The sequence below is a fragment of the Aplidium turbinatum genome, chromosome 16 (assembly GCF_918807975.1).
Source record: "Aplidium turbinatum chromosome 16, kaAplTurb1.1, whole genome shotgun sequence".
Lineage (NCBI taxonomy): Eukaryota > Metazoa > Chordata > Ascidiacea > Aplousobranchia > Polyclinidae > Aplidium > Aplidium turbinatum.
Window position 1 is genome coordinate 4,304,027 of NC_137487.1, and position 144,179 is coordinate 4,448,205.

The 144,179-nt window shown below is 38.0% G+C and overlaps 3 protein-coding genes and 2 long non-coding RNA genes across 6 annotated transcripts; 2 read left to right on the forward strand and 3 right to left on the reverse strand.

Annotated features, from left to right (window-relative positions):
• The first annotated feature begins 16,958 nt into the window (after positions 1-16,958).
• Positions 16,959-18,543, forward strand: LOC145786001 (uncharacterized). Its single transcript, XR_014291239.1, has 3 exons — positions 16,959-17,066; positions 17,243-17,436; positions 18,378-18,543. It is a non-coding gene; the product is annotated as an uncharacterized LOC145786001 (long non-coding RNA).
• An 18,707-nt stretch (positions 18,544-37,250) lies between these two features.
• On the reverse strand, positions 37,251-40,374 carry LOC145785072 (uncharacterized). Its single transcript, XR_014291114.1, has 3 exons — positions 40,293-40,374; positions 40,053-40,231; positions 37,251-37,409 (listed from the first exon to the last, which is right to left on the reverse strand). It is a non-coding gene; the product is annotated as an uncharacterized LOC145785072 (long non-coding RNA).
• A 4,480-nt stretch (positions 40,375-44,854) lies between these two features.
• Positions 44,855-58,121, reverse strand: LOC145785648 (uncharacterized). 2 transcript variants are annotated; one of them, XM_082597330.1, is made up of 3 exons: positions 58,040-58,121; positions 57,103-57,922; positions 44,855-44,976 (listed from the first exon to the last, which is right to left on the reverse strand). In XM_082597330.1, exons 1-2 carry the CDS (start codon positions 58,108-58,110, stop codon positions 57,118-57,120), a joined length of 876 nt encoding a protein of 291 aa, XP_082453456.1. In that variant the 5' UTR covers positions 58,111-58,121; the 3' UTR covers positions 44,855-44,976; positions 57,103-57,117. The 2 variants fall into 2 exon arrangements, with proteins under 2 accessions (XP_082453456.1, XP_082453455.1); XM_082597329.1 differs by lacking the exon at positions 44,855-44,976 and adding an exon at positions 55,952-56,087.
• A 21,838-nt stretch (positions 58,122-79,959) lies between these two features.
• LOC145785923 (uncharacterized) lies at positions 79,960-80,760 on the forward strand. The gene has a single exon (XM_082597617.1). The coding sequence runs from the start codon at positions 79,960-79,962 to the stop codon at positions 80,758-80,760; it is 801 nt and encodes a 266-aa protein (XP_082453743.1).
• Positions 80,761-84,229: 3,469 nt separating this feature from the next.
• LOC145785404 (transmembrane protein adipocyte-associated 1-like) lies at positions 84,230-102,100 on the reverse strand. The gene is made up of 8 exons (XM_082597061.1): positions 101,801-102,100; positions 100,277-100,511; positions 99,631-99,783; positions 96,336-96,452; positions 92,294-92,357; positions 91,613-91,715; positions 88,283-88,463; positions 84,230-87,561 (listed from the first exon to the last, which is right to left on the reverse strand). Exons 1-8 carry the CDS (start codon positions 102,067-102,069, stop codon positions 87,379-87,381), a joined length of 1,305 nt encoding a protein of 434 aa, XP_082453187.1. The 5' UTR covers positions 102,070-102,100; the 3' UTR covers positions 84,230-87,378.
• Positions 102,101-144,179: the final 42,079 nt, after the last annotated feature.

Genomic DNA, 144,179 nt, shown 5'->3' on the forward strand with positions numbered 1-144,179 from the left:
AGCTTCCTTGTTTAATTAATTGAGGTCACTTAAATGCTAAATATTTCCTGTGCTATGTGGAAGTTTTACAAAACCTTCTAATGTCTAAAACTGAATCAAATGATTCACTTGAACATTTACTTTAAAATCATAAACTGTTTGAAATCATGTTACATGAAATTTTTATAGAAGTAGCGGCAATAAGGTGGTGATGTAAATCACAACTAACAATACCTCAACAAGGTGAAACTTTATTCTTTCAACTCCAGCAACCGGCCTTACGTAAGCGGTGCACAGCCTCTACAAGCATGCAAAACTGCCAGAAATAACCTATCAGAAGCTTTTTCAGTGCGAGTATAAAAATTCAATCAAGCAAGATCGACAGAAAAGTTCAAAACATTGGACTTTTGTTATTGAAATCGTTGAAACATCGGTTTGAAATGTTAGTAAATAAATTGAATGAAAAGTGGAAACAACTAACTGGAAAAAGCGATCTGGTGCTAAGACACTTCCTCAAATGGGCGATCTACCAATATACTGTAGAAGCAATCACCAAGAAAACAAGCCAATAGTTGTTTTTTTTTCTAAGTCTTAACCATAAAATGATTTGGTTAGGCTAACACTCACAGCAGTATCAATTATAGACTTTAAATGAAATGTGTTGTGTGTGTTAGCCTAGCCAAATGATATGAAGGTTTAGATTTTAGAAAAAAAGTATTGATTTTTTTAAATAAAATGAATTTTTCTTGATACACCTTTTGTATTGACCGAGAGTCTTCAAAACTTGAAGACTGTAGGTGTAGTTGTAGTTCTTCATGACCTCTCTTAGTATCCCTTTAACCTAAGGGAGGAGTGGGACACTTCAGAAATGCATTTAATGCGATAAGAAACTAGTTTCAAATAAAACAACAAAGATGTTACATCGTTCAAGCATGCATTTGTTTATTACAAGGCATTGTTTAGACCAGGGCTTCCCAAACTTTTTTGCTCGGGAACCCTTTTAATCTCCTAGAAATTTTCTTGACCCTTCACGATTAAAATGATAAACAGTGCGGAACATACATTGGCGATATTTATTAAAAAGCTTAACTCGAACAGAAACTAAAAAAAAAGCAACCGGTAGGCTACTCAAAGCCAACCACTTTACACGTAGCCTACTGGAAACAAAACAAAAAATCAAACATATTTATTCTGTGTGATGGGTGCAACTGCTTTCTGCCACTAAGCAGGCCAACCGTGGCTCAATGTTTATTAGACTAATGCTGAAAAGCAGTTTTATTGTTGCTTCGGCCGGAACAATAGGCCTATTCTGTTTGATTGCGTCAACGTTGGAAACGTTGACTCGCACAGATACGTTGATACAAACGGCAGAAGTGCGGTTACTGATGAGTTAGATAATGATGGATATTCCACTCTAATCTTCAACCCAAAAGTGTGCAGCTTTTTTCCAGAAAATTCAAGCCGCAACTTAAAGTCAAAAGATAGATCAGCAAGTTCTTCCTGAGAATTGAGAGAGAGTTGCTTGTTAGGCCTGCCCTAATTTGTTTTCGCATTGCAATTCGGTTTTAAATCCAGGGACTTGTACATCATGATAACTGACTTTGAAAAAGCATTCGATAGAGTTAGTCACTCCTTTCTCATGGTATCTTGAAGAAACTCGGCGTAAAACCAATAATGATGAATCACCTGTCTTTGGTTTACAACAAAACAAAAAGCAAGATAGAAATCAATGGAGCCTTAAAAAAACGAATAAATGTCAAAAGAGCATTCGACAAGGTTGCCCCCTCAGCATGCTCTATTTCATAATCTGTGCTGACGTGCTTACCCGTCGCATAGAGAAAAACCATCTTATAAACGGTTTTCACTTTTCCAAGCTGACAATCAAAATTCAGCAATATGCGGACGACACTACATTCATAACAAGAGACATTCCATCTCTTAAAGCAATCAACAGAGAACTAGCCATTTACCAGACGATGTCCGGCCAGAAAGTGAACCAGGGAAAGACCCAGATCCTGGCGTCAAAACCTGATCTGGACCAAAAATCTCAGCAACTCTTTCCAGAAGCTGCGATCTTGAACGTCAAGATCCTGGGCATCTGGCTGGGAACAAACAAAACAGAACTTGACAAAATGAACTGGCAGACCGCCATCAAGAAAACTCAGACGATCGCCAGCATCCACAAACCACGAAGACTCTCTCTCTAAGGAAAAATCTCCATCATCAACACTCTCATGGTACCCGTTACTGTGCATCTGAGTAGAGTGCTGATGCCAACACAACAACACCTCAAAGAACTCAACAAAATCTTGTTCGGTTTCCTCTAGCATCCTTCGCCATTTGAACAACTCCAAAGAAGCAAAACTCTTCCTCCTGTCAAAGATGGAGGCATCAACATGGTAGACATCCAATCAAAATTCCAAACAAATTGCATCGACAGAATTCACCACCTCTTCCCACTAGAAGACGCCACCGAAATCTGGCACGAATGGGCGATGTTTAATTTGAGTTACAGAATGAGGCACATCAATTCTCTTTTGTTCTCCAACAGCATTCTGCATGCCCCAAATCCAAACGAAATGTATGCGGATATCTTCAAATCTTTTTGCAAACTTAAAGGCTTGAAACATGAGTGGGAAAATACTTCATATAAAAACATCTACCTCAATCTGAAAACGCAAAATGAAAAGAAGATTAACAAGATTGACCAACACGGAAAAAAGATTCCTAGGAACGAAATTCTTCTAAGAAACAAGGAAATCAAATTATTCCTTCCACCTACCTATCTTCCATGTCCTTTCGGATTGTCATGGAGGATACAAATGGGGAGAATTTGAAAGATCATTACAATCTGATAGAATAACAAATTGCAAATTCTGCAGAAAATCTGAAGACAACGTGGCCCACGTCCTAACCGTGTGCTTCTTTGCGCTAGGAATATGGGAGCACCTTAAACAACAATTGTCTGACTTAACCAACAAAGACATGGAAATAACAAAGGACATAATCCTCTACAATTATTTCCCCAGCGGACAAAAGAACAACCCGATACTTTTGACCATGATGAATGTCGCCAAACACACCATCATCCAAAAAAAGATATCTCTGGACATAGGCGACACATACATACGGGACACAAAACCGTCCACCATCCAAGCCCTTTGGGTGATCATGACAAATACAAAAGACATAACATAAAAGCATAACATAGCTTTGTCATCTGACATTTCCATTCCATCTAAACCTCCTCCTACGGTCAGAAAAAAGAAGAACCAGTCGAGACTTTCTCTTCAACCGCCCTCTCAGCCGTCCTCGTTGGTAGGGACGACTGATTGCAGCGGTGGGTCTCACTAGCACAGTACGGTCGTAGAACATCTTTGAAGAAGTTAGACAGCCAAGGGCGTAACAACCCACCTTTAGCCCGTCCCTCTCACTCATCTGAAAAGGCCTGATGCCTGAAGAGTGATTGTAGCGGTGAATCTTTAACCGTTCCTCTCCGTTGTCCCACTTGCCCTGGGATGACTGGATTGCATCGGCCCATCTCCCAAGAAGACTCTGGGGTCAGCGAAAGCTACCCTCCCTCTGGCTGTTCCTCTCTGGCATCTCCGCCAAATGAGATGTCAGACTGCAGTGGCCCTTTTTCCACAAGCAGGTGCCCTTCTTCAAGCGGCCAACAAGAAGATACACACACACAAACAAACTCAATTCAATTAAAATCAACTCCTTACCAAAACGCGCTAGTTCTCTAGCTTGACCTGCCATCTCCTAGTCAGCTCCAAGATCAGCAAGAGGAAAGTCGAGACAGGCATAGCAGCTTGAGGCAGCCAATGGCCAAGCTTTTGCACCCACAGATTGCCATCTGCCGCGATGGGTCCGTTCGGTAAGTATGGTATGCCTGCTGAGTGTTTAGGTGTGTCTACAGCTCCCGGAACGGACGCACTAATGATGAGACAGGGAACAAATCCATTTCATAAGGAAAATTGTAAACCTGCAAGATGTATTGGTATCCATCTTAAACTCTGAGGGTTGCGCGAAAAAGAAAATACAACAAATAGTTTGCTCATTGTTGGAACTAATCTCATTGATACCGAACAATTTATTTCAAAACTCTTTCAGCAGCTTTATCGTAAAAGTTCAAGTCATAAATCATAAAAAGTTTCCAAAAAAATTTGTCACTGTTTAAAGCAATGGATTTACAAATAAATGTCACCGCACTCAGTTCCAGTAACTTGTTTGTTTATTGTTAAAACGGTTTTCATTATTGCAAACGTACAAATCGTAAACCATAAAGTTTGTCTCAAGTAATAGGATCACTTCTGATAAACTTTCTTTTCATTGTTCGAACGAATCTCATTACGACAGAACAATTTATCACCAAACTCAGCAAAAACACCTTGGCAAACCATAACGCCGCGATATAAAATCATAAACAAACATGACTTATAGGCTAGCCTAAATCATAAAGGGCCAAAGTATTGGTTCCGTGCCAGAGTTTTCGAGTTTTATCAGCTGGATGCCGCCAATAAAACATCCATGAACTAGTAAAGCTTCAATTCATCTCTTGAAATTCATCGAAGTTCCTAATACTGAAAGTATTCGCTCCTTGCCAGAGTTTTAGAGTTTTATTAACCGGATGCCGCCAACAAACCCATGACCTTTGTAAAGCTTCACTCCATGGCTTATGAATCATCAAAGTGCCGAATAGCTTCTTTTTATCCTATGTCTGATTTTATTAACCGGCTATACCTGTGGCCAACATTAAATCGTGATATAGTTTGCTGTAAATTATTTGATGCAAATTTAAGCTTTAAAATATTTTCCTAAATAGTAATAAACATAGCCATATTAATGGATAAACTAAACAATTGCAAATCATTCAGATCAACAATGGTATTTACTAACTTAGTAGTAGGCAAGCAAGCAAAAACATTAATACAACTCTTCTAAGTGCAATTTTCTTTGACATCCAGGACTTTACTCCGCCTCAGGTCAACACGTTAGTTCATGATTTTTCGTCATTGAAGCTTTACAGACAGTTTGCTTATTGTTTCCAGGACTCTAATAGCGCCAACAGTGGGTCATTCACTCTGCACAATTATACTCGGTGTACGACGATGCAATCAACAACATTGCTTCTAGCTTTAGCTGGGTCTGTATGAAGTTGAGCTGCTGAACTTCTCGTTATCTTAACGCTTTTGTAGATGCTAAAATCAGTTGTCGTCAAACCATTTGGTGACAAATGAATTAAAAAAAGCAACAATTTCGTGTTTACAGAAGATTAAAGGAGTGAGGCAGATTGATAGGAATCTTTCTATTAGTTCACTTTTTGCTTCCCCATCGAGGCCACATGCCGTCAGCTTTTAGAATTGTTTAAACATAAATTTTTTCAGTTGTATGTTTTATTTATGACTATCAAAGCAAAAAAACAATATCACTGTACTTGCCATAACATAGCAGGAGTCTGGAAAAAGGTAGAAGAGACAAAACGCAAACGGCATGGGGTGGTCCAAAGAAAATTAATTCACTCAATATAAAAATTTTGGCATTTGGCCAGGTCGCAACACTTTGAGATATTTAAAATTGAAGCAAATGTGAACAGAGAAAACAATTGGAGTCTGAAAGAAAAAGAGATAAGTCTATAAAAAATAATAGGCAAAAGAAAACTTGATGAAGCTGAAGAGTAGACAAGGGCTAAGGCTGCTATACGCAAAGTGTTAACCCTTGCCGCCCAGCTGGAGCCTGCCAGGCGCTTGAGTAGCGCAGCGCGGGATGTCAGTTTCTTGCGCAGTGACACCAAATTGTGGCGGTATGTGAGCGATCTGTCCAGTGTCACCCCAATATAACTTGGTTCGGGGCAGAAGGACAGAGGTTTTCTATTGTTCTCAACATGTGGCTCACGATCAACTTCCCGATTGTGTAGGGAGAAAGCTGCTGCCACAGTTTTGCTTTCGCTGAGTTTCAGTCGCCAGATCTGGAGATAAGCTGAGAGAGTTTTCATGTCCTGGCACAAGGTGTCTTCTAGACTTTCCCACGACTTTGTGGAATGGAGAATTGCCAGGTTGTCCGCATAAGCGTATTTTGCGGAGACCGTGGTTGGCAGGTCGTGGGTATAGAACTGTAGATGTTGAAAAGAAGTGGAGCCAGGACCAATCCCTGTGGGACACCGTTTTTCAGACGTCCCAATCTCAAACCTCTTTTCAATCTGATATCAAACAGTAGTTCTGACTTAATTGAATATCGTTTATTCTTCTTCTTCGTTTGAACCTTCTTCGCCACTCCAGGGGTCGAGGGGCTCTGCCTTTTACCACCCTTGGGCAGTGGCGGCGACGCGGTCTAGATGTTTGGGCAGGTGTCGAGCAGCCATTGAATTGATTCTTCATCCAATTCGCGCAGACCAGGCACACCATTTAGCGCATGGTAGATGGCGCAGTTACAGATGGTGTGGTCTACGGTTTGTTCCTCCATGCCACACTCACAGATCGCGGATGGAGCCATCCCCCATTTGTGCATGTTGAAGCGGAATAGTCCGACGCCAGTACGCAGGCGGTTGAGCCGCACCCAGGCCTTCCTTGGCAAATGCATTCCGGTTGGGTGGTGGCTGGTGTCGGAGATGAAACTTTGGAGTCTTAAGGAGTTCTTTTTCCACTCCGAGCTCCATTGGTGGTCCGCCCAGGAAAGCTGCACTGATGGATTGGTCTTCAGCAGTTTTCATCAGGAGTTGTGCGGCACGTACAAATGGGTGTCTCGATTTCAGTCGCAGGGGTTTCTCGTTCACAGACTCATAGAGACTTGAATAGAGCAAGTGGTTGGGGTTCGTAGCGCGACGAGAAAGAGACAGGATGGCTTCTTCGCGACGAAGCTCAGCTGGTTGGTTGCCTGCAAGGACAGGGAGATTTTCCGATGGTGTAGGTCGCAGGCATCCTGTCACGATACGCAAGGTGTCGTTTATGGCAGTGTCGATTAGATGGCAGTTGGCACTGCGGCTCCAGACAGGTGCGCAGTATTCTGCTGGAGCGTGAACTAGCGCGATGGTGGCAATGCGCAAGGTATCAACTCCGGCTCCCCAGCCTGAGCCGGCCAGGCGCCTTAGCAAAGCTGTGCGTGTTGAGATCTTTTTGCGTAGTGACTCCAAATGTTGACGGTAAGTGAGCGACCTGTCCAAGACTACCCCTAGATATTTAGGGTTTGGGCGGAAGGGCAGGGTTTTTCCATTGGCGCTGATCTTGAGCTCACTCTTCGCTTCCCGGTTGTTTAAGTGGAAGGCTGCCGTCACTGTTTTGGTTTCGCTGAGCTTCAGTCTCCATCTCTGGAGGTATGCCGAAAGCGTCGACATGTCCTGGTTTAGAGTCCCTTCTAATGTTTCCCATTGATTCGACAAGTGTAGAATGGCCAAATCATCGGCATAGGCGTACTTTGCGGATACCGTGATTGGCAAGTCGTGGGTGTAGATGTTAAACAGAAGGGGGGCCAAGACAGATCACTGAGGGACGCCATTCTTAAGGCGTCGTAACCTGCTTAATATCGTTTGATCACATAATTGAATCCTTTGTTGTCAATTGATTGCAGATACACTTAAATCAGGATTGTTTCAACAGCAACGTGCCCAGGAAATTGTTTTAAAGCAATGTGCTAGGGTAAATAGATACCCCTTTGATGGTTCTTGAAGAAAAAATATCTGGTATTTCTAGGGTTAAGAGATTTTTGTACTCGACGATTTAGATGTCAGGCAGAACATCATACTGCGAATCGATTGGGTGGCTTCCAAGCGCCACACTTCACGATTTGTTTTCACTTATTTTCAAGTGTTATGTTTTCAAGCTATACATTGCAAGTTTCAATTTGCTTACTTTTAAAAACTTCTTACATTTATTTAATACATAGCCTACGATTAATGCGAGTTACAAGTTTGGACAATGCCAGGAAAATTTATTCAGCTACAATGTTTATCTCTGCAGGAGAAATATGATATGTAAGGTATAACAGTGAGGAAACAAAAACATTTCTGCCAATGAACCGAGTTTCTTGCGATTAACCTCGCTTCTCACACTTTTCAAATGTCTGGGGTCGCACTTATCTAAACAGCAGCTGACTTCAGTAAGTTAATTAAAAAAGCAATTTTAACTATCCTCACTACCCAGTCCTTTTCAATATTTACATTATTTTGGTACCGTATCAGGCAACCCTAGGTGTAAGTTGTTAAAGTTAGCTGTGATTACTTTCTCCACATCCAATGGCGTAGGCCCGGGGAAAGCAATTTGTTACACCTCTTTTACAGAAATGTACAAAAAATATTGATCAAAAATACTGTCATCAAATGGAAGATCTGTGAAAATAATGCCTACAAAAATGACACCATGCAGCAAACTTGGTGCTTTTATGGCATAAAATTGTAAAAGTGTGTTTTGAGTATTTTTGTAAAGTTTTTAGCTCATAAATATTTTGGTCGGGAAGATTGAAAAAAATTTCCAGAAAGATGAAACCAAACTCATCTAACAGTTCGTTGATAAGGCTTTAAGCCCACGTTACGTTTTTGTTTTTTTTGCAATATGCATTCAAGCATAGATAAACCAGAATTTTATTGTACCTAATATTTTACCAGCCGTGTACAGCTCGGCTTGGGTAAGCGTTCTCCTTAGTACAGACAGAATACACCTAGCTGGGTCCGACAATATTTAACTGCAACCTCCACTTTGTGTCAACGCGCGTCTTTCTCTTCATTGTCCAACAGCAGCAGACCCATCGTCCGGAGAAATAGCGGTTTTCTATTAAAGAACGAAACACATAAAAATATAGGCCATTGGCACAGAATACTAAATAGACAGAAAAGTCAATAATTTTAGTTTAATTAGTTTCATAATTGGCACACTCCATTTTTCAGTCCAAAGATCATGCAAAAGTAGATCACTTTTTCCTGCAACTCTTCGCGCATACACGACAGCGATGAAAGCTTCCAATTCTTCAACAGTAAGAGCAAACATCTAGCTGTGTAAATGGTGATGCGCTTCTGCAACGGTGCATTTGGTAATGTGTTTGCGAGTAAAGTTATTGATAAGAAGAAGCCAAGCACTTGCAGGGCTGCCGGCAAAGACATTTCTTTTTGCATAAGGTGTAGGCCAAGAAGCTTCTCTCAATACTTTCTGATGAGAACGCCTTCCTCCTGATTAATCACCAAGAGTTGTTTGATTCCACTCCGTTCCATCTGGAGCTGTCAGTACTATGCCTCTATTCTCAGCAGCATTATTAATATCTGGAAAAGGAAATTCACTTTGTGAAATGCCAGATGCGAACTCAATATTCTGATCTATTTCCTTTTCATTGTTACTTACATTTACTGCAGAATCAGTATCATTTATCACCTGAAGAGCTTCGGTTGTTTCAGGTTGATTTTGAATCAGACGTCGTTTAGGCTGGCGGACAGGTGGACGATGGCCAGAATTGAAACTCCATGATGAGCCTTGCTGGGATTCGCCATTTTGGACGTAGAATCTAAATGTAGCTCAGGAATATCGGAGTCGTCAAATTCAAACCCACTGTCTTCCCAATCAGATAGCTTACGTCACCAGGAATATTACATAAATATTCAAGAACTTCGTCTCTTCCAAAACGTCGGCTTCTCGACAGAACTGTATTGCACTAGACTGTCTACTGCTGCTGGTTAGGAAATTACAGAATGACTGAATAAGCAATAGCCAGTAGGCCTACTTTGGGACATAAACAGAAAAACTGCGCTGCCAAATATAAAAGAAAAATCTGGTGATAATGGATACTGCCACAAAAGCTTAGCAGGTAGTCAAAATGGCCACATTGGGCACCGAAGAAAATTTGGGTCATATGGCCCTTAAAAAAAAAAATTTTCCAAGTGTTAATCCGAAATCCAATTAAGTTCGCAGATTGATTAAAATCTCATCTGGACAGTGATCTGGAAATAACAGCAAAAAAGATGTGCGAACTTTAACATCTTCAAGTAGGCCCTAGTCATTTTGACTACTGTGGGCAATCGGGCATTCTCAAAATTGCAAAAAAAATGTTACAAGAATAATTATGAAAACAAGTTTTAATGCTCATATTAACTCTTTATTTTTCAAGACGAAATCTTGACACTAAAGGACATATAGGCTACAACATTGAAATGAAAATAGATATGTACAAGATTTGTACGAATCAGTATCCCTCCACGTATTGTGATTTATTCACAAATGCCTCATCTATTCATCAGCATAACACAACATATCACACAAGCAGCGACTACTTCATAAATGGACCACATACAAACTTTGGCAAAAATTCCATGCAGGTACAGGAACCAATGTTCTGATCAGAGGTTCCAAGCAACTTGAAAGAACTAACTATGATTTCACTGTGTTAAAAAATACATCAAAGCGTTAATTTTACAAAGCTATGGTGCATAGTAAGTGATATTTTATAAAAATCCACTTGTCAGGTTCACAATGTATAATACCAGTAACTCCTACGCCTCTTCCCTTGTCTCTCCCAAATTACCATTAAGTTTTTTGGCAGCATTGTTTTGTTTGCTTGTGAAAATATCAGTATACACATCGGGTCTAATTATATTGTCAAAATAGTTACGTCAGAATTGCTTGCTTGCTAAGATGTAGGCTAAGATTATGTACGCCATAAAAACAGCAAGCCAATGGCCTAAGTGAAGGAATCTAAACTTACGTCGTGATGTTTATGAAAACAGAAAATTAGCACGCGCTATAAGGTTTTTTACCACTTAAAACGCCCGTCCTTCAAACTTTTTTTGTCCAGCCAATGTTCTGAAATCCATCTTGTGTTATATTTTTCGAAAGACTTATTGCATCTATGCGACATTTTATCTTAAACTTTGAAACTGTGTGTTTTTGAACAGCTGATTATAGCAAGAATTGACATGAGACTGGGCTTGTCAATACCGCACCCAAGGGCGGACCCAGCAAGTAGTTTCAACAAACAAAACATCATCTCATTCGAAAACCATCATCTCATTCGAAACTTCACGACAAATCTCTACTTTAATTTAATAATTAATATAAAAAAATTCTATTGGAATAAAAATACTGGTGAAGCCACCTTCACGGCAACTGAACCTCTGCAAAGAAATTTTATTTATTTGCCAGAGCTTCTTGTTTTATTGACTGATTTTATTCGTTTGGCGACACCCTATGGATCCTAATAAAATTTAAATGATCCCTAAAAATATTTAAAATTTAAATGATCTAAATAAAAATAAAAATAAAAAATTTAAATGATCCCTAAAAATAAAAATTATCTGCAATTCTCCTAATAATGAAAAAGCCAGAACGGAGGTTTAAGACTCATCAGAAGTACTTTACTATTTAAAACTTTGTTTGTTTTAAAATCCGAGACATGTAAAATTGATGTGGATTAATTTCAAAAGTGCAGTTTTAAAAGTGCCTAGGTCACATGTTGCTCAATAAGAGTTAGCATTTAAAAAAATGCTTTTGACAGTCATTAATTTTAGGTCGTGGAACAAATGAAAACTTGGCCAACAGGAAGTAGTTTTCATTAACTTTACAAAAATCACCATAGTTGTGTGGGTTTGGTTGATGTGAGGATTTACTGAGGATTTAATATAAACCACTGCAAAACCAAGTTTATTGATTAAGAGCATTTAAAATAGCTGTAATACGTCTTTTTTTTTATTGATCAGCACTTGCCCATTCAGTTGTTGTTTTGCTATTAAACGAGTTCATGATACAAACAGAACAATTGTGTATGCGCCGGACATTACGCTTCGAATTATATAACTCGTGGCAAGTCAAATTTTGTCATAAAGTTAAACACAAAAATATCAACAATGAATAATAAGTTGGCTGTGTGGAACAGCAAGAAGGTTAGTGTAGCGTACGTCGATTGTCTGGAACATCCACCCATAGCTAGCTGTAACTGCTACAATAACATCCCTAGTACCAGTATGGTAGTGGGGATGATCTGAGGAGTGATATCTTGGTTTTCTGCGAGTATGAGTTTATTGCTCAAAGAACAAACTTCCACATTGAAAACGTTACAGTCAAATACAGTCAAAATCATCTCATTCTATTTGTAATCAAATAGAGTCAAAATCAATCAGTTAATCAAGTAACTTGATTACAAATAGAATGAGATGATCTGAAACAAAATCATGATTCAGAACGCAAAAATTAAACTGCAACCACAACTAAGTTGACACCGTGACTGCCAAGAAACGTGCTCTAAGCAATGCAGCATGCGGCAGACGCACAACGCTACAACGACGTAAAACTAGGTATATGAATATTAATCCCCAGTAGGTGATACAAATTCGGAAACGGCCAAATTCTAGCCAGCGTTTCAAATTTCTAACAAACGCGGGTTTCACAACGGCACTAAGAAGCAAGGAAACATAAGAAAAGCCGCAGACGCTACAGTTGCAACATTTAGGAAATGTTTGCTTTATGTCGATCTGATTAAATGATGCGTAATTTTGTTTTCGTGAATTTCTATTTTTTCGAGGTTGAATTTCAAACAATATTTCACCAAAGTGTGCTGAAAGCCCACAAGGTTGTTTTAAAACGACTCAAATGTGTTTGTAATTGCGTAAGAAACTTTTCACACGCCATAAAATAAAAAAAGGAAATTGTCAGCACGCGCCATAAGTTTTTACCACATAGTAAGGCCATTTTTTTAAACAGAACATCCGAAACGGAAGTTTGTTTTGTACAGACGAAAACCTTTTTTGCCTGAGCATTGTTTTGAAATCCATCTTGTGTCATAGTTTTCGAAAGTTTTATGGCTTCTGTGCGACATTTTATCTTAAACTTCGAAATTGCGTTGTCATCACTTATTGCAGTGGTTCTCAATTGGGGGTCCGCGGACCTCAAGGGGTCCGCGAAGCGATTTCAGGGGGTCCGTGAAATTTCCGAGTTTTCAACATGATTGATAAATTAAAACATTTAAAAATTGGTTGGTTGTGCTTTATTTGTGTATTATAGCCTACCGTGGTTTTCAAACTAGACAGCAGTCTGAAAATTGAATGAGGCTGTTCACCAGGCATTAAATTAAATGATATGAGATGTTCTACTGGTGCAAATTAAGCTAAACTATCACAAGATGTATACAGTGACAATCTGCTTTTTATTCCGACGTTTCGTCAATCAGACACGACTGACTTCTTCAGGGGGCTAGACCAGGTAGTGACTACCTGTCTAGCATGGCAAAACACAGGACATATTGCTGAAAACAACTAAACATGCAAAATGAAAATTCAACTTCTGGACAAAAACTTATCGCGCGCAAAGTTTGAAATAAGTTAGAAAAAAGGGGGGACTTAATTGCGATCAACAAGAAACTTAAATAACAACAAGATAGGAGAGTGAACGGCATGAGTCATGAATCGAGTTTTGTACGCACTACTGCACAGTTTTACAATCAGCATGAAACCAATTTAAAAAAACGTCAAATCAGCACTTACAATAGTTTTTTGTAGATAGCGGGAAAAGAGATGCCATCATTGCGATTCATTACATGAGGCTTTTGATTGATGAACCAACTTTCAGAAAACATTCGCTTTTTATAATCACTTTCAACTTTTAGAATTTTAGAATTGCTCCAAGTTATTTTATGATCTGAAGTTATGGCATGCATGCAAGGAGCGGAATGTTCAGGGCGTTGATATTTGAAAGCTCTTTTGTGTTCATTAATGCGAGATTTGAGATCTCGTTTGGTTTGGCCAACATAAATTAAATTGCAATCATCACAAGAAACTTGGTACACTAAACCTGAGATTTCGCTTTGATTCAAGGGGTCTTTTAAAGATGGCAAAAATTTACTTATTGTCAAGAAAGGTTTCAAAGCGACTTTTACACCAATTTCATTTAAGATACGCCGAATTTTTTCAGAAACTCCCTTAACATAAGGTAAAGAAACAAAAGACTTATACTGGGTAGATGGGGGTACTAAACTTTTAGGTTGTCGTTGGCAAGCATGCTTTCTTGGAAATCCATTGAGGCGCAAAGTATTGTGTAATGCTTTGTTCTGTCGTGAACGTTCATGCGGATCTGCGACATGTGTGTCAATGCGGTCATACAAAGTTTTAGCTACAGTAAGTTTTTGATGTTTGGGATGGTGTGAATTAAAATTTAAATATCTGTCAGTGTGTGTGGGTTTTTTGAAAATTGTAGTGGTCAACGTGTTTGTGGCATTGTGACGAATAACTGAGACGTCTAAAAATGATATGGAGTTGTTTTTTTCATGTTCTGTTGTGAATTGAATTGAAGAAGATATGCTATTCAAATGTTGATGAAATTGGTTGACCGCAGACTTTTTTATAATGCAAAAAGTGTCATCTACATATCTCACCCAAAGTTGCGGTGGTGTATGGAATGAAGTGATGGCAGTGCGCTCAATGTATTCCATGAAAATGTTAGCCACGACCGGGGAAATGCAAGAACCCATCGGCGTACCATAAATTTGACGATAAAGAACGTTATTATAACAAAATACAGTAGACTCAAAACACAATTTCAAAGCTTCTGTGACGTCATTGATAGAAAGTTTAGTGCGTTCGTGTAAAGACTTATCTTGCGAAAGTAGTAGAGAGATAATCTGCAAACATTCTTTGAGAGGAACGGAAGTAAATAAGCTCACAACATCAAAAGAAACAAAGCAATTATTGCAATCAACAGAGGTGTTTTTGATTAATTGTACAAACTCAGATGAATTTTTTACAGTGTATTCTTGGTTCAACAATGGCGATAAAATATCAATTAAAAATTTCGATAAATTATAAGTAGGCGAACCGATAAAGGAAACGATAGGTCGAAGAGGGGTGTGGTTTTTATGAATTTTGGGCAATCCATAGATTTTCGGAGTTACACTCTTATTACACTTAAAGCATACACATCGGGTCTAATTTTATTGTCACAATAATTACGTCAGAGTTGCTTGCTTCTTAATATGTAGGCTAAGATTATGCACGCCATAAAAATGCAAGCCAATGGCCTATTGCAAGTGAAGAAATTTAAACTTACGGTACGTCGTGATGGTTACGAAAACAGGAAATTAGCACGCACAATAAGTTTTTACCACTTAAAATGTCCGTCTTTGAAACGAAAACATCCGTAACGGAAGTTTGTTTTGTATAGACGGAAACTTTCTTTGTCCGGCCATTGCTTTAAAATCCATCTTGTGTCATAGTTTTTGAAAGATTTATTGCATCTGTGCGAAATTTTACACTTTGAAGCTGTGTGTGTTTGGTCAGCTGATTATAGCAAGAATTGACAAAGATAGACACTGGTGTTTCGCACATAAGGCTGCGCTTGTCAATAACGCACCCAGGGGCGGGTCCAGCTAGTAGTTTTAGAGATGTATAAGCCCACAATGATGTGGAATCCCAAATTTAATGATGTGTAAGCATAAATAAATAAATCCATACATAAATCCAACCATGGCCATCTGGAGATGTGGCCTGATTTGTCACATTTTGCAGATTTTGATTACAGCTACTGCTAGTGCTTGACTGACATTTTTTGAGATGTTTTTACTTTTTGCGGTTTCCTTATGATATAAAAGATTTTTGTTTGCTTGAGGAAGCAGTAGCAAATGAGAAAAAGTAAGTTGATAAACGCTAAATCAGACTGTTATTGAAAAATTAACAGTCTGACTAACATCTTCGAAATCAAATTTTCTTTGTTTTTCAACATGTGAGGAATGAGGATGTTAAAACTTATTGTGTCATCTGGGGAGAAGAGTAAAGAAAGCGTAAAAATCTAATTTTTAGAAAAATTTATTTAAACGTTCGCCCAAAGTTAGAAAAACCTGGAAATTTCTGCAAAATGTGACAAATCAGGCCGTATCTTTAGGTGGCCATGATCCAACCTTGCAGAATGCAGATGCACCGTAAACAAAACTACTTGTCTATGTTTTAGGGAGCGACCGTCCGATTTTCCCCCACCCCGCTTTTGATCTGCCACGGATCGTATCATTAATTTATGCCACATGCACAAACACCGCTTATACCAGTCAATTGAACACTTGCTGTTATAGAAAAAGAAAAACAGTCAAACCAGCAAGTGCCAAGAGTAAACAATGTAGAAAAGGATGTGATTCCTGACATTCTATAGCAACCCAGCGGCCGTTAACAATACAATCTACATGGTTTCAGACCCTTGTGGAGCAAACATGAAAAAACACACAAAAAGATATCAATACAATTTCCTTGCATTTCTTAAAAAACTTGCTATAGACCAGGGCTACTCAACTGGCGGACCGCGGTCCGAATCCTGACCTTCTGCGTGTTGAAGGTGGACCTCGGGCTTCTGGAAGAGTAACCTCTTTGCCACATTTTAGGACCTCTTTAAACAGATTTCCATTAGGAAAAAGCAATTTTTTGTGATTATCCAAGAAGCTGGGGGCTCGGCCCCAGACCCCCAATGCTTTGCCGTCTTCTCTGATGTGCGATCCACACAGCTACACTACAAAGAAACACAATACATGTTTTCCTTTTTTATTTCTTTGTTTGTGTCAGACAAAAATCCAAGTCGCGTTACTTACATACTACCTGAAAAGTGTTTCGGCTCGTGGGCTACTGGTTGTTTAATTTCCGTGGTTGATTATGAAATATTCACCGGACCGCAAAAATATTCAACTTGTCAAAATGCACTTTTACTAACATTAGTTGAGTAGCCCTGCTATAGATGAACATGAACGTATGGACATTATCAAACAAAAATGTATACTATAGCTCTCAGTATACAGTATTTTTCAATCAAATAAAGATTTTGAGGCTAACATATATATGGGCTGTAGCCTAAAATTCACTCATGTCAAAATGTGTTGATACCATCTTTCAGATAAATTGTTTATGTGCAATCTGTAATATTTCCTCCAGAACTATCAACAATTGTCCGTGCAGTTGTTGTTTAGCTTCTGAGATCATGACAGGAACAGGAAAATTAGTTCTGCCCCAAACATCCCGCTTATCACTATATAACTCGTGGCAAGTCGAATATTGTCATTAAGTTAAATACAAAACTATCAACAATGAATAAGTTGGTTGTATTCGCTTTGCTCTTTGCCGTGGTACTTCTGTCTGCAGATGCATTAAGAAGGTTTGTAACATTTGATTAAAATTAGTTTCTTTAATATTTTTCAATTTGTTAAAACGCTGCATTGCCTAATTAACAATGTATATAATGAGGTTTGTAGCAATTAAAATTTAAATTAAAACTATTTCTATGAAATGGGTGCTTGATGGCATTGCCTGGGCCAAACTCTTATTGTTTAGGCGGCCTTGTTCGAGACTATGCCGACCATGCCGTATACCAACTAGAAGATGCATCAGACGACGAGCCAGATGCATTCGGAAATGCATACTAAATCGCCGCCGAGGTGATGCACCAGGAAATTGGTTGCAAGAGGATGCCCAATGGCCAATAGTATAATGACGCTGATGGGGATTATTATCCAACAAATTATTTTGTAAGATCAGAAATAGTGAAAAATAGTTTTTCATATGCATCTGTTCAACTTGTTAATGAATAAATCAAAGGCATCTTAAGATGCGGCCATGCTTGTTGTAATCTGTCAACTTTTGAAGATTAATACCAACATTCTGACTGGGGTTTTTGTAAAGCAACATCTTACAATCTGTCACTACAGTACCAAAATGATAAAATGTAATTTTTGAACACTTTTGTTACAAAATCATGTGAAACATTCGATTTTATCGACTTCATTCGTATCTATCGCATGTTCGCGTTGCTCGATAAGTCTAAGCGTTTGCAAAGCATCCAAGCTGTGTCAGCGCAGCGAGTACATTATTGTCCTGAATACTTTGCAAGTAATAAACTTGATGAAAGTTGATAAAATGATGTGATGTCTTAAAATAGTTGTTCAATGGTCACAACAAATTCATTGTAACTACGACACAATGATGTAACACCGGTCATTATTTTCAACAAAATATGTGAAAGAAAACAAGTTTAAGTTGATATTCACCTTCTTAAATTAAAAAGAAAGACTTTGGAATGCTCAACATTAGACGAAAATTACTTCATTAAAAAATTCATCCCACAACCACCTTCACATACTTGCAGATGCTTTGAACTATTTCTGCAAACTCTGCAGCTGAGATTTATCGAACTGCTCTGGTCTGTAAATTATTTCATCCGCCAGATGCCACCAAAAGTCGTACCAGGCAGAAACTTTCTAAAAAGTACCATTAAAAAATCCCCTTTGAACTTTTTAGTAATTAACAAAATTCAAAAGGGATTTTTTAATGGCACGTTTCAGAAAGTTGCTGCCTGGCAAATTCCTCAGCTACACAGCAATTCCGGGTATTGACAACTGATCTATATAGAAACACACAATTTAATTTTAGAATTACGGCAATAGATGATTTTTTTCTTTTTTTTTTTCAGAAAATTGGAATGACAATGGAAAAGTCTTATTGGACAAATTTAATGCAAGTCATCATCGGACTCTACGATACGGAAATGCTGATGAAGCTGCTTGAAGCATTTCTTTTACATAGATTTCAAACGTTCTGCAATTTGTGTTTTCAGAAAATAAAATTATGTCATTCACTATGTGTGTCTAGAAAAGTTATGGCTACATGCAGTTGTTTTCTTATTTTTAATTATTTAAACAAACCGGTAAATATGTTTTAACAGCTTGCAATAAGTTCTCAGGTAACATTAGTTAGATATTTCAAAACGTTTTGTTGAATTGTGAACAACGCAGCCTCTGTTTTAGTCACCTGAGTGTGGTCAAATTAATTATTCCTGACTGTGACGTAGGCTAGGGAGGAAGAGCTTTAGCCGCCATTAATCTTAAAATATTCTTCTATCATTTTGTTTTAAGTGCGGCTTCCTTCAACAAGGAATCTTCTATTTTCATCATCAACCCAGCGAATTTGTTTGAATCCAGCTGAGAGAAAATCCATGTTTGATGATTGTGATAACAGTGATGGCCACAAAATTGTCTGTGACGACGCACAAAAGAGTAAAATCCGCAGCTGCGATTAAAATTTCTAAATCTGTTGAATACTTTAAGCCAGAGATCCACAAACTTTGCGTCAAGACAAACGAATAAACGAAGTTATCAAGTAGTTCTCTTCTTAGAGCGTTGCGCGAAATTGAAAATAAAAAAAATAAAAAAGTGTCCACAGAAACGGGACTACGACTCAAATGCTTTGATGTGCTGTCTGCTTAGCAAGGGCGAGGTCAAAATGGGAAGTTGTTGCTCTCCAAAATATTTTAAATAAAACTTTCACACTCTGTTACAGCATTTTTTGACAAAGTTTTGTTATTGATTGAGGCTGAAAGTATCTGCAGAATGCCAATTTTAATGTTGTTTTTTTTTCAAATTTCTGGCAAAGGTCCCCCAGACCCCCTTGTAAGTGTTCCACCTTCGGTGACTCGTTGCCGGGCTTACTCGCATGCGCAAAATCGCTTATTTGCCCCTTCTCTCCAAAATTGTGCTGGATACGCTATTGCTGCAGCAGCAGGTGCTGCTTAGTCACCACAAAATCATAATTCTTTTTCTTCACTGTTCATAAAAATACAAACACAAAATGTCACATCGTAATATTACAATCAAAACACAAATGACCACACACTTTAAATTTGTAGTTAGTGAATTGAATTTGAAGCGCTTTTGCTGATGATAAATAATTTCTGACACTAATTTTCTGGCATCTTTCAAATTAAACTTCCAAAACTAAATGTTAAAAATCAAAACCAGTTCAACTCGTACGCCTGTCTACAATGGCCGACGGAAGTCAATAAAATTGGAATAATAAAAGGAATTAAACTCAGTGTACGTATTTGTAATTTACGTGTTGAATGTATATGGATTAAGAGCAGTCTTGTAAATTCAACAATATTTACAGCACACCAACAATCAGTCAATTTACTAATGGCTTTTTGTTGCTGCTTTTCGTCAATGAACATGTTGAAACGAGGTTCTTTGTTTGAGATAGACACACGCATATCATCTCTTGGATCCAAACAATTCCCCGACTTAGTTTTGATGCTTGCAAGAGTTAATTGAGTACCCAGTTTCACATATGTAGGTCGTCGCAAAAAGAAAAAGGTTTTCTGAAGCTTTTTTGCTAACTGAGGAAATGTGTTGAGATTAACCTTGTTATGATTAACCTTTACCGAAACAAAAAAATGCATTCGGTAACTCTTAGCAGAGTTTTTTTAAGTCAAATTAATATTCATGGGCTAAAAACAATAAAAACTATTAATACTACAAAAAGTGCTCAATGCTAAGCAAAAAAGCAAAGCAGAGCGAATTAAATCAAATATAGTTATTACTATCTGAACCCTTAACATCCTGTTTCACCTTTAACGGATCATCAGAAGGTCTTATTCAAATAGAATATATTTCAAAATAGAATCTATTCAAATAGAAATATTACTAGGCTATATATTTCAACCAAATCGAAATGAGCGAATTTAAGCCTATATAATCCAACCTTGCAAATATACCGAGAGAGCGACCGCCTGATTGCCCCCCACCGGATCTACCACGGACTGCATCATTAATTTATGCCACATACTATCAAACGGTGGGATGGCGCATTGGCTTTCCAATTATGTAATCCTGGTTCGAATCCCTGCTTCAGCTGGTTGTTGAAAACAACGCTAACCTCTACCCAGTGTGTAATAAATTGGGTGGGCATAATTGCTGCATAAAACGCGGCCGAGAGAAAGGAACTGGCCACTCTACTCTCCTTAGTGCCGAAGGCTTAGTACAATGAGAACCTTATTTTCTCATACCCAACACTTGAATCAAGTATGGGACCACTTTCATCTTTTACTATCAAAAGCTGCTTATACCAGTCAGTTGAACTCTTACTGCTGTAGAAAAGGAAAAACAATCTCAATTGCAACCCAGCGGCCGTTAACAGTACAATCTACATGGTTTCAAGCTATGTGAACGCATGGACATTAGCAAGCCAAGGTGCATACTAAAACTCTCAGTATGTTTTTCAATTGAATAAAGATTTTAAGGCTAACATGTATGGGCTGTAGACTAAATTTCACATATGTCAAAATGTGTTAATACCATCTTTCAGATAAATTGTTTATGTTCAATCTGTAATATTTCCTCCAGAACTATCAACAATTGTCCGCGCAGTTGTTGTTTAGCTTCTGAGATGATGATAGGAACAGGAAGATTGGTTTTGCCCCAAACATCCCGCTTGTAACTATATAACTCGTGGCAAGTGCATACTATTGTCAATGGCAATACTATTGGCAATGCATACTATTGTCATAAAGTTAAACACAAAACGACGCACGTCGGCAGGAGTGGCCGAGTGGTTAGCGCGTTGGGCTCGCAGTCGAGAGCCTGCATGTTCGACTTCAGCCACCTGCACTTGCTGTTGTTTCTCTGGGCAAAAAACTTTACGATAATTGCCTCTACCCAGTGATCGATTTCGAGTAATGGGTAGTACCAAATTTAAGTCATAAATAGAGTAGACAACCGGAAACAGACATTGCCGTCGGCTGCAGCGTGGGTCAGGTGTACGTCGGAAGGCGTACACCGATGCATAGCGCTCAAGTCCGCTTTCCCGCAATGCAAGATAAAGATAATAAAACAAACAAAAACAAAACAAAACAAACTATCAACAATGAATAAGTTGGTTGTATTCGCTTTGCTCTTTGGCCTGCTACTTGTGTCTGCTGATGCATTAAGAAGGCTTGTAACATTTGATTAAAATTAATGTGATTAATAATTTTTAATTTGTTAAAACGCCGCATTGCCTAATTAACAATCTATAAAATGAGGTTGGTAGCATTTAAATTGAAATTATTTTAAAAAAATTGGTCGTTTGGTGACATTGCTTGAGCTAAACTCTTATTTGTTCAGGTGGCCTTGTTGGCAAGCATGCCGATGCCGTGACCCAACCAGAAGATGCTTCAGACGACGAGCCAGATGTATTTGGAAATGCATACTAAATCGCCGCCGAGGAGATGAAGCAGGAGATTTGGGTGACGAGAATGCCCAATTTCCAATGTAACACTGACGCTGATGGGGCTTATTAACTAACAAATTATTTTGGTAAGTTTGGAAAACTGTGAAAGAATTGTTTTTCATATGCATCTGTTCAACTTGTTAATGAATGAATAAAAGGCATCTTAAGATGCGCCCAGGCTTGTTGCAATCTATCAACTTTTGAAGATTAATACCAACATTCTGACTGACGCTTTTAAAAAGCAACATCTTACAATCTGTTTCTAAAGCACCAAAATGATAAAATGTAATTTTTGAAAACTTTTGTTAGAAAATCATGTGAAACACTTGATTGTATCGACTTTCGTGCATCCATCGCATGTTCGCGTTGCTCGAAAAATCTAAGCGTTTGCAAAGAATCCAAGCTGTGTCAGCGCAGCGAGTGCATTATTGTCCAGAATACTTTGAAAGCAATAAACTTAATGAAATTTGATAAAATGATGAGATGCCTTAAAAATGGTTTTCAATTGTCACGAGAGCATGGATAGTAACTACGTCACAATGATGTAACACCGGTCATTCACTTCAACAAAATATATGAAAGGGAACAAGTTTAAGTTGATATTCACTTAAATTAAAAGGATCGACCCTTGAAATGCTCAACATCACACCAAAATTACTTCTTTAAAAAATTTATCCCACAAGCACCTTCACATACTTGTAGATGCTTTGAACTATTACTGCAAACTCTACAGCAGAGATTTATCGAATTGCTCTGGTCTGTAAATTATTTCATCCGCCAGATGCCGCCAAACGTTGTACCAGGCAGCAACTTTCCAAAAGGTACCATTAAAAAATCCCTTTTTATGATTTTTTAATGGTACCTTTTGGACAGTTGCTGTCTGGAAAATTCCTCAGCTACACCTACACAGCAAGTCCGGGTATAGATAACTGATCTATATGAAGAAACATAATTTAGTTTTAGAATTACGGCAATATATGATTTTTTTTCTTTTTTTAGAAAATTGGAATGACAATGGAAAAATCTTATTGAACAAATTTAATGCAAGTCATCATCGGACTCTACGAATAACGATACGGAAATGCTGATGAAACTACTTGAAGCATTTTTTTACATAGATTTCAAACATTCTGCAATTTGTGTTTTCAGAAAATAAAATTATGTCATTCACTATGTGTGTTTAGAAAAGATATGGCTACATGTAGTTGTTTTCTTATTTTTAATTTTTTAAACAAAGCGGTAAATTTGTTTCAACAGCTTTCAATACGTTCTCAGGTAACATTAGTTAGATATTTCAAAACGTTTTGTTGAAGTGTGAACAGCGCAGTCTCTGTTTTAGGCACCTGAGTGTGGTCAAATTAATTATTCAAGCGATATCCTGACTGTGACGTAGGCTAGGGAGGAAGGGTTTTACCCGCCATTTAATCTTAAAATATTCTTTTATCATTTTGTTTTAAGTTCAGCTTCCTTCAACAAAGAATCTTCTATTTTCATCATCAACCCAGCAAATTTGTTTGAATCCAGCTTGAGAGAAAATGCCATGTTTGATAATTGTGATACAGTGATGGCCGAAAAATTGTCTGTGACGACGCACAAAAGAGTAAAATCAGCAGCTGCGATTAAAATTTCTAAATCTGTTGAATACTTTAAGCCAGAGATCCACAAATTTTAGATCATGACAAACGAATAAACGAAGTTGTCAAGTAGTTCTTGGAGCGTTGTGCGAAATTGAAAAAAAAATGTGTCCACAGAAACGGGACTACGACTCAAATGCTTTGATGTGTTGTCTGTTTAGCAAGGGCGATGTCAGGGGTCAAAATGGGAAGTTGCTGCAAGTTGTTTTTTTTTTTTCAAATTTTTGTGAAAGGCCCCCCAGACCCTCTTGTAAGTTTTCCGCCTTCGGTGACTCGTTGCCGGGCTTACTCGCATGTGCAAAAGTACTTATTTGCCCCTCTCCTCAAAATTGTGCAGCCTACGCCCCTGCTGCTAAGTCAACACAAAATCATTGTTCTTTTACTTCACTGTTCATAAAATAACAAACACAAAATGTGACATCACAATATTACAATCAAAACACAAATGACCACACCTCAAACTTCTAGTTAGTGAATTGAATTTGAAGCGCTGTTACTTGTGATAAATAAATTCTGACACTAATTTTCTGGCATCTTTCAAATTAAACCTCCAAAACTAAATGTTAAAAATCAAAACCACATCTGCATCCAGGCATTACATTACAGTTTGCACGTTGTTAAGGCTTGTGTATATAGGTCTCTATGATGCCAATGAAATATAAACGCAACAATTTTCGCACATTTACATGGCAGCCTTCTCGAAACGTTGCGATGCACCAGTGCGCTGGGGCGTCCAGTTTGTGAAACTCTGGGACATAGGTTTCACCACTTTTGGCACAGTTTGCTTTAACTTCAACATAACCAGTTTTAAAGTTTTAACCCATTAGTGCCCGGTCATCGTTCTAGTCGGAATATTTTTACAATTTTTTTTATGTAAGGTCCATATAGGTTGAATATGAATATTCAAAAGAAATTTTTCTGATATCTGCACCAGGAATGCAGAAAATGGTACGTCCCTGTATGGACGCTTGGGCATTCATACGAATATTTGATGTAAAATAAACGAAATTAATATTTTCGGTAATAGAAATTTTTAAAGTTGTAAAAAGCAACACTACTGCTCAATGACGTTAAAAATGAATTTCTAATAAAAATGCATCGTTTTTCTATTAGATTTATTGAGAAACGAACAAACGAAACTCGATCTAAACAGATAATATTACAAACTCCTTTCAGTTATAATACATTTCGAAGCAATCTGGGTGCAGTCCACCATCACACCGATGGCATCTGTATGACTTGGTTTGTGACAGTGTTTGCAGACACCTTTTTTGTTCGTCTTGATGATCAGGTGATTGCCCTGATCCCTTCTGATCTTTTCAGGGTTGGCAAGTGCATGCGTCGATGGTAAGCAAGAAAATGTGTTGTTTCCATTGATCATAATTGTCATTTCTACACATGATCAGATAAATTCACGGAGGCTAATCTTTTCCATATCTTTCTCTTCTGTGATTGTCCCAATTGTTCTATAAAACCTCCAAGCTTTGATAATATTTACTCACTTAGCACATTTTCCCAAAGGTTCGTTGTCCACAAAGTTAGATGCAGCGTATACTGGTCTAAAATCTTTCCACACACAATGGTTTGATCTTCTCCAAGGTAAAGTTGCTTTATATCTCCCCTCTCTCATATCATTGGTCTCTTTCTTTAATGGTAAAGATAGATTGTTCATTCAATTTTGCTTCATTGTCCCCAAAACACGTATCCCTTTCTAAGACAAATGATCTATCAAATCCAGGCTCTTGAAAAGATTGTCGCACACAACCTCTCGATCCAGAAATCGAGCATATTCTACAAGGCCATAAACAACGTCTGGCTCCTGACTCAATCCATTTTTGAAGATGTTTGTTTTGATCCAGCGTAAGGGACACAGTGGATTAGCTTTCCAGTGGTGGTGCACATAGACCAAATTTTATACCCAAATTTTGTTGGTTTGCTCTTTATAAATTGCTTGAGAGGGTGGGGACCAAAATAACTGGTCATTGATTCGTCTACAGCTACGTACTCAGTTTTTTCAATAAATTTGGCTGCTGTCTCATTCAAAGTCTCAAAAAGAAGGGCAACTTTCCAAAATGGGTCGTCTTTGGGGTGGCTTGAGTTGGCGAAATGGGTATAGCGCATTACCTCATCAGAAAGACTCTTTGACATGGCTCTTCTTACCACCACATTGCTTGTATCTTTTCTCCTTTCCCAATACATCCTGCGTGTGGAAGGAGTGATGTATCCTGTCATAAACATTATTGTATGCTCTTATTAAAGAATTATCCACCTTGACTGGAAGGCCAATTTGTTTTGTTGTGCTGCATACCTCTGGGTCTATCTCACTACTTTGTTTACAAAATCATTAAAGATGAAGAGTTTTATAACATCATACAGCGCTTTCACATTATCAGGATCAATGGATAAATAATCATGGCTGAATTTCTCAGCTTCAGGAAAAGGAGGATTTTTTCCCAGTTGATTTTTGGCGGTAGACTATATCCTATCTTTGTTTCTGATGCGTATAAATGGTATCTTTTCTTCTGTGAACTCTTCTTCACTTGATGATGAGCTAGGAAACACAATGTTTTGTTGACGACCCTTCCTTTTTTAGTTACAAATGTGACTTCTCCAGTACATTTGGGTGATTATGTAAACTTTCTCTTGGCAAGCTTGTTGCACGATAGTTCTTTCAAGTCATTTAACGCTTTGGGTGTTGACCCACTTTCTTTACGATTCTTCTTGGGTTCCAACGCAATGGGTTGGCTTTGGATGGTCCCGGTAGCGGGTCTGTCTCATCGTTATCAAATGTAGGCCTCTCCTTCAACAAAATCCATATCCTGAGTGTCTTCATTGTGATGAATCATTAATTTGCCTTTCTGGTTCAGGATTCCTTTTCCGATATTTTTAACGTTTTTGACACCCTCATCTTCATTTGCACTGTCCTCATCGGTGTCCGACGTTTTCTTCGTAAACAGTTCTTCGTAAAGCAATTGAATACGTGAATTCAAAAAGGGCCCAATTCCACATTTTGCCAATTTTCACTTTTTTGTGTTTTTCTCCTCTTCTTGGTGTCCTCTACATGATGCGTGCAAAAACAGCTGATTTACTATAACCAAAACGTGAAAAATGCTCGGTCAATATTTCTACTGAATGCAACAAGGGCCCAACTGGTGGAATTGGGCCCTTGTTGCATTCAGTCAGCTAAAGCGAAAACAATGTTGGCTTTGTGTAGTCTGCCGGACTTTGCTCGTGGGACTTTTACAGCTGTAGCTAAATACAGCAACAGCTTACTATTTATGTATTAAACATTATTTTTGCATTTTTAGATTACTTTCCTTTGAATAAAGATTAGTAATATTAGAATTGGCAGCACTAGTTTAGTTTGTCATACAGTCTACTGGTCTGTGGTACCGGTACTGGTTGAGTAGCCCACAGCATCAGCCTTGTTGTTATACAGTAGCCTTCAGTTTATCTCTGAATAAAAAGGTTAATTCCCATAAAGATGTCTGAACCAACAGTTACTGATGCAACTTGTGAAGAAGCTAGTGAAGTAAGAGGAAGAAAAAGAATGGGGCTGCTAAAAAAATGAGGGCTGAAGGGAAAAGTTCCACCAATAGCAGAGGAAAGAAGATCGATGCTAGAAAAACTGGAAACAACTGCAGGTATAATAACTTAATTTCTGTAGCAAAGAACAACTTATTTTTTATGGTTGAGTTTTTAGTTTTAGGCTAGGCCTAGCCTATAGCTTACTTAACATTACAGTAAATTACGTAGGCCTATGTCATGGACTTCTAAATAGTAGCATCTGGACTGAAAACTCAGTGGGCAACAGTAGGCCAAACAGTTGGTACAACAGTTGGCCAACAGCCAAGTAACTAACCCTGTTGGCCCACTGTTGGCCAACTGTAAGTTTCCAGTCCAGATGCTACTATTTAGAAGTCCATGCTTATGGGTTTAATTTGGTCTTTCCTTTCAGTACTGGTAATCAGTTTCAGCAATATTTTTTGTTTCTAGTTGTGCTTATGTATCATGGTATAGCCCTTCATGCAGCTATTAAGTACCGGTATCTTTAACTGTCACTACAGTAGGCTACTATTTGTTGGCACTGATAGGCTAAAGTGTTTGTTATTCTTTTATTAGATGCAAAAGAAGATGCATTAATATGCTAACTGATGCCACAAAATCTTGGATACCAAGGAACCACACCAAAGGACAAAAGAGGGAAGAATGGCAAACAGATTACTAAAAGTGATGATATCAAGCTGAAAATTGATACTCATATTTGCAGCTTCCCCTACCGGGTGTCTCACTATGGTGGTCACGGGAACAAAAGGTGCTATCTTGGGTCTGACCTCAATGTCCTTAAGATGTATACTTTGTTTCTCGAGAAACATTATCCACAACATTATGCTGAGTACAAAGATGGTAAAGACCCACAAAAGCTAGACTGTGAAGTGAAGTATCAGTACTATTATGAGTACTACAAACTAAATTTCAACTATGGCTTTGGGAGACCAAAGACAGATGTATGCACAGTGTGTGCTGAGCATGAAGCAAACATAAAGCTTGAATCAAACGCTGCCGCTTAGAGAGCACTGAAAGTCAAACTTGATATACACAAGCGAAAAGCCAAAGAATTCTTTACGGCACTGAAAGAAAAACTGCACTGGTGAAAGACCAAGAGGACACAGAGTGTCTGTGTTTTGGTTTTAAGCAAAATATGCCATATCCACACATTGCAACAGGAGATGTGTTTTATAGCCGGCAACTGTCGTTATTTGTTTTTGGTATACATTTGGCAAAAACTGGTAAAAGTCGAATATATACCTGGCCTGAAACAGAGGCTAGAAGGGGTGCAAATGAGGTCTTGAGCTGCCTTCACGACTACATCACTAATCACCTTGATGCAAATGCACGCAAATTGCATGTATTTACCGATGGGTGTCGCGGCCAAAACCACAACAATACCATGGTGCAATACCTGCATACTTTAGTATTGAATAGCAGATTTGACTCTGTAACACACCGTCTGCCCATGCGCGGTCACAGTTACCAACCATGTGACCGACAGTTTGGCATTATCGAGAGGATGCAGAGAAGACGAGATCATGTGGAGTTGTACTCCGGATGGAACGAAATGATACGCGAGCGTTTCCAGCTAACAGTCATGAAAGGAAATCAAATGAAAGATTTTAAAGCTGCACTTCGTTAATGCTACAAAACCAACGTGAAGGACTGGAAAATAACACAGTACAAAGTTTTTAACTATGATGCTCCTAACAAGCTACAAATCGTAACCTCTACAGATATGAATGGAACGATCGAACAAAAGTTTCGCCTTTTAAAGCCAGCATTCACCCGGGTGGAATACCCCACTGAACCCCTACACAGTGGTCCATGTTCAGTTAATCCTAAGAAAGTAAAAGATGTGCAGTCACTGGCACGATATCTGGGAGAAGAGGGAAGAGAATACATGAAGACCTTGAATACGCACATGCCTCACGGTGAACCTGAAGAAAAGTCCAATTATGAAGAGTGACCATGACTTTGAAATGTTGTAAACATTGCTGCATGATAGTTTTGCCTTTCTCTGTGTAGTTCAGGGGTTCTTAACCTGTGGGTAATTACCCACTAGTGGGGAATTTGAGGATTTCAAGTGGGTAATTTGAAGTTGGGTTTGTTGTTCTATGTGTACTCCAGTGCAGTGGTTCTTAAACGGTGGGAAATTTCCCACCAGTGGGAAATTACTGAATATCCATGCAGTGGGAAATTCTTTCTGGTCTGGAAGTGGGAAATTGTTTTAAGTTTTACTCGAATATCCAAGGATGTAAATCTGATTAGTTAGTCACAAAAGTAATATTTTTTAACAAACACCGAGTCCTAGTGCATTGTTTTACAATTCATCTGGAATCAGATTTGCGTTGTGCAATCTCAAAAATAGAGCCTGACATTGACTCGATCGTCACTGAAAAGCAAAAACAAAAATCGCATTGACATTAATGGACAATCTTTAATGTTATTCTTCTCATTGAAATTGTTCTTTTTGTTAAATACCATTGTGCTATGACAGATATGTCACACAGGTTACTAGGATTCATTTTGATTTTTCAGTCAGTTTTAAAAGTATGTGGGGAATATAGGTTTATTAAGTAGCGGAAGTGGGTAATGAAAGAAAAAAGGTTAAGAACCCCTGGTGTAGTTGAATCAATCTTATTATATTCTGTGCCCATTTTCTTATTAATAAAATAGTCAAAAAAGAGTTGGTAGCACATACAATCTTGTTGATTTGTAAAAGGGCCCAATTTTGGTGAATTAACTTCCCCACAATTTCGTAGCGGAACCTACCCCTGATGAAATTTTCATGCTTATTACTACTTATCAGTATATCTAAACATATAACCAATATTGAAGTTCCAGCACTAAGATAAATGGCAGTAAAAAATAAAACGCGTTTATCTCAAAATCACATTTCTGGTAATTGGGCCCTTATTGAATTCATGTATTCAATTCTTCGTAAGCAATTTTTCGTAAAACAATTCTTCGTAAAGGTAATTCTTTGTAAAACAATCCTTCCCAAAGCATTTATTCGTGCATGCAATGGAGATTTGATGTATACGAAGAAATGCTTTACGAAAAATTCTTTTACGGATTTCATTTCACCAACAACTGTTTACGAACAATTGTTTTACGAAGAATTGCTTACGAAGAATTGCTTTACGAAGAATTGTTTACGAAGAATTCGCCTATAACCGTCCTCATCGCTCACGTTGCTGGATTCCCCAGGAGAAAAATTTATAATTTATATTTATAATATCTTTATAATATGTGGGCTCTTTGGGTGGAGCTTCTTCAAGAAGTTCGGGAACAGTGAAATGAATTTTCCTGTAAAGAATGCAAAATTTTGATTATACATGAACTTCTTTTAAAGATAAAGATAAATTAAAGATACATGAAGATTTACAGTAAGACCTCAATTTACAGTACAAAAACAGTGAAAGCGCCTAGATTCTAAAGCACCACCGTCTGCACACGAAAATGATGACCTAACCTACTAACCCAACTAAAACGCACGGTTTTGGAAATTGAATATCAGCACGTTGCCTATAACGTTCGTTTTTCCACCAAACATGAAAACATACGAAATCCTATAGCATTAAGCAAACTTGCCCATATGTCTACAGTTTGGCCAAAAAGCGTTCGTGCCAGTGCCCAAGCGTCCCTACAAGGACTCACCTAACTTGTAACGTATATTCTGAAAAAATTATAGGAAAAAAATAAAATATTTCACTTTGGGCACATAGCTATACATATTAATAGATTTATCAAAACACAAAGTTGATAAAAAAATAATTTTACATACCTCGATTTGTAGGTCACAGTTCGTGTACCATGTGCTGGCTCTATATCTCACAAAAGGTCCACCTTGAACGTTGTATAGTGAACGCTAAAACTTATTTAAGAAAATACTCTTGCGCTGTTTCTATAGCAATAATGCTATTCTCACCAGAGAAAAAAAAAAGAAGTTAATACCAGCAATCTGAAGAAAGCAATTCGGAATCTAAAATACCCAATTTTTACGTCCTTGTAGGGACGCGCGGGCACTAATGGGTTAAAACAAATTCATTTTTGATGCAGCTCAAAAACGTAGCAATTGTTAGTGTGATACACACGAAACAAGATTTTAGAAAAAATGGGGCAGAAAATATTGGCACAGAAAATAATGTCACAAGAAAAAGTGCCACAATGACATTTCCTTCTTTGCTGGATTTTATGATCAAGGAGACACCTCATTGTTTTGTGACCCTAGTCAAATAAACAAAACGAATTAAGCCGCAAGCAAACTAAATTAAAACAAAAAATGCTCAACTTGATGAAAAACACATTGTTTTGAGACTTTTATTCAAAAACTATTATTATGCCATGTAAACATTGCTTAGCAATACAAAATGGGATGTTGGACATATATTTAATAACTGTTCACATGTTCATCCAGAATGGCCAACTGTTCACATAATTTACACTTAGGCATCACCAAAGCGTATATTGTTACAGGCACCACACAAGAACTGTGCAATTTTCTTGCGTCCCGCGTTGAAGTCTTCACAGAGATTCTTCAGGCGTTGTTGTTTAATGTAGACCCTCTTTCGTTTCTTCCTAGGAGGTTAGCCTACAGCATCTTGTGCCAGTGTGGCAGTGACTGTAGCTTCTTCCTGCCTAAGTGCCTTAGTACACTTCCAGATGAAAAGGTGGCGGTGGCCAACAAGATGGAAACATTTTTTCCACCCCTCACACTGGTTGTTGGTTCTGGGGCAGCCGTTGACAGTGATGCACATTCCAGACCTCAAGAGGCTAACAAGGAAGTAGCTATACGGCGCAAGTTGACCATGGCATCATCTTGATGACGTCGACAGCCAGGGCGAAAGGTCCTACTGACATAGGTTGCATCAAAGTAACACAGCAACGGCAAAGCAGAGGACACTGGTCGCGAAAATAGGCCACGCTATCGGAGACGCTATCTATTGAAAGTAGGGCCAAAGGATCCATCTAACAACAGAACTGTTTGCTTTTCGTTGTTTTTGTAAATGTTGTTAGCGCCAAAGTTTTGGGTCTGCCTTTAGATGCTTTGAGTTAGATGGTAAAAGCAACCGTGGGTCTGCACTTCTGGTTCTAGAGATAATGCGATGGCTTGGATGGCCGCTTGCCTAAAGTCCACAATAGCAATCAATGGATCCAGGGTGAGGTCCAACTTATGGCAAAGGTCCATGACTCCGTACAAACGCTCTTCGTAGATGTCCTAGGTCTTGGTCTGGAGGAAAGCTAAGACGGTTGATACAGATGCCTGAGTCAGAGGAACTCGGATGACATAGAGCTGGAGAAACCCTAGTGATGCCATTGCAAAATTACCATCCATCACCAAAGTTTCAGCTGCAACCAATATATGTTCAAGTGCTGCATTTGGGTCAAAGATTATACGACGGTCGTTAGTGTCAAGACTGTTGTCGTAGAAGTGGAATGGATCACCTTCTGATGATTGCATCCATTCACCTTCGACACGTAGTTCACGAAGAAAAGCTGGCTTTGCTGAAAAAAAAATGGAACGCTAATTGCGGAGGGTCCTCTTGATTGAATCTTGGCCACGAAGCTTTGCCTTGGCGGAAATCGATTATCTGCATCTAGTCAGCATAGATAGATGAGGGTTTGTCTTGAATCTATGTCGCCTTCGTCTTCATTTTGTGCCTTAGTAGAACAGACGGAAGCATTACCAGGACAGTCGTCGTGTGGGTTAGCAGTCTTGGGGTCACTTATCTCTATGTTGTCCCATCTTCATTTATACCATGTTGTCCAGCAAACACATCTTCACCTGATAGTTGAACCCCTGGTGACCTGCTGCGTGTCCATGTGCCCTTGGTAATACATCTTCGCTCTTCCCTTGTTGCTATGTAGCCTATGACTTCCATGATAATGTTGGCTGGAGTTTGTTACCCAGGCTTATATATAGAAGTTCTTCAGACTGGACTTCACCGATTTCACTAAAATTGCCTCTGTCTAAGTGGAAACAATAATATGCGAGTTCCTGAGGTGTTTCGGAGACTACAGTCACCAAACAATGAGGTGTGTTCTTAATCTCTACTGTTAGGTAGGTCACACCTCAAGTGATAAGACACAAAAAAAGGAGTTTTTATTTCAATTTAGTTTGCTTGGTGCTTAATTCCTTTTCTTTATTTGACTAGGGTCACAAAACAATGCGATGTCTCCTTGATTTCCGAATTCATCAAAGAAAGAAATGTCATTCTAGCACTTTTTCCTCCTTTGCATTTGTGCCATTATTTCCTGAGCCATTGTTTCCTGTGCCATTATTTCTTGTGCCATTATTTCCTGTGCCATTGTTTCCTGTGCCATTATTTCTTTTGCCATTTTTTCTTGTGCCATTATTTCCTGTGCCATTGTTTCCTGTGCCATTATTTCTTTTGCCATTTTTTCTTGTGCCATTATTTCCTGTGCCATTGTTTCCTGTGCCATTATTTCTTTTGCCATTTTTTCTTTTGCCATTACTTCCTGTGCCATTGTTTCCTGTGCCATTATTTCTTTTGCCATTTTTTCTTGTGCCATTATTTTCTGTGCCATTGTTTCCTGTGCCATTATTTTTTTTGCCATTTTTTCTTGTGCCATTATTTCCTGTGCCATTGTTTCCTGTGCCATTATTTCTTTTGCCATTTTTACTTGTGCCATTATTTCCTGTGCCATTGTTTCCTGTGCCATTATTTCTTTTGCCATTTTTTCTTGTGCCATTATTTTCTGTGCCATTGTTTCCTGTGCCATTATTTCCTGTGCCATTTTTTTCGTGGATTGCGAAACAATAATGAAATGCTTGAGAATCCTACAACGCAGAACATTTCATGTCATGATGTACAAAATGAGCTTGCTTTTCTTGGGGATAAAGTGCTTGGCCAATGGCCAAGTTGTATATACTGGTTCGTTTGTGGCTGATTCAAACAAGATGGAAAGTAGGCCTATTTTAAATTTCTGTTTTGGTTTATTACTATATTATTTTACCTTACCTTGGTTCCCTTTTGAGTTTAACATTTCAACTGAAGAAATCTCGATATTGTTTCAAACACTTCTTGTTCAGTGACATATCTAAAAGAGGGCACTCGGTCACGTGCCTCGATCAGAAATTAAGAAAAAACATGTCAGTTTTCTTCATTTTTGCAAACTTATCTCAGTTAAAATGCAAAAATAATGAAAAAGGCAATATAACGCAATAGAACAACTGCACGCCCAGCAAGCTGGTGCAAGAGAGAGGCCCAATTACGGATCCATAGGATGCACTGCCTTATAATTATAAATTCAAGAAAAATGTACAAGTCCAATTGATGTCAAGTTATCTTGTTGTGTATCGCGATTTCGAATATTGAATTCTTTTCAGCACAACTTTATCTCAGTTATCTCAGTTAGCCTACTTTGCTTTTAAGATTTGTTTGCAAGCCAATGACGACGTTAAGACCATAATTATACAAAAATTGTTGATAGACTGGTTAATATGACATAATGGTGGAGGTGCTGCACCAACCAAGGTGCAAGGTATTCTCAAAACAATTACACAAGTTTTTTTCACTGACCCGGTTTTTGCTATCGCAAAGTAAAAGTAAACAAGTAAGACCGACTAATAGTTGTGTAGAGTGTATTACAAAGTATTCACAATTATCATTATATTTCCCACTCAATCAACAAAAGGAGCTTTGGAGCTTCTTGTCTGGCTTGATTGTAACACTGTACGAACTCTATTATGCACACCACAATAAAGTATACGAATGGGGTGTATTTCAAGTGGTTTAGCCCACACCTGCTTTGTGATGGTCACGTAAACATAAATGTTACCCGCCATAACCTTTTACCATTTTTAATAATTTTGTTCATTAAAATAAAAGTATTAAAAAAAACTGTTTTGTATTGTACAGACGGTAACTTTTCTTGTCATGGTACGGATTTGCATGTAAAATTTGTACAATTTGATTTCAAGAGTGCAGTTTTCAAAGTGCCATAGTCACATGTTGCTCAATAAGAGTTAGCAATGAAAAAAATGCTTTGACAGTCACTTATGCCTGGGCTACCCAAACTGTGCGTCACATATTGTAATTTTAAGTTGTCAAATAAATAAAAAGTCGGCCAGCAATGAGTAGTTTATATTAGAAACTGTCCAACAAGGAGTCGTAGGCTATATAAAATAATTTTCTGAAATGAAGTAGCACAATAAAAAGTTTGACAAGCCTTGATCCTACGTTGATCTAAGCGACGTTGCAAACTTTCAGCGCGAAAAAACGTGCCAAAGTCAATTGGAGAACTTAATTTGGAATTGGGGAACTTAATTTGGAAGCTTTGGACTTGGGTACTTTTGAATTACTCTTTTTAGTTATATTTTTACCGAGAAAAGGGGTAGGCTACAAAGTTTCATAAGTAACATTTTGTTCTAAGGAATGCTTCCAGATGCCTGGGCCATTCATATTCATATGTAAACCACTGTACGTCATCAAACCAAGTTCACTGAGAGCGTTTCAAATATCTGTAATAAGTTCCTTTTTTATCTAAACTTGCCCATGCAGTTGTTTTTTTCGTATTAAACGAGATATTAAAGTTTACAATATGAACAGAACAATTGTGTTTGCCCTGAACATCGCGCTTCTAGCTTTATAAGTCGTAGCAAGTCAAATTTTGTCATAAAGTTAAACACAAAATTATTTCAGAGAAAACGACTCAAACGTGTTTGTAAAGGGGTAAAAACTTTACACACGCCACAAAATGAAAGCAGGAAATTAGCACGCGCCATACGTTTTCAACACATAGTTAGTCTGGTTTTTTAAACAAAACATCCGAAAAAGAAGTTTATTTTTTACAAACGGAAACCTTTTTTGCAGGAGCATTGTTTTGAAATCCATCTTGTGTCACATTTTTCGAAAGTGAGAAGGATATCTATCTAAACAAAACATGTTTTTCTATTTCTTAATTTCTTCTTGAAACAACGGACCATCAGAACACACCAAACGAGCACGAGATAACAAACACAAAATTAAACTAGATTTGTAAGTAGTGTAGCGGCCAGTTTCCTTTGCTCCCTTTTTGTTTTGTTGGTGCTCTCTACCGCCTTCCGCAAGGCACGCCTAGTACATTTCGATAAATTTAGTTGTTTGGTTTTTGTCCGCCATGGAAAGAGCACTGTAAGTAAATGTGGGTTTTAATCTCCTATTAATATTGTTTTTATGTTTCAGCACTGGAACATTGTTAAATTTAAATCAGTTTTTGATCACCTGCTGAAAGACACAATTAATTTGTCATAAACGCCATTGTTGGCTATTGTTCTCTGATTCCTGTTTGGTGTTACCTGGTGATTTGGTATTTGCTTAGGTTTGAACCTTTTGTTTTTCATCTTTGTTTGTGTACTTTCTTTCTTTATGCCTCTCGGCCATGTACGACCTGGGTGACCAAGTTTTTGCCTTTGTTGCACATATTTGCTAGCTCCCATTCATAAACTGCATTTTTATACAAGTTTGCTAGTGCTCATTTCAAATAGTCTCTGTAGACAGGGTTTCTACAAGTAGTATACACTTTGTAAAAAAGTATGCTTTTTTACTTACTTTTTGTTTTTAGATCTGCAATTACAGATGGAGTATTAGACATTTTGAAAGAAGAATTTGATCACGCATGCTCTTGCTACTACGTGAAATCACTAATTTACAGTTTTTCTTTTGGAAATCATAGGTTTTTACCGGTAGGCACTTTAACAAGCAGATTTCTAATAAACCACGAACCAATCAGAAGCTACGTTGTTCAAGACGTCATCAAGGTTGCGTTTAGAAAGATTAAAGGAAAAACGCAAATTCTAGCTAAATTAAATCAATGCTTTGCCATCAGTTGACTTGGCGCATTGGGTTAGGGCTGTGGTAGTCATTACATTGACGTAGGTTTGATACCCACCTCTGCTATAGCTCTTTTTTCTTCTGTAATTACCAAACAAAGTTCAAAGTTTAAAGTAACAAAGTCCCTTTTACGTTGTTGAAGTTATGAAATATCTTACTACTGTTGCCTGAAATCGCATTGAAAGTTTTGGAAACAAATTCACCTGCTTCATTTAAGTAATTTAAAATATAGCTTACTCTTTTTTGAACAAAAACATTTGAAGACACACATTGCAGATGACATGATTTTATTTTCTGAAAATACAAACTGCAGAACGTTTAAAATCTATGTAGAAAATGCTTCAAGCAGTTTCCTCAGCATTTCCGTATCGTAGAGTCCGATGATGACTTGCATTAATTTTTCCAATAAGATTTTTCCATTGTCATCATACTTTTCTAAAAGAAAGAAATATATATTGACATTAAGTTTACATGGAATGAAGTTTCTAAAGTAGATATTTCGTTCTGATGTTGAGCATTCCAAGATTAACGCGTATTTGCGATGGTAACGTTAAAGCACAGTGTTATGGGCGAGAGATACGACTAGAGATGTCACCAGAGGCGGACTAGCAAACTGAACCGGCCTGGGAATTTAAAAACAAAAGCCGCCCTCTTTTATCAAACCAAACTTTGTAGCCTGAACGCCAAGCTACAGTACAGTGCTCATTTCACAAATTATTTAGAAAAACTAGTTTATGTTGGATACAGGTCAATCATCATTCTGTTGTTTCCTAGTGTTGAAGGAGACAATTTGCCTTTGTTGACGACCATGAGCTTTCCTTACAGCACTTTCATCTCAGTCAGAAAATCAATCGATTTTTACATTGATCCAACATCTGCAGACGTTAGATCAATGTTAAAAATGACTGATTTTCTTCTTCTATTAATAATATAATTAATGTGTGTCCGAAATATTTTAATTTTTGTTTTGTCTGTTAGGAATAAAATTGTATTTGAATTTAGATAATATCTCATCGTTAGGGATCTTTGTTTTCATGAAGTTTTTAACATTTGCCTGGAGGCCTATGTCTACAGCTCGAAGGCATCGATCTATTTCTCTTTTTTTTGACGACACTGTCTATGTTTCAGTAGGCTATTCTATAAAAGTTTACTTTATTTTTTTTGTCGTATCCAGGCTTGCGACCGGTGATTGAAGATTTGGATTACGTGGACCGGAAGGCAAGAAAGCCAATCTTCGTGATCTGGCATGCCTTTAAGTGTCTTGCCAAAGGCACAACCGAATGCGCTTGAGTGGTGTCGAACCGGTGCCCTATCGAACGCTGGACCAGGGCTCTCGCCACGCGGTTATGCACTTATGCAGCTGTATGAAAGGGTTGACCAGATATAGCAATTTTAATAGCCTATCCTTTGAGGAATTAGTAAGTTTAAATTTTGATTGAATGAAACGTTTTTCATTTTCCCAATTGCAATTTCCATCCGTCTTAGAAGTTTATTGGCACACCTTTCATCTTCAGTGTCCATCATAAGAAAAGTGTCTACATTATGTATATTTTCATTATCAACTATAATTTGGAGCAGTGAAGAGCAACGTGGTCCAGGTGGACCACAAGTGGTCCACAGAGAATTTTCGGTGGTCCACGAATAAAATAATTCAAGACACACACACTTTGGGTAAAGTTATTTCCATATTGTTATGGTATTGTACCAATGCTAAGTTATTAGCAATTTAACTCCGTATTCACTGTGCTTCTGACATATCATTGGCCCCCGAACAATATTATAAATATGTGTTTACAATTTCTTGAGTAATCCCTATGTTTCGCCTTTGTTTACGATCAGCTGTTTTGCTATTTTTTCCGCGCTACGGAGATGAGTTGAAAGTGCTGAATAGTTACCAGTTAGCGGATAACATAACGATATTGGTAAAACTAACTGACTGAGTAATAGAACAGAAGACTGATTATCTTATGCCGTTGAAGTATATTCAGTGTGCATTGCCTGAGTAAGGTTGCTAACCAGTATGCTACCTGGCTTTTTTTAGGTTTCAAGTTGTTCTTAAAATGGCTCCTCCTGTTCATAAAAAAGCAAAAATAGTTATAAACAATTATAAATGTGATATAAAAAAAAAGGCTATGGTCAACAGAGATTTCAAAAAAAAATTTATGGTCCACAGTCACAAAAAGGTTGCTCATCACTGATTTGGAGTACTGGTAATCTACTGGAGCTTCTGATAATTTAGAGATTATCATTAATTTGGTTCTTTTAGCAATAACTTTTGTATTAAATTTTTTAGCAGTTGAATTAATTGTCAAATATATTTTGAAGATTTTTTTGCAATCCAACCGGAAATTGAAGATTTACTCACTATGCCCTCGGATTCCGCTAACAGAATATTAACACCAGCATGGTGTTAACTTGTGATGTTCAAACCATCAACCGTTATTCCTTTAACGTTATTGTTGCTTCGAAAAATCATTTCTGTATATTAATTAAATAGATATGGAGAAAGTAGGCTACACATGCTTGACGCATCCCAAGCATGATGCTAATTTCGTTAGAAATTCTTTATACTGTACAATACATGCGAATAAATAATTTTTGATTCCAGTACACAGGTCGATATTTGGTGCAAAATTAGCCTGAAGGCCTATGTGCCGTTATGTGCTTTAACTTTTTTTAGTACACAGCAAAAGACAGTGATTGCCGGACTGACACAGATCTAAAAACGTAACCGCCCCACTTTCGAAAATTCAAACAGCCCTCCAGGAAAGTTCTCGAACTCCCAGTGGGCTAATCCGTCCTTGGATGTCACATTATTTTGTAACTAAAATCTTTTAAAAATCACATTTTTTTACTCCATTCTCCACCAGACGACAATATATTGTAAGATTACCAAGCAGTAGCAGCCAGTAAAATGCTACTTTTAAAACCTTCAGTCAAACTGTTGAAAATAATCTTCAAACGTCTACCTACAGACTATGACCAGCCTTGCCGCATCTTATCAATTCTTATTTTCACTTGTTTACAAGTTTAAACAGATGCATTTGAAAAATATTGTTTTACAATTTCCAAATTTACCAAAATCTTTTGCTTTTTAATAATCCTCATCAGCGACAGCATCGAATAGGGCACCCTCGTCAAGTAAATAGCCTTCTTCATCACCTCGGCGGCGTTTTTTTCTGCATTTTTGTATACATCTGTCTCGTCGTTTGCAGTACCAGTTGAGGCATGGTGGGCATATTACGAAGCAAGGCACTCTAAAAAATAATTAAGTTATAAGCAATGTCATCAGAATAAGTTCAATTAAATGTTACAAACCTTTCTATTATTGCTTCAGCAGACAGAAGTATCACGCCAAAGAGCAAAGCGAACACAACCAACTTATTCATTGTTGATAGTTTTGTATCTAACTTAATGACAATATTCGACTTGCCGCGACTTATGTAGTTAGAAACGGGATGTCCGGAGCAAAACTAATTTTCCTGTTCATGTCATGATCTTTGATATATCGTTCAGTAGCTAAACAAAAACTGCACGGACAATTGAAGTTCAGTGAAGAATTCCAAATTGCAGATACGTAAAATAAAGATAATGCTAACGCCAATTTATTATTAACTTATCACAAATTAAGAATTTATTATCATTTGTAATCACCGACAGTGGCGTACGCAAACGGTAATCTTGTCTTATACGCTGTTGTTTTGTTGTTTTTGAAGGAAATTTTATTAATATTTTTTTTAGTATTTTTTGCAACAAATGCTTACTAATTAATCATAAAAACATAATTTATATTTTAGCATTAGTCCAGTAAATCAAAATTTGTTTGCAATTTTGTAGCAATTTGAGATTTGTTTTGAGCGGCCCAGTAATAAATTCATCAAGGATCTGTGCCGGACCCCGTTCAAGTGGTTGCCGGTCCCTGCTATTGAGTAAAACCAAGCCACTACAATGAGAAGTTAAAAATGTAAAACACCCTTTTGCTGCCTGATGCAATCTTGACGCAATTTACATGAAAATCCTCTGGCCAAGTATCTGGTGCAATATTTGTAGACAAAAAAATGCATTGCTCACGCAACTAACAGATTTTTAACACAAACAAAAAGTAGGCCTAATGTTACTGAAGCTTAGCCAATCGACTATCTTGTAGCCTTCATCTACATTCTGTTAAAGGCATGTTTTTGTTTCTGCCATAAAATAAACGCAGTTTAACATTGCCTTCTGCAATTTTTTTCAATCCTTTCCTCATGAATTTTTTTTGCGTGTGCCACTGATCACAAAGACAGCCTTCAACAATCAACAACTGAAGCTAATGCCGTGTTGACTGATGATTTGTAGATTCTTTTATGTGATTCTGTCACAATCAATATGCGAAGCCTCACGACAGGCTACATTTTGTCTTGACCGAGCGTAGCCTACTGTTTCGGTTATAGTCCTGTAGTGACCTCTGATTGCGAAATTTTATTATGTGACGTATTTCCAGAACATTCTGTATACGTGCAAGTCGGGAATATTCTTTTGCTTGCTTCTCATATTTTGCTAGGTGCAGGGTTTATGACGTCACAAGATCTTTGCATGTAGTGCAACTTGACAGAACAATGAGTTCTTATGATGTAATATTATCTAACCTTCTCGAAGTTACTAGACCAAGCAACCTGCTATAAATAGTGGTGTAATTTGCGTAATTATAATTGCTGTTGTAGTATTTGGTAATAAATGCAGAGATTGTTGTTGATTGAGAGTTGAAGTAATTGAATACTAGTAGATGAGAGTTGGTGTTGATATAAATTGTGATCGAAATTAGAGTTACATGAGAAGCTGTGAGTGAACCACGTTGAAGTCGATTATTTGTTGGAAGTGTTGAGCCGTTCGTTAAAGTCCTTCAAGAATTTTCATTTATCATTTCATTAGTAGAACTATTCGACCATTTAATTGACTACTTTTCGGTAATATCCCATTAAATTACGTCATTGAACCTTTCCAAGTCTCTTTCTTTGTAAGAGATAGAAAGAATCGTGACAGACTCCTACAATCAGTTAGGCGATTCGTTTTAACACATTTCTACATGGGTGAAGTATGCTCCATAATATATTAGTAATTATGTTATATAATATATTATTGTATATTATAGTGTATATTATTATTAATAATAAATTAATGCACTCTTTGTTTGATTCAATCCACAGCAAGTTTAAAAAGAAGAAATTTAATTTATTTGAAATCTTTTTTTATCAATTTATTTCAAATTAAAGCTGCACGGCCTAAAACCATGACAGCTGCACTTTTAATGATCGCTGAGTGGCAGCAGAGTTGTCATTACACACATTGCTTGTGAAACAACACTAACATCATTTCTTTGTCATAAACCTGTGTTCTCCAAAATTCATGAGCTGACTTCTAATTATTTTAGATCAAACTGTTCGTAAAAAGCAGATTATTTCTAAAAATGTTTATTTTCTTATACAATCACTTGTGGACCATATTGCGCTGTTCTGATTTGTGTTGGGGCGGTTTCAACTAATAAAAATCTGGATAGAATGGTTGGGATTGCTAGTCAGCATCAAAGTGCACATTAAATCGAATTTGAAAACTTCAATATTAGTTTGAAATTAAACAAATTGCTTTATTTTCGTGGTAAGGATAGTCGATGAGAAATGCGAGTTTGCCCACAATCTAACCGGGATGCCCATATTTGGTTCGGAAGTAGGAAAGGTTGCACACTCCTGCATTCAAGGTATGCATTTGTTGTTTATAAACTTAGTAGGGATGCTTTAAGCAAAGTTAGGCTATTGTAGAACGAGGCTAACCACCTGCTTAAATATAGTAACCGGTTTGTTTATCGCTGGTGGCTAGCCTAATTTTTAGTAGTCAACAGAAAACGGTTTCTACTGCTTGTTGGAACAACTGGCCAACCTATAGTTTTACGTTTAAACAATTAGCAAACAAAACTGTTGGTTTCATTTTGACAAAATTCCTTTTTGTTTTCTTTCATTAGAGATCGTAGCAATTTGGTTTCGTTATGCGCGTAAGTAAAAGAAATACAAAACGCTGATGCATGAGAATTGTAGCCTACAATGCAGAAAGAAAGCGTCACTCAGTGGCGTATCTTGGTTGGTTTAGCAGGGGAAGCAATAAAACTCGTGAGGGATCAGAGCGTACCGAAGGCACATGTTTTCTAGGGGAGTCCCTCTAGGGGTGCCCCTCCCCCCCCCGGAAAATGTTTTGCAAAATTACACTCAAATAATGGATTAAAGTGCTTTCAGGAAACACTTTTAGGGTAATATGTGTATAAAATTTATAAGCAGATAAACAGCTATTAACTTATTAAAGGTAGCTCTTACACACAAAAATGGGGCTAAAATTATAAAACACCAAAAACTCAGCTGCAGCTACCTACTGCTGTAGTAGCTTAAGCCAGAATTCATTTCAGTGAAGTTTAGCCTAGACCTCACATATCCTGTTTTATACCAAAATCTATCCAGCCAGGATAGCAGTGTAAAGCCAACATTTGGCTCAAACTTTTGCTTACTAGGCCGACATTATAACCATAACAGCTCCTTAATTTTTTTCAATCCAATAGAGTAGAGTTGCCAGACTATGAAAAGGTCTAAAAGCTAAAATAATACAAAAAACGGCCAAAACAAGGAAAATATTAATCAAAAAGGCCAAATGGATCATATATTTACCTGTTTCTACTAAAAATAATAAAATGTACATATATTTTATGACTTGTAGCGGATTTCAATAAATTGTAGCAAAACTAATTCTGAAAGTAGCCTATAGCCCCCAAAATAGCAAGTATAAAAGGACTGTAGCGGATGAGTTTTAATCCGCCACATTACGAGTATTAAGCAAGTATAGAACATGTATTGAACAATGTTGAACATGGTTTCATCTGGTAAGGGAACAATATTTGAGAAATATTGATTACTATGCATTTTGAAGAAGTAATTTAAAAAAGCCTAATTTGAGGAATTTGGCCAATCTGGTAACCCTGCGAGAGGGATGCAATTAAAAAGTTGCTTCCATAGATGAGTTAAAAGAAACGTAAATCGAGCAAACTTTTTGCTACCTTTTTTCCGTTCACTCAATTGTTTCTTATTATAGCAAAAACGAGAGCAAGGGAAGCGATACGAATCTTTGCTTCCGTAAGCTTCCAACTTTTTTAAAATTAAAACCGAGCTAAAATTATACGGGGACATGAGGTAGAAACCGTTCTAATTTGTATTCAGGTAAAAAAATTACGAAATCGTTTTACTGAAAAATATCATTTTTTCTTTTTTCAATTTTGACAGGGGAAGCAATGCTTTTCTTGCTTCCATTGAGGATACGCCCCTGGCGTCACTTTTTGTTTGTTACAATGGTAAATGGTGTGGTGTTGCTCAGCTATGTCTGTTCATGGCAGTCTGACTTCGCTTCATTCACAAACATTTGTGTCATTTCTAAAACAAAATGAACCTGGGATGCAAACTCTTTAGCTGGTGCTGCAGTGCCTGATGAAACCAACATGTTGATACTCTGCACTGTGAAGGTGGAAATTTTGGCTAGTGGTTTCTAGCTAACAAATGTAGTTTTTTACTTTGATTCTACGTTCGTGGACGTTAAATCAATGCAAAATGATTGAAATTTTGGTTCGGTTGCAGTTTTTGCAAGTTGTAAACGAAAAGACTTTAGTTGAGTTGATTCACGTGTTAACTTTTGAGTTGTACTGTGACGTGATTAGTTATTTTGCAGATTCCCGTTACACTTCAAACAAAATCAGCCTGGTTGAAACCCTGTAAAAATTCCATCTTATTATCGCTATCTATCTGAATCTGCACAATATGTTAAGCAAACAATTTGAAGACGTATTTTTAATAACTAAACAGTAAACACAGAAAACATTTATAAAATTTATTTTGTCGAAAGTTTGTTGCAAGCAATGTTGTCCAACTTGCACCATTTGTGGTTCACTTCCTCTTCTAAAGTTTCCCAATTAAACTTTAGGAAGTGTCGCTCATATCTTCTGCAAAAGAAAATAGAAATTACAAAAGTTAGTCCTGCCCTGACAAATCTTAACTTTGTGAGACAAACGCAATCTCACACAAAAATATTCCTATTGCTCGAGTTTTGAAAAATGTGTATTAAATTTTTAAATTGTACCAACTTTTTCTTAAGTTTACGTCCTTAAAGAAACTAACGTTAGTTGGCACATTATTTTTAATGTTTCATTTTCCTAGAAAAACAAATAACAAACTCGGAAGCTGAAAAGGCATAGCCCACACAGACCAAACTTATGAAGAATAAGAACGTAAAGACTTTTCATAAGTGGTTCAAAAATAAAGAGCCCAATATGAAATTTTTTATCTGATTAACCTGACGATCCAACCATTTTGCTCTTTGGTTATTTTATGGTTCCATGCTTTTGCAGATGATGATTTGATGCACTATTGTTTCTTAATTGTTAGCTTAGAGTTGTTTAAGCTTTAGACTAGTGGTAAGCTGACTTTCTAAATTGGAGGCAGATTTTTTTAAACAAACGTGAAGAATATTAAATTGGTTTTCAAAGCCAAACCAGCAATTCCCAATAACACAAGGTGAGATAAGAAAACACAAGAAGCCTGAGTTTCGCCCTTATAGTTTATGCTTGTCAGCTTCAGATAAACTACCTTCAAAATAAAACTTGTTTTTTAATCTACAATATTAAACTTGGACATTAGCCTACAGTAGTTTACTAAACCTTTACAAGTAGCAGGCTGAAAGTTAAATTGTTCAAAACGTAGATTAAGTCCAAAATTAACGAAATGGAAGCAACATCCCACTTGTTCAATTCTTTGTTAAATTAACTTTAACAACTTTAATCTGACCAATTTAAAATTACGCAAACATAGCTGTACAACGCTCACATTGTTCCTCAGTTATGATCAAGCATTTAATAGGCTATACAAAAATTATAAATCAATTAATTAAATAAACATAAACTTACGTTAAAAAAGCGCCCTCAACCATCAAGGCGTTCATCATCATGGGCATCAAGAGCAGCATCAGCATTATAGGCATAAGGATGAGCATCAGCATGGGCATATGGATTAGCATCAGCATGGGCATTAAAAAGAGAATCAGCATAGGCATAAAGAGCAGCATGCTCTTCATCTTTAGGTAGTACATTGCACGCTCTACACAATCTTCTTCGTCTTTGACATAATTTTCTAGGTTCAACAGGGCGGCATCTTCTGCATACATGTCGACAACGCTTCCTAGAAAAAAATAAAATGTTACTTTAAAGAAAATAAAAATAAAAGTCAAATGAAGATAGTTAATTTACGCACAATTTTATCAAATTAATATAAAAATATTAATTAAATGTTACAAACCTTCTTCTTTTTGCCTCCGCAGACAGAAGTAGCACGACAAAGAGCAAAGCGAACACAACCAACTTATTCATTGATGACAGTTTTGTATTTAACTTAATGACAATATTCAACTTGCCACGAGTTATATAGTCAGAAGTGGGATGTTCAGGGAAAAGCTAATTTTCTTGTTCCTGGCGTGATATTTGATCTTGCACAATAGCTAAACGAAAACTGAACGGATATTTGTAGATCGTTCGGTAGCAGAACAAATAAGTTGCAGATGTTATTGGGCTGCCATATGTTATATTTGTGGAGGATTTGTCCTCTTTTTTCAAGAAAATTAAGAAGTCCTCCCGAAGACACTCAATAATTCTCAAAAATTTTTCACTTGAATTTATTTTCAACGGGGTTTTATCTTTGTGTAACTTTTCTGGAACGGCTAGTGTTTGATTTTTAAAAATTTATTGTACCAAAACTTACATGCTAATTCATAGATTCTTCAAAAAATTGGTATTGGTTACCATGTTGAACTGTTCTTGTGGCGTAACCAACTGCATATATCCTTATTTAAGAAAAGGATTTATTGACTGGCTAAACTCACCAATTGTAGACATGATAATTTATGTTTATTTGTGTTATTAATAAAGGCGGTCTTAGCCTCGAAAACTATATTGAAACAACAGAGCATAAACAGGCTAGCCTACTGGAAATACAGCTTCATCTACGTTTGAAGTTACTGACTACTTTTGAAAATCTGGCATTAAGTCTGAAGATGGTTGCAGCCTCGAAAAATCTTGGGGTGTGAGTAGTTTGTCAGGTGTATCTTCAACGTATGATTCTTATGCTGCATTCATCAATAAATAAACCACTTCATTGGCAGAGCTCAAATGTTTTGATTGCATGCTTCTGTTTCAAACCAAAGAATGGAATAACCTTAAGCTGTGTGTGAAGCATCTGGCAGAGAAAAAAGAGATAAGGCTATTGATGATGCACCAAAGTTCGATCAATACAAAAGCTTGTGCAAAGGCGGCTTGAAACTAATGCATTTGCCTTTTCTAAAATGATGGCACATGAAAAATAGACATAATATTTAAAGTGGAATTTTTTAGTGAACAGTTAAAAATTCTTTGTCTAAATTATCGTTTATAATGCAAAAATGTAGAACTGATTTTTCTACGATACATCCACATGATGCAAGATAAGAGACAGCCTTCACTTGAAGCCGTTTCCATCATCATAAAACGGTTGTGTACAATTTCAATAATATTTCGTGTCCCTGATTTCGTGGAAGCAATTTTATGATCTCGTTAACCGTTATTTTCCAATTTATTTTCTTGGCCAAGAAAAAATTTTTTATTTTGGTTGTGTATTTTTTATAATGCTATTAAATATTATTTTGGTTAAATTTTTTTTAAAAAACATCCTTTTAATTTTTCTATTTATATTTATGGATGAATTGTGAGTGGTGAGAGCGCTGGAATGGCAATCAAAAGGGCGCCGGTTCGACACGGCTCATGAGCATGTAGCTGTGTCTTTGGCAGGATGCTTAAAGTGATGCCTGAAGGTGGACACGAAGATTGGCTTCCTTGCCTTCCCGTCCACTTAATCTAAATTTTCAACCACCAGGTGTAAGCCTGGATACGACAAAGAAAGAAAGAATCAATTTTGAATGTCCAAGACAGCAGCGGACGCAATGGGGGCAAGCATGTGTTCAGTTGCTCCTTTCAAAACCTAGAAACAGAAAGAACATGCAACATTGTCCTTCAATTTTGTAAACTTATTTCGTTTCGTTCCCTCAATCACATGTCATTGATTGAACGGCGGCATAAGGCATTGGTGTTTTATATCAGCAGCGGATTTGAGGAACAGAAATTGAGTTCCTCAAAAACTAAGGAAATACATAACTTTCCAAAGTAAAAATATTGCTCATTGAACTACATCAAGTTCTTAACCAATTTAACCAGGTCCAATGTTCATAGACGAATATAGATATAAAAGGATATCTGCGCTTTTGTAGCTTATATTACATCGGTTTCAAGGAGGTTATGACTTTCGCGTTTTGCTGTTTCTGCCTTTTTCCAAACCTTTGCAATGTTTGGCATAAAATCAACCGCGGTGCGTTATCATGAGTGCTGATGGTCGTGAAGGGAACACATCTTGATGCGTTTAGCTCATAGCAAAGAAGAGGAAGGCAAGCAAAAATAACTCCAAAAAAAAATCCTACCATGGGCGAAGCCATTTCAATCGCAACACATCAGGCCTTGCACCACTTACAAAAGTGTTACAATTTGACAATACGTCCATTGTACAACTGTCAATTGTCCACAAAACATTAATAAAAACTTCGTCAAAGACAAATCATAGGACTCTATCAGTCATTTGTCGTTTTGGCTTGGTGCATAAGAATGCTGATTTTGACCGAGGTTGAAAGCAATTGGAGCAGTGTGTTGTAGCATAGAAGTAAAGTGTTTGAGATGAAAAGACGTCAGAAAGTCGGTTTTTGTTCTACTTTCCCAAAAATAGCTTCAAACTTGAAATTCTTGAATTATAACATAAAGTAATACTAAACTAAACAAAAAGGACTTTTTCTCATAAATATAAGGCATTTTTGGGCGTTTTTACATTTCAAAGTAATTGCAGTAACATTTATAATTATTGCACTAAGATTAACATATATATAACTACCATTGCACGAAAATGTCTAACCACCTGAGACGAAATGCTTTTTGTGAAGGGCAGGAAGGTAGAACAATTACCAGTATAGGTTCAGAAAACTTGCAACGAATAAAAACTAAAATTCAAGAAATTTTACATTTCTAGCACATTTCCTACTGTGAAATATTTCACTACTAGTGTGGGGCGTCCTCATAAAACCCGTGTCGCTACAGATAGGGTTAAAGAGTGTGCCTTTCTTCAACACTAGGCTATAGGCTACTCTCTGCGGGACCTCGTGATAGGAAATAGTTTCCTGTTTATTTCGGTTTATAGTTTTGATAAAGAATCATATGTCTTAAAAATCAGCAAAAGATTGCCTATGAACAATACAAAGTCCCAAAGTCCATTTTGTTCCCAATCCAAAAAAAATGAGCTTTCAAGCAGTGATGAATCTAAAAAAATAATTGAGGTTCATCGTAGTTCTGCCAAAGTAAAAATCCCTAAAGAGAATGGATCTATGATTGTTGAAGACAAAAGATACAAATACTTTAGCTTGTTTCCATTTAAAAAATATTTGCTGGTGGGTGCTTTTGCACATTATGAGACTTTTTGATGTTTTTGGACTTTTTGCGATTTTTCACATTTTGTATTTTACCATAAGCAAAGTTAGGTATCTGCAGAGGTTAAAGGTAAAAGTTTTGGTTTAAAATTGCATTAAATTTTAAGCTATAGTTTGTGATGAATACAGAGGGATTTCTATCATTTATATTATGATGTTTTGATTTATTTATTGTGTTCATGTTATACTGTAATTGGAGACATTGGACGCGTTTCAAATACAAAGGTACTTTGGACATGGCCTACGCAGTGGCACTGACTTTTAGACCCGGAATGATTTGGTTACCGGAATCTATCGAAGGAGCCCATAAGGTTGAAGAAATCCATATAGTTTCCACCTCAGTGAATTCCACAACAAGTCTGTTTCATTGTGAAAAAAACTCTTAGGATGCACTTTCTTTGTCATTTTACTAGCACGCAACTCTCTTTAGATCTTGGACACATGACATAGATTAAGCTACTTGTCAATTTTTGCAGTTTGAAGTTTTGATAGAAAAGATACATTTATTTTTGCTTTGAATTTATACAATGATTTGAAAAAAGCCTTTTCTCGCGGTTCTGAGAGTGAAGACGTATGTGACCCCCTTGCAAACGATAGCGCAAGCTTCACGCGCTTAATTAAATGCACAAAACTCCATAAATAGACAACCATTTCAGCAGTTCCTTTCCACCGCCCTGATGGTATAGTCAGTTACGCGGCCAACTTTGTGAACAAAAAGAAGTTTAGATCAATAAAATAGTAGACTGAAATATGGAATCTCTAATGATGGATAAAAAACAATCTGTTTATGGTTAAAATCATAAAAGGGGATTTCCATCGACAACAGCATCTTTGAAACTTCGTGATCGGAAATGGTTTCCTGTTTTTTGTTCCTGTTTGATAAAGTATGGTAAGATTTGATAAACAATCATGTCTTGAAATATAGAAAAGATTTTCGATAAACAGTTGCAGTGCAACGCCCATTTGTTTTTCTGTATAAAAAAGAGCTTTCAAGCTCTATTGGATTCGGAAAAAAATATTTAAGGTTAATATCTTAGACAGCAAAATCCGTCATTTCTACATTGATTTAACATCTGCAAACGTTGAATCAATGTAAAAAATGAAGGGTTTTGCTGTCTGGGATTGTTTCGAAAAAGTGAAAGTTTAATAGTGAAAAATGTTTGTTGCGGACCGGCGAACACATCAGTAGAGGTCTGGGGACTTGCCTCCTAAAACTATTGAAATATATTTGCTTGTTGTGGATTGCACACTTTGAGAATCAAGAATATCAATTTTAAGACGTAGGCTACACTTTGCACTTGACCACATCGACCAAACAATAGCTAGATATGTGAAGTTAGAATTAAGAGTCCTAGTTGAAAATTAAACTAAAATTTACAACTTTTTTAGTGATCACAGAAGGATTTCAATAATTTAAGTATTTTAAACGTTTGAGTGAGAATGTGGATACAAGTCCAAGTGAATGCAACTTGAACACATGACGCACTTGCCTAGTTTTGCATAAGATGGAGACAATTATTTCTGCTTTTTGCACTTTTTCCAATGATTGTTTTGTGTATCACAATGAGCGGGTGCTGCACTGTTAACTGTTTATAGACGACGATCTTTCCTACATTTTACGACATGAATGATTGTTTATCAAATCCAACCATTCTTTGTTAAACAGGAAACCGTTTCCTATCACGACCTTTCAAAGAGAGAGTTGTCGGGACAAGGCCCTTCACGATTTTAACCTCAGAACAGATTGTTTTATATCCATTAAAGATGGCACATTTCAGTTTAACATGAAAATAATTATTACTTTTGACTCGTACAGAGAAGCTATAACAAAAATAGCAGGCTACCCTACTGCCGCCCTTCCCAATGACATCATTTTTGACTTTGAACAAAATTAGTATTAGAAGTTGTGATACATTGGATTTTGATTCATCGTTAAAAATACAATTATTTATTTTCATATTTGATCCAAATCTTCAATATCTCAAAAGGTGGATTCGATCCCAATACCTCACTACAGCTGCACGGTAGGCCTACTGGCGTTTTCTTTACTACAGTACTCTGGCTGGATATTTCATCAACTTATACCTACATTGTAAGACGACGATTGTTCCTTCACCTTTAGACGTGTCAATAGCCTTGCTTGAACATTCTTAAGGACAAATTGGTCATACAGTAGCACTATAAAACGAAGTAGAATCTGACCAAGATCGCACAAGTTAACTCAGTGGTTGCACGCCCGGCTCAAGATCATGTGGAGCTGGTTCGACTCTCGGGGTGTGCGCTTGAGCAACGCATTTCAGGACTGCTCTCCATTCAGCGGCACCTAGTGAAATAACCACGCGCACCGCGCGCATAACCACTGAACTAACCGGGCGGACTAAATGGCCAGTAGTTGGCTACCGCATGCAAATGACATTAGGCAATCCATCCACCAGTAGGCCTACTCACAAATGAACACCGGAAGGATGAACTTCAGATAACTAGCACCTCATAATCATCATCATCATCCAAAGTCGGTTTTGTCCTCGCTCATTGGGGGCGGTCGATTATTACCTTGCGGCGATTTCAACTAAAAGAAATCTGGATAGAATGGATGAATTTCGAGTCAGCTACAAAATACAAATTAAATCGATTCAAAAAAAACTTCAATATGAGTTTGAAATTAACCAAGTTTTCGTGGTAGGGATAGTCGATGAGAAATGTGAGTTTGCCCACGGTCTAACCAGGATACGTATAATTGGCTCGGCAGTAGGAAAAGTTGCACACTCCTGCTTTCAAGGTATGCATTTGTTGTTTATAAACTTAGTAGGGATGTTTGAAACAAAGTTAGGTTATTGTGGAACAAGGCTAACCAACCACCTGCTTAAATAAAGTAACCAGTTTGTTTATCGCTGGTGGCTAGCCTATTTTTTAGTAGTCAACAGAAAACGATTTCCACTGTTTGTTAGAACAACTGGTCAACATTTAGTTTTTACGTTTAAACGATTAGTTTGACGAATTTTTTTTGTCTTCTTTCATTAGAGATCATAGCAATTTGGTTGCGTTATGCGCGTGAAAGAAATATGAAACGTTAATGCATCCGAATCGTACAATACAGAAAGGAAGCGTCATTTTTGCTTGGTACAATGGTAAATGGTGTGGTGTTGTTCTGCTATGTCTGTTCATGATAGTCTGACTTCGCTTCATTGACAAATTTTTGCATGATTTCTAAAACTAACTGAACCTGGGATGCAAACTCTAGCTGGTGCTGCACTGCCTGATGAAACCACACTGTTGATCAAAAGGGTGAAAACCTTGGGGTGGAAATTTCCATGGGTGGAAATCTCTCGCGGCAAGGGTGGAAAGCGAAAAGAATGGTGGATATTTCCACCATCTAGAATTTAATCCACTCTAAACTGTGGAAATACACACGTTGTTAACAAGGAGGGTGGAAAGGTTAAGTTGGAACTTATTGAAGGTGGTTATTTCTCGCGGCAAGGGTGGAATGAAGGAAAGGGTGGATTTGTTCCACCCATCTAAAATTTGTTTACATCTCAAAATAGAGCTAATTAGCGTATAGCATCAGTAGCTTTGCGGTATGGCATGAAGAGAAGATTTCTACACTGTTTAATTTGAAAAAGTTGCAAAAGCTTTTTCAATTGCCTTTGTAGCCTAATTCAGTGCATTGTTTCTGCAATAAGCTAAAGCAGCTCATTAACCCAAAGTTAAATACAGATATGGTACTGTGGGTTAAAGATTATTTACTTGTAGCGTCTGTGGCATAACATGTGTGTTGTTAAAAATGCTTAGATTGCTGGTGTAGGCTATAGCTTATAAGCTTAAAGCGTCTTCGAAATGAATTTCTTTGAATGAAAAGAAGCTTTATTCCATAATCTGCAGTTTGAATTGAAATATCACTAAACGTTAGGCTAATACCAAAGAATAAAGGGAAAAAACAAATTTAAAAATTTATTTTGATACACAGTTTGATTATGAAAGACCTTATAGGCTATTCATTCATTGAGCGACGTACTTTCTATATTTAACGGTGCTGATGAGTTCCACTAATAATTCAAGCTAATACAAATAACAAAAGTAGGCCTACCCTACCAGCAAAACTGGTTTTATTTACATTGATTCAATGTCTGCAGATGTTGAATCAATGTAAAAAAGACCAGTTTTGCGGGCTGGGGCATGGGTTTCAAAAGAAGGAATTTTTTCCAGAAAGTTGAAAACGATGTACAAACAATATCAAATTATTTTTCATTTCGACGTCCTAATCAGAACGTCACCCCATAAAATATTGTGTTAACAATAGCTAAGTGGTAAAACACTATGAATAATGGCATATACCGCACCAAATGCTTTTTGCATTGCTTAAACAAAATACTAGTTTTTGCTTACTGCTTTGCAGTTGAAATTGATTTAATATTTAAAAAAACAAGCATTTTTATCGAAATTACCGTTTTGGAAATACTATTCAATGAGAAAGAACTTTCTAAAAGAAATCAAAATAAAAAATTAGTGGGCATGCAATGTAATCATATCCAATCAAAATGTTGGCAAAAACAAACACAAGCAATAATTTCATTGAAAATCTTATTATCTGATTGAGAAAACTTGTTGGAAATTCCTTCCTGGCAGTACTTCACAGTTGCAGATATTTTCAATCACAAAGAGAGGACTGGTCACCAGGGTCAAAAGTATGAATTTGCCACTTTTTATTGTGTTGTTGCCTGTAAATTATTTCATCCGCTTGGTGTCGCTAACTAGAAAGCTATTCGTGTAGGGAAATGCTTAGACGTATTCCGACAGCTGAATCATCGCTCTTTGATTTCGAGAAATTTAGGTTTGCTAAACTATTTCCAAAGTCTTGTCGGAGCAAACAAACGAGTTCAACTATAACAAATTTATGAGAAATGTTCAAAACAAATTTTATTCTATGAAAAAAAATTTTTTTTCACTGGAATGTCTTACAATTTTAAAATGAGTTTGTTTCAAGCAGTACTCCAATTTACTGTACGTTTGTGAACAATTGTAGAAACTGGGCAGCTTAATAGTTTTAGAAATGAGGAGTGTTCGAAACGAACTTTGCTAGTGAAACAAATATAAGGATTGTGCATTTATGCAAATATCGAATGACTAACTTTGAAATTACAGAATCAAGACCAAAACAAATATTGATTACCAAAGCCTATTGCTCACCATTCTTATGGAAAACCATGTTCTGCTGAAACACATCAGCTCAAATCTTACAAAATGTTGTCAGTAATCTGTTTTGTCCCAGAGCCCGTGATTTTTATCACAGAACAACATAACAGCTGTTAGACATTTGTCTTGACATTTAATCCAAGCAACAAATATGAAAAGAAGCAGACCCCCGACCCTTACACTGGGGAAGAAAGTTTTTACAAAGAAAATAATATACATTTATTATAACGATTTCCTCATGGGACATGTATGACATGAAGAATGATGTTGCGAACAATTTTTCACTTGCAAAATGACGATCAGCGATCACAAACTCCGAAACACAAGATCTCTCGTAAATTTATAAACTTAGTAGGGATGTTTGAAACAAAGTTAGGTTATTGTGGAACAAGGCTAACCAACCACCTGCTTAAATAAAGTAACCAGTTTGTTTATCGCTGGTGGCTAGCCTATTTTTTAGTAGTCAACAGAAAACGATTTCCACTGTTTGTTAGAACAACTGGTCAACATTTAGTTTTTACGTTTAAACGATTAGTTTGACGAATTTTTTTTGTCTTCTTTCATTAGAGATCATAGCAATTTGGTTGCGTTATGCGCGTGAAAGAAATATGAAACGTTAATGCATCCGAATCGTACAATACAGAAAGGAAGCGTCATTTTTGTTTGTTACAATGGTAAATGGTGTGGTGTTGTTCTGCTATGTCTGTTCATGACAGTCTGACTTCGCTTCATTGACAAATTTTTGCATGATTTCTAAAACTAACTGAACCTGGGATGCAAACTCTAGCTGGTGCTGCACTGCCTGATGAAACCAAACTTGTGGATACTCTGTACTTTGATGGTGGAAATTTTGGTTATTGGTTTCCAGCCAACAAATGTTTTTTTCTACTTTGAATCTACGTTCGTGGACGTTAAATCACTGCAAAATGATGGCTCGGTTGCAGTTTAATTTTTTGCAAGTTGTAAACGAAAAGATTTTAGTTGAGTTGGTTCACCTATTAACTTTTGAGTTGTAGCCCACTGTGATGTGATTAGTTATTTTGCGGATTCCTGTTATACTTCAAACAAAACCAGCCTGGTTACAACACTGTAAAGTTTCCATCTTATTATCGCTATCTATCTGAATCTGCACAATTTATTAAGCAAACGGTTTGAAGACGTATTTTTAATAACTAAACAGTAAACACAGAAAACATTTATAAAATTTCTTTTGTCGAAAGTTTGTTGCAAGCAATTATGTTGTCCAACTTGCATCATTTGTACTTCACTTCCTCTTCTAAAGTTTTCCAATTAAACTTTAGGAAGCGTCGCTCATATCTTCTGTAAAAGAAAATAGAAATTACAAAAATTTTTAGTCCTGCCCCGACAAATGTTAACTTTACGAGACAAGCGCAATCTCACAAAAAAATATTCCCATTGCTCGAGTTTTGAAAAACGTGTATTAAATTTTTAAATTGCAACCTACCGACGTTTTGTCAAGTTTACGTCCTTAAAGAAACTAATGTTAGTTGGCACATTATTTTTAATGTTTCATTTTCCTAAAAAAACAAATAACAAACTTGGAAGCTGAAAAGGCATAGCCCACACAGACCAAACTTATGAAGAAAAAGAACGTAAAGTCTTTTCATAAGTGGATCAAAAATAAAGAGCCCAAAATATAAAACTAAACTCATGAGCTTCAGCTTAGTATCTACATTTTGGGCTCGTTATTTTTTTTTATCTGATTAAGCAGGCGTTCCAACCATTTTGCTCTCTGGTGATTTTATGGTTCCATGCTTTTGCACATGATGCTTTGATACACTACTGTTTTCTTAATTGCTAGGTTAGATTTCTTTAAGCTTTAGACTAGTGGTAAGCTAACTTTCTGAATCGGAGCCAGATTTGTTCATCAAACCCAATAAACATTAAATTTTTTCTCAAAGCCAAACCATTAGTTCATAACAACACAAGGCGAGGCGGATAAAAAAAACACAAGAAGCCTGAGTTTCGTCTTATAGTTTTTGCTTGTCAACTTCAGATAAACTACCTTCATACAAAAAAAAACTTGTTTTTTAATCTACAATATTAAATTTGGACAATAATTTAATAAACCTTTACAAGTAGCAGCCTGGCAGTTAAATTGTTTAAAACGTAGATGAATTCCAAAATAAACGAAATGGAAGCAATATCCCACTTGTTCAATTCTTTGTAAAATTAACTTTAACAACTTTAATCTGACCACTTTAAAATTATGCAAACTGCTGTACAACGCTCATATTGTTCCTCAGTTATGATCAAGCATTTAATAGACTATACAAAAATTACAAATCAATTGATTAAATAAACATAAACTTACGCTAAAAAAGCGCCCTCAACCATCAAGGCGTTCATCAGCATGGGCATCAATAAGAGGATCAGCATGGGCATCAAAATGAGGATCAGCATGGGCATCATAATGAGGATCAGCATGGGCATCGTAATGAGGATCAGCATGGGCATCAAAAAGAGGATCAGCATGGGCATCATAATGAAGATCAGCATGGGCATCAAAAAGAGGATCAGCATGGGCATCATAATGAGGATCAGCATGGGCATCATAATGAGGATCAGCATGGGCATCATAATGAGGATCAGCATGGGCATCAAAAAGAGGATCAGCATGGGCATCATAATGAGGATCAGCATGGGCATCATAATGAGGATCAGCATGAGCATCATAATGAGGATCAGCATGGGCATCATAATAAGGATCAGCATGGGCATCAAAAAGAGGATCAGCATGGGCATTATAAGGAGGATCAGCATGGGCATCATAATGAGGATCAGCATGAGCATCATAATGAGGATCAGCATGGGCATCATAATAAGGATCAGCATGGGCATCGTAATGAGGATCAGCATGGGCATCATAATGAGGATCAGCATGGGCATCAAAAAGAGGATCAGCATGGGCATCATAATAAGGATCAGCATGGGCATCATAATGAGGATCAGCATGGGCATCAAAAAGAGGATCAGCATGGGCATTATAAGGAGGATCAGCAGATGCATAAAGAGCAGCATGCTCTTCATCTTTAGGTAGTACATTGCACGCTCTACACAATCTTCTTCGTCTTTGACATAATTTTCTAGGTTCAACAGAACGGCATCTTCTGCATACATGTCGACAACGCTTCCTAGAAAAAAATAAAATGTTACTTTAAAGAAAATAAAAATAAAAGTCAAATGAAGAAAGTTAATTTAAGCACAATTTTATCAAATTGATATAAAAATATTAATTAAATGTTACAAACCTTCTTCTTGTTGCCTCCGCAGACAGAAGTAGCACGGCAAAGAGCAAAGCGAACACAACCAACTTATTCATTGTTGATAGTTTTGTATTTAACTTAATGACAATATTCGACTTGCCACGAGTTATATAGTCAGAAGTGGGATGTTCTGGGAAAAACTAGTTTTCCTGTTCCTGTCATGATATTTCATATCTCGCACAATAGCTAAACGAAAACTGAACGGATATTTGTAGATCGTTCGGTAGCAGAACAAATAAGTAGCAGATGTTATTGGGCTGCCATATGTCATATTTTTGGAGGATTTGTCCTCTGTTTTCAATAAAAGTGAAGTTGTCCTCCGAAGACACTCAATAATTCCCAAATATCTTTCAATTGAATTTATTTTCAACGGGATTTTATTTTTGTGTAACTTTTCTGGAACGGCTAGTGTTTGATTTTTAAAAGTTTGTTGTTCCAAAATTTATTTGCTAATTCATAGATTCTTCAAGAAATTGGTATTGGTTACCTTGTTGAACTGTTCTCGTAACGTAACCAACTGCGTATACCCTTATTTAAGAAAAGGATTTATTAACTGGCTATATTCATCGATTGTAGACATGATAATAAGTTTATAAGGTTATTTATGTTATAAATAAAGGCTGTCTTAGCCTCGAAAACTATATTGAAACCACAGAGGATAAACAGGCCATTGGAGATACAGCTTCATCTACGTTACTGACTATTTTTGAAAATCTGGCATTAAGTCTGAAAATGGTTGCAGCCTCGAAAAATCTTGGGGTGTGATTAGTTTATCAGGTGTATCTTCAACGTATGATTCTTATGCTGCATTCATCAATAAATAAACCACTTCATTGGCAGAGCTCAAATGTTTTGATTGCATGCTTCTGTGTCTAACCAAAGAATGGGATAACCTTAAGCTGTGTGTGAAGTATCTGACAGAGAAAAAAGAAATAAGACTATTGATGATGCTACAATTTTCAATCAATACCAAAGCTTGTGCAATTTGTGCAAAGGCGGCTTGAAACTATAATCCATTTGCATTTTCTAAAATGATGACACATAAAAAATGGACATTCTATTTGAATAAGGCTTTCTGATGATCCATTAGGTGAAACAGGCTGTTCAGGATTCAGATAGTAATAACTATATTTGATTTTAAAAATGGACATAATATTTAAATATTGCAGTACCGTGGAATGTTTTAGTGAACAGTTAAAAATTCTTTGTCTGAATTATCGTTTATAATGCAAAAATGTAGAACTTATTTTTCTACGATACAGCCACAATGGTGCAAGATAAAAAACAGCCTTCACTTGAATCCGTTTCCATCATCATAAACCGGTTGTGTACAATTTCAATAACAATTCATGGAAGCAATTTTGTGATCTCGTTAACCATTTACTTCCCAATTTATTTTCTTGGCCAAGAAAAAAAAGATTTTGGTTATATGTTTTTCATAATGCTATTGAATATTATTTCGGTTAAATTTTTTGAAGAAAACATCCTTTTAGTTTTTTCATTTATATTTATGGATGAATTCATCATTCGGGCATGACATCAGATTTGAATGTCCAAGACAGCAGTGGACGCAGTGGGGGCAAGCATGTGTTCAGTTGCTCCTTTCAAAACCAAAAAGAGAAAGAACAATGCAACATTGTCCTTAAATTATGCGAACTTATTTCGTTTCTTTCCCTCAACAACATGTCATTGATTGAAAGGCGGCATAAGGCATTGGTGTTTTATATCAGCAGCGGATTAGAGGAACAGAAATTTGGTTCCTCAAAAACTAAGGAAATACACAACTTTCCAAAGTAAAAATATTGCTCATTGAACTACAGCAAGTTCATAATCAAATTAACCAGTTCCAATGTTCATAGACGAATATAGAGATAAAAGGATATCTGTGCCTTTGTAGCCTATATTACATTGGTCTCAAGCACGTTATGACTTTCGCGTTTTGCTGTTTCTACCTTTTTCCAGACCTTTATCAAGAGTGCCGATGATCGTGAGGAGAACACATCTTGATGCGATTAGCTTATAGCAAAGATGAGCAAGGCAGGCAAATAAAACCCCACAAAGAAATCCTACCATGGGCGAAACCATTTCAGTCGCAACGCATCAGGCCTTGCACCACTTACAAAAGTGTTGCAATTTCACGATACGTCCATTGTAAAACTGTCAATTGTTCATCATCATCATATTGTTCCTTCCTCGTATGGAGGGTTGGATACAATGCGCCATTGTTCTCGACCATGAGCTGTGCGTACTGCACTTTCATAACTTAATTTTGTCCATTTAGTGATGTTTGTTGTCCAAATCATTCTTGGTCTGCTTTTACTTCTTTTACCGTTTGTCTTCCCTTCTATTAATGATCTTTGTAATGAATTTTGCCTTATTGTGTGTCCGAAATACTTCAATTTTCTTCTTTTGACTGTTTGTAAGAGCATTTTTCTTGAATTGAATTTGGAGAGTACTTCATCGTTAGTGATCTTTTGTTTCCATGAAATTTTTAACATTTGCCTGTATGTCCAGAGCTCGAAGGCATCGATCCGTTTCTCCATTTTTTGTGACATTGTCCAAGTTTCGGAATTGTATAATAGGGTCGACCAAATATAGCATTTTAATATCCTGAGACGAGTTGATAAATTTAAACGTTGATTGGTTAAAATATTTTTCATTTTTCCAAATGTAGTTCTTGCAATTTCTATCAGTCTAAGAATTTCATGATCACACCTCCCATCTTCAGTTATTAAATGACCAAGATATGAAAAAGATTTTACTTTTTGTATAATTTCGTTGTCAATTATAATTTGGAGTACTGAAGTGTCTGGTGATTTTGAGATTATCATTGATTTGGTCTTTTTAGCGTTGATTTTCATATTAAATTCTTTACCAATTGAGTTAACATTGTCCAATATTTCTTGAAGATCTTCTTGTGATTCAGCCAAAAGAACAGTATCATCAGCATAGCGTAAATTTGTTATGTTTAAGCCACCAACTTTTACTCCTCTCATATCATCAATGGATCGAAAAATCATTTCTGTATATAAATTAAAAAGACATGGAGAAAGTACACATCCTTGGCGTACTCCACGCTTGATATCAATTCCTTTAGACAAATCTTTTTCCATGCGAATAAATGCTTTTTGATTCCAGTACAAATTGATAATAAAACGTAAGTCTTTGCCATTCATACCAATATTGGACAAACAATGAATCAGTTTCTCATGGTTAAGTCTATCAAATGCTTTCTCATAATCAATAAAACATGCATATACATCTTTATTTACTGCATTGTAACTCTCACAAATTGTTCTGAAGTTAAGTATACCCTCTCGTGTTCCTTTACCAGTTATAAATCCACTTTGAGTCATGCTAACCTCATTCTCAATAGATTTTCGATTTCTTAATAAAATTATTCTCAACAAAATTTTCAGTACATGACTGATCAAACTTAATGTTCTAAAGTCACTGCAGTTCTTTGCTTTGGATTTCTTTGGTAGTCTGACAAAAACAATTTCATTCATTTCTTTAGGTATAAATCCAGTCATATATATTTCATTACATAATTTGTGTATGCGTTTTAAACTTATGCCATTGAGTGCTTTTAGCATTTCTGGATAAATGTTATCCTTTCCTGCAGCTTTATTACATTTCAGATCTTGAATGGCTTTCTCAACTTCAGATATCAATATTTCTTCTTCTTCATTATTGGTAATTTCAGGCATACATGTTCTATCATCATCATATAACTCTGTTACATACTCTTCCCATCTACTCTTTATATCCTCTTCCTGAAATAACATTTTTCCTCCACTATCCATGATGCAGCTGTTTGCTTGTTCAACTTTCTTCAAACATGTTAGCTGTTTAACTTTATTGTGTAATTCAAGTGACTTATGAGATGCTTCTAGATGTTCTATTTCACTGCATTGATTTTCCCACCACCTTTGTTTAGCATCTTTGCATAACTGGGATATTTCCTTATTTAAAGCTTTATATTTCTTGTGATTATTGAATTTGTTTTTCTTTCTCTGTTGCATTAAGTCAAGTATCTTCTCAGTAATCCAAGGCTGTTTAATATTTTTCCTCTTTGATGGTAGAATGTTAGTAGCTGCATCATTTAAGGTTTCTTTAATTTCATTCCAACTTCTATCTATAGTTTCTTGTGTAATTACTTGAGGAATTTCTGTTTGCTGTAATAATTCAAATTTATTGTTTACTGTAATACTGAATTTCTCTCGATATTGTTCGTTTTTAAGCATGTTCATGTCGGTATGTTCTGACATATTTGTTCTTTTCACTCTTTTTAGCTTTATTTGGATTTTCATAACAACTAGATTGTGGTCAGACATTATGTCACATCCTGGATACGTTTTAACTTGTCTTACTGCATTTCTGAACCTCTGGTTTATCATAACATAGTCAATTTGATTCCGAAATTGATAACCTGGACTTTGCCATGTATACAACCGCCTAGCAGGATGTTGAAAAAGAGTGTTCGCTATTACTAAATCATTAAGTTTACAAAATTCCAGCAACCTTCTTCCACGTTCATTTAAATTGCCAAATCCATAACGACCAGTTGTGGGATATTCATGATGATCACCCACTATTGCATTAAAATCGCCCATTACTATATTAACTTCTCCACTTTTAGTATATTTAAGTACATCCTTTATTGACTCATAAAACAACTCAATTTCTTCATCGGTATGTTCTTGGGTTGGTGCATAGATTTGTAATATATTTACATTAAATGGTGCTGTAGACAATTTAATCATCATAACTCTGTTAGAAATTGGCCAATATCCAATGACTGAGTTAGCTATTTCTTTTTTCATTATCATACCGACGCCGTACATATGCTGTTCTCCTCCTGAATATACAAAAACAAATCTATCTTCTGTCACTTTACCATCACCTATCCATCTATAGTTTCACTTATCCCAATTAAATCAAAGTTCATGACCGACATCTCTTGTTTTAAATTTTCGTATCGACCTGCTTTATAAAGGGTTCTTACATTCCATGTTCCTATTTTGAGTGCCCTTTTTCTAGTATTCAGCAGTCTACCATCAGACTTATGCCTTCCAGAGGGATTTGGGCATAAGCCATCATCACGAGCAGCTGTGCACATAGAAGAGGTTTCTCCTTCCCTGTAGCTTTTAGGGGACTTCACAGCAGGGGGCCCTGATCAGTCTCCATGACTCATTTTCGTTTTAATAGCTAGCATTGTTTACTATGGAATATATACTTGGTAAGGCTCCAATCTTTTCCAAGGTGACCAGCCACTGTACTCTAAACGTCAAAAGTGTGCCTAAACGGGTCACATCGTTTTGCTATCATGCCTTCCAAGCCATTGACTATTTATGGTTCTTCTGCCTTTTCAGCCATTCTAGACTTTATGCACTTAAAGGGATTGACTTCCCTACCATGTTAAAGCTGTTCTAACATGCGCCTCATTTAGTTTAGCCAGCATTATGCCGTTACCAGGGTGTGGCCGTTGGTGTGCATTACCAACTTCGTGGAGCCATAAATGAGACTTAACAAACAATGCTTGATATGAACGACTCGGTTCAATTGTTCACAAAACATTAATAAAAACTTCGTCAAAGGCAAGTCATAGAACTCTATCACTCATTTATGGTTTTGGCTTGTTGCTTAAGAATGCTGATGTTAAACGAAGGTTGAAATTAATTGGAGCACTGTGTTGTAGCATAGGCCTAAGTCAAGACGCAGCATCCACCCATGCTGCAAACGACTTCTACAGTAGCCTACAGTAGGCTAGAAGACAGCATTAGGAAAAGTTTGGAGAGATTTGAAAAATCACTGATATTCATCACCTTTGATGTGATTATCACTTTTTAAATAAAAACAAACTAACTGACCATGGGCGCCGATCGCTCTTAAAAATTGGTGGGGACATTTACAAGGAAAGGTAGAAAGGCGCGACGAGCGAAAGCGAGCTGGAAAGATCGGGGTCTGTTCTGACAAACAAACAAATGCAGTAGGTACAAGTCTAATGCGATGTATAAATATTTTAATTGTCAGTGTCAGCATTGGACAGCAGACGTCCAAACACTGCAACTTGGCAACGAGTCTCCGGCGAATTAAAAACGAAGTCCTTGGAGAGGTTGATTGAATTCAAAACTGTGTTGTGCACATAGCAGACCATTGCATGATTTAGCCGTTTCTGTGTCATGGTAGATCGCAATCAAGTTTTGACAAGAGCTGGCTGGTTAAAAAAGTTCCACTTGCGGAAACAATTGCCGAACAGCGGATGACATCTTCTTGAATATCATTCAAAAATCTTCCACCGACTTATTCCATTGTACTGCTTTCGAGAGAAGCATAATTCTTGTGCAAGGGACTCTGTGTCAGAGAACTCAGGATAATCGTCTCGTCTACCACATGTGATTGTAGCTTTCCACTACAGAGTGATTTTTGTAGTAGAATTTTGTAGTGCTCAAGATCGGTCGACTTGAAATAATCAGTAAAATTTTGCTGCGCGCTGTCAATGACTGCAAAATACTCTGACCGATATTTCGTCTCTGGTGTTTGAAGTTAAAGAGGTTGACCATGGCCATGCTGAAGACGGTTTGGGATCTTTCTGAGACGTGACAGTTTCAATGACTCAAGGTTGCAATCCTTTATTAGCCTCTCAGCATTTACAAAGACACGATGAAATTCTGCTTCACTGCGTAGATGGCGGAGTTCAGCACTACAAAGTTCAGCCCCTTCAAGCATGCCAGCCACAGTCACCGCGCAACCTTGCAAGGTTTTGTTAAAACGTTTCATACACTGAATGACAGACAATGCCGCTAATAGCCCAAGCACACTCGACCCACGAGAAAAAGATTTCAAAAGCCAATGAACAGTTGTTGCTACGTTTGAATCAAATTGACCCACGGCTTCTTCCAATACTGCCTTATAATTATCAAGCACTGCTGTTACAGCAGCTGCCCGTGTGAGCCATATTGTTGCACAAATTGGTTTCAGTTTTGATGCAGCCTGAGCCAAAGACTATTGTTTGTCATGAGTTGTAGACATTCGTTTTGAATTTCCCAGCCCGTGTAGGCCTACTTTGTTTTTCTTGTTTCCATCCACTGCTTTAAGTCTTTGTTATCTTCTGTGCGCAACAGCAGTAGATTTATAAATCGCATAAAACAAAAATGTTGTCCCCTTCTTTCAATAGATTTTAAACGTCTGACCAATAAAATTGTGACATTCGGTTAATATTTTCTATAGCCTACGTTATAGAAATAATGTAAAAAGATGGTGGGGACATGTCCCCGCTGTCCTGTGGATCGGCGTCCATGTAACTGACGTGGAGTGGCCTGAAATGTGCCATCGGTAATAATAACAGTTGATAGGCCTAGAAAACAATCTGTTCTATCGCTTTAAAGAGTGTGCCTTTCTTCATCACTAGGCTACTCTCTGCGGGATCTCGTGATAGGAAATAGTTTCCTGTTTTTTTTCCGGTTTATAGTTTTGATGAAAAATCGTATGTCTTAAAAATCAGCAAAAGATTGCCTATAAAGTATGCAAAGTTCATTTTGTTACCAATCAGAAATGAATGAGCTTTCAAGCAATGATGATGATTATGTGCCTGATCTGATACAGACGTTGGCGATCATGGTCTTCCAAACTTCTCTGTCATTTGCCATTCGTATAAAATCGTTCGTTTTAACTGTTGTGTTTGTGGCCCATTGATTCAAGCTGTTTAAATAAGTTAATCTTTGTCGACCTCTGCTTCTTTTTCCCTGTATCATCCCCAATAGAGCTAATTTTTCCAAATCTCCATGTCTGTGAATATGACCTACAAATTGCATCTGACGCCTTCTAACTGTTGTTATTAATCTCCTTTCTGCATTTGCCAATTTCATAACTTCGTCATTACTCTTCTTTTCAGTCCAAGATATCCTCAACATCCTTCTGAGAAACCAATTTGCAAGCAATAATGCATCTAAAAAAATAATTAGGGCACATCGTAGTTCTGATAAAGTAAAAATCCCTAAAGAGATTGGATTCTGTGTTTGTTGAAGAAAAAAGATACAAATATTTTGGCTTGCTTCCATTTAAAAAATATTTGCTGGTGGTTGCTTTTGCACATTGTGAGACGTTTAATGTTTTTAGGTTTTTTTACGATATTTTACACTTTGTGTTTGACCGTGAGCAATAATGAAAGTTAGATATCTGCAGAGGTTACAGTTAAAAGTTTTGGTTTAAAATTGAATTAATTTTTAAGTTAATTTGTGATGGATACAGAGAGATTTCTATCATTTGTATCATAATGTTTTGATTTATTTATTTATGGTGTTCATGTTGAAATAAGAGAAATTGGACGCGTTTCAAATACAAAGAGGCTTCGGATATGGCCAATGCAGTGGCGTTGACGTTTAGGCCCAGAATGATTTGGTTACCGAAATCTATCAAAGGATCCCATTAAGTTGAAGAATTCCATAATATTTTTCCGCCACAGTGAATTCCGCAACAAGTCTGTTCTATTGTGAAGAAAACTCATAAGGTGCGTCTACACGATGACTGTTTTCTTGGTTAAGCCAGCAAAACTTCTTGTTTGTTTAAGATAATCGCACTTTGTGCCGCTTACTTTTAAGCAAATGAGCGAGTAAGCGAGTCGGCGAGAAAAAATACGCACCAGAGCGAAAAACTGAGCGCTTAAGCGAGTTCTCTTGCTTAGAAATGTTTTCGCCGCAAAACCTCAGGCCTACACTCAGTAGTCTGGCTGCTAGTCAAGCAACTGGGAAGTTTGTAGTTGTTGTTTTGTATTTGATGCACCCAGTGTTCTCTTGCCACACCTGTTTCTAACTTTTTAACTTCACCAAGGTGTCTGAACACTTCTTTCTGAAGTAAATTGCGTGTTTGCAACCTTATCATTTTGCAGCATTTTTACACGAGTTCAGTTCATTTGCTTTTATTTCTGACCATGACCATCACAACAAAAATAATACACGTTAACATTTGAAAGCCATTATTGAATGACTGCAACAACTCAAAGTGCCAGCTCACTCCGACTAGTTGTTAAAAAACAGTTGGTTTACCTCTTGCTTTGGCGCGAACTTTTTGAAACGTGACGTCATTGCGGTTGAAATACTCACGTGACCGCGGTTCATGCAAGCAAAATCTTTTTTCGAGATTGTGAGTGTAGACGAAACGAGCTTAAAAACTAGCTTAAGCTAGAACACTTTCTCGTGTTGTCCATTTTTGCAGTTTGAAGTTTTGTTAGAAAATATATATTTATTTTTGCTTTAAATTTTCACAATGATTTGAAAATACGCCTTTTCTCGCGGTTCTGAGAGTGAAAGCGCATGTGACCCCCTTGAAAACAATATAGCGCAATCTTCAAGCGATTAAATGCACAAAACTCCATAAATAGACAACCATTTTAACTATTCCTTTCAACCGCCCTGATGGTATAGTCAGTTACGCGGCCAACTTTGTGAACAAAGACAGGTTTAGATTAATGAAATGGTGGACTGAAATATGGAATCTCTAATAAATATGGATAAAAAACAATCTGTTTATGGCTAAAATCATAAAAGGGGTTTTTATCGACAACAGCGTCTTTAACACTTCGTGATCGGAAGTGGTTTCCTGTTTTTTGTTCCTGTTTGATAAAATATGGTAAGATTTGATAAACAATCATGTATTTGAAATATGGAAAAGATTTTCTATAAACAGTGCAACACCCATTTGTTTTTCTGTACAAATAAAGAGCTTTCAAGCTCTATTGGATTCGGAAAAAAACATTTAGGGTTAATATCTCAGACAGCAAAGTCCGTCATTTGTACAGTGATTCAACATCTGCAAACCTTGATTCAATGTAAAAATGACTGATTTTGTTGTCTGGGGTTGTTTCAAAAAAGTGAAAGTCTTATAGGAAAAAATATTAGTTGCGGAACGGCAAACATATCAATAAAGGTCTGGGGAACTTGCCTCCTAAAACAAATGAAATATATTTTCTTGTTCTAGATTGCACACTTTGAGAATCAAGAATAGCCATCATTTCCAAGGCGTACACTTTGTGCTTGACCATATCGACCAGATAAAAGCTAGATATCTGAAGTTTGAATTAAAAGTTCGAGTTGAAAATTAAAGTAAAATTTACAGCTATTTCAGTGACCACAGAAGGATTTCAATAATTTATATTTTAAACTTTTGAGTGAGAATGTGGATACACCTCCATTTGAATCAAACTTGAACCATGCTTGAACACATAATGAACTTGCCTATTTTTGCATAAGATGGAGACAATTATTTCTGCTTTTTGTATTTTTTCCAATGGTTGTGCATCACAATGAACGGGCTCTGCACTGTTTATAGACGACGGTCTTTCCTACATTGTTTATCATATAATTGTTTATCAAATCAAACCATTCTTTAATAAACAGGAAACCAATATCCTATCACGACCTTTCAAAGAGAGAGTTGTCGGGACAAAACCACTTCACGATTTTAACCTCAGAACAGATTGTTTTCTATCCATTAAAGATGGCACATTCCAGTTTAACATAAAAATAATAATTACTCTTGACTCGTACAGAGAAGCTACAACAAAAATAGCAGGCTACCCTATTGCCGCCCATTCCCAATGACATTTTTGACTTTGATCGAAATTTGCATCAAAAGTTGTGATGCATTGGATTTTGATTCATCGTTAAAAATACAATTATTTATTTTCATATTTGATCCAAATCTTCAACATCTCATAAGGTGGAGTGGATCCCAATACCTCACTAGCTGCACGGTAGGCCTACTCGCGTTTTCTTTACTACAGTAGGCTACTCTGGCTGGATATTTCACCAACTTATACATTGCAAGACGACGATTTTTTCCTCACCTTTAGAGGTGCTATATGATAGCCTTGCTTGAACATCCTTAAGGACAGATTGGACATAGCACTTTAAAACGAAGTGGAATCTGTCCAAGATCGCATAAGATGTAGGCTACAGTTGTACACCTCTAATGGCTGCATTAAAATGATGTTCGGATTTTTTTTCCAAGAAAGCTCTAATATAGTAGGCCTACCATATTTTCATCGCCTAAAAAGAGGACACGTTTCGCCAGCGAGTAAAATAGCCTACGAGTAGAATGTTACGTGTGAAGAATTTTTTACATCCTTTTGGATAATTATAGACGTATGCAGCAAAAATTACAGCAAAAAAACAGACAAATTTGTTTTTCGCAAGCCGATTTGTTAGATTTGTGTGACAAAATAAAAATGTGATATGATAATGTAATAAAAATGTGAGATAGGCAGTATCTGCAGGTAGCCATGCCTTAACATTTTTCAGAAAAAATGATCAGCTATTAACGAAATCACAAAATTACTTTCACTAATTATAATTGAAGTTGTATAGGAGAAAGTCGGGTTATAGTTGAGCCACTTTTTGCATTTTTTTTTATATGAGTTGCTTTTATTTCTTCATTCACAGTGCTCTACCTTCTGGGTGTATTAAACAATATTTGTAGGAAGTATACAAGCCTTATCGAACGACGACAACCGGGTCCACAGGTGTTTAAAAACTAGTAGTCAAATGGCTCAACTAACACTACAGTAAAGGTTAGTTGAGCCACAGACTGGGGTTAGTTGAGCCTCATTTAATATTTTTGAAAACACAAATTTAACCACGTTTCTTTTCCAAGCCTTAGTTTACATTTAAAGTAATAATATCAATGTATGAAAACAGGTTAACAACTGTTCCAAGAGTCGCTCGTAACTCAATGTATACATCAAATAATGAAGGTATTGCTAGGGCATCCAAATAATACCATTTCATTAAAGCTTGAGCAAGTTTATATGCCTTTGTTGAATTTTATGTAGTTCAAAGAGATTTATTGGACCGTAAACAGACTTATCCAACGGCTGCAATGTATGTAAGGTGTGTGGAGGTATCGTAAGCATTATAACGCCCTTTTTACACTGGCTCAACTAACACCGAAGGCAGTGGCTCAACTAACACCTTAACCATACCGCCATGAAAATGTTAAAATTACAGCAAAACTTCATGGCACACTATGCCGCTTTTTATTCAGAACGTAGCTTGTTTGGTAAGCTACCAAACAAATTAAATGAAACTGTCTCAGTAACCAAGTATAAAAAATATTATTGGACATACTTCTATTTTCAAAATCTACTTTCCAAGGTCAAAACACAACTTTTTAACTTCAGCACCACATATAATATCAATCGTCAACTCAAACCAGACGGGAGAGCGATGAGAAACTTTAAGATCACGTGATGATAACATGTGGTTACCTCACCACATTTAAGAATTAAAAGGGGTGGATCAACTAACCCAGTGGCTCAACTAACCCGACCTTCCCCTACAGGCTACAGCTGTTAATGAGAGGCTAAGGACAGACTCAACTAAAAGGCTGATTCATTCCTTGTACCATCGTGGCTGCGTCACAGATAAAATTTATTCTACATTTGCACCTACATAAGTTGTAAGTATCCAACTATCCATGTCACGATTTATTTTGAAATAGGTTATAACTTATGTTATGCATAGTGCACATTGGATTATTTTTTCGATTTGCTTCACTTGACAAATTAGCCAAACTATTAAGTTGATAATCAGCAACGTCTACAAGCGCTGAAGCAATATAAAATAGATCTGGGTAAAACAATAATTTATTGTAACAGTGTGAGAACCTTAAAATGTAAACATGTCAAACTCTTTTGCAAGTTTTTGTGTTTATTAATTTTTTTTTTTTGTGATTTACTCATTTTTTTGATTTTCTCAATTTTTTTTTAGTTTATCCCTATTTTTCTTTGTCATAAATTTGTTGATCGGATCTCCTCAAATGAAGCAATTCCCTCACAAGTGGCTTTGCAGTTCGCTCGCACTCATCACTGACCGCCATTTGGCTACTTACAACAATCACAAAGCAATGAAGTTTGTTTCAATGAACGTCTAAGATTGTTTAGAACAACAGATCAAATAGCTTAGTACCGGTACCCCAACGTTTTTTCGAAAATCTATAAATCAACATGTTGCATTTGTACAGAAATGGTTGGATATGCAAAAAAGTCACATAACAATGAAATCCTGTTGAAAATATGAGCAAGAAAACTGAAAATGTAAAAAAGAGGACAATTGAACATTTTTGGGTGTTCTTGGAGGACAATTTATTTTTCTTCAAAAAAGAGGACAAATCCTCTTGAAAGAGGACATATGGTAGCCGTATAATATAGCCTATATTTAAAGTGCTGACAGAGAAAGAAATAACTTTATATCCTGCCACTGATGTAGTAGTTTCGTTTGGCATTTTCACACTTGAAGCTCGTTGTCTTTTAGCCAATTTTCAAATATATTTCCGCATTGGTAAACTGTGTTCAAACCACCGGATAGTGCAGTCCATGGACAGTCTAAAACCAAATGATCAACAGTAGGCTATGCCTGCTTTTTTGCGTTTTGGACAAAATGATGTGTTTTGATAGCCCATGATTAATATAAATTGGTTTGGGGATTCAACCCATAGCTGTGCCAACCACGAGAGCAGAAGCGATTGAGCTCATTTCTTTCAATGTTGCAGGAAGTACATTTGCAAAATTAAAACACACTTGTTCAATGGGAAAGACGCAGAACTGTCACATACTCAAGATTGGAAATAAACTTATCAAGTCCCAAAAATGATATCCAAGCAAGAAGCTGGTGAGCATACAGACAATTTCTAATGATACAATATATATACAAGTAAAGAAAATAGATGTAAGACACAATGGCACACCTAAGGTTTACGTTGCTCACGAGTAGTGCGATTTTTTGTTACTAAAGTTACTTTTGTTTTAGTTGTACCAATTAACAAAAGAAATGTAGAATCAAAATTTCATGGTTGTGGAGTCAATATTTAAGAAGTTATAAAGTTACCAAAAGTTACTTTTTGTGTTTTTAGGTTACTTTTCATTTGTTCGATCACTTTATTTAGCATAGGCTACTTTTTTGCGTAATTCCCTAATTTATTTGTCTTTCATTGCTACTGTAGAGATGAATTTACATTCTATGTACATTCTATTTACATTCCATGTAGGCCTAATGCCAAAACTTTTAATATATCTTCATCATGGTACAGATTTTAGCTTTGCACGAGCCCATGCTTGTTCGTATTGCGTGTATTCCCAAAGCTTGTAAAGTAATTTTTTCGATAAAACAAATTGTGTTAACTATATTTAACCACTTGTTTTCCCCGCAACAGCTAAAGTGTTTGATTGACAGAAACTTCCTGCCAGAGAATGTAAAACATTACATATGTGTAATTTGAATGTGCAACTATAATTTAAGCACAAATTGAAGCTAATTTAAATGTTTTTTTTATGTTGAATTGCTGCTTTTTCTTTCTCTTTCTTGTTTTCGTTGAATAAAGTTACTTTTTGGTTACTTTTTCGCACAATTAAAGTTACTTTTTTTAATTTTTTAGGTTACAAAAAAGTCGCCATACTCATGAGATATATGCTGTGTTGTAGGCCAAGGTGCTGTAGCTTGATATTAGACTAGTATTTATTGTGCATAGACCAGCTTTTGAGTGAACCATGGCGAACTGACACACAGACAACAAACCGATGTAAAACAAGGTTTGGAAAAGTGGGCTCCCATGCAATGCCTTATATCTTCCAGAACCAAAATAGACTAATTGTGCATTTTTACGACATTTTACGTTTTGTATTTTACCATAAGCAATGATCAAAGTTAGATATCTGCAGAGGTTAAAATTAAAAGTTTTGGTTAAAAATTGTATTACGTTTTAAGCTAATTTGTGATGCATGCAGAGGGATTTCTATCATTTATATTATAATGTTTTGATTTATTTATTCATTGTGTTCATGTTAAATTAAGAGACATTGGACGCGTTTCAAATACAAAGAGACTTCGGACATAGTCTGTGCAGTGGCGTTGACTTTTAGATCCAGAATGATTTGGTTACCGGAACTTATCAAAAAATCCCATAAAGTTGAAGAAATCCATAATATTTTTCCGCCACAGTGAACTCTGCAACAAGTCTGTTTTATTGTGAAAAAAACTCTTAGGATGTACTTTCTTTGTCATTTTACTAGCACGCAACTCTCTTTAGATCTTGGACACATGACATAGATTAAGCTACTTGTCAATTTTTGCAGTTTGAAGTTTTGTTAGAAAAGATATATTTATTTTTTCTTTAAGTTTTCACAACGATTTGGAAAAAGTCTTTACTCGCGGTTCTGAGAGTGAAAGCGCATGTGACCCCCTTGAAAACAATATAGCGCAATCTTCACGTGATTAATTAAATGCACAAGACTCCATAAATAGACAACCATTTCAGCAGTTCCTTTCCACCGCCCTGATGGTATAGTCAGTTACGCGGCCAACTTTGTGAACAAAGAAAAGTGTAGATTAATGGAATGGTGGACTGAAATATGGAATCTCTAATAAATATGGATAAAAAACAATCTGTTTATGGCTAAAATCATAAAAGGGGTTTTTATCGACAACAGCGTCTTTAACACTTCGTGAACGGAAGTGGTTTCCTGTTTTTTTTTCCTGTTTGAAAAGTATGGTAAGATTTGATAAACAATCATGTATTTGAAATATGGAAAAGATTTTCTATAAACAGTGCAACACCCATTTGTTTTTTTGTACAAAAAAGAGCTTTCAAGCTCTATTGGATTCGGAAAAAACATTTAGGGTTAATATCTCAGATAGCAAAATCCGTCATTTGTACATTGATTCAACATCTGCACACGTTGATTCAATGTAAAAATGACTGATTTTGCTGTCTGGGATAGTTTCAAAACAGTGAAAGTCTTATAGGAAAAAATATTAGTTGCGGAACGGCGAACACATCAGTAGAGGTCTGGGGGACTTGCCTCCTAAAACAATTGCAATATATTTTCTTGTTCTAGATTGCACACTTTGAGAATCAAGAATAGCCATCATTTCCAAGACGTAGGCTACACTTTGTGCTTGACCATATCCACCAAATAAAAGCTAGATATCTGACGTTTGAATTAAAAATTTTAGTTGAAAGTTAATGTAAAATTTACTATTTTTAGTAATCACAGAAACATTTCAATAATTTATTTTTTAAACCTATCAGTGAGAATGTGGATACAGCTCCAATTGAATGCAACTTGAACACATGAAGCACTTGCCTATTTTTGCATGGGATGAAGACAATTATTTCTGCTTCTTGTATTTTTCCCAGTGGTTGTGTGTCATAATGAACGGGCTCTGCACTGTTTATAGACGAAGATCTTTCCTACATAATTGTTTATCAAATCTAACCATTCTTTGTTAAACAGGAAACCATTTCTTATCACGACCTTTCAAAGAGAGAGTTGTCGGGACAAAACCACTTCACGATTTTAACCTCAGAACAGATTGTTTTCTATCCATAAAAAATGGCACATTTTAGTCTACCATAAAAATAATTATTACTTTAGACTCGCACAGAGAAGCTAGGCTATAACGAAAATAGCAGGCTATCCTACTTCCGCCCATTCCCATTTGTGACTTTGATCGAAATTTGCATTAGAAGTTGTGATACATTGGATTTTGATTCAGGGTTAAAAATACAATTATTTATTTTCATATTTGATCCAAATCTTCAACATCTCATAAGGTGGAGTGGATGCCAATACCTCACTAGCTGCACGGTAGACCTACTCGCGTTTTCTTTACTACAGTTCTCTGGCTGGATATTTCACCAACTTATACATTGCAAGACGACGATTTTTTCCTCACCTTTAAAGGTGCTATATGATAGCCTTGCTTGAACATCCTCAAGGACAGATTGGACACAGCATTTTAAAACGAAGTGGAATATGTCCAAGATCGCATAAGAGAAACACTCCTAATGGCTACAAATGATGTTCGGATTTTTCCCCAAGAAAGGTCTAATATAGCCTATATTTAAAGTACTGACAGCGAAAGAAATAACTTTATATCCTGCCACTGATGTAGTAGTTTCGTTTGGCGTTTTCACACTTCAACCTCATTCTCTGTTAGCCAGTATTTGAATATATTTCGTATTGGTAAACTGTGTTCAAACCACCGGATAGTGCAATCCATGGAATGCAAAAAACCAAATGAGCTACAGTTCGCTTTTTTTTTTTGCAATTTGGACAAAATGGTGTGTTTGAATAGCCTATGATTAATATAAATTGGTTTGGGGTTTCAACTCATAGCTGTGCCAACCACGAGAGCAGAAGCGATTGAGCTTTAACATTTATTTCAATGTTGCAGGAAGTACATTTGCAAAATTAAAACACACTCGTTCAATGGGAAAGACGCAGAACTGTCACATACTCAAGATTGAAAATAAACTTGTCAAGTCCAAAAAATTATGTCCAAGCCAGAAGCTGGTGAGCATACAGGCAATTTCTAATGGTACAATATATATACAACTAAAGGAAATAGATGTAAGACACAATGGCACACCTAAGGTTTACATTGCTCATGAGATATATGCTGTGTTGTAGGCCAAGGTGCTGTAGCTTGATGTTAGGCTTGTAGTTATTGTACAATGTACATAGACCAGCTATTGAATGAACCATGGCGAACTGACGCACAGACAACAAACCGATGTAAAACAAGGTTTGGAAAAGTGGGCTCCCAATGCCTTATATCTTACCAGAACCAAAATAGACTAATTGTGCATTTTTACGGTATTTTACGTTTTGTATTTTACCCTAAGCAATAATCAAAGTTAGATATTTGCAGAGGTTAAAATTAAAAGTTTTGGTTTAAAATTTAATGAAGATTTAAGTTAATTTGTGATGGCTACAGAGGCATTTATATCATTTATATTATAATTTTTTGATTTATTTATTGTGTTCATGTTAAAATAGGAGACATTGGACGCGCTTTAAATACAAAGAGACTTCAGACATCGCCTATGCAGTGGCGTCGACTTTTAGACCCAGAATGATTTGGTTACCGGAATCTATCAAAGGATCCCATTAAGTTGAAGAAATCCATCATAGTTTCCACCACAGTGTATTCCGCAACAAGTCTGTTTCATTGTGAAGAAAATTCTTAGGCTGCACTTTCTTTGTCATTTTACTAGCACGCAACTTTCTTTAGCCAACATCTTGGACACATGACATAGATTAAGCTACTTGTTTATTTTTGCAGTTCGAAGTTTTGTTAGAAAAGATATATTTATTTTTTCTTTAAGTTTTCACAACGATTTGGAAAAAGTCTTTACTCGCGGTTCTGAGAGTGAAGACACATGTGACCCCCTTGAAAACAATATAGCGCAATCTTCACGTGATTAAATGCACAAAACTCCATAAATAGACAACCATTTTAACAATTCCCTTCCGCCACCATTATGGTATAGTCAGTTACGCGGCCAATTTTGTGAACAAAGAAAAGTTTAGATTAATAAACTGGTAGGCTAGACTGAAATATGGAATCTCTAATAATGGATGAAAAACAATCTGTTTATGGCTGAAATCATAATGGGGATTTTCATCGACAACAGCGTCTTTGACACTTCGTGATCGGAAATGGTTTTCTGTTTTTTTTTTCCTGTTTGAAAAAGTATGGTAAGATTTGATAAACAATCATATCTTGAAATATAGAAAAGATTTTTTATAAACAGTGCAACATCCATTTGTTTTTCTGCACAAACAATGAGTTTTCAAGCACTATTGGTTTCGAAAAAAGATTTAGGGTTAATATCTCAGATAGCAAAATCCGTCATTTGTACATTGATTCAACATCTGCAAACGTTGATTCAATGTAAAAATGACTGATTTTGCTGTCTGGGTTGGTTTTGAAAAAGTGAAAGTCCAATTTGAAAAAATATTAGTTGCGGACCGGCGAACACATCATTAGAGGTCTGGGGGACTTGCCTCCTTAAAACAATTGAAATATGTTTGCTTGTTCTGGATTGCACACTTTGAGAATCAAGAATAGCCATCATTTCCAAGACGTAGCCTACACTTTGTGCTTGACCACATCGACCAAATAAAAGCTAGATATCTGACGTTTGAATTAAAAGTCCGAGTTGAAAATTAATGTAAAATTTACAGCTGTGTATAGTGATCACAGAAACATTTCAATATCTTATATTTTAAACTTTTGAGTGAGAATGTGGATAGGCTATACCTCCAATTGAAGGCAACTTGGACACATAAAGAACTTGCCTATTTTGCATGGGATGGAGACAATTATTTCTGCTTTCTGTATTTTTCTCAATGATTGTGTATCATAATGAACGGGCTCTGCACTGTTTATAGACGACGATCTTTCCTACATGATTGTTTATCAAATCTAACCATAAACAGACATAACTCAGCAACAACACTACATTTAACATTATAAAAAACAAAAAACAAAAAGCGAACGTTTTCGGCTAGTCATATAGCCCTTTTCAAGCCTATAAGAAAATACATTATTAAAAGAAATGCTAAAGAATCATTAAAAGAAATGCTAAAGAATATTTCACCAACTTATAGGGAAAGGCGGGCAAGTTGCGCAACGGGGCAAGTTGTGCAAGTCTCCGTTTGAAAGGAAATAAAGAGCGTAATGAATCTTTATCGCCATTATTATATTCTAACCATAATGCCTTTAAAGCACGTGAGTCGCAGTTATCAGTTTTTTGGGCAGGTTAGGCTTGATCAGCAATATAAGGTGCTTAGGTCTTAGGATCTAAAATCGGATGCAAACAAAATTTTCATTTTTTAGATGCATAGTAGAACTAGTCAAACTTTAGCAGGAGGGGTCAGTAGACATAGGATGTAGGCCTAGTTGTAATTTCGCAGTTAAAATGTTTTCGTACATTTGTTAGTTTTCTTGAAATTTTCTGTTCTTTGAAAAAATTGTGAACGGGGAAAGTTGTGCAATTGATGACGGGGCCCCGTCAACTGCACAACTTGCCCCATCAACTGCACAACATTATTTGTTTTTTATTGAACTCAAGTTGACAAATGGTTTCATATCAGATTAGGCCTAGATAAAATTTTTAACTTCCCGGAAGCTTCAACTAGGGGTTAGGGTCTAGGCTGACGGGATGTTCCCTCCCCCCCACACACACACTTGAATGGAGGGTGATTAATAAAAAATTACCCTCCCCACTCATTTGGCTTTTGGCACAATGCTTAACTGAAAATCACCCTCTCTAATTCAGAAAGTGATCCTAGGCCCCGGCTTCAACAACAACGTATTTACTTTTACCTGTATTTTTTTTACAGAGAATTGAATTTTTGAGTGCCTCAAAATTTTTTTTGATTTTGCTGAAAGTTCATGCAAACCGCCTTTGTTAATAGCCTATTAGCCATTTTTACATAGTTTCCAAGTCTAGAAAAGTTTAATCAATGTAAAAATATCTGATTTGCTACAATTGTCTGTGTTTTTGCTGGCCGTAATATGTTGCTCAACTTGCCCCTAGTGTTGCTCAACTTACCCAATGGTGCTGTACAACTTGCCCCCGAAAAATAATCCGGGGCATGTTGTGCAATCGTTACTTAAACTCAAATACAGTTCAAAATAATAAATAAAACCAACCATTTTTTGTCTTAAAACTTAGGCTTATTAGCATGTGTTTGAAACGCAATACTTGAGTCTTCGAAAAAGTTAGTGAAATAAAAAAAAAAGATTTAAAAAAACCTGCTCAACTTGCCCCGCCTTCCTCTACATTGCAAGACGACGATTGTTCCTTCACCTTTAGAGGTGTCAATAGCCTTGCTTCAACATTCTTAAGGACAGATTGGACATACAGTAGCACTATAAAACGAAGTAGAATCTGACCAAGATCGCACAAGTTAGCTCAGTGGTTACGCGCCCGGCTCAAGATCATGTGGCGCTGGTTCGACTCTCGGGATGTGCGCTTGAGCAACGCATTTCAGGACTGTTCTCCATTCAGCGGCACCTAGTAAATGGAATAATTCTTCGGCAACAACACTTCAACAATCGGAAACTTCACTCTGCCAATTTCGGTAAAAGGCCCAGCATCAAGAGCCTCTACAAGTATGCGAAACTACCAGGAATAATCAATCAAAGCTTTGTCAGTCCGAGGATAAAGATTCAAAACAAACCAAGATAAACAGTTGAACACTCCTAATGGCTGCATTAAAATGGTGATTTTTCTCAAGAAAGGTCTTATATAGCCTATATTAAAAGTGCTGACAGAGAAAGAAATAACTTCATATCCTGCCACTGATGTAGTAGTTTCGCTTGGCGTTTTCACACTTGAAGCTCTGTGGCGTTCCCCTTTACAATTCTGCCTGCGTCTGAATAGTTCTGTCCGCTAGAGGTCGCCAAGGCTGGAACGTGGCTCGCGCCGCGGATGAATACTAAACAAGGACTTTTGAAAACAACAACTCAGCGATCGGACGTGAAGGAAAGCGATGCACAAAAGACAATAAAGAAATGACATTCGGAAATCGGAACATGGCTACAAGGTTGAACCCGGACTATTGATTAAGGACATTTATTCTATTAAGTAATATTACTGTGTGTGTAACCTGGTCTGCCCTGGTGACCTTCATTTGTATTAGCTTCTACCATTGTTAATTAATGTTATTGCGTTTACTTTGAATTATTATACTACTTCTACAATGCTTACTTTAGTGTGGTATTAATAGACAGTGCACTCTAGAAGAGATAAGGTTAGAACACGCCCCTTCTGAGCTAGGAGTCGCATGTCGGTAGTGCTTAGCGTACACTATTCGACCACCTACAACCCATACGCCAAACTGGTGACCCCCGACAAAGCCTTCTTCTAGCAGTGCATTGCCTGTTAGTGTTTTGTGTAAATTTATATACCATAATGTGTGTAGACTAACTTAATTTTTTTTTTTCTAATCATTTTTTGTTATCATTGTGGCTACACACACCTACAATACACGCCACCAATCACGCATCACACAAAATAACTCTCATACCTCACCAAACACTAGTAACAGCGTGATGACAGAGCACAACCCAACAACTTCCATTTTAAAACCGGGTAAACGAGTCACCCAAGAATTTTGCAAATCTGCCCCTAAGGCATGGTTTGCTAATTTCAATAGAGTGTGCCAGAAGTGGAGCATAGTTGAGGATTCAGACAAGATTGAAGCTTTAATGTCTTGTCTGGATTCATCAACTATGATTGCAGTGCAACCACTTTTGGCAAGACAAAAGCAATTCCCGGACATCCAAAGCTTTCTGATAAGCAAATTCACAGAACCTTTATGCGACCAAATTCAGAAGTTAGTTTCTGTCAAGCAGTTAGGTGATGTAAAACCTTCGGAGTTTGTGGCTAACATGAGAATAAATATCTCGGAGTCAGACATGTCCGACTCTGTGGTGAAGTCCATGTTAGTCGACAAACTTCCACAAGAGGTTAAAATTGCATTGGCACCACTTCATGAGGCTTCACTAGAGGAGTATGCAATAGCAGCAGACCATGCTATGAAGCATACTGCCCCTTTATCTTTTGTGGGTGCTGTAAACAAAGAGCCCCAGCAGTCTGAAATGGTTAGGGTAAATTTACAGCTGGAGTCATTGACTAAGTCAGTGCAAGAATTAATGAGGACTATTCCAAGCCAAGTTTCTTCCCAGAGAGCCGGTCCTCCACCTGCTCACCATGCACCAAAACCACAAGCTCCACCCTCAAATTACTCTCGCGTGGCTAGAACACACAATATGATGTGTTTCTATCACCAACGGTTTGGTGCAAATGCTCGCAAATGTAACCCTCCTTGCTCTTTCCAGGGAAACTGGTAGGTTGCACTGCGAGATCGACTGTGCCCAGTGCAACAAAACTTCCATTTCATAAAAGTCACAGTCCACTTCTTCACATTAGGGATCACAAGTCAGGTTTATGCTTCATGATAGACAGTGGTGCTGAAATAAGCTTGGTTAGGCCGTATAAGTCTGAAAAACATTTAAAAACACATAGTCATTCTTTAGTGGGGGTGAATGGAACTTCCATTGCCACTTTTGGACATCGAACCATGAACTTGCAGTTTGGTGATAAAACTTCAAGGTTTCGGTGGATTTTTGTAGTGGCCGAAGTATCTCAAAATATTCTTGGTGCTGATTTTCTCAAACATTTTAATTTATGCGTCGACTTTAGTCAATCTTGTCTGAGAAGTGTCAACCAGTTGATTGCATGGCCACTTTACCCAAAAATGGTAGCACATGTAGGTGCACCCAAAGCATTTGTAGCCACCAATTCCTTCTTACAAATTTTAGAAAAATATCCTGATTTAACGCGTCCACCAAACAAAGACAAACCAATCAAGCACAATATCACCCACACTATTGAAACCACTGGCTATCCTTGTTCCGCACGCGTTCGCCCTTTGTCACCTGAAAAATTAAAAGCGGCCAAAGAAGAAATTGACATGCTCCTGGAAGCAGGCATAATTAGTAGGTCCAACTCTAACTTTTCCTCAGCCCTGCATATGGTACCTAAAGGAAACTCTGGTGTTTTTCGTCTATGTGGAGACTATCGTTCCTTAAACGTCCAAACAGTGCCTGATATGTATCCTACACCTTCAATCAATCAGTTGTTGCACAGATTGCAAGGTTCTTCTATCTTCAGTAAAATAGACTTAGTTCGAGCTTACCACCAAATCCCTTTGTCGTCCGAGTCAAGACATAAGACTGCCATCACATGTCCTTTAGGTCTGTTTGAATATAATTTTATGCCTTTCGGATTAAGAAATGCTTCCAGCACCTTTCAACGCTTCATTGATCATGTCTGTCATGATTTAACCAACGTAATGGCATATGTAGATGACATAATTATATTTTCTGAAAATGAGGAAGACCACAAAATGCATTTACATAAGTTATTCCGCAGGCTGGATGAGAATGGAATAATCATCAATCCTACAAAATCTGAATTTGGTAAGAGTGAATTACTGTTTTTAGGGCATCTGGTGTCTAAGGATGGTGTGCGACCCACCCCTGACAAGGTCAAGGCAATTTCTGAATTTCCCTTGCCTGAAACAACAAAACAATTAAGACGTTATCTGGGCATGGTAAACTACTACCACAGATTCATACCACATGCAGCTCAATGCTTAGCACCCCTCAATGACTTGATTTCTGGTAAAACACGTGCGGATAAAAAGATTGTTTGGACTAAATGTGCAGAAAAAGCTTTTTTCGACAGCAAAGTAGTTTTGGCTGAAGCATCAATTTTGGTGTATCCACTGGAAAATGCTCCTTTAAGTATGATGGTTGATGCCAGTGACACAGCAATAGGTGGTGTGTTGGAAGTGAAAATTGATGGGTCCTGGTCTCCTGTAGCTTTCTTTTCGAGACGACTGGATAAGACACAGAAATCTTATTCTGCCTTTGATAGGGAGTTATTAGCGGCCTACAGTACTCTTAAACATTTCCATCATTATGTAGAAGGAAAGGACTTTACTCTTTTCACTGATCACAAGCCTTTCGTAAGTGCATTCCTTTCCAAATCTAATCAATCTATCTTGAGGCGAGTCAGGCAGATGAGCTACATCACAGAATTTACTTCAAACATCAAACACATTCAAGGGTCTGCAAATTTTACTGCTGATGCTCTTTCTCGAATTGAAATTAATGGTGTGCTGCATGTGCAAAGTGGCATTAATTTCTCCGAAGTGGCTGCAGCCCAAGAGTGTGATGAAGCTGTTCAGAGCATGCTCAACAATCCACAGGCATCTGGGCTGTTCTTAGACCAGTATGCTATTCCAGGTGTTCAAGATAAACTCATATGGTGTGACACTTCAACTGCTGTGGTTCGACCGGTAATCCCACTAAGATATAGAAAGATGGTTTTTGACCAGTTGCATTCATTAAGTCACCCTGGAGTAAGGGCAACTCATGATCTTATTTCGCGTCGTTTTGTGTGGCCAGGCATGCGAAAAGAGATTGCCAGCTGGGTAAAAGAGTGTCAGTCTTGTCAACGAAGCAAAGTCATTCGCCACAACATTGCTCCATTAAAGGATTTCAAAATGCCTCAGTCACGGTTTGAACACATTCACATTGACTTGGTAGGTCCCTTACCGGAATCAAGCGGCTATAAATACCTATTTACAGCAGTAGATCGTTTTACTCGTTGGCCAGTGGCAGTACCCTTGAAGAACATTTCTACAGAATCCGTAATAGATGCCTTTATGTATGGTTTTGTTTCACAGATGGGAGTGCCCAAAACTGTCACTTCTGACAGAGGAGCTCAGTTTGAATCAAATTTGTGGGGTCAGCTCATGAATTTCCTTGGTTGTCGTCGAAATAGAACTACTAGCTACCATCCGCAATGCAATGGCCTAGTAGAGAACATGCATAGACGACTGAAAGATGCTCTACGTAGTTGTAACAACCCAGGTGATTGGTACCATAATCTACCCCTTGTGCTACTCTCTATGCGCAATACAGTCAAACAAGAGTTGAAATGTTCTCCAGCAGAGCTTCTTTATGGTGCCTCCGTGGCCATGCCAGGAGATTTTCAGGTTGAAGGGACTGCTGCTGCTGTTCCTCAGCATGAGTTTGTAAAGACACTGAAAAATCATTTCAAAGACATTCAGCCTTCACCAACTCGACCTCACCCACAGCACAAAAGCCATATTGACCCAGAGCTGATGTCATGTGAGTATGTGTGGATTAGAAGAGATGCAACTGCATTTCCTCTGCAATCACGTTACACAGGTCCTTACCGGGTGATCTCTAGAAATGAAAAATATTTTACTTTAGACATTAAAGACAATAGGAAAACTGTATCCATTGATCGCTTAAAAGCTGCACATATGCCAGAGCTGAACAATCAGCCTACACCTAAATCTTCACCACCTCTGACTTCAGTGACACCGACCGCAACTACTGTTCGTCGCACGAGGTGTGGTCGTAATGTAACTCTTCCTGCACACCTCAATGATTATGTGCAAGTGTAAAGTCTGTCCTCTCACTGTATGTTCTTACATACCATAGTTTCTTTGCTTGTAGTAGGAACTAGATTAGGACACCACCTACAACCCATACGCCAAAGCTCTTTGTCTTTTAGTCAGTTTTCAAATATATTTCCGCATTGGTAAACTGTGTTCAAACCACCGGGTAATGCAATCCATGGAATGTCAAAAATCAAATGATCAACAGTTCGCCTTTTTTTGCGTTTTGGACAAAATGGTGTGTTCGGATAGTCCATGATTAATATAAATTGATTTGGGGTTTCAATCCATAGCTGTGCCAACCACGAGAGCAGAAGCGATTGAGCTTTAACATTTATTTCAATGTTGCAGGAAGTACATTTGCAAAATTAAAACACACTCGTTCAATGGGAAAGGCGCAAAACTGTCACTTACTCAAGATTGGAAATAAACTTATCAAGTCCAAAAAATTATGTCCAAGCAAGAAGCTGGTGAGCATACAGGCAATTTCAAATGCTACAATATATACAAGAAAAGAAAATACATGGTAAGACACAATGGCACACCTAAGGTTTACATTGCTCATGAGATATATGCTGTGTTGTGGGCCAAGGTGTTGTAGCTTGATATTAGGCTTGTAGTTATTGTAGATACACCGGCTTTTGAGTGAACCATGGCGAACTGACACACAGACAACAAACCGATGTAAAACAAGGTTTGGAAAAGTGGGCTCCCAATGCCGAATATCTTACCAGAACCAAAATAGACTAATTGTGCATTGACAGCGGTGCACTTACCAGGTATGGTATAGGCCTACAATTATTATACATATAAGATTAACTTACTGTAAAGTGCAACTTCATAATACAGCTTGACAAAAATACTGTTTCTGTTTTGTAATTCGGAAATTCCAAGAACTTTTTTTCATAAAAATGTTATATAACGAAATCGAGAACTTCCAGAAAACAGTCGTAATCGAAATGAAAGCAATACAGAAAATTTGTGCAGCAAATTTGCAACAGATAGGTACTGGTCAACAAAGAATTGAACATTCATACAGAAAGACGGGTATTGGAATATGAGCTTCCATGGTGAAAGCCAGAAGTTGTTGAAACCTTGTACGACACATTCTGCTATGAGATGTCAAAACTGTCTTATTGCGTTCCACAAGGTTGGCGATAAACGTCATAGTTGGTGTGGTATGGAAGAGTCATGGGATATTCAAACATTACATAACTACATTGCTTGTTGTTCATAACAACAGAGATCATATATTTAAACAGGTTTTGTTGTCACATTGGTATGCAGTACAATTGACAGGCGGAATGAGCAAAACTACCATGTTGTTCCAAGAAACGCCAATGAAAAGCTTCCTAAGAACCCGAACAAGATTTCGATGCAGCAAACCAAGCTTCTTGCCCAATGCCCAGTGTATGGATGGAAAGATTACCTGGCGCTACATTTAGGACATCGGGCTTTGAAACTTTAGAAAAATAGGATTGCAATCAAATATTTTATTCATTATTTATGGACAAACATGCCGTTTGTGATAGTGTATCTGCTTTATTGCTTGACATGTTGACGTGTATGAACTGTAGGTCAGCTACTTCACAGTTTAAGTGGAATTATTTCCATCCAACCATTGCTAACCACAAGAACGGTGAATTACCAATATCTTACAGATCGCACACATTGAAAAAGCAACGGCAATAGATTGGACAGTTGGATACACTTAGAGCATGATGAACTGTTCAAAGATGCTATTAAGTGCCACATGGAAGACCAACAAGAATAAGGACACGCTGGATCCCGAGAAGAGACTGTGGAAGCGACAGATAACTAAGTGACATACTTACAATGTGTTCAATAATAGTTTTACAACGTAAGAATAATGCATGGATGTCGACCCAGTGAATAAATCAGTCTTTTACATAATTCCCGTGCAGACGTTGAATAAATTTAAAACTAACCAGTATGACAGCAGTGAACTATTTCAATACCTGAAAGTTTAATGTAAATGCAAGAGACTCATAAAGGTGAATATCCTCAATCGGAATTATTTGACAGAGGAACATATGAAAAATTCAATAGCTGCATATCAGAGTAAAAACATAAAAACCGACAAGCTCATTCGCTTAGTCATAATAATACTGCAACCGTTACAATTACGACGCGAGCTAACAACAGTTTAAGCCAAGGTTAAAAGCAAGGCACGACTTGTAAGAGCGGACATGTAGGCGCCCATTCCGTAGCGTCGGATCATAAAGACGCTATTTCGAGTAAAGTAAATATTATTATTATTCCGAAGTGGTAATATTGTTACATATTCCATTTGAATAAGTCACTTAGGATGATGTTGAAACAGGCTACTTAAGGTATGTAGGTGAATAGTTGATATTATCTATGGATATTAAAGCATATCGACAATAAAATTCGGCTATAGCGCCATTTTCTCCCAAGGTCCGTTCGTGTGTTACGATAGGCGAGCCCTACTGTGTAATGATATTTTTTATACATTTTAGTCTTGATAACAACGTTGAGGTCCAAAACTGTTGTCATAAATTTACTGCTTTTCAGTTTGGTACGTCCACATGACAATTTGTAATAAACAAAAAGTGTGACGCGAAAAATGTACAAATTGCAATTAAAGAAGTGAAATGAATTAATCCAAAAGTGATTGTGTAGCACCGAAGTCGCCGGGTGTTATTGAGCCTACCTGACATGCGTCTACAAGTCGTGCACCTGTTAAACGCTAAATTTGCGACACGAACATTTCTCAAAAATCTCAGAAATAAATATCATACAATATAAACTTTTAACGTGCTTTTCACTTTGATGGAAACTAAACATTGGATCATGTTCTATCAACGTAAAAAAATATCAGTGAACACTAATGTAATTTTCAGAAACCAAACACTGAATTGTTACAGCAATAAGGCCATGAAAAAGGTCCGGGAGTGGAATATGTTTCAACGTTTTCCGAATCAGATTCATTAGCAGCAAATAAGACATTTTCATGCTGATTGCCATGTGGGCACGCAATCAGCATGAAAATGACTTAATCTGCATTTCTAATTGAAATTTTCATGCTGATCTGCAGACGCCAGCTTGATGTAAAAACGACTGATTTTCAGGATGGGAGAGTTCCTATCAATTTTAAGCTGGGATTATTTTACAAATCCAACTAGTTTTAACAAAGATACACCACCTGTTGTTCGCAAAAATGAACCAGCTAAGTTGCTTCCCAGACAGCAAATCAACCGTTTTTTACATTGATTCAACGTCCGTGGACGTTAAATCCATGTAGAAAAAGGTTGATTTTCTGTCTGAGTTGTTTTCCTGATGACGTCATCCATCAGTACTGAGTGAGAAACATGTAAGACGTAAATGCAACAAACTCATGAAAAACAAGCCACATTTTTCAAGTTGATCTGCTTTCGTAAGGACATCATTCCGCGGTAAAGCAACGGTGTTGAAACGTTAAATATATTCAGGAACGGCTGCCACCTTGAATGAAACTATGAACACTGTCTGAATTGGGAGAAGTCATTGAAATATTCTCAGTTGAAGTTCGAAGTCCATGTAACTGTTCTTCTGCATGTCTGGAAGATATTTGATATGAGTCCTCTCCTCCGCTGTCGAAGACAAGAATGCCGCTGAGAGTAGAGTCCACCTGAAAGTGAACGATTAATATTAAAGCGGCTTCGTTAAATAATCCCAAAAAGATTACTTAATAACATCAATGCTCTTACTCAAGATGCCAACGACAGAGAGCATTAGAGGAGTCACTGCAGACAACTGGCCGACTCTGATGTTTCGGGATGAAGACCAGGCTTCTTTGAAGCAAAATGGAAAGAGAGAATGATCTTACTTAGATATCCTTACACAACATTGTATTCATTAATTCAACCAACATGCCAACTCAGTAGTTGTCCTTAAAGAGATGCCAAGAGTAAGCCTACATTGCTTTATTCTCTAAAAATCGTTTCATCGGTGGTGGGTGTTTCGATCGAATCTTCAGTTGAGCCCGACTGTTAGTGTTATTGTTAAAGTCATTTATCTCTTTCTTGCTTTTGTATGTCCTTCTTGCAAATGCGCAAATGAAAGTTCGCCTCATGGACTGTTTGCTTTTGGGGTTTTAGCCAAAATTTGTGTAAGACCAATCACACTTTCCGTGTGCGAGCAACCAAGTTTCTTGGTAAGCTCTTGAGATGTTTCCATTTGTTTACAAAGGGAGTTTACCGCCTTTGCTTGCAAGGTCATAATTTACTTTAAAAAACATCCCCAATCAAAAACTAAGACAATTGATGGAAAGCCATTTTAAAAATGAGACAGAAACGAAGACAGCAACACAACACCCTACAATTGAAGGTTGAAGCTATCCTTTCACATACCGTGATTCCATTGGCAGGAAGGTCGAAGTCAGCCACATCAGCCAACCCCTCGTCCACATGGGTGGCGTAAGAAAACAACATGCTGTTGGGTTGAGTGTTACCGAAATATGAACTGAGGAAAGTCCAGTACACCAGCGGTGCAAAGCAAGTGAAATAGGCGATAGAATATGCGTCTAATAAGCTAAAAATACGAAGACAAGTATTAACATATCAACTATAAATTAATTAACAAAACTGATCATACTTTGACAAAAAAGTGATTATGTACTTGGTATTCTGCAGAATATGTAACACATATTAAAGGACATGCAGTATAATAGGGAGAAGAAGTGACACATGGCCACTACGGATGCCAAGTCTTTTCATCGGGTGCACTTTTATGTAATCTTTGTGTATCTTTCATGTACATTGGAAAAAGTTTTGTTCTGCCACTAACAATTGGTCCATAAACAAAACACAAAAATACTTAAGTTGGGCGTAAAATCACAAATTCATATTAAACCAATAAAAATGACAGTGAATGCTCTGAGGCAGGGGTGTCCAAAGTCCGGAGCGCGGGCCAAATCCGGCCCGCGATACGTTATTGTATAGCCCGCGTCTGTTGGTGCACAATGTGTTATTTTTGGCACGCAGACAAACAGAAAACAAACAAATTCAACTTGCATTTTCTAAAAAATTGATAAAAACAAGTATTTTCTCATCAACAAATCCAGACGAGAAAAGTTAAAATTATCGTTGCGCCATAATCGCAAAATCAAGTATGATTGCCTAAGAGTGTTGTAATGAGTGATTCAGTCGTGCATTCATTCATTTTCTTGCTAGAAAATTCAACGATAGCTGCTAATTGAGCTTCTCTGCGACGCCGACAGCAACATCTTTCTCTCAATGCCTTTTTATCAGCAGCTGGATAAAAGCAAATTTCGAGAAACACAAAAGTTGCAAAAAAACATTGAGCTTGTTCCGTTTAACCCATGTGTGAGCATTCTCCGCTCAAAATTAAACCTGAACGACTCCCATCTTGTGATATTTTATGTTTGCCATAAATCTCGAACCAGACTTGACCTGGGTACATATAGAAATCAAGACGTCAGTTTCAACTTTGACAGACAACTGCTGTTTATTTTGTTGTGAGTAAAAATAACATACTAACTAACTTGACACTAACATAGCTCTGGGTTTTGCAAAGTGTTTGGGTGTGTTAGTTTCTGATAGAAAAGATAACTTATACATACAGCCTAACTTGTGATATTCCGGGATGTGAATATAATGAAATACTTAAAGCTGCATATTGCTTTGTTGTATGAAAATGACATTAAATAATACAATACTGCCACACAAGTATCTTTCTTTATGTAAAACAAGATTGTCGGAGGCTGGTGGCCGCGGGCACTTCCGCATTATTAAATTTGATACGCCTTGGAAAAAGTTTGAACACCCCTGCTCTATGGTATAATTGGAAACATCATGTGATTTGTTGGGTATGATGTAACGGGAGAAAAGCAATTACAATTTGTCTGTGAAATGACGCCACAAGCGGATGAGGCATTAGCAATGCCACGTTCAATCAATTACGATTCTGCGTCACATGTGCCAATTGTGAGGCTATTGCATGTGTTGGCACTTCAAGATTTTCGATTTCAACATCGTGGAATAGTTGCTGTTACACTGAACTACTGATCAAGCAGTAGTCAGATTTCATTGTGGTGTTGCGGAATTCACCATATTGGTGGCTCAACTTTTCAATTTCAAGCAAAGCAATTAAGATGAGTCTATTCACTCTAACCCAGGGGTCACCAAACTACGGCCCGCGAACTGATTTCATCCGGCCCGCCACGTGCTGCGGAAATTACAGCTGCACTACAATTCTGTACATGTGCTTCCCTTGGCTTTGCCTTTTTGTGTAATAGAGACTTCTTTTTTAAAATTGTTCGTTCTTATAGTTTTTTGTTGTGTAGGCTATGTTGAATTTGTACATTTTCCCACCAGGCAGCCTACATGTTGGTGTTCTGTTTTTATTATTAGGCCACCACAAATGGGGACAGCATAGGCCAAATTTGGAAAGATGTAATGTTTTTTCAAGAGCACGATGCCCTGTAGTCAGGCGCGGATCTATGGGGGGGGCCCAAGGGACCCGGCCCCCCCTCCCCGAAATTTTGTCAGAAATTGTTGAATGGTTTGATATGCTTCTAAACAGCTGATATTAGTCTCACAGCGGACTTGCAACCCCCTTTGGCACGCGTGTGACGTCACGATATTGAGATTGATGCTTTCAGTCTCTATGTCTCTAAAACAAAGTTTGCCTAATTTTAAGCGAGTTGAGCGAGTTTTGCCAATACCAAACATTTAAACATCTCAGCCAGGAATTAGCAACAAGAAAACATAGAGACTTAGCTTTATTACCGAAAAAATGCCGAAAAAAACATGATCTTATCCTTTTGCCATGCCACCGGAGAGCACCATTTTACAGGAATATTTATACCCATATTTTTGTTGAAAATGCTCTGAAAATGCACCAAATTCAAAGTAATTTTTCAAAATTTTCTGGGGAAGGCCCCCCCCAGACCCTCCGCCGCTGGGTGTCGCCTATAGCGAACACGCCGTCGGGCTTCGCCTGCCGGCCGGCAAAACCCCCCAAATTCCTGGCTACGCCACTGATTGTTCGTATCTGTATTATCTTTTTATTACTTTTTAATTCATTTTCAAATTTTCTGGCCCCCCTCAAAAACAACTCCTAGATCCGCACCTGCTTGTAGTGTATCACAGCAGGGATTACTTTTTCAGCAACCTTTCGATTTTCATCACAAATTTGCTATTCCACCGCTGACTTTGTTATTTATTGTGCTGAATTCAAGTCAATGGAGATTCTAAATAGTTGTATATCTTTTCGCAATTTGCATCCGGCCCGCAGCTGTTAATCCCGCAGCAATCCGGCCCTTAGAGAAAAAAGTTTGGTGACTCCTGCTCTAACCGAATGCACTATCTGGGAACTATGTTGCAAAAGGAAATGCTTTTCGTAGAAACTCGCAAAGATCCTTTGCTTGAGTCTGCAATTGCACGAACCAAGACAAAAACTTGACGTTAGAAAAACTACTTCCGAATTGAAAATCTTTGATTGTCAATTTTATGTTGCCTTGAGGCTGTGCATGCGATCCCAGACAGCAATTTAATCGTTTTTTTACATTGATTCAACGTCTGCAGACGCAAATGTAATGCAAAAAGCAATTGATTTGCTGTCTGGAATGGGACTGCTATTTTATACTGTATAACCATTAACCACTCAACACACTTACTCCAAACCAAACAGGAACGTGACAATAACGCAAAACTTACCAAAGCCCAGCCATGTCATAGTAGAGCAGAAGTCCGCAACCCAGCGTCGAAACAAAGTTTAAGATTGCCATGGAAACCACGTAGACGTAAAATGATTTCCGTGCTGCAAACAAAATGAGTTTACAGAATAGGGAATGAGACAGTTGATCGAACATTTCAAGCTAAATCGAAAATTACAAGTTGCTTTCATGGTGAAAAGGCCACCACAAAGTAACGATAACGCTGCTCACAACAAGGCTACCGCGTTACGTACAGGATCGCTATATTTATCACAATAGCAATAAAGCATTTCAGGTGAATCTTGTGTGTTTTTGTTGAAACCTTCTTAATTATTACACTAAAAATTTATTTACATTCTGAGAAAGGAGAAGAGAAGTTGCATGAGTAAAAACGTTGCAGTGACATCAATGACGAAATGGAAAAACGGAAGTTGTTGGTTGTACAGTCTCAGAAGCACGTAACACAGAACGTCATAAAAGAAACGTCATTTAAACGTTTAATTTGGGTAAAAGTTGTAGATTTTGGTTAATACAGGCTCGGTAAATACAAATCTTGCCACTATACGAGAAACACAAAGCAAATATGACAACGCGGATAACGTAGACAATTTGGGTGCTGCACGACTGATGGCTATTGAACAATAAAACATGAAACAATTAAAACAAACAAATTGTAACTTACTTGGAACAGAAAAGTACTTTTGCAACCATTTAACGAATGGCAACATAGCCACAATCAAATACATCTGACAAAACAAAAAGCAGTACCGGTAATTAATAACTTTTGATATTGTGAATACTTTGGTACTTTGCATCCAAGAAACAAAGTGAGTTATATCTAAATGGGTGGTCTCAGTTACAACAAGCAGTAGCCTACTTAATGGAATATTACTGCAAGTAGTTGAAGGGAAAAGTATGACAAAGTTATCATAAAACAACATCTTATTCATTAACTTTGCAATTGGGATCCATTACTAATGTAATCACCAACGATTAAACAGATGTCCAGTAGACCTCCCCAATCCCCGGACTTTTTTTTATTTTTATCTATATTGTGACTTTTCTGCATGGGTTTTCAATGCTGATTTCAAAAATATGCATAAAATTTTTTTTCGATCAACGTCTGGGAAGTTATTTGCTGTTGCTGAGCAACAACTTTTCATAAAAATTTCAAAAATCTCCTTTAAAACCGGTTTACTTTTAACCTGGTATCCTGATATCTAGATTATCTGAAAACATTTCTTCTGCTAAAGAATTTAAAAAAAAAATTATTAAAATTGGACAATCGGTACCAGAGTTATGACCGTTTAAGTACCCAGATTATGCAGTCACGCATGACTGATTTTTGTTAATTTATTGCCAAATGATACTAGAAAAATGGTGAAAGTTGCTGTCAAGGGGTTTTTGGGGGTAAGGAGTTCAAAAAATATATTAAAAAGTGTCTCAGAGCAACAGAAAAAAAGTTATTAAAAAATTGATACAAACAGTCATGCATGAATGATTTTGTCGCAGTCGCTTCATTCCTACAACGAGATGTATTCCTTAGGCACCACAAACGTTAAATGCCTGGAGTCATTCATACAGTATAACGTGGAACCGATCATCTCAATGTAGCTAACATCTGGGTACCCATTGCACTTGATGTTAGAATACACGCTTCATTGCTCGGAAAGAGCTCTGATCAAGTGCAAGATGGTCACAGTCCGCCACAATTTCAATAGCATCTCTAACCCAGCAAAATGAAGTCTATGTATCTAAATCATGTGGCAAAAAATGGATTAAGTCAGCTGAACTTAACGATAACCTTCTGTAATGCATTTCAGGTTTCACTATTGATCAGTTAGCATTTTCTACTTGTATCTTGTATGATTAATATAACGAATTGTATACACTTCTACTGTCTGATATTCCGTGTGTATATATTCATGTATCCATCATGGAGCTGAGGAAGAGTAAAATAAACAATGGTGGTTTGCTTGGTAATTTGCAGCCTTTAAAACATTTTAAGGGAGGACAATTTAGACCAACTACTGGAGATGTTCTTCAGAAATACATATATCATCTTCAAGTAAATCCTTGTAACCACCAGAGTGGGAAGCTCGCAGCTTGAGATCCAGCAGTATGTCCAGCAAAAGTATGGCAGCCTGCTTGCATTCCACTGATGACAAAACAAAATATCCAAAACAAAATTATTCGTTTGGTTGATGAATACAAGAAATACAAACATGACAAAAAGGAATCTGCTGCCTTAATTAAATTTCGAGAAACACTGACAACACGATTTAGGATATCTGCTAAGAATGCCAAAAATCTTAATAACAAAAACAAAACATTGCTACCAGAAGATAAGGCAGAAGGTATACAGTTTCTGAAATTACTTGAAACAAACCAACCAGCATCTCTTGGACCCCTTGATAGAAAGAGGTTGAAACGCTTCAAGAATTATGCATTGAAGAATCGAATAAAGGTAATAAAGTATGATGTATGTTTATTCCCAGTATGCTTAACAGCCTAATGATTTTTAAAGTAACATACCTATTAATTTTTGATACGGATGCATAAACAAGACATTTTTTACAGATAAATGCAGATTCTCAGTGCAGATTCGACTTAATTTATTGGGAAGATGACGAGGAGAGGAAATTAAGTCCTGAGGTAGATGGCTGAGAATCTGCATTTATCTGTAAAAAACGTCTTGTTTATGCATCCGTATCAAAAATTAATAGGTATGTTACTTTAAAAATCATTGAGTTGTTAAGTATACTGGGAATAAACATACATCATACTTTATTACCTTTATTCGATTCTTCAATGCATAATTTGTGAAGCGTTTCAACCTCTTTCTATCAAGGGGTCCAAGAGATGCTGATTGGTTTGTTTCAAGTAATTTCAGAAACTGTATATCTTCTGCCTTATCTTCTGGTAGCAATGTTTTGTTTTTGTTAATAAGATTTTCGACATTCTTAGCAGATATCATAAATCTTGTTGTCAGAGTTTCTCGAAATTTAATTAAGGCAGCAGATTCCTTTTTGTCATGTTTGCATTTCTTGTATTCATCAACCAAACGAATAATTTTGTTTTGGATATTTTGTTTTGTCATCAGTGGAATGCAAGCAGGCTGCCATACTTTTGCTGGACATACTGCTGGATCTCAAGCTGCGAGCTTCCCACTCTGGTGGTTACAAGGATTTAATTGAAGATGATATATGTATTTCTGAAGAACATCTCCAGTAGTTGGTCTAAATTGTCCTTCCTTAAAATGTTTTAAAGGCTGCAAATTACCAAGCAAACCACCATTGTTTATTTTACTCTTCCTCAGCTCCATGATGGATACATGAATATATACACACGGAATATCAGACAGTAGAAGTGTATACAATACGTTATATAATCATACAAGATACAAGTAGAAAATGCTAACTGATCAATAGTGAAACCTGAAATGCATTACAGAAGGTTATCGTTAAGTTCAGCTGACTTAATCCATTTTTTGCCACATGATTTAGATACATAGACTACATTATGCTGGGTGAGAGATGCTATTGAAATTGTGGCGGACTGTGACCATCTTGCACTTGATCAGAGCTCTTTCCGAGCAATGTAGCGTGTATTCTAACATCAAGTGCAATGGGTACCCAGATATTAGCTACATTGAGATGATCGGTTCCACGTTATACTGTATATGACTCCAGGCATTTAATGTTTGTGGTGCCTAAGGAATACATCTCGTTGTAGGAATGAAGCGACTGCGACAAAATCATTCATGCATGACTGTTTGTATCAATTTTTTAATAACTTTTTTTCTGTTGCTCTGAGACACTTTTTAATATATTTTTTGAGCTCCTTACCCCCCAAAACCCCTTGACAGCAACTTTCACCATTTTTCTAGTATCATTTGGCAATAAATTAACAAAAATCAGTCATGCGTGACTGCATAATCTGGGTACTTAAACGGTCATAACTCTGGTACCGATTGTCCAATTTTAATAATTTTTTTATTTTAATTCTTTAGCAGAAGAAATGTTTTCAGATAATCTAGATATCAGGATACTAGGTTAAAAGTAAAGGGGTTTTAAAGGAGATTTTTGAAATTTTTATGAAAAGTTGTTGCTAAGCAACAGCGAATAACTTCCCAGACGTTGATCGAAAAAAAATTTTATGCATATTTTTGAAATCAGCATTGAAAACCCATGCAGAAAAGTCACAATATAGATGAAAACAAAAAAAAGTCCGGGGATTGGGGAGGTCTAATGTCCAGTTAAAAATAGTCTTTATACTCAGTTATTGAGCTTTGAGGAATGAATGAAAAGATTCCCATCACACAAGGTCTTTGGCACTACTGAGAGTAGGGTGGCCATTTTTTTTGGGCCGCCTTTCCATTAGCAACTATGCCTACCAGTTGTTTTCAGTTAAGTAGTAAGATGTTTGAGCAGCACAATGATGCTACGCTCTACCATGTCAACAAAGATCCATATGGACTAAGACATAATTTGTAATGTTTTACCTTCCAGTCACCAAAAAAAGAGAAAGTTTAGAAAAACAACCTATAGTTACTAGTTAACAACAATGTAGGCAAAAATTAATTAAAAAAATAAATGTATTGAAATTCAAGTATAATATATAATCAGAAAAATTCTTACAGAAACACAATATGTTTGCTATTTAAACTAAAAATACAAAATGGAACGTGACGCCGATTGCGGAAATATTACATATCCACTTACAATTAAAAATATGAAAGATGTAATGAAGCAGAACAACGCCCCTCCATGGCCATACACTGACCGGGTGGAATCGTTAATTTCAAATCTAGAATCCGCGTCCGCAAGTTCCAAAGAACACTGAAAAAGGCAATTAGATTTGGAATTAAATCTTCATTTGACGTTACTTCCGCTATGGGTTAGCAGTGCGGTATGTAGAAAGCCAAGCCCGGAATGGCCCGTTTCAGTGAGTCCGATTCGGTGAGTCCAATTCAGTGAGTCCGATTCCCTATTCGGTGATTTTTTGATTTTTTTTTTTAAATTATTGGGTACCGTAGCCTAATTATCATTGCCGTTTTAGGGTTAAGAGTTAGGAGTTAAGGTTAAGGGTTAGGAACTCACCGAATCGGACTAACCGAATCGGACTCACCGAATCGGACTCACCGAATAGTAGCAGACCCTAGAAAGCCACTGCGTTGTCATACAGATCAACAAGTCCGTGGGTCTTTAACACTTCAAAGCGGAAAAAAAAACTGTTAAAATGAAGTCTAAAGATAACATTAGTTAGAGTTGATTAATCGTTATCATAACGATTTGTTTTGATGTTTAGATGGTATTATTAAAAACAAGAAACTTGCATCAGTACAATTCCAAATATACCATGAAGTTATTTCGTTGTATGTTACATTCATGTGGTAAAAATACTTATCAAAATCGTCCAAAGCTAAAAATACAATATATATATTACTAGTACGATAAATGGTATATATAATCAGTAGCCTACCGTACTACAAAAGAGTGCTCAATGTCAAACGCAATCCTAAGCAGAGCTAATTCAAGTAGATTAAATCACTATTATCAAAGTAACCTTAACAGCCTGCTTCACCCTTTGTGGGATCGTCAAAATGTGCTTAGAATAGGCTACTAAAAAAATTATTGTAAAACTTTAAACTTAAAAATACATTTTTATAAAAAAAATAATGCCAGATCACAATTCACAACATTGGTACAATAGCCTACGCTAGTAAACTTGCCTTAATACACTAACCACATTTTTTGTGCACATTTTGTGCACACTGTTTTATAAGAAGTAATTTAATAATAGTTATTGATCAATAGCAATTGTTTTCATGGTGTTATTACCTTGTGAAATCCATTTATGAAGAGCTTATTTTCAAAACCACTTACATCCACTTTCGGTGATTTTGAGAAAACCACGAAAAACGTTTATGACAGTTTCGCTTGGTAAAGGTAATGCTCTTTTGATTTCGTTTGTCCAGATCTAACGAATATTGGAGGGCTTAGAATCGCCTTTTTATAAAATTAGAAATGCGGATATAAGTGGTTTTGGAAATAAACTGGAGAATAAAAATTGCCAGAATAAAAGAAACCAACTTTTCAAACCATTTTTCCAAGCTGACCACCACTAATTCAGGGTCCACGTCTTTTAGGCGCAGACAGTTAGGCGCCGGTCAAATAGGCATGCACACTGTGGCGTCTGGATACTTAGGTGCGGAGCACTGTGGCGCCTGTTCATTTAGGTGCTATTCCTAGTAAAGTCTGCAGATTGTATCAGCTTGGCAGGTAGGGCAATGCTTTTCACAAAATTTTTTATATTGAACAGAAAAATATGTTGTTTTGTTAATACGCGTGTGACATGGCGTGTGGAGATGAGGTGCGAGACAACGCTCTACTACTCTTGATTTTAGCACATCTCCACAGGACATTTGCTATTCATCCTGAACACAGGTTGCAGCCAGATGGAACTTTACTTTATCTGTTTACATCTTTCGCAATTACTTCTACTCGGGATGGATTGGTCGTGTGACGAGTACGTATGAGACAACGCTCTACTACATGGATACATTTCTAGAGGGCATGTGAACCCTGGCTACAAGTTGCAAGCATAATGGTGCGACTTTGCTCGTTATTAAACCTAGTCAGGGTTTTGATGGAAAACTAAGTTACTCTTCACTCAAGCCTACCACCCGCTTGAATATAGGCTACAGTATATTTTTTACTGATGTTTAGCGTAGTTATTATTTGACTTAACTAAAAGTGAACTCAGTCATGTTCGGAAACTTGAATAATTTATTGATAAAGCTTTCGCCGACGCAAACCTGGACTAACAACAAATAAATGCCGAACACGCGGCACGCGCATTAAAATACAATATATTTTTCTGTTCAATATAACATTTTGTGTGAAAAGCATTGCCGGTTTAAGCAGCTTCACTCACGGAAGCCATGGCATATTTTTTTGTTCAATATAAAAAATTTTGTGAAAAGCATTGCCCTACCTGCCAAGCTGATACAATCTGCAGACTTTACTAGGAATAGCACCTAAATGAACAGGCGCCACAGTGCTCCGCACCTAAATATACAGACGCCACAGTGTGCGCGCCTATTTGACCGGCGCCTAACTGTCTATGCCTAAAAGACTTGCTCCCCTAATTCATCACCATAATCCAAATCCATTTTAAACAAAGCAAAAAAACACAGCTATAAAGCTCAAGTAGGCTAATAAGCACCTTTGGTAACTGCAACAGTAGGCTGCAAGCCTACAACACTGCTTATCAGTGCTGCCAGATAGTAGATGCTTCAAACTACCAAACACATTTCAAATTTTGCCAAACTGACCTGAGACTGACTGCCAACTCACCAAAAATGTTTGCCAAAATTCTGCCAACTCAAAATTTTAATGCCCAACAACGTAAAGTTCTGCCAAATTTCTCGAATTTGGTAGTGAAATTTGCCAAATGGAAACACTGCTGCTTATCATGAAACGATGACGAAAACGGTATAACAATCAGCAATATGTCACGTGATACAAATGGTTTTGGAAAAAAATGTGATGTCACGTAAGTGGTTTTGGAAACAAACGCAATTTTTAGTGTCGAATTTGAAGCAGATAGAAAAGATTTTGGAAAGAAAGAATTTGATAGTAGGTACCTATGGTAATAATCTACCTAATGACACTCTAAACTCAATTTTGGTAAAAGTGGCGTCTAAGTGGTTTTGCAATTGGACTCTTCATATATACATATACAAGACATCTACTGTATTATATGCATCAAGCATGCTGGATTGTTTTTTTTTTGCTGAGACTTTTCGGTCATTTGTCCAAAATGACTTGAAAAAATTCGATCATTTTTTATTTATTTCGGTCATTTTTGGTCATAAGTCAATTGACTATATATTTTTTCGGACATTTTGACCGAATTGACTATTATATATATTTTTTGGACATTTTGCTAAAAAATTGGTCAATGACCGATAAATGACCGAAAAAAAAAAACAGCACAGTTTTATATTCATACCTGTACAGCAGAATAGATCAGAGCAACACAGGTTGTCACAAATAAAACACGTTTCACGCTTGTTTTGCTATCCAGATGTCCAAACGCAATTCCAAAGACAAGAACACTCAACTCGGCCATTAATAAGAAGAAGCGGAGAACAACCCAAAGAATCTGAAAATTATGATTTTTGCAATTGCTCAGGAATTGCAGATAGTTAACACCTCTGAATAGGACCCAGGAACAAACACAATCAGCTATATAATCATTAAAATTTCTCGCAGCATCAATAACATACAAATGCAGAGCTGGTCAAGGTGTTCGACAATTTGTATATATATAATATGATAAATATCACTAGTTTTGGCTGATATTTAGCTGAACAGGTCAGTTCAAATTTTCCATTATCTGGCACCGGTACATTAAAATGTATGATATTTATTAGGTATTTTTAGCAGAAAGATATTAACTAATTGGGTAAAGTACGGTATTGAAATATTTTAGTCAGCAGTGGCAACACATATATTAACTAATTCATTTTGTGTGGCAAACATGTTTGCCACACAAAATGAATTAGTGTTACATATATGTTTGCACTGCTGACTAAAATATTTCAATACCGTACTTTACCCATTTACAAAAATTAAGACCGCTACCTCCAACTCACCTTGTTAGCTTCACTTCCAGAAGATGTGGTTACATCAACTGCCATGGAAACAATGCAACGAATGACACCCAAAATAGCTGCTAATGCAACCAGTGTGAAGTAGGTGACAAAAATTGGACTACCGCCACTGCCGATTCCAGATAGAATTCTATGCCATACACGTTTCATACGATACAAAACAAATATTAAGAAGATCACATTTGGAACAAACAGCATCACATCCCATATCCGAATCCTAAACAAAAAATTGAATATTTTAAGCACAAACTGAAGTTGTGAAGCAACAGTCCAAGGAGCTAGTACTGGTCGGAATGGCCTGTTTCGGTGAGTCCGATTCGGTGAGTTCCCTATTCGGTGAGAGCCCTATTCGGTGATTTTTTTTCAAATTATTGAGTACCGTAGCCTAATTATCATTGCCGTTAAAGGGTTAGGGGTTAGGGTTTAAGGGTTAGGAGTTAGGGTTAGAGGTTAAGGGTTTAAGGGTTAGGGGTTAGGGTTTAAGGGTTAGGGGTTAGGGTTTAAGGGTTAGAGGTTAAAGGTTAGGGTTTAAGGGTTAGGGTTTAAGGGTTAGAGGTTAAGGGTTTAAGGGTTAGGAGTTAGGGGGTTAGGTTTAGGGGTTTAGGTGTTAGGGATTATGAGTTAGGATTAGGGGTTAAGGGTAGGGGTTACGAATTAGGGATTAGGGTCTTATTTCAACGTTTAGCGACGTTAAAACGATGTAAAAGCGGCAATGATAATTAGGCTATGGTACCCGATAATTTTCAAAAAAATTTTTAAAAAAATCACCGAATAGGGCTCTCACCGAATCGGACTCACCGAATAGTAGCAGACCCAGTAACTTACTGGTAGGCTACTAAAGTTTTAAAAATGGAATATTTTCAGATTCTTGACAAGAGCTTAGGTTGAGCTGAAAACCCACAACTGATGCAAAGATTTTTAAGATGTATCTTCTTTTTTTTATTGTCGCACTTGATTCCAAGCATTGACTGCCTCTTGCATGAAAAGTTTTCAAGATTCTCTGTTGTTTGCTTTGTGTATTAAGTGTTTGTTGGTTTAAGTAAGTTAATTTAGAACTAGTAATACTGAGGATTAACCCGAAGCAGCCAAGATGGTGGGGCACTGCAGATCAGGACTGGCCGACCTACTACAGTAAACTCTTGGCCACATATACTGTACCTCGATGAAAGTAAATAAGTATATTATTAGCCTATAATGCTAAAATCCTGTTGTGCCTTGACTGTGGTACAAGAAAAATCCCTCCCAAAATTATGATAAAAATGAAATTACGCCTTTACATTTTACAATACATGGAGGATGCTGTCCTAACCAGTAACCACCCAGATATATTTTACTACGGTATGTACATTTCTAAGTGCATGACAAGAAAGATTTCCATCAAAAGAGCTCACCAAGCTGATTGCTTTGACATGAAGCTGTAAAAAAGTTGTAAATCTGTTTTTATAAATTTATATATACTTTTGTTGCGCAATTACTTCTTACAATTATAATAATCAATCATTTTACCTTGACATTCCAATATCTTCATACAGTATCTTCAAACAATCGCTTTCAGAATAATTTCCGGGTGTGGTTGAAAGTTGTGCATATGTTGTAGTTGGTTGTGTTGAAATGGTCAAACTAGTATTTGAAGATGGACTCCAATAATTTTCTGTAGTTGCTGACGATGACATTTTCGTAGATGTTATGGAAGTAGATGGACTTGACGTAGAAACCACAGGCACATCCGTGGTAACATTGGTAAAGACTGTTATATTCATTTTACTGCTAGTCATAAGCAAGTATAATACACGAAATCATCTAATAGTTAAAAATCTTCAAAAGTAAAAAGCGTTCACTTCATGTAAGACATGGAAGACTGATTTATTTGATTGTTATCCAAGGACTAAGAAACTTTCTTTGAAAGTTCATCCTGGAAGTTTTGCATACTTGTAGAGGCTTTGAACCACTGACGCATGCCCAATCACCAACAAAGTGGAGTTTTCGATAGTTGTTGAAGTGTTGTTGCCAGGGAATTATTCCATCACTTAAGTGCCGCTGAGTGGAGAGCAGTCCTGAAGTGCATTGCTGAAGCGCACAAGCCGAAAGTCATACCAGAGTAGCTTGATCTTGAATCGGGTGCTTAACCATTGAGCTAACGAGCCTGTGCAGCATAAATAAAAATTTGACAGCTGCCTATGACACTGTATAGAATCACAATCTTGTAAGCTGCTTGACCTGCTGCCAGATGGATACAAACTAACTTATTCCCTGAACATTTTATCTCCCTAACGGTTAGCGCGTCGCTTCTGGAACGAAGAAGCTTAAAGATCAAGTGGCGCTGGTTCGACTCTCAGGGCGTGCACTTGAGCAATACACGTTAAGAATTGCTCTCCATTCAGCAGCATTTAATGGATGGAATAATTTCCCGGCAACAAAACTTCAACAATCGGAAACTTCACTCTGTCAATCTCGATGACCGGGCCTGCGCCTGTGATTCAAAGCCTCTACAAGTATGCGAAACTGCCAGGATTTTAAAAAGCTCTGCAAGAAGCTTTCCCAGACCGAGGATAAAGATTCAATCAATCAATCAAGATAAAACATGGAGCAATTAGTTGTTATCCCTGCTAGACAAACACATAGTAAACAAGATCAAATAGCTTGTCAGTACCAGGAACAGAACTTTCATTTTGACCACCAGCAATACATGATCTGACACATTTGGTAATGATCATATGCGAATGATCTGTCAATTCATCATCACACAATGTTGTGAGATAATATAAAAGATACCATCAGTCAGGACACAAATACACTACAAAGGGTGAATAGGCTATAAGCATATTTCTACAAAGAGCAAATCAAACTCAGCGAAATAAAATAGTGACAGTGGCTTTGTTGTCTTATGAAAACATTGTCTCCAGAAAGCAATATTGCCAGAATTTCAAAATGTCTAGTTCAATTGATATAAAAAATACATTTAAAGACTAGAGATGTACCGATACCAATACTCTGGCGATACCGATCCCGATATCACTTTTTAGACCGATAACGATACTGATACCGATATTTTGGCCGATACTTTGGTGTTACAAAAAGAAGCAATTTTGGTATTTGCAAGGAATTATATCAAATGCTAAGTTTTACCTTATTTGCATAAAACTATTAAAAAAAGCTTTCAATTGGCATAATTTATTAAAGTTTCAAGAATCCAATCTCAACCGCATTGTTGTGTCATAATAGTAGGTTTTAGTAATGAAAGGCCACCATTGAGGACTGGGGTATAAGGGAAGAAACTAGAGATGTACCGATACCAATATTTTGGCCGATACCGATATCACTTTTTTAGGCCGATACCGATACTGATATTTTGGCCGATACTTTGGTGTTACAAAAAGAAGCAATTTTGGTATTTGCAAGGAATTATATCAAATGCTAAGTTTTACCTTATTTGCATAAAACTATTAAAAAAAGCTTTCAATTGGCATAATTTATTAAAGATTCAAGAATCCAATCTCAACCGCATTGTTGTGTCATAACAGTAGGCTTTAGTAATGAAAGGCCACCGTAATTGAGGATTGGGATATAAGGGAAGAAACATTACATCATAATTGGGGTTTCTGAAAAAAAGTGTTTGGGCAAACTCTCCAAATAGGCTATCATAATTGATAATAAGATGTAAAATGTAAACCAAGTGATTAGTGTAGTCGTACAAAAACTATTCGACAAGTAATGTGCAACCTAAGGGCGCTTGTCGTTGGGTTGAAAAGCTTTTGTCAGGCCAAGAATACCCAGGTAGCAAGAATGAACAATTCTGCATCGCTCCCACCCCGCCAAATGCTCAAAAAACCTGTGCAACTCAGCTGCCCCTAGCAAGCCGGCTCCACCAGTCGGCGATTCAACTTCCACCCTCAGCCGCAACAAACTCACCAAGCCCAAACAATGTCAGTGTCACGGCAGAATAAGTAGGCCCAAAAAGAAAGCAATGGGACCACAAATCCTCACCATTTTCCGCCTGAAAAGATTGATAGAAAGATAGCACAATGCCGAAGATCGCAGTTTTTGCAAACCGTAACCCTTACCCTAACGCTAACCCTCGCTCATCGCAGTTTCTGCAAACATTTTTCTGCAGTTTTCGCTAACCGTAACTCTAACCATAGACTAATCTATGCTTTAACCCTAACCCTCGCTGATCGCAGTTTCTGCAAACATTTTTTCCGTAGTGTCCGCTAACCCTCGGTACCTCTAAATACCCATTGTCAGGCATTGTCAGGCATTGTCGGGCATTGTCAAGCATTGTCGGGCATTGTCAGGCATTGTCAGGCATTGTCAGGCATTGTCGGGCATTGTCGGCTTCTCGGGGGGTTGTGGAGCATTTCTAGGGGTTGTCAAGCATTTTCAGGGGTTGTCAGGCATTGTAGAGTAGCTACTTTCAGGCATTGTTGGGAATTTCCAGGCATTGTCTAAGATTTCCAGGCATTGTCGCTCATTATCAGTGGTTGACGGGTTTGTTAGACATTATAGAACATTTTCAGGCATTGTCGAACATTTTCAGGGCTTGTCGAGCATTTTCAGGGGTTGTCAGGCATTGTAGAGTAGCTACTTTCAAGCATTGTTGTGAATTTCCAGGCATTGTCTAGGATTTCCAGGCATTGTCGATCATTATCAGTGGTTGACGGGTTTGTTAGGCATTATAGAACATTTTCAGGCATTGTCGAACATTTTCAGGGCTTGTCGAGCATTTTCAGGGGTTGTCAAGCATTGTAGAGTAGCTACTTTCAGGCATTGTTGTGAATTTCCAGGCATTGTCTAGGATTTCCAGGCATTGTCGATCATTATCAGTGGTTGACGGGTTTGTTAGGCATTGTAAAACATTTTCAGGCATTGTCGAACATTTTCAGGCATTGTCGAACATTTTCAGGCATTGTCGAGCATTTTCAGGGGTTGTCAGGCATTGTAGAGTAGCTCCTTTCAGGCATTGTTTGGAATTTCCAGGCATTGTCTAGGATTTCCAGGCATTGTCGATCATTATTAGTGGTTGACGGGTTTGTTAGGCATTATAGAACATTTTCAGGCATTGTCGAACATTTTCAGGGCTTGTCGAGCATTTTCAGGGTTTGTCAGGCATTGTAGAATAGCTACTTTCAGGCATTGTTTGGAATTTCCAAGCATTGTCTAGGATTTCCAGGCATTGTCGATCATTATCAGTGGTTGACGGGTTTGTTAGGCATTATAGAACATTTTCAGGCATTGTCGAACATTTTCAGGGCTTGTCGAGCATTTTCAGGGTTTGTCAGGCATTGTAGAGTAGCTACTTTCAAGCATTGTTGTGAATTTCCAGGCATTGTCTAGGATTTCCAGGCATTGTCGATCATTATCAGTGGTTGACGGGTTTGTTAGACATTATAGAACATTTTCAGGCATTGTCGAACATTTTCAGGGCTTGTCGAGCATTTTCAGGGGTTGTCAGGCATTGTAGAGTAGCTACTTTCAAGCATTGTTGTGAATTTCCAGGCATTGTCTAGGATTTCCAGGCATTGTCGATCATTATCAGTGGTTGACGGGTTTGTTAGGCATTATAGAACATTTTCAGGCATTGTCGAACATTTTCAGGGCTTGTCGAGCATTTTCAGGGGTTGTCAAGCATTGTAGAGTAGCTACTTTCAGGCATTGTTGTGAATTTCCAGGCATTGTCTAGGATTTCCAGGCATTGTCGATCATTATCAGTGGTTGACGGGTTTGTTAGGCATTGTAAAACATTTTCAGGCATTGTCGAACATTTTCAGGCATTGTCGAACATTTTCAGGCATTGTCGAGCATTTTCAGGGGTTGTCAGGCATTGTAGAGTAGCTCCTTTCAGGCATTGTTTGGAATTTCCAGGCATTGTCTAGGATTTCCAGGCATTGTCGATCATTTTTAGTGGTTGACGGGTTTGTTAGGCATTATAGAACATTTTCAGGCATTGTCGAACATTTTCAGGGCTTGTCGAGCATTTTCAGGGTTTGTCAGGCATTGTAGAATAGCTACTTTCAGGCATTGTTTGGAATTTCCAAGCATTGTCTAGGATTTCCAGGCATTGTCGATCATTATCAGTGGTTGACGGGTTTGTTAGGCATTATAGAACATTTTCAGGCATTGTCGAACATTTTCAGGGCTTGTCGAGCATTTTCAGGGTTTGTCAGGCATTGTAGAATAGCTACTTTCAGGCATTGTTTGGAATTTCCAAGCATTGTCTAGGATTTCCAGGCATTGTCGATCATTATCAGTGGTTGACGGGTTTGTTAGGCATTATAGAACATTTTCAGGCATTGTCGAACATTTTCAGGGCTTGTCGAGCATTTTCAGGGGTTGTCAGGCATTGTAGAGTAGCTACTTTCAGGCATTGTTGTGCATTTCTAGGCATTGTCTAGGATTTCCAGGCATTGTCGATCATTATGTCAGTGGTTGACGGGTTTGTTAGGCATTGTAGAACATTTTCAGGCATTGTCGAACATTTTCAGGCATTGTCGAGCATTTTCAGGGGTTGTCAGGCATTGTAGAGTAGCTCCTTTCAGGCATTGTTTGGAATTTCCAGGCATTGTCTAGGATTTCCAGGCATTGTCGATCATTATTAGTGGTTGACGGGTTTGTTAGGCATTATAGAACATTTTCAGGCATTGTCGAACATTTTCAGGGCTTGTCGAGCATTTTCAGGGTTTGTCAGGCATTGTAGAATAGCTACTTTCAGGCATTGTTTGGAATTTCCAAGCATTGTCTAGGATTTCCAGGCATTGTCGATCATTATCAGTGGTTGACGGGTTTGTTAGGCATTATAGAACATTTTCAGGCATTGTCGAACATTTTCAGGGCTTGTCGAGCATTTTCAGGGTTTGTCAGGCATTGTAGAGTAGCTACTTTCAAGCATTGTTGTGAATTTCCAGGCATTGTCTAGGATTTCCAGGCATTGTCGATCATTATCAGTGGTTGACGGGTTTGTTAGACATTATAGAACATTTTCAGGCATTGTCGAACATTTTCAGGGCTTGTCGAGCATTTTCAGGGGTTGTCAGGCATTGTAGAGTAGCTACTTTCAAGCATTGTTGTGAATTTCCAGGCATTGTCTAGGATTTCCAGGCATTGTCGATCATTATCAGTGGTTGACGGGTTTGTTAGGCATTATAGAACATTTTCAGGCATTGTCGAACATTTTCAGGGCTTGTCGAGCATTTTCAGGGGTTGTCAAGCATTGTAGAGTAGCTACTTTCAGGCATTGTTGTGAATTTCCAGGCATTGTCTAGGATTTCCAGGCATTGTCGATCATTATCAGTGGTTGACGGGTTTGTTAGGCATTGTAAAACATTTTCAGGCATTGTCGAACATTTTCAGGCATTGTCGAGCATTTTCAGGGGTTGTCAGGCATTGTAGAGTAGCTCCTTTCAGGCATTGTTTGGAATTTCCAGGCATTGTCTAGGATTTCCAGGCATTGTCGATCATTTTTAGTGGTTGACGGGTTTGTTAGGCATTATAGAACATTTTCAGGCATTGTCGAACATTTTCAGGGCTTGTCGAGCATTTTCAGGGTTTGTCAGGCATTGTAGAATAGCTACTTTCAGGCATTGTTTGGAATTTCCAAGCATTGTCTAGGATTTCCAGGCATTGTCGATCATTATCAGTGGTTGACGGGTTTGTTAGGCATTATAGAACATTTTCAGGCATTGTCGAACATTTTCAGGGCTTGTCGAGCATTTTCAGGGTTTGTCAGGCATTGTAGAATAGCTACTTTCAGGCATTGTTTGGAATTTCCAAGCATTGTCTAGGATTTCCAGGCATTGTCGATCATTATCAGTGGTTGACGGGTTTGTTAGGCATTATAGAACATTTTCAGGCATTGTCGAACATTTTCAGGGCTTGTCGAGCATTTTCAGGGGTTGTCAGGCATTGTAGAGTAGCTACTTTCAGGCATTGTTGTGCATTTCTAGGCATTGTCTAGGATTTCCAGGCATTGTCGATCATTATGTCAGTGGTTGACGGGTTTGTTAGGCATTGTAGAACATTTTCAGGCATTGTCGAACATTTTCAGGCATTGTCGAACATTTTCAGGCATTGTCGAACATTTTCAGGCATTGTCGAGCATTTTCAGGCATTGTAGAGCAGCTACTTTTAGGCATTGTTTGGAATTTCCAGGCATTGTCTAGGATTTTCAGGCATTGTCGATCATTATTAGTGGTTGACAGGTTTGTTAGGCATTATAGAACATTTTCAGGCATTGTCGATCATTATCAGTGGTTGACAGGCTTGTGAGGCATTATCGAATATTTTCAGGCATTGTCAAACATATTCAGGGGTTGTCGAGTATTTTCAGGGGTTGTCAGGCATTGTAGAGTAGCTACATTCAGGTGTGGCGATCCCCGCATCATACCCTTCATATAAAATTCCCGCACAGGCAATGTTGGGAATTTCCAGGCATTGTCCAGGATTTCCAGGCATTGTCGATCATTATCAGTGGTTGACAGGTTTGTTAGGCATTATATAACATTTTCAGGCATTGTCGAACATATTCAGGGGTTGTCGAGCATTTGCATGGGGTTGTCAGGCATTGTAGGGTAGCTACTTTCAGGCATTGTCGATAATTTCCAAGCATTGTCTAGGATTTCCAGGCATTGTCCATCATTATCAGTGATTGACAGGCTTGTTAGGCATTGTCGAACATTTTCAGGGATTGTCGAACATATTCAGGCATTGTCGAGCATTTTCAGGTGTTGTGGAGCATTTGCAGGAGTTGTCAGGCATTGTAGAGTAGCTACTTTCAGGCATTGTTGGGAATTTCCAAGCATTGTCTAGGATTTCCAGGCATTGTCGAACATCTTCAGTGGTTGTTGGGTTTGTTAGGCATTGTCGAAAGTTTTCTTGGGTTGTCGATCATTTCCAGGTTTATCAGGCATTGTCGATGTTACACACTGTCCACAATACACAGCAAAAAACATACATTAACACATGTTTTCGATAACAAACAGTCATACAAGGAAGAAAAACATTCCTAAAAAGCATGTTTTTCATCAATATTCCGGAGAGAAACATTCTCGATCGACTCAGATAATTTGCTTGGTAGATAAATCCAGTCAGAGCTTTAGTAAGTAGGCTATAGAAACAAAATATCCATTGCTGAAAAATAAAAATTGTTTTTGATGATTTTGAATTTCGATTTAGTGTTTTTCATGAAATCGAAGAAATAGTCGACTACGTCTCATACCCGTTCAAGTCGGATTTAATTGTGTCTACTCTCTACTAATTTCTCTCAAAATAAATGAAATATTTTTGTTGGAAACAGGTACGTAGGTACGATTGAAGTGGAAATGTAGACATTGAAGGTTCGAGCATCCGAAGATGATTTCTGGTGGTTTGTTGTTGATGCAAAATAGTGCAATATCAAAAGATGTGCGGAACACATCCATTCTAGTTTTGGTTCAACTTATTTATGTCAATCTGCATTTTCATTTGTGAACGTAATCAAAAAAAAGCAACGTGCTGTGCTAACCGACCGCCACCTGGACGATTGCTTTAGACACCTGATGTAATGATAACGGCAAGCTGAAGTACCTACAACATGATGACTCTAATATTTCACTGACTCATTTAGAAGAAGTTTAAAGTAAATTTACTTGTAGAACATAATTATTCTTCTCGTGTTTTATTGTAAAGAACCAAATTAACTGAAACATAAATAGACTACTCTGTGCTGACGATGGTGGATGTGTGATAAATGTAAATGCATTTACAGTAAAGGTGTCACTGGAAAAAAATTGTTTAGTGACTTTATCACCGACCGATTGATCGCTAGTGATTAAGAAACTTTCTAGTCGATCACAATCGATGAGAAGTTGGCCATCCCTGGCCTAGTGTATAACAGGAGCAAATTGTAATAACTGCTTCCGAAGTTTGCTTAGGCTATATCTTCTTCAACAGGAATCCAAAAATAGTCAATTGGTATAGCGTATTGAAACAACTTTAATCCTTGAGTTCCGTCAGTTCAACAAAGACAGCCTGACAAACCTTGCCTCGGAATTTTAGTATGAGGCTCAAATAGAACTTAAGCCTAATCTTTTTGTTCTTCAATAATGGTGAAAACGTCTGCCCCGAATGGTCTGTGGATAAATATCATATTTTAGTAAAATAAACAAAAAGCAGCAAGATCAAACGAAAGTAATTTTTTAATTTTTGGAGTAGGCTATGTAACTATATGAGCTTGAGCAATGTAGGCTACTTCAAAGCAGTTCTCCATATTCAAATCTGGAAAACAAACAATAGGCCCATAAAGAACTAACTTCATAGGACCTCCGACCGACAATTTATGCTGACGTCTGAAAATCAAATCATCCTCTCAAATCACTAGTCTGCCTTCAAATTGCGAGTCGCTTTTTTAAAAGTATGTTCAGATTGCGGTCCGTCCCGATAGCTCAGTTGGTTAAGCGCCCCCCCCCCCCCCTCCCCTTTATGCACGAGAGAAACCGCAAGGCTCTCTGATTCAGCTCACAGGGTGTACGTACGAGCAACGCATTTTAAGGACAGTTTGTTTTTATTTCTGACCATCACAGCGAATAACAATATATGCCAAACTTAACAGCGGTCTAGAAAAAGTAGAAGCGACAAAACGTGAAAGTTATGACGTGCTTGACACCAAAATAGAATAATCAGCTTAAAATATGACACAAAGGTAAGCAAGAACTATCTCGAAAAAACTATCCTCTTCTTCAGGCGTACTGAGTAAACTTAGAAAATTTACTTCTAGAAAAGTTCTCATCAATATTTATTATAGCATTGTAGGCTACACTCGCACCTACAATATGGAATTATCAACTGGGGATGCGCACCCACAAAATACTTGAATAGAATCCAAGTTAGACAAAATAAGATAATTAAAATGAATACTAAATTACTGCCACTCTATCAAGAAAATAAAATAGCCTACTAACTGTTAATTCTCTCTGTTTAGGTTTCATAGCTGATACAGCCCTCGATGTACAATGATGTTCCAGTTTGATCGATCTCGTGCTTCTTGCCAAATTTTAGTAGGGTTTTTGATAAGTGGTTGAAAATTGTGCAAAAATGTGAATCTTTGTGCTCCTCTTGACCGTTTTCCTAGTATTTTTCCAGTTAAAGATAAATCTTCAAGTTCGCCTTTCCTTATAATGTGACCTAAGAACTTCAGCTGCCGCATTTCTAAAGATCTCAGTATCTGCTGCTCCTGGCCCATCTGTTGGAGAACTGCTCTGTTGGTTCGAAAAGCTGTCCATGGAATTTTAAAAATTCTTCGGTAAAACCACATTTCTGCAGCTTCAAGTTTTTTTCGTGTTTTTGCCGTTAGTGTTTGATTGATTGATTGGTTTATTTTGTTGTGCAATATTATAACAGCAAAATCATTAAATGATGCAGTAGGGGAGGATGAGGTAAGTTGAGCCACTTTTTACTTAAACGCTTCTACTAAGAAAACCGCTTGGTTTACAATAAAAGTGAAAGTGGCAGCATAATGGTTGATGCTTTGGCTTTAATTTAACAAAAAAATTTTTTTCATAACTCATAAAAATATTAAAAAAAACATGTTTTAAATATTACGTCATTTTGGCTCAACTTACCTACCCCATGTGGTAAGTTGAGCCGGGGTGTGAGGAAAGTTGAGCCACTCGTTTTTGTTCAATAACAAAAGCTGTAGCGATGGTAGCCTACATTATAAAATGCTATGCAATACATATGTTTACGAAATTATTGCCCAGATATTTGTCCCGAATTATAACATGGACTGTGACGCAATGGTGACGTCATCATTGCGATACACTGTCATGCTTGAGCGACAATCTCTCATTATTTTTTCTCTATTCACTAACTCGTGTTTTGCTGCTTGGCGAAAACGTGGTTCGGCCTTTTACGATGTGATAAATCTATCGGACGGACGTATTAGAGTGTGCAGTGACTATTCCACATCACAATTGAACCCGTCTCTTTTTGACAATATACAATCTTAACTCAACACAGTCATGTGGAACCTGAGTCGAAAGTTAGAAAGAAGACAGGTTGGGTAGCAGTTAATACATAGCTGCTACCAGGAAGAAAGAACAACATGTAAAAGGATAAATTTATTTTGTTGTGACCAGGGCCAGATTTAGCTGATGGGGGCCCGGGGCACTTTTAGATCGGGGGGGCCCCCTGTAAAAAATTTTTTCAAGCCTACGGCGCGAAAAACCACCTCTGCGTCTACAGTAACATCAATCCAGCTTCAAAGGCTGAAAGGAAGAAAAAATAACACAAAATCACATTTTTTCCACGTAGGGGGGCCCGGGGCACCTGCCCCCTCTTCCCCCCTAAATCCGGGCCTGGTTGTGACTGTTCGACTGTGAAATTGCGCACTTCCCAGCCAACAAATCTGCCACTTTTTTGTTGATTAAACGTCAACAGACGTTGAATCAATGTAGTACTAGCAGATCGTGTCAACTGACCTGCAGAACAGAAAATAAAACGATGAATTATTACACAATCCTGATTAAATAAACCTCCAAATGTGAATTTTCTAAATCAATTTCCGTTGTCTGTCAGATCTAAACTTATTCCATATGCCACTGATCAAAAGAGCATGGAAACCGGAATTTCTGCTGACGGCAGAAAGTTTCTCCAACTGGTCGTGTGAGGAAGCTTTAACGATATCCTCTTTAAGAAAAGCACACTCATCGTCTGCTTTAAAGACAAAGGACAACTTTTCCTCGGACTTTCCAGGCACTTTTCTTAAAAAGTTGGCCTCAATTTCTCCATCTTCATTGAAGCATTCGATTTTACCAATGTAATGCACAGGTCGGGTTTTCCCTTGCATGTTGCTAGTAGGCTGCAAGTTACACTACAAATAAATTTAAACTTCAATAGACCAATGGACAAATTATTTTTTCCAGAGATTTAGACTATTAAAGAGTAAAATACACTTTGTTATCTATTTAATGACTACATATATCATCACTTAACACTGGCAGCTGAAGTGAGGTAAGTTGAGCCACCGGCTCAACTTACCTGTACATCACTGGCTCAACTTACCTCAAAGCCGCCATTAAAAGTTAAACGGGAATTTCTCCAGTCATATATGAGCTAGCAACCTCACTTTAATAGTTTCTGAATAAGCTAACATTAGTGATTACTGTTAGACATATCAATACTGGTGAATCCCATAGACATTTTGTAAAACTCAAAAAATATTTTTTTTCAAAAAGTTCAAAAAACTTCCCAAAATCACTAAAAACAGTTTTTCTGTCTTTCTACAAAACAAAGACCTATAATCTTTACAGAACAGCTCCATATAGGATAAACGGTCAGGTAGGTGGCAGTAGAAAGTTGATGCGATTTTTATTTTTCGAGTTACGGGGGGTGGCTCAACTTACCCACTGGCTCAACTTACCTCACCTTCCCCTACGCTTAACGAACACAATTGAAACAAAGAAAAATAACAAATGTACACTGCATCGTTGATAAGTATATCACAACGGGAAGCTGCGAAGTGACCATGACGGTTTTCGAGTCAAGCAGCCACCCTCAGCCAAGTCAATGAATAAACATTTAGTAAACATTACACTAAAATATCTACACTAGCAACAAAGAGTCAAGATAGGAAACAAACTTGCTTCCATGATATGTCAAAATTTTCACATCCATACATCAAAATTGACCAAACAAAGCATTTTAACAAACGAATTTTTAAGGTTTTTGGAGAGCTTTCGATCTTTAAAGATTTTTGCCATGGTGTTGAAACTTGACTTTGATAATGCAATGCGTCGTCTAATTTTTTCTTCACATCGGGTGCTTGGATTCAGTATTGAGCTCAAATAATTGAATTTTTGAACCTGTTCAATTTTGTTATCATTGCAGTACACGCAAATTGTTGGTTCAGGAAGACATTGTTAATTCTACTTATTTAAGTTACTTAAGAAGACATTGTTAATTCTAGTTAATTCTACTTATAGCCTAAACTGGAAATAAGCAAATTTATGTTCAAATTTTATAATAATAAACTACCGGAAAACTTCAAAACTTTCTTTACACATGTATCAGCTATTCATTCGTATAACACCCGACGTTCAAGCTCTAATTCACTTTATACTAAACAGGCAAATACCCAATTATTTCAAAAAAGTTTAAAATGCATGGGAATCAAGGTATGGGACAGTTTACCTCAAAATATGAAGAAAAAAAACATGAAAAAAGGCTTCAAATTTTTCAGTAAAATGTGCAAAAAACACTTCTTCAATAATCAAGAGCTATAGAAACGACATCCACTACCTGACTATGTTAATTGTTATTATTTTTTGTAGTATCTGTATTTGTTTTTTTCTGTTCTTCCTTCTTTCTTCTTTTTTGTGTCAATTTGCTACAATATTTAAAAACCCAATAGGCCTACTTTCTTTCGTATAACTATTTGAATGAGAGAGTGCAGACTCGACGACCTCCTACGCCAGTGGTTCTCAACCTTTTAGTCTTGGTGGACCCCTTTTGGTACCTTCGAAGCGGTCGCGGACCCCTGAAAATTTATATTTGAAATTTTGGTAGGCTGATATATCGCGTCTCCTTATGGAATCATATGTTACATAAGTTTCAAAGCAACACACTTGGAAGGATGATGATTGATGAGATTGACGAAATTATGTTATTTATTTATTTGCATCAGACAAGGTTGTCCATATTAAAACCAAAACACAAAAAGACAAGACCTAAGGAGTCACTTGGATGACATGTGCAACATATCATTATAGTGCTTAAAATATGTCGTTTTATAGAAAGCGTCTGAGGACATTAATGCTATGATAAGAAAATTGAGAGACTTGTAACAACGTTGCACAAAAGCATAAACTGTTTTCCGCAATAGAGCATCAAAAGTTGTAACATTTGCATTGACTTGACATTCACGTGCACTAGTAAAGCGAGGTATATTGTGTAGAATTCGAAATGAGTCATTATATGCAATTCTAATCCGATTGATAGAAGAACGGCGACAATTGTGCCAAAGTTGACAACCATAAAGAGATATACAGTTAGAGCGAAACAACACATTTTTTACTCTCCGTGAACATTTACTATATTTATTTTTTAATTTGTTTGCAGTACAATAAAGAGATTTAACTTGTCGCAGTATGTCCTTGTCATCTGATAATGAGGACGTGATATGCACACCTAAATACTTAACATTTTCAACAAACTCAATCGGTTCTTGGTCAAGAATAATCCTTGGGGAAGCAAACAGATCGAAATGTTTGGGCTCAAATAACACCCCAAAGGATTTTCTACAGTTAAATGTAATGTCATGTTGCTTAGCAAAGTCTTGGCAGATTTCAATCAATTCACGTAAACCAACAAGGCTGGGACAAAAGCAGCAAAGGTCATCAGAAAACATAATGTGATTTACCAATGCATTCCCTACATAGCAACCCGCTTTAGACATGTTAAGCTTTTTGGATAGATCATCAACATAGAGGGCAAAGAGGTAAGGGCTCAAAAGTTGGTTGAGAACCACTGCCCTACGCCTTCAGGGCTACGGTCTTTCGCACTCTCTCATTGGCTGCACACTGTCAGTTTTTGTTTTATGTATGTTTCGGCGTTTCGCATCCAAACAAAAATAAAATGACCATCCATCCATCCAACACCTTCGAAGAGTTTCAATATTTAGAAAAACGACGAGGAAAAAAGAGCAAGGAAAATTTTTTAAATTTATATTGGTAAAAACAAAAAATAATAAACAGTTGCTATGTTGATCGGCCTTGGTGCGTTATCAAGAGTGCTGATGGTCTGGAGGTGTGCGTTACAGTCATGGGGTGGGTGTCTCATCATGGAGGAGAGCAAGCTATTGAAGGTATTGCATCATGAAGAAGAGCTCCATTCAGCTACACTTACTGGATGGAATAATAACAACACTTCAGCAAACGGAAACTTCACTCTGCCAATCTAGGTAACCGGGCCAGCGGCGGTGGTTCAAAGCCTCTATATGTAGGCTATGGGAAACTACAAGAATTAAGCTTTCAAAGAAGGTTTTTTAGTCCAAGAATAGAAACATCTCAAAATCAATTATCATTCCGTTGGCTACACCTAGTGCCGCCGCTCGGCACACTACTGTGCCACGGCATGCTGGTTACAAAGTGGCCCACTGGGCTGTAATGATGTTTCTGAAGAAAGGAATTTGAAAACCTTTACTTTTGTAGTTGGTGCATATAGGGCCTAGATGATGAACTGTTTTATTTTGATCAACGACGCACGAGTACAAAATAATTGACACGGCGAGAAGAACACAATAAACATAGCCAAGTCAGAGACTTTAAAGAACCGGCCTGCCACGCCCCGTGGAGGCCGGAAGCGGCGTGATTATGGGGTGGCGATGCACCCGGAAAGGAAGTCCACCAGCTTAGGTCGCGGGGGCCAGGCTGGGGAGTCTAGGTATCTGTGGAAGGAAAGTGTGGATCGAGAATTTTGTGCGATTCGTCCGCAAAAGTTAGAATGGCGGAACGGGCCAGGGAGACGGGCTTTGCTTTCTGCAAACGCAAAAAGGTCAGCTCACGACGGGCCGGGCGACAGAAGTTTTATAAAGCCAGGCAGCGCCCACGTCTCCATCACGTGACCGTAATACAGGTACGTTTGACTCCTACACCCGGTCTGGCCGTAGGCAGAGCGGATAAACTTTGGGGTCTCCCACGAGGAAGAGAAGCTTAGCTACAAGGACGATTTGAATACTCGTGGGAGACGAAAATTATATAAAATCTGGAGCAAAGGCTCAATTAATTGGTGTAAAAAAAAAAGATGGCAAGTGGGAATATATTGTATGCTTTACCTACCGAAAAAGTGTTGACGTTGAACCAACGAGCACGGATGTGCACTGGCCAGACGTTGAGGCAGGTTCGCCCAGATGGGTCGGGGGGACTAGCGATCGAAGCATAGATATGACTAGTCTACGTTACCAGGAAAAATATAGAATAGTGGGATGAAACTTTGGAGGTTGCATCGAGTTGATCGGGAAATCATGTTTATCGATGAGTTAAAAGCAACGCGAGGTTGATCCGAGCGGGAAAGAGCAGCATATCGGGAGAAGGTAGTGTGTGATAATCTAAAATATTGCTTTAACTGCAGACAGTGCACACCGTTTCGACCTCCCGGTCTCATCAGTGCAGTAGTTAAGGTGTTAAACTGTTTTATTCGCATCAACAGCGCACGGGTACAAATAATTGACACGGCGAGAGAGCACAAACAAACATAGCCAGGTCGAAGACTTTCAGAAACCGGCCTGCCACACCCCGCGGCGGCGGGAGCGGCGTGATTTAGGGGTGACGATGCACCCGGAGGGGTAAGTCCACCAGCTTAGGTCGCGGGGGCCAGGCTGGGGAGTCGAGGTACCTGTGGAGGGACAGTGTGGATCGAAAACGTTACATGACCCGTCCGCAAATTTAGAATGGAGGAGCGGGCCAGGGAGACAGGCTCTTTCTGCATTGCCCAGAAAGATGGCCTGCGACGGGCCGGGCGACCCGTCGCGTGTGGACGCTGGAACCGGCAGTAATTGACCGCCGGACGGCGCCCACGTCTCCCTCACGCGACCTCGGCCCAGGTACTTGACTCTTATACCCGGTCTGCCTGTAGGCAGAGCGGATAAAATTGGGGTCTACCATGAGGAAGAGAGTCAACTATTTAAGGATTAGTGTTAAACTGTTTTATTTGCATCAACAGCGCACGGGTACAAATAATTGACACGGCGAGAGAGCACAAACAAACATAGCCAGGTCGAAGACTTTCAGAAACCGGCCTGCCACACCCCGCGGCGGCGGGGAGCGGCGTGATTTATGGGGTGACGATGCACCCGGAGGGTTAAGTCCACCAGCTTAGGTCGCGAGGGCCAGGCTGGGGAGTCGAGGTACCTGTGGAGGGAGAGTGTGGATCGAAAAACTATATGGCCCGTCCGCAAATTTAGAATGGCGGAGCGGGCCAGGGAGACAGGCTCTTTCTGCATAGCCCAGAAAGAAGCCCTGCGACGAACCGGGCGACCCGTCGTGTGTGGACGCTGGAACCGGCAGTAATTGACCGCCGGGCAGCGCCCACGTCTCCTTCACGCGTCCTCGCGCAGGTACTTTGACTCTTATACCCGGTCTGCCAGTAGGCAGAGCGGATAAAATTGGGGTCTCCCACGAGGAAGAGAGTCGAACCATTTAAGGATAATTTGGCTCTCGTGGCAGACGAATATTCAATAAAAATGTGGAGCAGAGGCTCGATGAATCAATATACTGTAATCAAAAAAATATATATATATATATATAGGTGGGAGTGTAATTAATACTCACTGGAGAAGAGTAAGCTTTCATTCGGCGAGCACGGATGTGCACTGGCCAGACGTTGAGGCAGGTTCGCCCAGCTGGGTCGGGGAGGCTAGCGATCGAAACAAGAGGCACTGACAGGCTGTATTACCGGTAAAAATAGAAAATTGGGGTAGAAGTTTTGAGGCTGCATCGAGTTGATCAGGGGATCGTGTTGATCAATGCATTGAAAGCGGAGCGATGTTGATCCGAGCGGGCAAGAACAGCGTTACAAGGGGAAAGCAGCGTGTGACAGTTCGAAACAATTGATTGATTAGTACATAGAGAATCTAGTGAGGATTGAAATTGCTTAATTGCTATTAAACCAGTCTCAAGTCACAATGTAGCCTACATGAAGTATTTTATTTCCTTCCTTTTTACTTTAGAATGGTTGTTTTTGAAGAGACTGGAGTATCATATAAAAGAAATGGCGCAGGTTTATAGAAATAAGGTGATGACATAAGGTGATCAATTTTAAGCCAATATTGTTATAAGGTTATAACGTCTAAACGGTTTGCTGTCTTGCGCGCCCGGATACTTACTGCAACGTTATTGGGGAATAAGTTTCTGATCGCTGATGTCGTCTTTTCTATGACGTAGCCCCTCCACAAGTGAGCCCGGCGTTCCAAGCTTTCCAGACGCGGAAGGATCCTTTGATTGAGAGGGAAGCCACTTTTCTAGCCACCTCTGCTACCCCACGAGTAGGAACGCCCAAGGCCGTCAGAGCTCGAGAGCTCATCGGGGCATAGCTCCCGAGGGAGCCTACGACGAACGGAAGTGACAGGACGTCCCTGCAAGGGCGCTTCCTGTCTTCCTTTATGTTGACACATAACTCGCCGTACTTGTCGTGTTTCCTGTCGGCGGCTTTTCGAAGAGAATCCGCGCCGTTGTCGAACGGACATGTGACGTCACATACGACCGTGACACCGTCAGGGCGTTGCAGGACGATGTCAGGACGCAGATCGGCACCGCCCGCTTCCACGTGTTGTGGAACCGTACTATCTATGGAAAGCCCGGGTTGCCATTCGGCAGGCACGTGCCTCACGATCTTCCGGCTTTCGTGGCAGACGAAATTCAAATAAAAATGTGGAGCAGAGGCTTCCCATTTGTGGTACCTAAACAGTAACCAAAAATGGTACTACTGCCTGATATTTTTTCAATGTTTTTGCAAACATTGCGAAGTTAGAAAGTGAATTGGCTAAAGACATTCATCGTGTTTGAATCATCACCATCATCGACGTATGAGCAGGTCTTTCCAGGCTAGATTGGAGGGCAGGAAGTTATCAGCCACTCAACAGTCTCGTCGTTCAGGACCCTTAGGCCATGCGCACCGTGTGGAGGCCGGTGGATTAGGCAGTGGTGAATGACAGGTCTGCGGTCTGTTCTGTGGCGCCACACTCGCATTCTGATGGAGGAGCTAGGCCCCACTTGTGCATGTCCGAACGAAAGCGGCCGACGCCAGTTCGCAGGCGGTTAAGCCTGATCCACGCAAGCCTTGCGAGGGACATCCCCGGTGGACGGGGATCGGCGTCGGGTATGAAGTCACGGAGCGTGGAGGTATATAGTTTTGCCACTCCGTGTTCCACATGTGGTTCGTCCAGTGTTCCCCACTTAACCCAAGTTCTTCTTCGTTCTTAAGTAGTTGTTGTGCGGCAGGCACAAAGGGGCGTCTTGATTTCAGTCGCTGCTTTATAGGTGGTGGTCGCTTGAATGTTGCATAGAGGGGATGGTCGGGGTCCAGAGCGCGGCGAGCGAGAGGAGTCGTGGCTCCTTTACGACGTTGCTCAGCAGATTGGATGCCTGCTAGGATAGGTAGACTTAGTCTGTCGGGGTGGGACGCAGGCATCCAGTCACAGTACGCAGCGCATCGTTGATGGCGGTATTAATATGGTGGGTGTGAGAACTACGGCACCAGACTGGTGCGCAGTACTCAGCAGTGGAATGAACAAGGGCTAGGGTAGTTGTACGAAGAGTTTTGGCACCAGCTCCCAAGCAGGAACCCGCCAATCGCTTCAAAAGTGCGAAGCGTGTAGATATGTTTTTGCGCAGTGACTCCAAGTGTCGGCCGTACGTGAGTGACCTGTTTAGGGTTATGCCGAGATAAGTAGGTTCGGCAAGTAGGGAAGGCGTTCCCGATCAATGTTGATGTTTATCTCGCGCTGTGCTTCCCAGTTGTTAAGGTGGAAGGCCGCCGACACTGTCTTAGCCTTGCTGAGCTGTAGCTTCCATTTCTGGAGGTATGCTGATAGTGTTTGCATGTCTTGGCTGAGGTTCCTCTCCACTGACTGCCAATTTCCCTCTGAGTGCAGGAGTGCCAGGTCGTCTGCGTAAGCATATTTCGTGGAGATGGTGGGGGCATGTCGTAGGTGTAGGCTATGTGTTGAACAGGACAGGAGCCAAGACTGAGCCCTGTGGGACGTCGATTTTGAGTCGGCATAGTCTGCTTCGACGACCGCTACCGGTTGTGAGGGTAAAACTGCGGTTTTGCACAAGTTCCATCATCATTATGAACCATGTGTCTGTCAGGGAGCAGACGGAGTAACTCGCAAGTAAGGCCGCTATGCCATACAGTATCATAGGCATTTGGCAGCCGTGAGATTGACAACACGGCGCCAGCCTTCTTCTTAGCCGAGAAGCTGTCCTCAATGTCTTGGGTCATAAGTGTGACCTGATCTACGGTTGATCGTCCGTGTCGGAAGCCTGCTTGTTCACCGGGAAGCTGCGGATCTTTTATTGGTTCGACACGGGCGTAGATGAGTCTCTCGAGGATCTTGAAGGGGATGCAGAGCAGTGACATTGGGCGGTAGCTCTTCGGGTCCCCTGGGGGCTTCTTTGGCTTAGGAACTGCAACCACAAGGGCTCTTCTCCAGATCCTGGGAATTCTCAGGTGGCGCAAGCAGCAGGAAAGGAAGTCTTTTAACCAGGACTTTGAGGAGGCAGCAGCATGGAGTATCAACTCCGGGCATAGGTGGTCAGGGTCCGGGGTTTTACCTGGCTTTATGTGCTGGAGGGCGGCGGAAAATTCGTCCGTGGTGAACTCACCCGAGATGTTGTCTCCGTCTGGGGTTGTTACCCTCCAGAGGTCCGTCATTTCTTGTAAGACGAATCTGTCTGATTCACGGTCTCTCGGTTTGTATTTCCCGTTCTCCACAAGTTGTGAGGCGATGGAATTTGCTGAAACGGGACGTTGTTGACGAGAGGCATGTGATCTGCTAGTTAGGTTGTTCAATGTACTCCATGCTATGCGACTGGAGTGCGTGAAGTTGATTGATTCAACGGCTTCTGTTCAGCGCTCCTTCCTCTTTGAGTCCAGCTTTGCCAACAGGGCTGTGGCTGAACTGTTGGTGTCATTGCCCTGAGGGGCGTGGAGGAAGTCGGAGAAGAGGCTTTCGCACTCCTTGTCCCAGCACGGCATGTAGTTCTTTCGTCGGCCGCGGGGGATAGAGTGTTTTGCCGCTGATGTTATTGCATCACAAAAGTCCTAGTAAGCTTCTTCCACGTTCTTGGTGTGTGGTGATGGAAGATACTGCCTGGCTTCGTTGGTGAGGAGGCTATAGTACTCCCAGTTAGCCATTCTGAAGTTCCATCGCTTAACAGGCTTGCTCGGGACAGGCATTGTGAGCGTTGGAGCCGTGATAAGCGAGGGTCGGTGTTGGGACTTGGGGAACTTCTCTAGCACACGTTTGTCCGGTTGGCCATTATCGGGGTCATCACTCACGAAGCCAGGTCGGGGTTTGTACCAGTGTTCCAGCGCCCGGAGAAGAAGCTCGCTGCACCCTTGGGATCGTGCAGTAGGGTGAGGTTATTATTGGCTGACCATGAGGCCAGGCTTTCTCCGTCTGTGTTGGTGGTGTTGTAGCCCCAGTGAACGTGGTGGCAATTAAAATCGCCAGCATAGAGGCTGGGTTGGAGGAACTTTGTTTTAATTCTCAATTGATTGATTTTAATGCATTGCCATAGGCTACTTCATTATTACATTGTTATAGGCCTACCCTAAATAGTCGAAGATGAGCTGCCATACTGTATTTTCTGGTTATAGGCTACGATAGAAGCTGACTTTTCTCACCCTGTGGTATTTCACCCCCATCCAAAGTAGGACTTGAGTATGGTATCAGCACCATACGCATGATAATCGAAATAGCCTACTGCAGCGGTCCCCAGCCTTTTTGCTCTCACGAACCGTTTTTAAATAAAAATAGCCTTGCGGACCGGCGATAGGAAAAACAAAGTTTGGCATCTACGTATAGCCCAGGTCCATAATTTTTTATTGCGGTTTAAACACACTTTGAGCAAGATTTGTAAAATATAATAGACAATGTAACAGTTGAGGTCGGAAAATGAAGCTAGTTTAGCAGGGAGTCTGTGAGGATTGCTCCCCAGAAAATTTTGACTAAAATTACGTTGTTTTGATCGCATTTTGATGCACTTTCAGGCCCAATAATGATTTATTTATGAAGTCGCACACCTCGTAATTGATCAACATCATCAAATTAAAAATAGATTTTTAGAAGTTTGAGTGACAAATTTTGATTTAAAATTAAAGTTACTTTTTAAATATATTTTCTTTCTCGACTACAGAAGGATTTCAATAATTTATTTGTTAAAAGTTTGTATAGTAGTATATTGTAGGATGAGCTTAAAGTAAAATTTCGAAAATCCATTTCAGGTGCCCCCACCTTTCGTATATAGCTTATACAATGCACATTTCACCTTATACTTCAATTTTATTGTTGGGTAGTTGATTGATTGATCTTTATCCTCGGACTGGGAAAGCTTCTTTGAGAGCTTAATCCTGACAGTTTCGCGTACTTGTAGAGGCTTTGAACCAGCCGGTCACTGAGATTGACGGAGTGGAATTTTCGCTTGAATTCTTGGCGGTGTTGAAGTGTTCTTGTCGGTGAATTATTCCATCTACTTGGTGCCACTAAATGGAGAGTTAAACTGAAATGCGTTGCTCAGTCAAATACACACCCCGAGAGCCGAACCAGCGCCGCTTGACCTTGTTTAACTGTAATTAGTTTATTCTATGGCTAAGGACATGCTGGGTCGCGACCCGGTTATTGGGAACCCCTAGCCTACTGTACAGCATAGCCTACCCGCGATCTTCATATTTCAAGCTGCATCGAAGAAATAAAAACAAACTGAATCTCACAATGAAGATAGAGTGGAAAGTCTAACTTTTATAAGCTAATGTCTTTCTTATTCCAATTTTGCAGTTCGCAATTTAAAAAAATCGCATCTCGAGTTGGCCCATGTTTAGTCAAAACACCAAGTAAAATGCAGAGCTTTTTATGATTATATGACGATTCAAGATAATGGAAATAAAAAACACGATAATCGTGGATGCGCAGTGTGAAACATGGCTTTGGAGTCGGAATCTGGCGTATTCAGACAATGCCTGGAAATCCTAAACAGTGCTTGGAAATTCACAACAATGCCTGAAAGTAGCTACTCTACAATGCCTGACAACCCCTGAAAATGTTCGACAATGCCTAAAAATGTTATATAATGCCTAACAAACCCGTCAACCACTGATAATGACCGACAATGCCTGGAAATCCTAGACAATGCCTGGAAATCCTAGACAATGCCTGGAAATTCCCAACAACGCCTGAAAGTAGCTACTCTACAATGCCTGACAACCCCTGAAAATGCTCGACAACACCTGAAAATGTTCGACAATGCCTGAAAATGTTCTATAATGCCTAACAAACCCGTCAACCACTGACATAATGATTGACAATGCCTGGAAATCTTAGACAATGCCTGGAAATTTCCAACAATGCCTGGAAGTAGCCTAGCTATTCTACAATGCTTGACAACCCCTGAAAATGCTCGACAACCCCTGAAAATGTTCGACAATGCCTGAAAATGTTCAATAATGCCTAACAAACCCGTCAACCACTGATAATGATCGACAATGCCTGGAAATCCTAGACAATGCCTGGAAATTCACAACAATGCCTGGAAATTCACAACAATGCCTGAAAGTAGCTACTCTACAATGCCTGAAAACCCCTGCAAATGCTCAACAACCCCTGAACATGTTCGACAATGCCTGAAAATGTTCTATAATGCCTAACAAACCCGTCAACCACTGATAATGATCGACAATGCCTGGAAATCCTAGACAATGCCTGGAAATTCACAACAATGCCTGAAAGTAGCTACTCTACAATGCCTGACAACCCCTGAAAATGCTCGACAAGCCCTGAAAATGTTCGACAATGCCTGAAAATGTTCTATAATGCCTAACAAACCCGTCAACCACTGATAATGATCGACAATGCCTGGAAATCCTAGACAATGCCTGGAAATCCTAGACAATGCCTGGAAATTCCCAACAATGCCTGAAAGTAGTTACTCTACAATGCCTGACAACCCCTGAAAATGCTCCACAACCCCTGAAAATGTTCGACAATGCCTAAAAATGTTCTATAATGCCTAACAAACCCGTCAACCACTGATAATGATCGACAATGCCTTTAAATCCTAGACAATGCCTGGAAATCCTAGACAATGCCTGGAAATTCCCAACAATGCCTGAAAGTAGCTAACTCTACAATGCCTGACAACCCCTGAAAATGCTCGACAACCCCTGAAAATGTTTGACAATGCCTGAAAATGTTCTATAATGCCTAACAAACCCGTCAACCACTGATCATGATCGACAATGCCTGGAAATCCTAGACAATGCCTGTAAATTCTCAACAATGCCTGAAAGTAGCTACTCTACAATGCCTGACAACCCCTGAAAATGCTCGACAACCCCTAGAAATGCTCCACAACCCCCCGAGAAGCCGACAATGCCCGACAATGCCTGACAATGCCTGACAATGCCTGACAATGCCCGACAATGCCCGACAATGCCTGACAATGCCTGACAATGCCTGACAATGGGTATTTAGAGGTACCCGCTAACCCTTACCCTAACCATAGAGTAATCTATGCTCTAACCATAACCCTCGTTGATCACAGTTTCCGCAAATATTTTTCCGCAGTTTCCGCTAACCTTTACCCTAACCATTGAGTAAGTAATCTATGCTTCAACCAAAGAGTAATCGATGCTCTAACCCTCGCTAATCGCAGTTTCCGAAAATATTTTTCCGCAGTTTCCGCTAACCCTAACCCTCGAGTTTGTTTGCGGAAACTCCAATCAGCGACTTCGGCTTTGTGCTATTAAACTGCAATTAGCGACTTCGGCTTTTTTTAATTATTACTCTCGATCTTTTCAAGGTACAAACTGAGGGTACGAACTGTTCAGGGTACAAACTAGGTTGTACCCGCGAAAGACGGATGCAACCTAGTTCGTACCCTGAACAGGTCGTACCCGCAGTTCGTACCTTGAAAAGATAGCGAAAAAATTAAAAAAAGCCGAAGTCGCTGGATTGCAATTTCCGCAAACAAACAAAAACCGGAAATTTTAAAATGTTTGCGGAAACTCCGATCAATTCTAACCCTTTTAAAATGTTTGCGGAAACTGCGATCAGCGACTTCGGCAAACTCTTAGGATCATTACTGGAAATTTAAAAATGTTAGCGGAAACTGCGGAAAAACGGTTCTATTTTTTTCTCTCGATCTTTTCAGTTTGTTTGTTTGCGGAAACTCCGATCAGCAACTTCGACGTTTTTTAATTTTTTTCTCTCGATCATTTCCTAACCCTAAACCCTTTTAAAATGTTTGCGGAAACTGCGATCAGCGACTTCAACAAACTCTTAGGATCATTACCAGAAATTTAAAATGTTTGCGGAAACTGCAGAAAAACGGAAACTGCAATCAGCGACTACGGCTTTGTTCTATTTTTTTCACTCGATCTTTTCAGTTTGTTTGTTTGCGGAAACTCCGATCAGCGACTTCGGCTATTTATAATTTTTTCTTCTTGATCTCTTCCTAAGCCTTTTAAAATGTTTGCTGAAACTGCGATCAGCAACTTCGGCAAACTCTTAGGATCATTACCGGAAATTTTAAAATGTTTGCGGAAAAACGGAAACTTTGATCAACGACTTCAGCTTTGTGCTATTTTTTCTCTCGATCTTTTCAGGGGGACAAATTTTAAAATGTTTGCGGAAACTACGATCAGCGACTTCGGCTTTTTTTAATTTTTTCTCCTGATTTTTTCAGGGTACGAACTGTTCAGGGTACGAACTTGGTTGCACCTGCGAAAGCCTATGTCAGTCATTGAGTCAACTGCTTCCCTGTTGTTATCCTGTGCCGTATTACATTATTACCTGACTTATTCTCACTGCGTATAATGCAAGAACACAATCGGTACCGCTTTTAAAGTCTTCGGTTTGACCCAACCTAAAATCGATCTCAGATCTACCAGCATCAGAGCCGAAGGCAAAATCACTCAGCCACTGAGCAAGCAGATATTTTTTTGTTTCTAGTAGGCTACCGTACATAACATAAATAGCCACTCCCTTATCCCTCACTTTAATCTCCTCTTTCATGAATATCAAAATGCCATAAAATTTGCAAGCAAGTATAGGCCTACCCTTAGCACTGGAATTATAGATTTTGCTAACAACTGGCAAAATTGCCTGATGTTTGTTATTTTTCCAGCCCAAGCGCCACTAAAAAGTAGCCTGAACATTTTTGATTGATTGATTGAATCTTTATCCTCGGACTGGGAAAGCTTCTTGCAGAGCTTAATCCTGGCAGTTTCGCATACTTGTAGAGGCTTTGAATCACTGACGCAGGCCCGGTCACCGAGATTGACAGAGTGAAGTTTCCGATTGTTGAAGTCTTGTTGCCGGGGAACTATTCCATCCATTAGATGCCGCTGAATGGAGAGCAGTCCCTAACGTGCGTTGCTCAAGCGCACACCCCGAGAGTCGAACCAGCGCCGCTTGATCTTGAAGCTTCTTCGTTCCAGAAGTGACGCGCCCAAAATAATTGAACGCGCCCAAAAAAATAACAAGCCTAAAATAATTGAAAACATTTGACTAAATAATAAAAGTTTGCATAAACTTAAGTAAAAAAATTGATTATAATAAACGATATTGATTGTGTAGCCTACTGTTATTACTGTACCAACACTAGTGTTCAATTACACCGTTAGCATTAGGCATTCCAGTAGTCACTGCCTAATTGATGCATACCAATATTGCTTTAGTACAATAACAAAAATTTTGGTATTGTTTTTGTGTGTCTTTTTACCTTATATAGCTGTTTACTTTTGCGTGTGTATCACTGTTGATACCTCTGTTAATCTTAATATTGTTATTATCTTTATTAGTTGTTTACTGTACGTGATTGAAAGATGAATAAGCACTCTGCTTTACAACATCTCATACATTATTATTATTATTACTATTATTATTTATTTTTTGAAAATTGATTGGCTTCTCTTTTTTCCATGTAATTGTAAACTTTTGTGCTACTGCTAGATCAGGGTTGCCAGATACTCAAGCTATAGTAAGGCCAAATTCATTATAAAATAAAGCAAAAAGGCCAATTTTTTTATTTACTTCTATTCAGGCTAAATAAACGCTAACAACTTAATTAAAATATTTTTTGTAACTGCTATTTAACGATCAAGCATAACAGAAAATAATTTAACACTGTCAGAGCATAATGACCGGTTCGTTAGGTACAATATATGTGTACCGTATACTATTTTTCGCAGCAGACAAAATAAAAGGTTTCTTTCTCTCTCTTTCTCTCTTTCTCTCTTTCGTATGCATAATCTATTTAATAAACAATTACTGTAGTAGCAGAAAAACTAGAAACCATTATCACTTTAATTCATCATCAGTATGCCTTACTTACTAAATACTTACTCATTTTCAATACTTGGAGAATAGGCTATACGTTAACCTTTCAAAAAAATGATTAAAATATAACCGTTTCTGATAAAATTGGTTCTTTAACCGGTCAAAATTTGCAGCCATAAGAAGGGCCAAATAAGGCCAGATATTCTCGCTAACATCAATCAATCAATCAATGTTTTATTTGTCAGTAACAGGAACATACGTAGGCTACATGTTTGAAATATGCAATATACAAATACAAAAGTTGCACAAGTTCCCATACCGACAGGGAGACAACAAGACGACCATACGGTCTACTAGTCAATTGCCACCATACGGAAATTACGATTTTGCCATTTAAAATAAGCTTACAAGAGAAAAAATAAAATAAAACGTTGAAACGTTCCCGCGCTTCAACAACAACATACGCACACAAAAAAACAACATAGGCTACTGATGATAACGTAGGCCTAAACACAAAATTCCATGAAGCAAGCAGAAAATAATCAAGTTTCCGAAGAAACTGACAAGTTGGTTTCCATAACATATCACTTACGATGCACTGTAGCTTTGTAAAATTAACGCTTTGATCTCTTTTTTGAAACAATGAAATGATAAGTTTTTTAGCCTACTTGGAACCTCTGACCAGAGCATTGGTCCCAATACCTGCATGGACTTTTGCCAAATTCTGTGTTTAATCTATTTATAAAATAGTTGTTGCTTGTTTGATATCTTGTGTTATGCTGATGAATAGATGAAGCATTTGTAAATAAATCACAATACGTAGACGGATACTCATTCATATGAACTTTGTACATATTTTTTTTTATTTCAATGTTATGTAGGCTATGTCTTTTAGTTTCAAGATGTTCATTTTGAAAAATAAAAAATTAGTGTGAGCATAGTAATTTTGTTTCGTAATTATTCTTATAACCTTTTTTTGTAATTTTATTAAAGGATCCAGTGCACTGTCACAGGCCTTTCCCCAGCTTGAAATACAATATTGCAAATGACAGTAAATCAAAGCGTGATACACATCTTTTAATGTGTCTGTGTTGACATAATTTCTGAGTTTAAGCAACGCCCATGAACCTTTTGCTACTTTTCCACAAATTTTATCTATGTGATATTTCCATGTTAATTTGTTATTTCCATGTTAATTAGGTATTTCAACCTGTAACCTGTCTTGAGTTTGAAGAAATTCCATTGACGACCGTATGCTGCAGACGATTGCTGATATAGCTTTTTAACAATTGTAATGGAAGGCCCCGAAAACTCGTCAGACTAATAAAATAATGGCGTAACTCACTTTTTGACGAAATTGAAATATTAGTGTTTTGTATGTCCCTAAAATGTAGCGCATCTGCCACATAATTTTCTAAGAACTACGTTAACGAAAAAGTGGTATTTTCGCAAAAATGTCAAATGGCCTAACTCAAACGCATGACTTAGGCCATTTTACAGATCTTTTTAATCATTTGCTGCAAATAAAGCTTTCCTCCAACAGAGCAGATGGTGAGAAGACGACCATCCAAATTGTACAGAAATAGAGCTTTCACTTCATCACAAGTTTAGACAATAATTTAGCACAAAATAATTATGTTTTTTTCTATTCTATGTATCGTAATCTTGGCCATTTCCAAGTAACTACCTACCCTACTTAAATCAATCTGTTTTCTTTCTATTCCTTTGAAAAGCTGCATTTTCCTAGCACTCTGGTGGTGCGACTTATCACCTCACACTGTGATACAGGTCAGATCTTCTCAATGCACCGTTTCTCGGAGTCTAGTTTTTGTAGAAATCCATTGTTGGATACTTTATTAATTCTCAGCTTAATATCACACTTAGCAACTTTATAAGCTCGTTGCTGGTTCTTCACCATCATTCTTGAGTTTCACTGATGGGAGAAAGAGAACATAAAAAAACATAGATTTCAAAACTGACTTTTATGTGTATGTAAATGTGTTAAAACGGGAAAATCATTGAGCACAGCCTATTTTAGTGAAGTATTTCATAATGAGAACTTCCCTGTCTCCATCGTCGACTCCAGCTCGTTTCCGAGCATTGCTTTGTCTTCTAATCGAATTTGGCTTGGGATGGTGAATGGTGATGTCGTATGTGGCTTTGGAGGCCCAGTCTATGATGGAAAAGACGTGGGCAAAAGGCACTGGGAGACGATCATCATAGATCCGCCGCCAATGTGTGAAACCGGGCTGGAGGCTTCTAAATCTACCAAGCTTGCCCCCGTTACCCGTGATATCATCGCCATTGAGCTTTGTTTGGTACAGGTCCAAATTGAGACAAGGCAATTCGCTTGTATGGTTGTTTAAGGTGGTCCTAATTACGCGAGGGCTACGCACACACTCTTGGTCAGCTCCATGTCTACTGTGGTGCAGCTTCAGGGGAACTGGTTGCAACGGGCTGCCGGGTGCTCTGTCTGTCTGTCTTCATACCACGTAAGGATCAGTGCGACATGTGTGTTTCATTCAAACACAGTAATATTACCAAGGAACAATACGATGACCATATCAAGTTGAAGAATGAATCTTGAGATGAGAAAACAAAAGACAAAGAGTCTGCTAGCACAGTAAAATCCGTATGGACAATGGATTCACAGGCTGTACTTCTGTGTCCCAAAACTAAGACAAGCAGTATGCACTATAAAATCAAGCTGCAGGTTAGGGTGGCTCATTTTCCTTGATGTTCTTTGAAATTTTTGTCAGTTTGGAATAATGTTCCATTTTGCTCACTGATATTTGCAAACCAAAAATTTTTGTTGGATTTTGACCTTTGACCCTGGTTCACCCAAGGAGAAATTCTGAACTTTTCTGAAAAATTAGTAAATTTCGAAGTGGTTTAGCAGTATCTGAAGAGGGGATTTCTCAAAATTTGACCACGTGATTTTGACGTCACTTCCTCTGTTAACTTCCACGTGGAACATCTTCACCCTACTCCAAGTCTGAGAGTCAGTAATAGTGCATGCTGTTAGTGTCATTTTTGCTGATTTTACAGCCGTTTTGCAGTCAGTGAATCTATAACACATAGACCAACAAAAATTTTTGGCACAAAAGATGAGAGTCATTTTAGAGTATTTCAGGGCCCCTGATTCCGAAAATGCACTTGGTTTTTTCGAATTGGCTCTAGTTTTCGAGATATTTGACAATGCACATATTTTTGAAATCGTTACTTAAAAGCATTCAATTAGCAAATCACTTATTTTCAGCCCTGTTTACCATTATGATGTCATAATTGCACTTGTCTAGTTCAATTGGTTCATATTGTACGAAAGTTCAAAACGCAAGCAAAGGTTGAAATGAATTGTGTTTTACGTGAGGGAGACATAAATATTCAATGAAAGCAGTTGTGAATCAGTAGGCCTACATAACAAGAAAAATATCCCGAAAGTATATCCCGAAAAATATCCCGAAAAATATCGCGAAAAAATATCCCATATATTGAAAAGGTAGGCCTACTGAAATGGATACTGTACAAATGAAATTTTATTCTAAGCCTTTGCTAATGCCAAGTCTTTGCTGCAAGAAGTTTTTTTCTGGTCTATAGGCTAAATAAATGACATATAGGCTAATAAAATACGCCTTTGACAAGTAGGATGCTGTACCAACAACCCAGATATATTTTGCTGCATGAGGCAACGCATTCTGCGATAGATACAGCGCTTTATAAAAACAAGCATTATTATTATTATTACTTTGACATGAAGCTGGGTGATCAAGATAAGTCCTGGGTTCCTCCTAAAGTATGCAAACATTGCACTCAAACCCGTTTCTGAGCTCAAGGCTAAGAAGTTCAGAGTGCCATGGCATAAAGAGAGCCGTATAATCACCATGAAAATTGATAATTCTGTACGGTGAGCATGTTCGAAAGAAGTTGGAACATCATGTTTACATGGAATGTGCAAGGCAGTCATTGCATGGACGTTGCTATTTCTGTTTTTTGTTTGCCCTCTCTTGTGTCAAGTGGTGATTTGCTTGAAACAATAGGAAAACGGGCATGACCGAGAGTAACCTCAATACCTTCAGTAATGTTTTGGAGCAAGGTCAAGCTTTTTTCTCAAAACAATTTCTACCACCAACTGTAGTAGTTAAAGATTTAGTTATCAAAAGTGGTAGCTGGAATCTTGGCTAACTTAAAAACTAGAGCCAATTCGAGAAAACTTAGTGCATTTTCAGAATCAGGGGCCTCGAAATACCTTAAAATGACTCTCACATGTCCTGCTTTAATATAAAAAAAAAAATTGTTGGCCTGTGAAAATCGATAAACATCGTCAAATGATTCAAGAAACTGAAAGCAGTAGATATTTACTACAGTGAACGGTGCACAAAGAAAATCATGTCTGAAATGTGGTAGAATTCGACATTTTGAAAGTAATACACGTGTCGGTGTTCATGGAGTTGCTAATTAAACCACTTTGCTTGCTACAAGTTTGTGTTACTGCCTCTTATTGTGTCCATTAAGATGCTAGAGTGCATTAGAAGATAGCGAGTGAGCAGTTTCAGGAATAAGCGAAAATTCGATATTTTGAAAAAATTCAAACCAGGTGAACCCGGGTTAAACGTGAATATTTTTTTGTGAAATTTGGTATAGGAGATACATTTACCAAAAGGAACAATATTACAAACTGACGAAAAATTTAAAAGAAAAAAAAAAATTTTTGAGATTTTGCGCCAGCCTACTGCAGGTACACAGTTTTACACTATTCAATCTTGAATCAAAAGATGCTTATTGCTCTATTTAGAATGAAACAGAAGGTGATTTGCGCAGTGAAGTATTCGCTTTCTTGCAGTTTAATCACTTCGAACCGGTAATATCTGGAAGCCCCGGTCTGGAAGAGATAGTTATTTGGAGTGATGGGTGTGGAGTGGATATCAAAATATAAACTCTAATGTCTCTAGTGCCTACTGTGCCCTTGCATGAAAGCATGGCATCACTATTACTCGTGGCTGGTCACACACAAATGGAGTGAGATAGCATGCACAGTAGCCTACTATCGAGATAAAATTGGTAAACAGCATTTATATAACGAGAGATTGCAAAATTATCCAGAATGCCAGGATCAGACCACATCCCAACAATGTACAGAGGATGCAACACAGCGATTTTATGAAAATCGATGGATGATGCTTGTTGAGTATCAGGCCTGGAAAGAAAGCTGGAGATCCCACGGTTCATGATCTTAGAGGCCTGAATCATGGAAGCAGTGGAAATGTATTGTACAAGGTCCCATTATGTGAGGCTGCACAGTGGGAGGATCTGTCACAGCATTCACAAACAAACTTAATTAGGCGACACCACATGGATTCCTATTTTTTCAAGCCATCTTCCAATCAAATTGAGGAAACACAATGATCTCCAATCTATGAAACATGTTAGGTCAGCAGGGTGCCACTCCTTTTTGGATAATTTGCCTCATCACTGATAATTTATTCAGCTTGTCTTGCCAACTCTGAACTGTTTTTGGGCGGAATATGCAGTCTAGCATGAAATATAACTCCTATCGTTAGATTGGAGTTGCTATTAGAGATTTTCCTGTTACTTCTAGTCGTATTATTACTGTTATTATGTCACCGTTAAAAAACTCATATTGATAAACTCAAAATATCAAATGGCCTAAGTCATGTCTGTGCATTCGGAAAATGGCCTAAGTCATCCCAGCACATTATGGGATGCAAAATGAAGCAAATCAAAGTATACATGCTCGTTGGACTTGTGTCGACGTGCTACAATAAATATGATAAAAACAACTGTGTAGACAGTTTTTTTCGATTAATCTCAAAACAAGAAAAAAACTGTGTCGAAGGCTTTAGTTAAATCAAGAAACACAGAGCAAGTTGTATTTTTATTATCTAGGTTAGTTAAGATGTTATCACAAACGTTTGACACAGCTAACGAAGTAGAATATTGTGGTCTAAATCCATACCGTAGGCTATTGATGTGGGGTGATCGGGTATTTTTTTGTTAGATAATTGTTGTACATTTGTTCATACAGGCATTTTTCGAATATTTTGGTGAAGGGGGGCAATAGTGATATGGGCCTTTAGTTGGAACAATTTTTCCTGGAGCCACTTTTGAAGATTGGGGTAACTTGAGCGACCTTTAGTACATCAGGATATACACCTTCATCGATACACTCATTGAATAAAGTTAGTGAGGAAAAGGGCGATTATTGGTGAGGATAGTTTGACAAATTTTATAGGTATTCCATCATGTGCTGTACTTTTAGAGACAGAAAGATTATTAAGATGTTTTAATACTTCTTCTTGATTGACAGGTTTTAGGAAAAAGGAGAATGGGACACTTTGCAATTTCAGTAATGAGCCAGGAGACGGTAAAGGAATTTTAGATGCCATGGAAGGACCAATTTCTGTGAAATAATCATTAAAACAGTTACCGTAGCCTACTTATTTGTGCAGGGTCAGATATTTTTCATTGTTAGTGGTAATTATTTCTTCTGGTATGTGAGCTGTGTGCTTATGTTTGTACTTGATGATGTCATTTATGGTTTTCCATATTTTTCCAGTGTTGTGCTTGCTTTGCGTAATAAGAAAACTGTAATGCATTTTTTTTGCTTGCTCTTTGGTACCGTATGAGTAAGTACATTTCTGTACTTTTTGTATGTTGCTTGTGCAGAAGTGTTTGTTGGGTCTTTTATTTTTAAGTGATATAGTCTGTTTTTAGTTTTGATGGAGTTCAAAATTCCTTTTGTTAGCCATGGTTTGGTCTTGAGTTTTCTTTCTCTTCGAGACAACAATCGTAAAGGTGCATGCTTGTTTAAAATTTCATTAAAAGTGTCGATGAAATGATTAAATCTGCTATGAACTGAATCATTCCTTTCTGTGTATTGATTGGTCAAGCTATTTTCCAGATCACAAACGAATTCATCAGCAACAAAGTTTTTCATGTTCCTTACTTTTTGTGTATATTTTTCTTGTTTTGGTTTTATAGAGTTTATCACAACTACAATCATAAAGTGATCAGAAACATCGTGAATAAGAACATGGCATTGAATTTTATTTGTTTGGTCATTGCTGTATACATGATCGATTAAAGTTGAACTTGTGGAAGTTACACGGGTTGGGGATTGTACTAATTGATTGCAACCTAAAGAGAGAAACGCATCACAGTAATTTTTTACTGCAGACTTTTTTGTTTTGGCTAACATATCAATATTAAAATCACCACATAGGCTATGTAATATTCTTTTTTGAAATTATTTAACGAATCATTGCACTCACAGAATTTATTTTGAAGCTCACTTAACTTATTTTTGGGATGCCTGTATACTACACCACCAACTGTGCATTGTCTACTGTTTGATAAGGTAATATCCACCCAAAGATCTTCACATTCCTGTAAGTTTAAAATTAAATTATTAATTTGATTATACTTTATTGAACTGCTTACGTATAGCCCGACACCACCTGCTTGTATTTTAGCATCAGTTTGTTTGTTATTAAAGTGGACAAAATTATAGCTTTGCAAACTAACAAATTGCAATCGATTTTCATTCAGCCAGGTTTCTGACACAGCAATAAAAAGGTCCAGTGCTTCTTGCATTTCAACAAGCAGTGATTCTAATTTTTCAAAGTTGCCAACTAGGCTTCTCATGTTTACATGTAAAATCGATAGCTGGTTCCTATTAATATTGTTAGTTAAAGAAAAGGAATTTTTTGAATAAAAATCTTTACAATCGGCAGACATTGCAACAAACAAAGTATAACCAACAGATGAATACACAACCAATAACGCAGGACACGAAAGGTTACAAAATGACTTTGCAACAAAACAAATAAAAAGAAAAATCACCAACACCTGCATTTATAACTTGTAGTCAGGATAATTAAAGAATTCACTTATGTGTGACGAAATATAGGACGGTGACCAACAAGCACCGAAAAAGAACAAATAACAAGTCTGGTTTAAGTGGTGTGAGAAACACTTTAGAAAATAAACAAAACACTATTATTGCGTTATGAAATATTTAATTTAGCAAGGATTTTGGAAATTGACTAATTATTTAAATTTGAAACTAGGAACTAAATTAAATTACGGTACTTTAGTTGATGAAAGGTAACTCAGGGTACTCAAAGGTAACATCATAGCAAACCGCTCATTTGTGTTGAAAACTAGCGACTGACAATCCAGCCGCCCCCGTCGTTTAAGGAATGGAGTTCTACAAGGATCTTGCTTAGCACCCATGTTATTCAATATTTATATTAGCGACATTCCCCAGACAAAGTCCACACAGTTGCCTACAGCTATGCAGACGATTTGGCCCTACTATAGGCCTATACAAACAGAAATTGGACCAAGGTAGAGGATGTCCTCACCAGGATATGAAGCTGATGTCACATTACCTAAAAGACTGGAGAATAAAACTCAGCACAGCTAAAACCACCATCACACCTTTCCACCTCAACAACAAGGAAGCTGGCCGCCAGTTAGAGTCCCCCTAGATGGAACCCTTATCTGACATAACCCCTGCCCTACATACTTGGGAGTGACCTTGGATCGGCAACTCACGTATAAAAAACACTGTGACTCATTTCGTGCCCAAGCATCAGCAAAAAACAACCATATAGATTATGAACAGCAATGGACCCAAGGCGCTGCCCTGAGGGACTCCACTTGTCACATTAGACCAGTCAGAAAACTCATTATGAATTGTTACTCTGTGTCTACGATTCTGTAGAAAAGAGTCGAGCCATTTCAGAACATTGTCATGGAGTTTGAAAGCTTTCAGTTTTAACATCAATCTTTTGTGGGGAACCGTATCAAAGGCCTTCATAATATCCATAAAAATCACATCAGTGCAGCTACCTTCATCCATAGCTTTCACCCAATTGGCAGCAAACTCCAGGTGCTGTGTCAAGCAAGACCTCCTCCGCATGAAACCATGTTGATTCTCTGATATTAAGAATTTTTTTGCCAAGTGTTCAGTCAATCTTTCTCTCAAAATGGTTTCAAGTATCTTATTCAATTCAATTCAATTCAATTTATTTTTTTGTTGCTGGCGCAAACATGTACAGAACGGCAAAGTAAACATACGAATTTGACACCAACAAAAGGGAAAGATGGCAAAACCTAAAGGTTTAAAATATACGTCGATAAAACAGTATTACCACTATCTTAAAATTGCACAGCCACCAAACCTAGAAGCGAGATAGAAAAAAAAAACTTTTTTTTTTGTGAAAACATAGCCTCCCAGCAAACATCACAGTATTGGGCCAATACTGTCTTTGTATCGGCGTGTATTGGGTGTATCGGTAACGTTTAAACTGTATCGGGCCAATACCGGCAACGTACAGTAGGCCTATTGTATCGGCAAAATGGTACAGTTTGTCCAATACAAAGCCTGTATCGGGCCGATACAATGTAGTAAGGGCAAAACTGTACAGTTTGTGTAAGGGCAATCCGGTATTGGCACAGTAGAGTTTGGTAATGGCAAAACTGTACAGTTTGTGTAAAAGCAATCCGGTATTGGCACAGTACAGTTTGGTAATGGCAAAACTGTATAGTTTGTGTAAGGGCAATCCGGTATTGGCACAGTACTGTGTGATAAAGGCAAAACTGTACAGTTTGTGTAAGGGCAATCCGGTATTGGCACAGTACAGTTTGGTAATGGCAAAACTGTATAATTTGTGTAAGGGCAATCCGGTATTGGCACAGTAGAGTTTGGTAATGGCAAAACTGTACAGTTTGTGTAAGGGCAATCCGGTATTGGCACAGTACTGTGTGGTAAAGGCAAAACTGTACAGTTTGTGTAAGGGCAAATCCGGTATTGGCACAGTACAGTTTGTGTAATGGCAAAACTGTAGGCTACAGTTTGTGTAAGGGCAATCCGGTATTGGCACAGTAGAGTTTGGTAATGGCAAAACTGTACAGTTTGTGTAAGGGCAATCCGGTATTGGCACAGTACTATGTGGTAAAGGCAAAACTGTACAGTTTGTGTAAGGGCAATCCGGTACTGGCACAGCACAGTTTGTGTAACGGCAAAAGTGTACAGTTTGTGTAAGGGTAATCCGGTATTGGCACAGTACTGTGTGGTAAAGGCAAACCTGTAGCCTACAGTTTATAATGGCAATCCGGTGTTGGCACAGTACAGTTTAGTAAAGGCAACACTGTAGCCTACACTGTAGCTACAGTTTGTGTATGGGCATTCCGGTATTGGCACAGTACAGTTTAGTAATTGCAAAATTGTAGGCTACAGTTTGTGTAAGAGCAATCCGGTATTGGCACAGTATAGTTTGGTAAAGGCAAAACTGTACAGTCTGTGTAATAGCAATCCGATATTGGCACAGCAGGCTACAGTTTGATGAAGGCAAAACTGTACCTTGCGAGTTGTGTTTTTTCGCTGTCGCCAGTGCCTGCAGTGAAAGGCCGATCGTAAAGATTTTCATTGATTGAATTGAATTTGAAGTCGACAGATTGGAGTTTCTTTAGCTGAATTTTAAGATATACAGTAGTGCTAAAATAAAGAGATATATTCTACTTTAACATCGAAAGACGCAGCCATGGAAAGTCTATGAGAACTCAACTTTGAGCCAGCACGTTTCAAACTCGGATTGGAGTACAGTATATTAATCTACAAAAGAAACCAACACCAAAAGTAAGCTGTCGGAGCGAAAGTAAGGACATTTCTTGGGACTTTGATGCATGTGTGTACGTTGCTAAATCTTTGAACTTGATTCGTAAATCTGGATTTAGTAAAACGGGTGCATATGGTTTCATAACTGCTACTACATGTAGCAAAATTCCTTTTTACCGTCGGTTTAGCTTACTTAAAGTGCCCCTGACAGGTTGGATCCAAGTATAGTAACTTTTTAAAGCATTTCTTAGCGCAGAATTATACTTAGCGAACTTTTTAATCTTAACCTCGTAGCTCGACTGGTTAGGGCGTAATTTAATCAAACGACTGCTCCGCAGCGCCACCACAGGCGAAACTCCATATTTTACTGCTCTGGGACGACTTTGGTGGTATTACGTCATCCTAAGTGGACGTCGTTCCAGTGCTTCCACTTTGAAGGATTTTATCCCGAAATCGGGATTTTTCAACGCTTCGAAGGATAAAAAAAGGAAATGAAGATAAGAGGGATTATTGAAGATAAAAGGGATTAACAATTTTACAAGGAAATTTTGTCTTAAAAAGGGAATTGTTGTTTTTAGCAATTTTAAAGAAAATTTTATTAATATTCCCTTTCAAAAGTTCTAAAAACGACTAGAATAACGATGATCAGCTGGTTTCCGTCGTCACTCGCCATCCGGAACCCCCTCAGCCCCTCTCACTCTCTTTCCCATTCTCACCTTTCTGTCGCTTGATTTCTATTTTTGCCATTTTGGGAATTGGACATGAGTGCAGTGAGTGAGTTAACTGTTCTAAATTCTTTTAGTTAAAATTAGGTAATCCGTTGATATCGTGAAGTTTTTCATCAGTCTCAAATGATTGCGAAGAGTTACTAACAAGGAGAAAAAAGAGATAGCCTATAGTGTTAAGTTAGCGTATCAAGGAAAACTGAACTAAACACAAAAATAAATTTGTTAATGGATGGATAATTCCTTGCTGGACTTTTACCACCTGTACATTTTCGGTGTTAGGGATACCGTAGGTTAGGAGTCCGGGTAGACAAGATGAGAGTGGTAATTGGTAATGACGTCCAGGACTCCAGGTGGTAAATGTCCCAGAACCGACTAACTGAAAAGCACTTTTTTGGCTGGACAGTGAACAAAGGAAATAAACCATGTTATTGTAAAATATGTGCTGCTTTTGTGCAGCCTACTGGTCTAATAAAACAACGTTGCTTCGACATACTGGTGCTACTGAAAATAATCGAGATTAAAATAGCTTTAACTGAAATTATAACTTTAAAGTTGTATTAGCACATTTTTTAACTTAAATAACGTCAAAAATAACCTCGCCTATAAAGGAAATTTTGAAGGATTTCCGACTAAGAAAAAAGGGATTTTTCAGGATAAAAAAGGAAATTGAAGAGGATTTATCAATTGTTAGAAGTGGAAGCACTGCGTCGTTCGCAACGGATGAAACAAACGCTTCCTAGATGTAATTAGTGGATCATAGTAGGGTTGCCAGATTGGGCGCTTTTACGCCCAATTGGGCTACTTTTGATTTCTCCAGGCGCCAAAAATTCGCGTTGGGCGCGCTTTTTTGGTTGGCGCCCAATTGGGCTACTTTTTTTACAAATATAATATAACTTTTTATGTAAAAATTGTATCATGTTTAAGATTTTTACCTAATTCATAATTATTTCATTGAGGAGTAGCGTTTTTGGAGGCCTCGGTCAGGCAGGGTTACCAATTTGGTCCGTATAAAAATGCTAATTTTCAAAAATGTGCATGTTTAGGCTTTAATATCTGGCAATCCTGGCAACTTAAGTGATCCAGGTTTTCATGAAAATGCAGTGGACATCAGTTCAGCTTGTTTTTATTTCTGACGATCACAACGAAAAACAATATATTTCAAACATAGCAAGGGTCTAGAAAAGGGTAGAAGCAACAAAACACGGACGCTATAACGTGCATGACGCCAAAGCAGGACAATCAATTATGGCATGGTCGCAACACCTTAATAAAGTTTTTACAAATGTAGAAAGATGAGAAAAGAAAGGCTAGTGAAATTTTTTTTAACAATTTATATGAGTAAAAAAAAGATAGTTTCTACGTTAATCGACCAAGGTGGGTTATCAAAACTGTTGATGGTCTTGAGGGGAACACTCTTGATGCGTTAGCTCATCACGAAAAGCAATTAAATCATTTTTTGTGTTGCTTGGTGTGGAACCGGTACTTGTTTGTAGTTATTTTAACAAACAGTTGAGTGAATGCATGGTTGCCAATCTGTCTGAAAGATGTGAAGAACTGGAAAAACACTTATAATTTGGGACTGATGATCAAGCGTTCTTGAAGAATTTTGTATAATAGCCTATTTCTTTGTTTGGGCTCTATTTTAGAACCCCCCAAAAAAATTGGGCTACTTTTTGCATAAGCTTGGGGTCTTTTTTATATTAACCTCTGGCAACCCTAGATCATAGTTTGGTCAGAGTTTAGGTCGGTGGTACAAGCGGTTGCTTTTTTCGAAGATTTATTGTTTTTTGCAGTTTAATAAAACTGTACTGGATACGTTCCTACAAAACCTAAAGTATACTTTAAGTGAAAAATGAAGAAATCGTACGAATCATCATTCATATTTAATTCATCATCACTATTCAAAAATAAATAAAAGTTCTCTCTCTCTCTCATAATGTGCCTTCAGTTGGCCATTGAAATCCTGTGTAACGGCCATCTGGATCTGGAAAATTGTTTCGGATTCGCCAAACAATGCATGACGGCATCACAATCCGATTGTTGGTTCCGAGAGCATCACCTTGTAGTAGCCTATACACTCCAACACATGCCTGTAGGCATTTTTACTTGAGTGGTAGGCCTATTAACAAAATCATCTTCAGTGAAGTGAACATATACGACTAGTTTTGTACGGCCCATCCCACTTTCGAACACTTGAAGAAAACTTTGATCATTTTCTTCTCAGTAGCCTACCTTGTTTTGTGGGAAAGTGGGAAAAGAAAGCACACGGTCTTTGTCACTGACAATGTCACATAAGCAGCAATTTGTAGGCATTACCTCAACCATAAGTTAAAGGCATACTAAAGGAAAATTTCAAACCGGAATTAAGCATTAAAATGAGTAAACTGAACATTCAAGAATACATTTCAAAAACAATTACCGAAAAAAATTTGTTTTTAATGGCGCTGGCAAGGCCCAAAGTCCAGTGTTTCATTTATTTTCATTTTTTTCAAAATGACCAAAACGTGCAAACACAGCTCAAGAATACGTCATAAAGTCCAGCAATAACAAAAGCCACGTTACCAATCTGATGTTTTGAGCAAACTGTCTGCTGTTTTGATGTTAAAATGTGCTGTTTTGATGTAAATACATACATAGCCTACAGTCAAATCGCCGCAGTAACAATTATTGCGTGATCGGTTGATTGCTAGACTTTATGACGTAGACTTTATGACGTTTTTTACAGTCGCACGCTTCGTTGCTCAGGCCAATCTCGTTTTGAAAGCTCTGACAAAAGCACGCGCACAATGGTGGTCAGACCGCAATGGGGCAAAATTTTATTGAAAATCGTTTTATGGTAGCATGTTAAACACAAAGAACGTGGAAAATCGCCAAGTCAGGTTTTTCCTTTAATACCCCTTTAAAGGTGCTGTTTGTGAGATACTGTTGTTACACTGCAAATGGCTATAGCCAGATTAGGACAAATAAAAAAGTATGAAAATTGTAGCCCTATTGAATTGAGATGCTGTTTGATAAAAGTAAACTCAACCTATTTGATCGAAACCTGATAGTAATAATAAGTTCACTTTTTCATTTCGCTAATTCTTAATTTGCACATGCTTTAGACCAACAGAGCCCCACACATTCACGTTTTGCAATAGCCGTACCATACTTCACCAAGTCATCACAGAGAAAGAATGTATCCTTCCCGCTTACTGTGACGTCACAGCGGTGTTGCCATTTTTATTTTCGCAATTAAATGAGTGCCAGATTCGCCGATGTCAACGAAAGTTTGCAAGCGTTTAACTTAGTAGCCTGTTGATATTTTTTACGATTTGCTGGTCAGGGAAGTTTGTTAGTGTCATCTTTTTGGTATGTTAGGTAAATTTAGCGAATTTATTTACCTGTCAGAGGCACTTTAAGTTTTTCGTGTTTCATACCCAAACTAATTGTTAAAAATTTGCAACATTCATTAGTCATATTCAACGTTAACCACCAAAACTCTACAGCTATTGTGATTGTTGAAATGGCTTACATCGCAAATTTTCAACATTCTTTGTAACATTTATCTAGTAAAAAACTAACAAAATTAAATACGATTTTGAAACGAAAACAAGATTATCTTTTTGGACTCTGTTGATCGTGTTGTATTTAATAAGTGGTGCTGAAATCTTTTGCCCAGAAATCAATCCATAAATTTGCTTCCACTCAGATGAGCCTAGTTTTATAAGAGTCACAAGCAAAAAGTCAATTCGCCTACCACAATTGCTATATCCAACGTCAAACTACCGTAGTTTTACGTGAATCGCCAGTGTTTGTGGTTGTCAGTTTAACACACATTGCAAATTTTTGCTTTTAGAGTGACATCATAATCCTTTTAGCAAAGGATTAACTCCAGACCTTTGTCTCTTCTGTTTTCAAATCAAACCAAGCCCTTCTGTTAAGTCACGTCGTCTTACGTTTATATAACGCATCGCCTTCTCTCTCACCAAATTCTCAACTGCAACACTAAAACCTAACGCATCTGCGACTCCAAAGCCATTCAAAATTCCAGTCATCTCGCCTAGTAGCCCATCATGTTTCAGATTTTTCGCCTTTTTGTGGTGGGTGGCTCGTCAGTGAAAGAATGCAGCTGGCGAGTGATGAAGAGCACCATTTCAAATACATTGTGTCAGAAGTATAATTAGTCGGGTGTCGGGAAAAGGTGGATGGAAGGGGGATGCCGGTTTGCCACGGAAGAAGGCGCTATGTTTTGTGAAGAACATTGCGGATGTCAATTGTCATAAAGAGTAAGTCAAGTAACGTTCAAAGTTTTTGCTTCCGTATTAAACTGTAAGGTGAAATCTAACAGCAAAAACATAAAGAAATAAGCATGGTATAAAGTTTAAAAACACAAAAAATTGTAGTGGTATGTAAGAATGTCAAATTGAGCATAATAAATTAGTCTGTCGTCACAACCGGCAATTGGTACAGGATAGTGATGCGTATTTAACGAATTGTTTACTGCTTTGCGGT

Bases quoted from the DNA above. Each gene is read 5' to 3' on its own strand.
- LOC145785648 (XM_082597330.1), bottom strand. From the start codon at position 58,110: ATGAATAAGTTGGTTGTGTTCGCTTTGCTCTTTGCCGTGCTACTTCTG. The intron at 57,923-58,039 runs GTTTGTAACATT...ATTTTTTTCTAG, and splicing joins GCGGAGGCAACAAGAAGAAG to GAAGCGTTGTCGACATGTAT.
- LOC145785923 (XM_082597617.1), top strand. From the start codon at position 79,960: ATGACAGAGCACAACCCAACAACTTCCATTTTAAAACCGGGTAAACGA.
- LOC145785404 (XM_082597061.1), bottom strand. From the start codon at position 102,069: ATGACTAGCAGTAAAATGAATATAACAGTCTTTACCAATGTTACCACG. The intron at 92,358-96,335 runs GTAAGTGGATAT...TTGTTTTGTCAG, and splicing joins CATCTTTCATATTTTTAATT to ATGTATTTGATTGTGGCTAT. The intron at 88,464-91,612 runs GTAAGTTTTGCG...TCGTATTTTTAG, and splicing joins TATGACATGGCTGGGCTTTG to CTTATTAGACGCATATTCTA.